Here is a 144,179-nt window from a genome sequence, read left to right on the forward strand (position 1 = left end):
CAGACATCGGGCAGATTCACAAGCCCCTAGCGCCACTTTTGCGCCACTTTCCCCATGTTAAAAGTGACACAAAAGTGGCGCAAGGGGCTTGTAAATCTGCCCCATCCTATCACATAACAGGTAAAACACTTAAGGTGAGGCAGGAATTTAAATCAGAGAAGTACACATCACTCGAAAAGCCTCAAATATGTCTACATCTCCCTGCCTAGCATTTCTCTTTAAGATCTCAGAGAACCAAATGAATCCTAAGGCTACATCGTGTGATTCTGGGCCAATCACCTAATCTCCCAGTGCCTAAAAAAACTAACCTTGTGTAATTGAATCTGGTGCTCATGTAAAGCGCATTGGCTCCTTTGAGTCAAGTTAGCTCTATTTCTTTTTTATTTGTAGTTTTTATATAGCACCTGAAACACCCCAGAGAGGTATCTCTGCGCTTTGGACTGTGCTGCTAGACAGGTTGATGGGCATTATTAAAATAGAGCGGTCTTAAGAAGATTCCTGAAATGCAGATAGTCGGGCATTGACTCAGGTGAGTGGGGAGCTGGTTCCAGTAGAGGGGAGCGAGGTAGAAAAAGGATTTCCGACCCAGCCTTGTTTTCCTTACACGGGGGACTAAGAGAAGCAATTTATTCCTAACCTGAGGGTCCTGGTAGGGTCGTAAGACTTGAATTTGTGGACGATGCAGTATACTTTGAATTTGATACGCTGGCGGATCGGAAGCCAGTGGAGCTGTTGAAGAAGAGAAAGGGAGGCAGTTATCAGCGGGGCATTCATAACAAGGCGCACTGCAGTATTCGGGCCCACCTGCAATCTGCTGAGTGAGGACTCATTGGCTGACACCAGCAGAGAGTGGCAGTAGTCTAGCCGGCTCATTACCATAGTCCTAATGACGGTTTTATGAGTGGAATCCGGAAGGAGGGGGAAAACTCTTGGTAGCTGGCCCAGCACATAAAAGCAGGAGCCGACAGTGTGGGCAGCATGTTCCTTCAAGGACAAGGCGCGATCAAGGCAAATTCCCAGGTTTTTAACAAGCGCCTTAGAGCCGGAGGGGATCCAAGGGCTACCGGCCACCAATTTGGTGACCACAGCAAGGGTGCATCTCCGAAGAGTATAATCTCTTTCTTTCCTGCGTTGAGTTGGAGAAAATTGCTTTTCATCCAATTTGCAATAGCTGTCATTCCTGCAGAGAATGTGGACTGAACCGACATGACAGATTTGTTGAATGAGAAGAGGAGCTGGGTGTCGTCAGCATATGAAATAGGTGTAAGGCCACAGGATCTGAGAAGGTTGGCCAAGGGAGCAATATAGATGTTAAACAGAGTGGGGCTCAAACATGAACCTTGGGGTACTCCCTTGGTCAGTTCCATCGACTTCGACCGAAAAGGGCCAAGATTGACAGTCTGGGAATAGGAGGACAGAAAGCTTGTCATCCACTGAAGAACAGGTCCAATCTCCTCCAATCTCCTGAGCAAGATCTGGTGGGATAATGTGTTGAACGCGGCAGAGAGGTCCAACAGCACGAGAATCGTTGAATGGCCACTGTCTAAGGTCATCCTGATGTTGTCTGTGACCTCCAAAAGGACAGGCTCCATGCTGTATTTGGGCCTGAAACCAGATTGAGAGAATTAAAACTACCTGTATTCTCAACATGGTTAGACAGCTGTTTATTAATGTATTTTTCCAATACTTTGCTCAGGAGAGGTAGTAAGGAGATGGGAGATTGGAAAGCTATTCCATAGGTACCTTGGAATTCTTACAGATACAGATGACCTGTGTTGCCTTCCATTCCCGAGGAAGGTAGCCCTCTCTCATAGAGAGGTTGAGAATTGTGCCTATGGGCGTTGACAGTTGTTTGGAGAGGGAGGTGACTACTTTAGCTGGAATAACGTCAAGGGGGAGCCTGATTTTACTGTGTGAAGTAAGGCTTCCACCTCCTCTGCAGGTATAGGGGGAAAGCTCTTCAGCAGTTGGGTTATTACGGATGCTGGCAGGTCAAGAGGTGGAGCATCCGGTTGCTGGCTCCAGGAGAGGGAGATCTTATCATCGATAAGTTCAAATTTCTTTGAGAAATGCTGTGCAATTCATCATAGAGAGCTTGGGATAGGGTCTCAGGATTGTCACAGGCCTTAGGACAAGTAAAGGATTTAAGTATCTGAAATAAGATTTTGGGAGCATTCTCTGACTTAGCTAGCGGTAAGGTAATAAAAGATTTCCATGCTCCATTTATATTTTTATGGTAGGTTGAGAGGTCTCTCTTAAAACTGTCTTTGTCCTTCGCCTCCTGGGACCTACACCAATGTCTCTCGAAATTTTGCACTGCCGTTTTTCGGCACAGAGCTCAGGGGAGAACCAGGCTGTCCAAGAGCGTCTCGCTAAAACTAGGTAATGGTTTGAGGGGCGCAAGCCAGTCAATGGCACTTTTGACATCAGAATTGAACTGGGCTAGGCCCTCCTCCGTGTTAGAGGGTTCAGCTTCCTAGGGTCACAGAAAAGCAGCCTGGAAAGTATCCTGGGAGATCTTATGCCATTGCCTGCGGACCCTGTGAGAGGCTAAGAAGGGAGGAGCAGCCTCCCTGGGACCTTGAATAGTGAATTCAATAGAAGCATGGTCTGACCATGTCAGTGGCCGGGGCAGGTTCACATGAGACGTGTTGGTAAAGATGATATCAATTGTGTGGCCAGCGGTGTGTGTCGGGCCATCGTTAAGCTTGGTTAATCCTACGAGAGCAAGATCTGCGACGTGTCAGGGTTAGTGGTGCATTCGCTGTGCACGTTGAAGTCACCTAGCAATAAGAATTTATTTGTTGAGATTACATGGGGAGCTAATATTTCCGTAAGCTGGAGAGAGAAGTCTGCCAGAGGGCCGATACACAAAGGCACCTATCCAGCTAAGTTGCGGAAGAAAGTCAATGCAGAAGACTAGTATTTCAATGTTAGCGTTGCATCGTTGCTCAAGTGTAGAGACTGAAATTCTGTCTATGTAAATTATAGCAATCCCACCCCCCACTTTTGTTTGTCTATCCATTCTTAAGAAGCTATAGCCGGAGGCAGTGCAAGAGTGATGGCAGTATTTGTGATGGGCTCAAGCCATGCCTTGTCAGGAATCCAAAGTCTGGGTTATCGCTCTAAGAAGATCCCACACCTCTGTAGCATGTTTAGGGAGGGATCTGGCATTGCTTAAAACACCTTTCCAGCCTAGATTGAGGCTGTTAGACAACTTCCTAGGTTCTGAGAGGGATGAATACCATACTTGGGGGTGTGGGGGTGGTGAATGTGGGTGTGCCACCCAGGGGTTCTAGATGTATGAATAATATTGGTGATGTTACACTAAAACTGACAGAGAATGCAGGAGAAAGGACCTTCTGATATTGGCCGTGTCCAAGCAACATCCCAGGCGAGATGCCATCAGATGGGCGATAAATCTTTCCTTAAAACAAGTAGTTCCTTGCTAGAATAAGATATACCGCGGATCGGAGCATAGTCGGGAGTGGAACGGGCAGGGTTTCCTGGCTCTTAGCGATGTCAGGGCGCAGACGGGTGCAGACGTGCTTGCCTTTGGCGCGCTTTAGGTGGACGGCTGGCACGCCCGCTGTGTGCATCTGCTGCACGTCATGCAGAGCATCTGGTTTTAAGGAGGGGGTTGTGGCCACTAGACCACCAACCTCCCTCAGACCATAAGTCGCATTGTCTCCCTCCATGCAAACGGGACGCAACCCGCGATGGACCGGGGCAAGGCAGCCAAGTGGTAGGGAAGCATCAGAACAAGTAGAATTATTAGAAGGAGTACCAATGTGCAAATGAGAAGATATGGGCAAGTTAAAATCACGTCAAAACCTAATTAAAAATATCAGGGCACATAAAAACAAGTACAAAATAGCTTACAACATTAGAGCAGAAATGAGACACAGAACATAGCGGGCATCTGCCTTACTAGGGAGCTCTATGAACAAATGCAAACAAGACGGCTGAAATCTACACATATGAAAACCCAGAATGTTTCCTGAGGGTTATTCAGTGATTCAGCCGCCTCAATTGCTCGGGAATTATCAAGCTTCTTATCTTTACTTTGTAAAGGGCACTGATGCCTAATGACATTGTGACTGATATAATACAAAACAAATAAAGCAATCACAAATTTCACAAAAACACGCAGAGGAGGAGTTTCTCTGTGAACATTTATTTGAAGTTGAATGTCACAGCCAACCTGATGTGAAGTGCATTCTTGGTTCCATGGATGGATGATCAACATGTGACTAGTAGGCATGAAGGATAGATAGGTGGGTGGATGATGGATAGATAAGCACATGGACAGATCGGCCAACTATCTGACCCCGATTTTAGATAAGATTCTTTTGACAAATTGCCTCAATCAACTAGTGATAAACTGCAGACCAAATTTAATCAGTGGACCTAAAGGTTCACCTAGGTAATCAAACTACTGATAGAACATTAAGCAGAGCCTTAACAAAAATGAGGGTGGATGGAGATGACCAACCTTTGAGTGATACCATCCCTGATTTTTACCTTAACTATGTTTGCTGGGTAGAACTGTGTGCACTTCACCCCTGCTAATCAATAAAGTGTTTGTTCTCCCCCTTTCAACATGCCCGAATTAGCATCGCCTTGGTTGACAGATGTATCTTACCTGTAAGCCCTCATTATATGGTACCACAGTGTACCCAGGGCTTGTAAGTTATTTGTCACAAATGGAATGCAGTAATCATTGTGCCATCCACTATAGCGGTAATGTAAACTTGACTGCAGGCCTGCCACCTGTAGCCTTGCTGCGGAATCTATAAATTGGAAATTCAGTAAGTCAAAATAACCTCTTTTAGAGTCCTAAACCCTCCTTTTAAATATTAATGTCATCCCTAAGTTTGTCTTAAATGCTCATAAGGCATGATGCATAGTATTTAAGAGTAACACATGTAAAGTGTTAACATTACACAGTGAAAAGGCTCCAAAGGCTATTTCCACTGTAGCAGGGTTAAGAGTTCCAGAGGAAAGAATGGGATACAATATTAAACTTAATATTGGCTATTTACCATTAGGAAGTAGCTACAGAGTTCATGTTTGGAGTTTTTAAAATAAATATTAAAAGCACAATTTTTTGTGAAAGCCGCATTTCTAAAAACAAATTGAAAAAAGGTACTTTAGAAAATGTACCTGTTGCCTGCCTAAGGCCTCTAGAAGCTCGTTTGCATGATATTTCAAATATCACCCAGTAGCTGTATGGCTCCCTGATGAGGTATGAACTTGCTCCCAGAGCTGGCTGAAACAAAGGCCTTGGGTATCAGGAGGTGTTTTGTTTCTCTGACAGGATGACCATCTGTTTTGTGCCCAGTAACTTAAGTAACTTCAAAAGGGCCTACCCTGTAACAGGCAATTTTAGGTAGCATCTGGCCCTTCCCTCTTTCTTTGTTCAGTTAGACAAGAGCTCTGCACAGGAAAATAAAGGTTCTTCCATGTTGGTTTTCAGCACAGTGGGCATTGTGAGATTGATTAGGGTAAATCACACTGTAGTGCTGCAAAATGGGTGGGATCACTCCTGGTAACTTTAACCAAATTGGTTATGAAGTAGTCAGGAGTTTCCTCACCCACAGGTTGGCACTAGGCATACATGTGGCACCCACATTACCCTCCTGTAATGACGAGCTGCCCATGGACCCCTCTTCTGACCAGTTGCCTCCTTATTTGTTACCTTCGTTTCTTCACCCCCAGTGTGTCGCCAACACGAGTGAAACATCATGGCCCTTTAAACTCCCAACATCGACTCCAGAGGACGGACACGTGACTGCATAGGCTGACAACCTACGCTTCAAAGAGCAGGAAGCAGACACCATGGGTTGTTGGTCTCTGCCCCTTTTGTATGGCACACTGACGTCGGGAAGGAGCAAAAGGTGTCCAGAAACCTTCTTTGTCTCCCAGGGATTCAGCGGAACGAACATTATCATCGGAGCCGAAGGGGAAGAGTCTCAAGCCAAACCAGGGACGCGACGAGTCGAAGAGGAACCAACCCGAGGAGAGGAAAAGAGGGAGCCGGACCCTTTCTGGCAAAACGCCAACACCAGCCATGGCTTAGGAGAGTGGTGGCTTCGTAAGGTATGGGGCCGTTTGGGAACTGTCTGGCACAGAGGGAGGTTTGGAGGGGGTAGAGGTGGCATGCAGACTAACTGAGCACAGAAAAGCACATCGCTCATGGTGACGGTTGGGTGTCAGTCTTTCCCCCTCACTCCTTACCCTCTGACATTAAAAAGCGAATAGGCAAATTATCTTATCAGAGGTTTTTTTCTCTTTTTTTTCTTTACGGCGTTCCACCAAGGGATCAGAACTTCATATATGGACCAAGCATAGACAGAGTGTAAAAAGGAGCGGAGTCTCGACAATCCTACTCCTATTCTCTGAAAGAAAAGAGAAGAACTCCGGATAGATTGTACCATATATATCGTACTTGAAAGATAAAGTGAAGCGCTCACTTCCTTAAGTGAAACTGTTGATATAATTCACTCCTTTTGTTTTTTTGAACTTGAACAATAAAAAAATATATATTATTTGTTCAAAGCACAATCACGGTCTCCCTGTCTCCTTCTCCACCACGACACCTCCTCAGATCACTTGTGGATCTGTGGAAGAACATAAGAGGACTTGACCTGCGGTCTGTGACCTGAGAGCCTTGAAGAGTGAACCTGCTCTTTCTTGTCTAGCCACGACAAAGAAGTGGACTCTAAGGGTGAAATCGATGACCTCCTGTTTGAGCTACAGGGATGCAACACGTTCCCAGAGGACTTTTCTAATTTCCTAGCTTACCAGTTCCAACTGGACCTGCCCTGCAACTTGCTTCTGGTCTCTGCTGGAGTGTGTCTTGACTGTCAACTGCTGTCCCCAAGGTCCTGGACCCCTGGCTGGTGTAAAAGTGTGCTCCTCCTAAAGTTTCCTGAAACCTTGGATTTAGAAACCTATTGCCAACTCTTTGCTCTGAGTTACCAACAGAAGAACATGACCAACCTGCTTAGGTGATCGAATGAGGGCGCATCATAGTGGGGCTAAAGATTCAGGTTGCTCCCACTAGGTTGGTCTCCACAGTAGCAAATCCAATTCAATGGGACATTGCAGAGAAGGTATCCGACCTTGTGGATATCCCTGTGACTATAGCTTGCAGCCTTGCCCTGCTGGAATATTCTGAGCTCCAAAAAAGTCCAAAGGTACAAAACTTCATTGGGTGAAGCTGTGAAAAATATCCAGCCGGTGAGGCACCCGCTCGGGGCATGAAGTTTAAATTTCTCCAGCTCTGAGTTTTCCCACCAGTAGTCAACAGCTTCAACGAGACCACTTTCATTGACTTTGCAATGGTGTGGCCACAGCCTGAGGATTTTTGACTTCCCCTCTATTGATTGAGTAACCCTGTTGGACCTGGTCCTCGTATCTGACACATGCTCCATCATAGTCAGCCTTAAACCTTACTCTTGTCCAGTCAAGCATAACCAGATGACTGCGGTTGGCACTTAACTCTTTTTGGCACTAGTTTGAAAATTCATTAGTCTAGTTTTGCCTATTGATATTTATCGTTTTGGTGTTATTTTTTTTATTATAGATTGCTCTATATTTCTAACTTAGTTTGGGATTTGTCTTGAGTTGCGTTTTGGTTTCATTACTGTTTGAGTACTGCATACATACTTACACATTGTCTCTAAGGTAAGGCTGCCTGCTCTGTGCCAGAGCTACCATGGGTTTAAGCTCATTCAATTTAAGTCTACACATTATACTCCTGAGAGTTGTGCTGGGACAGTTCTGATCTATAACCATAGTCCATCCCAAGTAGCATTATATTAAGGTAACAGTCAATTTACCAAATCTTTTCCCGCACTTCCCATCAAGGAGTTTTTTTTTCCCATTCCTTCCATTATTTTGAACTTTCTCATTTGCCTAAAGGTCTGGGAAGAGTTGTTTGATAGCCCAATATTGAAAAACCATTGAAATAACTGTAAGATCTATAAAACTTAAAGACATTATCCTATCCTCATTGGGTAAGGCCATGGACAAAATATGACCCTGCAATTTGCAAAGTCTATTATAGAAAACAATCTTCTGACCTCATAGCACATAGTTACATCATTTATTCTCAATTACATGGTTTGTGTGCTAAATGGTGGGGGTGGTGTCCTCCTCAATTTGCTCAAACTCTTAGTTTATTTTTGATGTTATTGGTTATAGTATTCACATTAATTTGAAAACCTGAGTGTCAGAGACTCTCTTCCTTTTCTTGCTTGAACCAGCCGTCAGCAAACAACCAGATGTGATTCGGCCACTTACAGTCAGTCCTTCATGCTATTTTTGAGCCAGTGAAAGATCCATTCCAGGAAATGATTCTCTCCCTCTGTTAGTAAGCTGAGGACATCTATTTTATTTCTTGGTAACACCTGAGGGTGATGTTAAGAAGCAGAGTGTCTTCCCTATTTGATGTGAACACAGAATCTACATACCTTTTAGCTGTCTTTAATTTTATGCTATGTATGCCCCCAAAAATCATCTTACCCTGCTTTCAACTAAATACACCAGGGCTGATAAGTAATGGGCTGTCATTCAAAACATGGCCACTTCTCCCGGTCCAAATTAAAATAAAAAATATGTGGCCTCCTGCAGCCCACCCACAACTATCGGTGCCTTCCCTTTTCTCCCTTCCAAAAGCTGTGCTTTATGAGTTCTAGCATTGCGCTGACAAGCTCTCACATGGAGCAGCCTGTAATCCTGTAATGATAAAGCAAAGGTCATTAGCAAGTTCTGTAGCCACCTGTTGATTCGTCATAGCAATGAATTACTGGATTTATAATCAAGTCATTAACACTAAGAGCCATATAAGAGGCATAAACAACAACACCTTTACTACTACAGCTTAGGGAATTATTGAAAACCGACTTCCTTAGTCGGAAAATTAGGTATCTGTGGGATTTTACATCTCTATGAGATTATATCTGATTTGAAACAGAAGTCTCTTGCCGCCATATTCATGAAAATCGGCATTTGCGATTCTGAAATAGCGAAAAATAGCGAATCGCTATTCAGAAATCGCAAATCCGAATTCATGAATAATTGCGATTAAAAAAAGCGATTCGCACGCGATCGCAAAATCCGATAGCGATCCGATTGAAATAGCGATTAATCGCAGATTAATCGCTATTTCCGCCTACCCGCGCCTGGACTGCGATCTCGCAAATAGCGATATCGCTATTTGCGAGATCGCTATTTGCGAGATCGCAAACTCGCGAGATCGGGAAAACGGGAAGTCGCATTTCGAGCCCAGTGATGACATCACAACCAGGAAGCTGCCGGTTCCCAGCACCATTTTGCACATTGAGGCACAGAGACAGGGAGCACATTGGAAAGCTGCAGCACATCTTGGCAAGTAAACTGCTCCACATATCCACAACCCATACCATGGCTGAGGAAGCAGCACCTGGGACCAGCAGCTCCTCTGGGAGAAAGAGAAAGCTCAAATTCTCTGAGCAGGAGCTGGAACACCTAATCGAGGGGGTTGTGGCCAACCACGACCAACTGTTTGGCGCCAATTCACGGAGGGTCCCAGAAATGGAGAAGCGGCGCATATGGCAGGGGATAGCCTCAGCAGTGAACTTGGTGGGAGTGGCGGCCAGGTCCCTGGAAGAACTCAAAAAGCGGTGGTACGACCTCCGAGGCCGTGCCAAGGAGAAGGTGGCGGCGCGCCTTGGGGAGTCCTCGGGCACAGGAGGAGGAGGACCAACGGTACCACCGAACACCGCAATGGAGGACCAGGTTGAGAACACCCTCGAGAGGGAGGCCTGTGTGGGTTTCACTACACTGGACTCATCCTGCCCCACACAAGACACCCAAGGTAAGTGGCATGCAACTGCGACCCTGCCCCCTATGGATGTCCATGACCAAATAGGCTCCCCCAATGTCCCATAGGCATGCCATAGTTGCACATCAAGGAATGTCCTGAAGCATTGTGGGAGATGTAGTCTGGCCACAATGTTGTAGTACCACAATGCAGCCAGTCAGGTCCTAATGCACACAAAGCCACTGCCATTCAGGGAATGTCACCCAGCATGCATGTAGCAACTGCACGTCTGCCAGATGCATGCAACTAATGGTCCACCACTTACCCCCACAGGTGGCGATACCGGTGACAGTAACAGGCTGGAGATCGACGAGGGCGTCCAGGAGGTTGAGGTGCCAACACCTACCCAGGCACCAGCCCATGCCGCTGCATCTGCACCAGCAGCAACTACCACCAGCAGCGCCCCCCCTGCAACTGGTGCAGCGCCCACATCCGCTGGCATGGCAGCCCCCATTGTGCCTCCTGCCACCGCTGCTCCTCCCAGAGCCGCAGCCAGGGCAGTCACTCCTGTGCCCTCTGCATCAACTGCTACTGCCACACCAGCAGGCACACCCCCTGCGACTAGCTCACCTGCAACACCGGCGGCATTACCCCCAGCAGCTGTCGCCTCAACATCCGGGGCTGCGCCACTGTCCACTCAGCGGCCACCCTCACAATCAGGCCAGCAGGGCAGGCGTGGCAGGTCACGCCAGCGCTCCACAGCAGCTACCAGGCAGGCCAATGCTGATGGACTGGCGCGGCTCAGCATCGAGAGACGGATGCTGCGCATACACCAGCGCCAGGCTCAGCAGCAGGGAGCTATTCAGCTCCAACTACACAACATTGGCCGCAACGTGGCATCTGTTGCTGCCCACATTGAAGGCATGAGGGCCGACCTGGCCGGGGGGGAGATGGAATGGCCCGCATTGCTGCAGCCGTGGAGGCCAACACCCGTGCCATGTATAGAATGCGCGGTGGGCAACGCCGGCACCACCGCCAACTGTTGACCCAGCTTGGCACTTACAGCAGGGCAAGCTATGTGTCGGCAAATGCGACATCTCTTTTGGCGCGGCGCTGTCTCACCCAGCAGCACACTATCATCCAGTGCAGTGTGGACATGACGAGGGTGCTGGAGATCCTCACCACGGCCGTCGTGGCTCTTCACCCTCCACCTATTCCATCTGTTGTGGGGGGTGATGATGCAAGTGAGGGGGCGTCCAGCCTGAGCTCACAATCTGCCTCACATGCCCCACTACCCACCCGCAGCACCAGGACCCCCCCATTGCCTGAAGCCCCGGAGGAGGAAGCCCCTCAGAGGCGTTATGGAGGAACACGCACTAGGCACACCTAGAGAACTGTACCTCACCAATGCCACAGGCTGAGGTCAAGCCTGCCATGCACAGCAGTATGGCGTAATACTGTTTGTTGGACTAATTTGGCACAGAACCTTATATTTCAGTTTGTGAATGTAACAAGTACTTTTATTTTGCAATTTGGCACAGATCCTTATATTTCATTTTGTGAATTTAACAAATACATTTATTTTCCTACACACATTAGCGTTGTGTCATCATTACATTTTGCATGCATTGTTGATTTGTGGGGTGATGGAAGTGGTTGTACTAGAAACTGTTCACTGTGATGTGGTTGCGACGTCTGTGCCCTTCTGCTGGGTTCTCCCCTTGTGCATGGCGCGCATGTGCAGGTGGCCAGTTGTCCCCCTCAGATTCACTGCCAGAGATGTCAACAGGTATCCAGCGCTTGGTTGCAATGTTATGTAGTATTGCGCAGACAGCCACTATGCGGCAGCACTTTGCAGGACTGTAATACATGGCCCCACCTGTCTTGTGCAGTATGCGGAACCTGCTCTTGAGCAGGCCAAATGTCCTTTCTATGCAATTCCTTGTCCGTATGTGTGCAATATTGTAGCGCCGTTGCTGGGGTGTTGCAGGGTTGAGGTATGGGATCAGGAGGTATTCACGGAGGGCGTAGCCACTGTCACCTGAATGAGAGGAGCAGATGGTGATTGCCTGTGCTGCGCTGTTACATCTTTGCAATGTGACTTTTAAATCAAAGTGTACTTACCAAGTAGGTGTCCTTCCCCAAACTCTCCCCTGACCAGTCGTGTGTGGAGTCCGCTGTGCCGGAAAATGAAGGAGTCATGGGTACTCCCTGGGTACCGTGCGACGATGTCAGTGATGTATGTCTTGGCATTGCAGACCATCTGGATGTTGAGGGAGTGGTAGCACTTTCTGTTGCGGAACATATACTCCATGCCAGCTGGTGGGCAGATGGCGACGTGGGTACAGTCTATACATCCGAGCACATGTGGAAAATGGGCTACATTGTAGAATTGTAGCTTTGTCATGTCCAATTCCTGTTGGCTGGCGGGGAATTTGATGTGACGGTGCAGCTGGGTGAGCATGGCGTCAACAAAAGTGTTGAGGCAGCGTGACATGGTGTGCTGGGATATTCCCCCAGCAGCCGCTACTACCCCCTGGAAACTTCCAGAGGCCAGGAGGTGCAGGCTACACAATACCTGCACATGTGTAGGCACAGCATTGGTACGGCTTGTTGGGTGCTGCATCAGGGGGTCAAGGTCCTGTATTAGCTGCATTATCATTTCCCCATTCAGCCTGTATTTGGCATATATCTGCTCCCTGGTTTGGCCCAGCAAGGTGACCCGCTGGCGGAATATCCTGTCCTGGATCCTGCGTCTCCTCCGTGCTAATCGCTGTAGCCTGCGACGCCTCACCACCATGTACATTCCTGGCATTGTGGGACTCCTAATGCTGCTGCTGCTGATGGTCCTTATGTGTGATTGGTCAGGCCAGTACCTGTTGGTGATAGGTCAACGGTTTTTTGAAAGTTTTTTTTCCATGGCTTTCATGGTTACCACCTGCTTTGAGTTGTCCTTATTTTGCGCGGTGCAAATTGCGATTTTTGGGTTTTTCGCTAATTGCGATTTTTCTTGAATACCGATAGCGATTATTTTGCGATTTCGCTATTATTATCGCAGAATCCGTGGTGTGTCGCTATTTCGGATTCGCTAATGCTCAGCGGCTGGGATTCTGCGAATTTATTAGCGATGTCGCAAATATGTGTTAGCGAATTCTCTATTTTGTTGTTGAATGCCGATAACGGAAATTGCGCCCGCTTTTGCGATTTCGCAGCGATTGCGGGCGCAATTTCACTTCATGAATCAGGCTGTTGGTTTATAAAAGTGAGACTACATCTGCTAATATCTTCTGGAGTCAATGGTCTTTGGAAAATTGTGTTCTCTCTCATTTGCTAATGTAATTTCCTTTCTCAAGATCATGAAATACATGAACACATCAGTCCTCATTTATGGCATTTTGGTGCAAGGCAATACAGCAATGCACCGTACGCATTGTGATTGGCTTAGGGGGGGCCTGTGTGTGCTCCTGCAGGAACTGAAGAGGACAGAGCTCGACAGAGGCGGCGGACGACATGCGTACATTTCGCTGGCAGCCGCCGCTGGTGCAAGGGTGCCTCCGCTGCAGGCAGGATTGTTCTTATGCAGGAAGGGAAACCTTCCTGTACAAAAACAATCCTAAAAGGTGTTTTCCTCTTTTAATGTGTGCTGAAAAATGCAGCACACATGGAAAGAGGAAGATAACAAGGAGAGATTAACATATTTCTTCTTGTTCCGCTTCACCTTAGGAGGCGTACACAATAGATGCTTCCACAGGTTTATATAATTTTGTAAGTCAGGGGCAGCGTCAAATGCCATGGGAGTTGCATGGAAAAACCCACCACATCACCCATGGAAAACCTCCCTGGTGCAGAGTAAGGGGACACACCAATTTGCGCCTCATTGCCTTGCTCATGATTTATGAGGCCACTCGAAGCCACCGAGGGTGGTTTCGCGTGGCTTCATAAATCTTTAGGAGAGCCCAGGGCTTGCATGTATCACTTTACAGGGTGCAAAAGTGATCTAGGGCTCTCATTAATAAACCCCTCCTTTTCTCGAACATTTGGCTGTTACTTTTAATGTGCTATTCATTTAGGTATTATTTGAACTTGTTTTGTACGTCTGAATATTATGAATTGCTTTAAAAGTTGACCCTGCATAGAAATCGAAAATAAACTGTTGATTGACTGTCGAGCCAAGGGGTGGATGGATAATTGTAAAATACTGAAGCCACACCTAGGCATGTAGAGAGGAAAACAAGGACAAGAAAAAAAGCCATAGAATTCGATATCATGATAGGCAGGCAAGCAGAGAGATATATAAAAGGATATATGGACGCTAAGACAGTGAAATGAAATAACATCATCTTTACTAAAAATACCTTTCTTTTTCCTTTCGTATCGAGACTTTGCCTTTTACTGCTCCTTGGTGATGGTGGATTATTCACAAAATAAAGAAAGTGAAATTGAGCATCTGATCCAGCAATCGCATCAGTGTAATATAATTTATTGTGATCCTTTATCTTTCTTTTGGCACATGATTTGACTGTTATTTCAGCATTCACTTACAGTCTTTATTGACACTTTGACACATGTTAATGTAATTCACTGTTCCGACGAACCCATGCAGTGCAATATTCCAATCATATTCATCATATTTCTATTAAACAATATTAATCAGTTGTATGTTATACACCTTGATGCATTGTTTGTAAACCAGGGCAATAACAACAAATAGATTTAAAGCATTCTTCTCTTATAAAAGCTGATAACCTTCCACTGGAAGAGTATGGCCTCATTTATGATGGAGTGGCTTAGGGCAGTGCCACAAGTCTTCTTGCTACACTGCCTTATGCCAATGTGAAAGGGCAGGAGTGCACCTTATTTATGAAAAGTAGTGCATTCCTGTCCATTCGTCCTGCGCTGGATCACAATTTGCTGCCTAACACCAACGTAGGCAGGTGCCTCCATTGCAGGCAGGCAGGCAGGATTGTTTCGGTGGAGGAAGGGGTACCCTCCTGCACAAAAACATTTCAAAGAGGTTTTTTCTTCTTTCTACATGTGCTGCAGAATTCAGTACACATGAAAAGAGCAAAAAACGAGGAGAAATAAAAATATTTCTCCTCATTACGCGTGCTCTGGGGAGGCATAAGGTTTTGACTCTGCTCCAGGTTTACGTGATTAAGTAAACCTGGGGCTGCATCAAAACCCGTGGGTGTTATATGGAAATGCCCAGCGCAATGCCCATGGAACGCCTCTTTGATGCGGAGTTAGGCAAGACAGCGACTTACGTTGCTTTGTCTTACTCCATAATTATGAGGCCTTGCAAAGTCACGCAGAATGGCTTTGCGACGCCTCATAGATATGATTGAGAGGCTTGCACCGCTGGAGCATCAAAAAAAAGTGACGCTCCAGCGGCACAAGCCTCTCTCAAATAAGCCCCCTATTGTTCACTACCACTCCACACAAAAGGAATGTACAGTTAACAGGTTTTACTAAATTTTCTATCATATTTGGTTACATTTCCTTGTTCCATATATTCAGCAAAGAACAATTGCAGAGTATTTCTGATCACAGCCTGCTCTGCTATCATTGAAGCAAAGAACCATAGAACTGCATACTCCAAAGTTATGAGACCCATAAAGTTGCCATAGAAACCAGAATAGTCCCACGGGCAGGCATTGAAGTGCTTAAGAAGGAATCCTGTGGAGAACTCCCAACCATAAATCCAAGTTGTGTAGACAAGGCACCTCACAAAAATGTTGTATCTCGTCCTAAGGAAAATGAATAGTCTTTCAATCACAAAGATGGCTGTGCCATATATAAAAAAGGACCAGATGCTGGTATACCCAGTAAATTTCCAGCTGAAGTTTTCAAAAAGTTCCCAAATTGCTGTAAATGTGATCTCACAGAGGTACCCGTGTAGGGCATAGATGTACCACCTAGATAAAGCAGCGACAGGTCGCGTTGCAGCAGCCATTCTTTTCTTCAATGTTCAGTTGTCCCTGTAAGTTAAACAGCTATCTAGTAAATAAAAAATGGATTACGAGTACTTAATCATATAATTTATGCATTTATATCTTGACAGTGCTTTGCATTTATTACTAGTCACAGATACATCAGTGTTCATCAGACATTTCCATACAAGACCATAATAATTTGGAGCACTCGCTCATGACTATGGATGACGGGACTCATGTCCACATGCTGCCTGTTCATGGTAGGAGTCCAGTTTAGGGCCAGTGCAGTGCCAATAGCCACATTCTCTGTTCAGGAGGTGCACCAGGGCACAGGTAGCATGACCAGAGACACTTACCACTGTTCTTGGGATACATGATGATGGAACACAGGTATATTCCCACTACATTGAGAGTACTATATTGGGTATCATTACATCATAGGTTCAAAGTCGGGAGCCACTACATTGTAGGTAGGTTCAGGGAAGTAGTAATACTTTGAACATATTTATGAGTTAAATGTTAACCCCTGTGTGTGCATGTATGTGTATGTGTGTGTGCATGTATTTCTGTACGTAAATATGAGTGTATGTGTGCATACAATACAGGAAACGGTTAAAAACTGAATAATGGTTCTAGCTCAAACACATAAAACCACTGAAATTCACCAGTTATGGTTATTAATGCACACAACACACAACATACTTGATGGCATTGCACACAAGTTTTGGTCAGGCTCGGTACCCAGCACACTGTGGCTTCTGATCTAAGCTATGAGCAGCATAAGTCACTACCTTGTATTACTCTGCCCAGGGAGTCGTTCCATGGGTGGAGCATGGTAGACCTGGGAATGCGTCAAAATGCTACCCTTCCCCCAGGGAGGCATAATGAGGAGAAATTCTTATTTCTCCTCTTTTTTCCTCTTTCTACCTGTGCAGCACAGGTAGAATGAGGAAAACACCTAAGAGGATTGTTTTTGTACAGTAAGGTGTCCCTTCCTGCACAAAACAAATCCTGCCTGCCTTGGTGCTAAGCTGCAGTTTGTGTGCCAGAATGGACAGAGCAGGAATATGTCATATAATATTAAATATTTTCACACAGCACAGATAGAAAAACATACTTTTGAGGAAAGCAAATTCAGAGTGTCGCTGCTGTTGTAGGGTGACTTATGCAGGAGCTGCTCGCCACCTAAACTTGGGAACTACCCAGAGTTCTCTTCTTCTTTTTTGCACAATTTATGCAGCACTCTAAGCCTGTAAGGGTATTGTTTTGACTTATACTGGGTGCTCCCTTGTGTCTGGGTGAGGCTAAACTTTTATGAAGAGCTATAATCTAATTTACTCTTATCTCCAGGATTTATAAAACACATAGCTGTCCAGGAGGGCTTCCCAGTGCTGAGCAGAGAACAAGGGAAAGATTGTTGTTATTCAAACAAGACCATCTTTAACAGTTTTCAGAAGGAGAGCTCGGATTCCGTCTTCCTTTTCTGTAAAGGAAGGGCACTCTACAGCTTCGGAACAATGATGGCAAAGGAGCAGCCACCGGCTCTAGCTTTCTTACAACTGGGAACAAGAAGAGATTGCTGGGTGAAGGATTGCAGATGTCTGGAAGGCAGGTGAGGTGTCAGAAGGCGTTGTATTAATGTGAATCCTTTACTGTGTATTGCTCTATATGCCAAACAAAGTGCCTTAAAATGTTTCCTCTTTTGCACTGGGAGCCTGTGCAAAGATGTTTTGTTGGCTGTTACCGGATGACACTTGGAGATGATCGGCATTGTGCATACTGTTGCATTTTGTATCATTTGCAGCCTTTTAATAACAGATTTGGGGCTACCTAGGTATAAAGAATTTCCATAGTCAAGGCGAGACATAATTTGTCCTTGTACTACGATTCTGCGAGTAGAATCGGGCAGCCACCTAGGTAATCTCCTGAGAGTGCAAAGAAGGCCAAAACAGATGTCCGCTAGTTTCTTCACTTATGGAATGGAATGGAATGGAAATAAATTTGTTAAGCGCGGTTGCTGCCCACGGGCGTCCAAGCGCTAAGTTGAAGCAGAGAAGTGACGGAGCAGGGGAGATTAGAACTCGGGGGGTTTTGCGAACAGTAGTGTTTTCAGCTTTTTCCAGAATGAGAGCAGGTCAGGGTTGGACCGAAGTGAGAGGGGGAGAGCATTCCAGAGCTTGGCGGTGTTCAATGAGAACAGCCTACCCCCGGTCCTGGCTCTCTTCACTCTAGGAACAACTGCTAGGAAAGCCTCCGTGGACCGGAGGTTCCTGTTTGGGAGGTAGGGGGTGACAAGGTTGTTATTGATTGCTGATCCCGTCTTCCAAAAGGCCCGATGCGCAATGCACAGCGCCTTAAATGCCACTCTTTGCCTCACTGGCAGCCAGTGCAGACTTTTCAGTCCAGGTCTGGCTGACTGGGTTCGCGGAATCTGGAGTAAGGTACGAGCAGCGCAGTTTTGTACCACCTGCAGATTCCGGAGAGTCATCTAGGGGGCCCCTACGTATAGGGCATTGTTTGAGTCCAGGCGGGACTGGATGAGGCCTTGTACTGCCACCTTTTTGGCCTCTAGAGGCAGGAGTGGGAGGACCTTCCTCAAGGTTCTGAGTAGGCCAAAACAGGTGGCGGACAGCTTGGTGGCCTGGGTGGAGAAGGAGAGCTTTTTGTCCAGCCATACTCCCAGGCTCTTGACACTTTCCTTGGGGGTGGGGGAGCGCCCAGACCGCGGGGCCACAAGGAAGTGAAAGGTACTGGCGAGGCTGGGCCTAGGAGCATGAGCTCTGTTTTTTCTCCATTCAATTTGAGGGAGGAGTTGGTCATCCACTCCTTGACGTTCTCTAGGCATTTCAGCAGACCTACCGGGGGTTGCCTGTTGTTCTCTTTGGCCAATGAAACCACTAGCTGAGTATCGTTGGCGTACGACACGATTTTAATGCCGTACGGTTCGACTACCTTAGCCAGCGGTTTCATGTATACATTAAAGAGTACAGGGCTCAGGGAAGAGCCCTGCGGTACTCCACAGCTGAGAGGTTTGCTGGATGACACTGTATCACCGTCGAAGATCTGGAAAGATCTATCAGACAGGAAAGAGTCGAACCACCTTAAAGCGTCACCTGAAACTCCGATGTCATAGAGACGGTTCAGCAAGGTGGAATAGCTGACCGTATCGAAGGCGGCACTTAGATCAAGGAGGATCACTGCCACTGATCCTCCCCGATCCAGTACCCTTCGGGTTTCTTCGGTGACCGCTAATAAGGCGGTTTCAGTGCCATGCTTCGGTCTGAAGCCTGTCTGGGACGTATGTAATAGGGAGTGGGTCTCTAGGAACTGGACCAACTGGGCATTTATATACTTCTCCAACACCTTGCTAGCCCAAGGGAGGAGTGAGATGGGGCGGGAGCTGGAGTGATCGTCATGGTCCAGGTTGGGTTTTTTCAACAGCGACCGCACCATGGCTTGCTTCCAAGCTGTGGGGACTGAGCATGCGGATATGGATGAGTTTAGAAGTTTCAAGATTACCGGCAAGGTAGCTTCACATGCCTGCATCAGGACTTCTGGAGGGGCTGGGTCACGTGGAGAGCCCGACTTAACTTGGCGTGCCACTTTGCCAAGGATGTCAAGGTCCAGAGGGGGGAAGTGATCAAGAGTTGGCTGGTCTGGGGAAAGAGGGAATCTAGGGGGGAGTAGATCAGTCGCATCCGGGGTTGTGGATATTTTTGGGAAGGTGGAGTAGATTTTCAAAACTTTATTATGGAAGAATTCCGCAAGCTCATTGCATTGGTCCTGAGTTTTAATCGGAGGGGGAGCAGTGTTGACACTGGTGCATTGTTTTATTATATGAAACATTTCCTTGGGCTTTGATTTAGCTTCCAGGATTTTATCAGAGTAGTAGGTTGCCTGGGCCGTCCTGACCCCTTCTCTGTAGGCTTTGATCGCCTCTTTGTAGGAAGCCTTTTTTTCCGGGAGAAAGTCTAATCGCCAGGCTCTCTCTCGTTGCCTACAAAGGCGTTTTAGCTCTCTTAGAGAGTCAGAGAACCAGGGAGCTGATTTCTGCATTCTCTTTGAGGAGGATCTGCGAAGAGGGAGGATCGTATCTAGCGAGTTCGTGATCCAGCCTACATAGTTTCCGTTTGCCACGTTGGGGTCTGGGCAGGGTGGGGGACGGGTGGAGTCCAGGTTGTGCATCCAGGATTCCAAGGGGAGTTTTGTCCAGTTTCTCCTAGTTGTGACTTGAGGGGGTAACTGGGGGGCTTTGTGAGTAGCCTAGGTGAACGGGACCAAGAAATGGTCCGACCATGGGAGGGGGGTGGGTTGGTCAACAATCAGATCGATGCAGTTGCTAAAAATAGGGTCGAGTAGGTTGCCCTTTCCATGGGTCGGGGCTGTGACCAACTGGGCCAGTTGAAGAGCTCCAAGGTCATCTATTAGCTCTTTAGCAATGTGGTCTGAGGGGGAGTTAAAGTGGAGATTGAGGTCCCCTAAGACCGTATGATTGGCAGAGGATAGAATTCTTTTAGCTATAATCTCTGGGAGAGACCTATGGAACAATTTTGCAGGCTCAGGGGGGCGATAGATCAAAGTGCCGGAGAATGAACTATTAGCGTTGAACTCTATGCAGAACTCTATACTCTCGCACTCAGGGATAGTTTCTGCTGTAGTACGGCAGCGGTACTGGTCCTTTAGTATGATGGCCAGACCTCCGCCTCTCTTTTCCGGTCTGTCTAATCTGACAATATGGTAACCAGCGGGTAAGGCTGAGACTATATCTGGCTCCGATTGAGCAGTGAGCCAAGTCTCTGTCAAGAAAAACGCATCTGGCTTGTGCACCTCGAGCAGCATGGCAATTTGTGTGCTATGCTTTGGCAGTGATCGGCAATTTAACGCATACATGCAATATTTCTGTGCCGTGGCCAGCGGGGGGGTGTTGCGAAAAGAGTGTTTGCAGTCTGGGCAGCGGGGGTGGGAGCTCTGTAGGAGCATAGATATGCGTGCACTGCACAGCAGCTGTGCTTCCTATGCTGTGTAAGGCTGTCGAGCTGTATGTCCTGCCCTGAGGAGTGGGGGAACCAGGGTTTGTGGCCCCTGGTCCCGTCTGGTCGCGGATGGGCGCAGACGGGCTTGCCTTTGGCGCACCGCCGGCGCGCCCGCTGCGCCCGTCCGCTGCGCCTCCGAAACCAGCACATCCTTATATGACGGAATAAGGGGGTGTGGCCTGTTTCAATGGGCGTGGCCCTGGTGTCCCGGCGATTCGCCTGCGACCCGCTGCAGCGCCTGACTCGGCTGCGCGGGGAGGGAGTCACTTATGTTGCCATGGTGGGTCCCTCATCAAACCAGACCCCTAGACCATTAACCTCTTCCTTAGGGGTGGGTTTACCACCAATTCATGACGGCCAGTTTAGGTCTAACCACTGCGTGGGATTTTTCCCTACTACCAGCACCTCTGTTTTGCCTCAATTTAATTTGAGGCTGTTGGCTACCATCCAGTTCACTACTTGATTCAGACATTTGTTCGGAAGGGTGGAGGTAGTGTCTGTCTGATGCAAAAAACTTATGATAATTTGAGTGTTGTCTGAATAAGAAATAGCAGTGAAACTGTACTTGTTGATAATCTCAGCTAAAGGACTTACATAAATATTAAAAAGTGTAGGGCTGAGAGAAGACCCTTTTGGTACCACACAATCCCTGGGGAAGGTATTGGTTCATTTATCCTCATCAACAATTTGGAAATTCTTTTTTGAAGGAATGCCGCTAACCACTTCAGCACTGTTCCAGGTATACCTGATTGTGCCAGTCTTTTGATAAGTGTAGGATGAGAAACCATATCAAAAGCCACACTCAGATCTAAAAGAATGTGGGATGCAGATCCTTCATTATCTGGGATCGCCCTTAGATCTTCGGAGACAGCTAAAAGTGCAGTCTCCAAACTGTTCCATACTGGTTTGGGAGGGATGTAAGATATTATTTTCCACTAAAGAGCAGGCCAAGATTTTACTTATGTATTTTCCAGCACTTTGCTTGGACCTGGCAATAGAGAAATTGGGTGGTCATTTTTGTCTGTCGGTGAATTGTCATGTGCCTTTTTGGACAGTGGCTTCACTAAAGCATATTTTCATGTTGCCTGTACAGTATGTGAATTAAGAGAGCTATTGAAGATATTGGTACGGGTGCATATGATTAATTTGTCTCCTTTTAATAAAATATCTGATGGGGCCGGGTCTATTTGTGTCCCTGATCTAATGGAAGAAAGAATCTCTGCAGTTTCTTAAAATGTCATCTGTGGGAGAGTGCAGAATTTCCCCTGAGTTGGCTGATCTGCCAATATGGTCCCTTCATCTGTTCCCAGGGATTGACAGATATTTTTGACCTTTTCAGAAAAAAGTTGGCTAATTCATTGCAGCGTTCTTCTGATGGCGAGAGGCTATTGGTGTTCTTCGGTTATTCACTAGTTTATGCAGTTCTTTCGAAGAGTGTGGGGCATTCCCTATATTTTTGTTGCAAAGTATCCAGTTCTACCATCCCTAATTTCATTATGATATTTCCTAACTACTCTCTTATAGGAACGTTCCGTTGTCACATCATAGTTTTTTCTCGAAGCTCTTTCTGATCTCTTAGTTTCTTTTAACAATTGTAAGAGGTCTGAAGTAAACCGAGGTTCTTTCCTTTCTATACAGGATTTCTTCCATGATTGAACAGGCAGCACCACACTAAGAGTGTTCTGTAGCCATCTTTCAAAGGAACTGTACTTATTTTCTAGATCCCCTTCTAGTCTCAGGTTAGTGTCTACAACTAGAATTTCCCAATCTGCTGGATTATGCTTGGACCACTTGCATCCAGTTTGGCCTTGTGCAGTTTGGCGGCTAGTTTATTGAGTTTGTTCAGACAAAAAGGTATAAACTTATGGTCTGATCAAATAACCTTGGTCGGGACTTCCACTATTATGTCTGGTGAATTGAAAAAAATGGGGTGTAATATGTGACCTTGATTTTGGGTGGGAGAGTCGAGCCGCAACACGAGCTGAATGACTTCTAAATCGAAAATGGCTGGGGGTCCGTGGTGGACGGAAAGACCGTCCTCCGTTTTTCTAGAGTTCTATATGGTGGCGGTGTCTAAAAGACACCGCCAGCCATATTAGTATGTCCATTTCTCAATGCCGCCACGGAAAGGCATGCGGAGTCTGCTTTGGGGGCCCGTTGCGGGCCCCCATGGATTCCGGGGTGTGGGGGAGTATACATGGGGGGTACCTATGGTAGCCCCTGCCTTTCAGAGAACAACGTGGCAGGCACCATGCAGTGCCTGTCACATTGTGCTTTGAAACGTACAACATGTATTTTTACCATTGCGGCGGGCGGTGCTTTCAGCATCACCCGCCGCAATGTTAAGAATACGGGATGCGCCTGCCACTGTGGCGGGCGCATCCTAATAGCCCCCACGGGACTCCTGCCCTTATGGCGGGCGGTCCCTTCCACCGCGAGGATGGGAGTTCAGTGGAGTGGAGTGGAGTGGAGCACAGTGGAGTAATGTCTCATAGAGTAGAGTATAGTAAAGTGGGGTGGGGTGGCTTAGAGGGAGTTGCATAGAGTGTTGCAGAATGGAGCAGAGTGTTGTACAGTGGTATAGAGTAAAGTAGAGTACAGTATATTGGCATTGACACCAGCACATTGTTATACAGTGTAGAGCTATATAGTTGGGTATAGTGTGGTAGAGTGGAGGGATGTAGACTGATGTTGAGTGGACCATAGTAATGTTGAGCAGAATTCAGTGGAGGGGGGTGGAGAGGAGCTGGGTTACACTAGAATAGTGTAGAGTGGAGTAGCATACAGTGCACTAGCATACAGTGGAGGGGCGTACAATGTATTAGCATACAGTGGAGTGGTGTAGAGGGGAGAGGCATAGAGTGGAATAGCGTAGAGTGGAGTGGAAGTAGAGTTGAGTTACATATAGCGGAATAGCACAGAGTAGAGTGGGGTAGAGTGGCATAGAGTAAATGTTTAATTCCGCTGGTGGAATCAGATGAATTTTGGTAATTCTGCATTACTCTGGTAACGCTGAATTACAGATAAATTAAAATTCTGTAGCTCCGCGGGTGGAATTCAAAATGATGCTGTGGTTTCTAATCTTTAGAAACCACTTCATACCACTTGATTCCCTTACATACTCTGCAGTGATTAAAGGTTTTACTCACTGCAGAGTATGCAAGTGCGCCTAGTGGCATTTGGCCGTGCTTTTTTCTTAGGGAAAATGCATCTTCACATCCATTTTGGGATCCGTGACTGCATTTTGTGCTAGGAAAATGGCTCCAAATGCCCACTCCTTCCCGTTGCAGAATTATGCAGAGTCTGGTGGAATTTTTTTTGTAATTCCGTATGATCCCTGGAATCCAACTTCACACATTCTGCCCACCCCTTTTGTATAGTGTAGTGGCGTACAGTGGAATAGCATACAGTGGAGTGGTGTAGAATCAAGTAGTGTTGAGTTGGGTAAAGTAGTGTTGAGTGGTATACAGTGAAGTAGCATACAGTTCAGTGGTATACAGGGGAGTGGCGTACAGTGGAGTGTCATACAGTGGAATAGCATACGTAGAGTAGTGTACACTGAAATAGTGTAAAGTGAAGTAGTGTAGAGTGGAGTGACATACAGTGGAGTGGCATAGACAGGAGTGGGGTAGACTGGAATAGCATACAGTGAATTGCATTGACTGGGGTAACATGCAGTGGAGTGGCATACAGTAGATGGTGTACAGTGGAGTGGGATAGAAGAGAGTGGGGTAGAGTTGAATAGCATAGAGCTGGGTGGCGTAGAGTGTAGTTGCATGCAGTGGTACAGCATATAGTAGAGTTGGTTAAAGGGTAATGGGGTGCAGTGGAGTGTCATAAATGTGAGTGGCATACAGGGGAGGGACCTAGGGTGGAATAGCGTACATTGGAGTGTTGTGGAGTGGAGTAATGTAGAATTGAGTGGTGTACAGTGGAATAGTGTAGAGTGGAGTGGCAACAAGTGGATTGGTGTAGAGTGGAGTGGGGTAGAGTGTAATAACATACAGTTGAGTAACACAGAGTGGTGTGGTGTACAGTGGAGTGGCTTTGAGTGGAGTGAGGGAGAATTGAATAGCAAAGAGTGGAGTGCTGTACTTTGGAGTTGCGTACAGTGGAATAACATAGAGTGGTGTAGAGTGTAGTGGCATACAGTGGAATGGGGTAGACTGGAGTGGTGTAGAATGCAGTGACATAAAGTGGAATAACGTACAGTGGAGTTGTGTACAGTGCAGGGGCATAGAGTGGAGTGGGGTAGAGTGGAGTGGCATAGAGTTGAGTGGCATAGAGTGGAGTGGTGTAGAGTAAAATGGCATAGGGTGAAGTGAGGAAGAGTGTAGTGGTGTACAGTGGAATAGGGTACACCGGAATGGCATAGAATGAAGTGAGTGTCATAGAGTGGCATGGCAAAGAGTATAACTATATACAGTAAAGTGGTGTAGAGTGGAAAACCATAGAGTGGCCTGTTGTTGAGTGGAGTGGGGTAGAGTGTAGTGGATTTGATTACAGTGGAATATAGTGTAATCGCATAGAGTGGATTGCCATACACTGGAGTGCCATACAGTGGAGTGCCATACAGTTAAACAGCGCAGAATGTAGTAGAGTAGAGTGGATCTTGTGTACAGTGGAGTAGCGTTCAGTGGAGTACTGTAGTGTAGTGGCACACAGTGGAGTGACATTGAGTGGAGTGTCATATAGTGGGATGGAGTGCAGTGGAGTGACATAGCATATACTGGAGCATAGTACAGTAGAATTGAGTAGAGTATAGTAGCGTAGAGTGATCTGGCGAACAATTGAAAGGTGTAGACTGGAGCGGCGTACAGTGGAGTGGCATACAGTGTAATAGCGTACAGTGGATTGTCATAGAGTGGAATGACGTACAGTGAAGTGATGGATAGTGAAGTGGTGTCCAGTGAAGTGGCGTACTGTGAATTAGCCTACAGTGGAGGGGTGTAAAGTTCAGTAGGGTAGAATGGAGTGGCATTGTCGAATAACTTAGAGTTGTGTGGCGTCCAGTGTAGTTGCGTTCAGTGGAACAGTGCATAGTGGAGTGGGGTACAGTGTAGTGCTATAGAGTGTAGTTACACAGAGTGGAGTGGGGCAGGGTGCAATAGCATACAGTGGTGTATTGTAGAGTAAAATTACGTAGAGAGGAGTGGCATCCAATGCAATACCGCAGAGTGGATTGGCGACGAGAGGATTAACATAGAGCGGAGTGAGGTAGAGTGTAATAGCGTGCAGTGAAGAAATGGAATACCGCAGAGTGGAGTGGCGTACAATGGAGTGGCATACAGTGGTGTGAGGTAGAGTGAGGTAGAGTGTAGAGGCATACAGTGGAAGAGCGTAGAGTGGATTAGAGTAGAGTGAAATAGCATATGGTGGAGTGTCGTAGAGTGGAGTGGCACAGAGTGGAGTGACATAGAGTGGAATAACGTAGAGTGGAGTGTCATACATTGGAGCTGTATATAGTGTAATAGGGTAGAGTGGAGAGGCATGCAGTGGAGGAGGGTAGACTGGAGTGGTGTAGAATGTAATGACGTAAAGTGGAATAGCTTTCTTTCTTTTTTATTTAAACATTTCTTTATTGTGACATTCATAGTACACAAAAACAACTGCAATAACGTATAAAGTACCCCACAAAGCACTTTACTTCAACAAAAATACTAAAACATATACGATCTCAATAAGTATTACTAATATCACAAGAAAGAAGAGAGAAAAAACAGAAGTGCCATCATGCTTAACCAGCACAGTTTAAGCAACACCTAGGGTAAACCACCCCCACTTAAAACAGACTCCCCACAAACAAACATTTAAGTCCACAAATCCCAAGCATAACATCCCAGACTCTAATCCTAAAATGAAAGCACTCTAAACACCATCCTATTTTAGTTGGTAATAGAAGTAGTCCCATGCCAAAGGGAAACAGTCAATGATCACAAAGTCACAAAAAAGGATCCCAAAACCTCAGCAAAAACATGAATTTGATCCTGAATCATGTAGCTGTGGCATTCATAAGTGGCCAGCTTATAAAGTTCAGCTATCCACTCTTGGTGCATCAGCACCTGTGCTGTATGCCAGTGCCTTAAAATGCAGATCTTAGTCGCCATAAGAGCTGTCGACATCCTTCTAGGCCAATGGGAAGTCGTATTATCCAATTCGACAAAGTCATGTAACAGAGCCATTTTGTCAGACTCCTAAAAAGGGATACACTAATTGACCTTAGTGTTTCCCATATTGAACGCCAATATGTATCTAATGCAGGGCATGACCAAAGTTTATGGTACAAATCATATGGTACACTAGAACACCTCCAATAAGCCGCATTAGGAACTAGACAAGCTTACTTTGCAGTGACAGAGGCTGGGAGGGCAGTTGGAGGTGCCTCCTATTGCTGGTCGTAAAGTGAGAACCACTGCAGTTTCTGTAAGGAACTATTAGTAAAGGCAATGCTGGGGATATCCATGCACATCTCAAAGTATACTGGAGACATTCACATGTGTGTTATGACCAAGGCTGGGTCCCATGTAGGGACTCATGATTCCTCTGGATGATTGCAGCAGGGCTGTAGTATATGAACCTGTGAGTTAAAATGACCCTGGACAACTAACATGGAAGTGAACAAAGGCATCCTGCTCTCAGTCATGCTGAATGTGCAACTCAGGCTAGGAATGTGTTGAGTGCTATGTTGCTTTATACAAGTACCTGCTACCCTCCGAGTCCTACTTGGGCAGATAGTAACTGTGGGCCTCTTCTAACCACTGAAAAACAACACAAAGAAAAGGAGCTTTAATTAACATATACACACAGGGTATGGGGCAATGACGACTGCACCTACCCCTTTATTTGGGTGTAGTAACTAGTTTGGGTGCCCGGGACCTGAGACACAATACCTTTCCGTCTCCTATGGAACACTCCACAAAACACTGATTTAACACACAATGATCCAGCACACCAATTAGTGATAAGAGTATTTATAAACACACACATTTTTCAAACACGAGGAGTAAGCGAAATGCCGCCATGAAGCCGAACTGTTTATCGACAAGGGTGCTGATCTCAAAGGTTTGAAATATACAAACATAGCACCGCTAATCTTGATGGATGTGACCTAAGAATCCATTTTTACTGTTCACAAGGCTTCCTATTTATTGCACTGAGGAAACTATTGGAAATATATATATACATTCCCCGTTTCTCATGTGGAAATTATCATATCCAACTATTGTAAAGAACGCACTTGAAGAACAAAATTTGCCGTAAGGACGAAACGCGTTGGCCAACTTGTGTTTGGCTACTTCGTATTTTTTATAAAAAAGAAGAATTTTGAATAAAGACGTCATACTACAACCTGCTCCTTCTGTTTTTGAAAAATGTGTGTGTTTATAGATACTCTTATCACTAATTGTGCCGGATCATTGTGTGTTTTCAAACAAGGAAAAGGAGCTTTCTACTATCTCTTGGAGCCTGGCCAGTGCGTGTGAGCATCCTGTTTGGATGTGTTTCTGTTGCCAATACTGCCTCATATTATACTAAGTGATTCTGGAATGCAACTGCTGATATGGGCCGGCAGAGGGACACTAGATCCTCCCAAGCCAACAGAATACGGCCAGTAGATGAAGTGGATGATGTGTTCTCTCCGGCAGACCTTTTGAGAACCATCTCAGACACACAAATTGTCTTTGATAACCAGATTGTCACTGTCTTTGTGAAAATTAGATATAAATATCCTTTATAGTGCACAAGATACATTTGTGTTACAGTACGAGGGACTGGGAATAGGAGTGTATCCTCAATGAGAATGTCACCTATAATCATTAGAGACTGTGATGCTTCATTTGGAATATCATGTATATCTTACAGTGTTTTGCTAATCTCAGTGTGGTGAAGATGGACAGACACATATATTTTTATAGCAAACCCAACAAGATGATGGAGGGAGTGCTGAAACTTTTTAACCACTCCACACCAGTCAAGAGATCTGGCTTTAATCCATCGTTTATTTGCTCATCATGCCATCCCAGTTCGGACCCAGCCATATGCAAATTAGTCTTGACCCTGTTCCTCATTAGAACAGTACAGCCCGAACTTCCAGGCCGGGTCCTCCCTGAACCAGAAACAAGCATCCTGGGACCCGTTTCGGGGTTCCACCCCTCATCAGCCAGGTTAGCTTGAATGCAGCTCAGTTCAGTCGGGCTAGACTGTTCCCATGGGGAGCAGGGTTAAGACTGATTTCCATATGGCTGGGTTCACTCTAAACTGGAATGGCATGGTGTGGAAAAAAACTATGGATTTAGCCTCAAATCTCTGAACTGTGGGTGAATGTTTGACATTGTTTCAGTATTCCGTCCATCAATAGTTTTTTTTGCATTTGTCGCCCTAAGTGGGAAGGAGATGTTCAGACAAGGGTCCCATGCTCCCCATTCCACTGCAGCCAAGCTAGCCTGCCTGATGAGGGGTGAGGCCCTGAAACTAGTCCAAGGACGTGTGTTTCAGGTCCAGGGAGGAACTGGCCTGGCAGTTCGGGCTGGACTATTTCCATGGGAAGCAGGTTCAATACTTATTAGCATATGGATGGGTTTAAACTGGCATGGTGTGCAAAACATAATGGATTTAGGCCCAGATCTTTGTACTTGAGTGAATGTCTGACATTGTTCAGCATTCCGTCCATCAATTGTTCTCTTTACACATATGTTTATACCAAGATAGCCTGGGATTGGCTGAATGACTGAGAGAAACCATGCAGATGGCAGACACACATACACTTGGCAGGGGACATTCATCAGATAGCCACCGCCCTCTGTGCCCATGGACGGAGATCTTGTATGAGAGGAAGAGGCAGTATGCCACACTGTTACGAAACCGGTAGTGTGCGATAATGGTACCCTGGCAGTGGCTAAGACCTTAGACCGATCCACACTTAGCAGGGACAGTGCCACTGAAGATTGAAGATCAAGTTACCAGAGTGTACTGTAGATGGAGAACTAGCAGTATGGATGTGGAATGTAGACTTGCTGAAGGCAATACCTTTGGAGGCTCCTCTGTGCTGGTGTTGACCCCTGAGCACCGTTATTTGCTGTAACAGTTGACTGTTATTTGTTCTATTTGTTTCAGTTAATGAGGGTAGGGGAATCCTGCTTTAACTGTCCTGAAGAGTATGTATTGTAGATCCCTTAAGGGTTTGCCCAGGAATGGGTCCCTTTGAAGGAACCCTTTGTTCCCTGTATCTCAAGGGCTCATGTTCTTATGTTGTTCTCACTGGGCAGGCATTGTGTGCACTGAATACATTTCATGATGTGGTAAGTAGTGGGGAAGTTCTATGTCCAGTACGTAGTCAGGATACTCTTTGGTCCATATTCCTGATGTACATTCATCAGAGAATCTTGTCCTGTATGCCAATGTGGTAGCTTAGGGCAGAAATGCTACAGAAGGCTGTGTTCAGTTCTTGCCTATCGAAAGAGTTAGCATTGTACTTCCAGACTAATTGTAAATTAACCACTAGTCATGCGAAAGAACAGAAAACTATAAAAGCAGGTGAAGGTGCAAATGGAGAATGAGAAAAAATGGTGGAGTCTGGTGTCTCGCCTACATTTGGGAAGCAGAAAAGAAAATTACAGGAGTTGAAAACCAGACTGAATATGATATCAGACTCTTTGTGTCAGTAAAGGTTGCATAGAGAAGCAGACAGATCTGGGAGTATGTTGGCATGCTTGTTACATTGTGAGGTGCCTAAAGAACCCATAGTGTGGGAGGTTGATGAGCTGGTACAGGAACAAAGCACCCAAACTTCTATATTTGGTGTCTTTTACAGGTATCTATGAACGTCCTACACCAGTCGGGAATGGTTGACGTAGGCTCTATTATAGAATATGTAGGCCAGATAGATTGCCACAGAAGCCCTAGGAGAATAGGGAGGTCTTAGAGGTACTACACTACAGTGAAGAATGTTCCTCTGCATTGGACATTATGTATAGGGGGCAGGACACTGGGGGCCATATTTATGAAATTTGTGGTACAGGGCAGCACAGCGCAGCAAATCACCTTGCTGCACAGCCCTGAGTCATAGGGGAATAGCAGGTTTGGCTGTATTTATCAAATAAGGCTCAATTCTGTCCCATGCCCCTGTGCTGGCTCCATTTTGGCAGCCTAGCGCCAACACAGGTACCCTTGTACCATGGTGCAAGGGTGCCTAGTCTGTAGGCAGTATTGTTTTTGTGCAGCAATGGGCACCTTCCTGCTCAAAAACAATCCTGAGAGGCTTTTCCTCTTTCTATGTATGCAGCAGCACACATAGAAAGAGGAACAATTACGTAAAATTAAGATATTTCTCCTTTTGGCGCATTCCCAAGGTTACAAGTCCTTGTAAATCTGGGAATGCATAAAAAAAGATGGGAGTTGCATGAGAAGATCCACCTGCAATGCCAAACGGACACCTTTGTTGTGCAGAGTAAGGTAATGCAGCCAATTGGATTGTGTTGCATTACTCCAGATTTTCGAAGTCATTCAAAGCCACCCAAAGTGGCTTTGCGTGGCTTCATAAATCATGTTGTCTCATGCATGTAACATGTTGCGAGGTGCAAGAATGAAGCAAAGCTCTCATAAATATACCCCTGGGGTTGTATTGTATTTCATCTGAATTTTTCCAATGTGCCTTTGACTTACTAATAAATAAGCTTTTGAAAATATGGACTGAAGCAGTGGTGATATTCCAGCTCCCAGAATCTATGAGAGAAGACCAGATAGTGGGAGTATTTAAACATGGTAGGAAGCTGGTGGAATCTTAAAGAATGATAAGATAAATACTGACTTGAAGATCATCAGGAATGCCTGTGGGGACAGATTGAAGGCCCATCTGGATTTGTTCCAGAAGGAGCACAATCTGTGGCAGTTTACACATGTCAAACACTCTCTCAAGAACTATGTTGTAGTGTCTCTCGACAAGGCCGAGAAGGCGTTTGACATAGTTAGTTGGGATTTCCTGTTGGAGACACTGCGTACATATAATTTTAGCTGGTTACAACTGCTGTCTGAGCTAGAGTGAAAGCCATCAAAGAGTTATTGATTGTCAGGGAGTTGGAGTGGGGCACTAGGCACTGGTGTCCAGTGTCTACTGTTTGCTCTCACGATGGAGCCAGTTGCTTGTACACTCTGACTCGCATTTCATGAAAGGAGCATCAGGATTGTCACCATGATCCATGTTGTCTCACTGTATGTATGTGATACTTTAGTGACTCTAACTGAGCCTGTAAGCTCAGTCGGATAACCTAAACATTTTGTATTATGTGCATGCAAAATTAGCTGTGTAACATGCGTTGCATGTTCCAGGTTCATAGCCCTCCTCATTGCTCAATGCCTTACATGGCGTTTGTAAGTGAAGTGGGTAGGGACAGTTGTAGGTGTGTGCACAGTGAGCAATGGAAATGAGCCCCACATCAAAGCACAACCTTGGGGAAATCCCCTAACCAGTCTCCTCTCAACATCTTTCAGGCTCAGCCACAGGAATATACTTTGCAGTGCAGCCCTACAACCAATGATTGCCTATGCTTATGGGGCAAAAATCTCGGAGACGTTTTTTTTGTTGTCATGGGGTGAGTCTTCCTGGTTCTCCAGTGAAGACCATGTACATCTGAAGGCCCAGAACAGGCTTGAGTGGCACAGATCATATCTGCTATCACCTACCCCAGTTGTCAATGCTAAAAAGAAAGTAAGAGGGTAGATGGAGACAGAAACAATCTACAGAAAAGTAGTGGAGAGGTGTGGTGCAGTGACCAGGGCAGCTGACTTCGGATGTAGAGGGCTCACGGTTCGATCCCAGCAGCAGATCAGCTCAGCACCATGTGACTCTGGGAAATAGCTTGCTTACTTTCCAAGACGGTCCTCAGTGCATTGAGACCGGTAAGGGTGAGATAGTTCGCACTTTACAAATACCTGATTTGTTTTTACAGAAAAGACGAGGATAAAAGGATGTAAGAAAAAATGGGGAATACATGTGTGAGGAAGCAAAACAGGTGAGATGGAGAGGAGTGGGAGAGAACGGGAGAAAAGGCATGAAGGGAAGAAGAAAAGAGGGTAAAATGAACAAGAAGGACAGGAAAAATAAGGAAAGTATAAGAAAGAAGGGAAATAAGTAAGCATGGGCGGAAAATCCGTTTCGCTCGCGGATTTTGCGGATTTTCGGTAAATTCGCAATCCGCGAGATTTGCGAATCTCCCGCAAAATCCGCAAATCCGCGAGCAGCGGATTTTGCTCGCACTGCTCGCACTGTTTGCGTGAGTTCGCGGCTTCCCAGTACAACTTCGCGCCCCGCGAATAAGTGCAAAATTGCAGAAATACGATCTTAGCAAAACTGAAACTACTTACCAGGTTCAAAAGTTCAGGCTCATCATTAGTAGCCATTTCCTGTAGTGCTTCCTGAGGGGCCCCTCCAGAGTTCAGTTGCCAGTTGCAACTATTATGTGACCCTGCTCTGAACCTCAGAATAGTTACACATATGCCACAAAGGTCCTGAATTACAGCTAAGGGAGACAAGCAGGAGCCAGGCTGGAAGTTAAAATCCATTAATCAGCCCCTAATTCATTATTGTCAGTTGGGGCAGGGCAGGTGTTGTAACTAATTTTGCAACAATGAAAGCACTTAGCAAGTGCAAAAGATCACTAATCAGGAAGCACTAAGGAAGCAGGTGCCAGCTAAAAAAATATTCTGTGACACATTAATCAGCCCCAAATTAATTCAGGTCACTTGAGGCAGGGAAGGTGTGCTTGCGTTGCCACAATAATGTACACTGCCTGGACAACCAGAGGGTGCTGTGATGAAACAGAGGGTGGCATGGGTGGGCCAGAGGGTGGCATGAGTAGTCAGAGAGTGGCAGTGGTGACAGAGAGTGGCAGTGATGAAGAAGAGTGTCCCAAACAGGCTGGACACGTAGAAACAACAAGTTCGCGAAACTTGCGACCCGACAGGTAAGTTCGCAATTTGCGAAATTGTACAAAACCCTCGCGAACTGGCAGAAACCCGCGCAAACACAAAAAAAAATCCGCAAATTCGCGAGAATTTGCGGATTTTGCGGATTGCGAGTTCGCAAATCCGCAAAATTCGCGAACGCGAGATTCGCAAAATTCGCCCATGCTTAGAAATAAGTACTGAAAAGTGAAAAGGCTGAGTGGGCTACATAGCAAAGAGAAAGGTACAAAAGAGAGTGGTGAGAAGAGAAGAGAGGAAAAGAAGAAGCAGAGGAAATGAGTATGGAGAGAAAAGAGTGGCAAGACATAAGGACAGGAAGAAGTAAGTGATAGAAGCTATGGTGCACTGGTCTGCTGTTTTTCGTTTTAGGTTCACATCTCTTTAAAAAAGTTCAATGGGTCTAGAGAAAGTTCAGTCAAATGTCAGACTGTAAAGTAGTTGGAAAAAGGCTGGGTTCTATACTATGATATACTTTTCAAGATGGCCGAACTTCTCCTGTATCTTTAATGCAAGATTAGTGCTGTACCTTCCTTGACTAATTCTGTTTAACCCCCATATAATTCCTAACTGTTGGCCTCCTGATTACATGTCTGAGAGGAGTTCCACCCACTATACTAGTTCCTTCGGCACCCTTATCTTTATATGACCAAGGATAACGATTATTCAAAGATAGCCTAAATGGTATCTACCAATATTTTTTTGTCACTCTCTCCCATGGGAGTTAACCATACTACAATAGGAATTATAGCCCATGCAGGTTTATTTTGGTCCAATATGTTGAACCTAATAATTCGGTTCACTATAGCATCCTTATCAATTTAGAATCATTCCAAGACTCAAATTCAACATATCACGTATGACTGCAAATGTTAACCTCTAACCTTAACACAATCAATCAAGGATTCATAAAGCACTGTGTATCACCCATGAGGGGCTCAAGGCTCTGGAATTGCTAACTGCTTCAGGTGATCTGTTCATTCGAACAGTCAGGTCTTGAGTTCTTTCCTGAATTGCCGGAGGGATGGGGTGGTCCTAAGGTGTGGGGTAAGGTTGTTTCAAGCTTTGAACGGCAGTTATGAGAAATCTGTAAATCCGGTATTTGTAAAGCGCAAACTACTCACCCATACGGGTCTCAGGCACTGGGGGCCATCATGGAGATTAAGGGAGCTATTGCCCAGAGTCACATGGTGCTGAGCTGAGCTGCCCCCGGAGACAGGGATTGATCCATGAGCCCTGTTCTCCGGAGTCAGCTGCCCTGGCCACTGAGTAACACCTCTACCGGTGTATTTAGTACAGTATTGATTTATCAACATCCTGAACTGGCATCTCTTCTGGAGCTGAAGCCAGTGTAGCTTCTTAAGGTGGGATGTAAAAAAGTGCCCAAATGAGAAGGAAAAAGATAAGTCTTGCCGCTGAATTTTGTATTGTCTGTAGTCTCTTCAGGAAGCATGCGTTGACTCCTATGTTGAGTGTGTACCCATAGTCCAGCCTGATGGCCACAAGGGCCTGTCTGACGGTCCTTCTGGTGTTGAGTGGGAGCTACCTTAAGATCTTGCAGAGCCTGCCTAGAGTGTGGAAGCATGCGGATGAGACTGTGTTTATCTGTTTCTTCATAGATAGCTTGCTGTCCAAGATGATGCCAAGGTTGTAGGTGTGGTCTGTCGGGCGGAGGATGTGTTGAGTTGAGCAGGCCATCATGCGGTGTTCTATGGTGAAGTGTTGTTACCAAAGATGAGGTCTTTTGTCTTGTCCGTGTTTAGCTTGAGACAGTTATACTTAATTCAGCCAGCAACGTTCATCATACATCTGTGAAAGTTGGCTCTGGTGGTGGAGAGGTCTTCTGACAGCCAGAGAATGAGCTGGGTGTCATCAGCGAAGGAGATGATGGTGAGTCCATGTGATCTGATGGTGTTGACCAGGTAGGGTCAGTCATGTATGTGTTGAAAAGGGAGGGTTTAACTTTACTACTTCAGGTACACCTAAAAAATCGACCATGTAGTGTTTGTTTTATCAGTGACCATAGAGACCAGACAGAGTTATATCCACCATACAGTGCGTTTTACTTGTATTTGAATTCAGAAAGGTAAACATGGTATGGGGCAGCATGAGGGCATTTCTCTTGTTTATCTCCCAATACTTTGTGGTTTTGGTGTCCCTAGTTTTTTGATATTGCATAGGTGGGTTGTTGCCCGCCTCTTAGTGGCACAATGGCGATTTTCTTGCTTATTTCCAAATGCTTTTGTGGATTTGGCAATATTAGACTTGGCATCTTTGGCGTGGTTTCCCCTGACTTTTTGCCTCTTCCTCCTGTATTTCTGATGCTGTGCTGGATTTCGTTTTGCTGGCATAGATGCTTTGGGCACTTTGCCACTGATGATCAGTGTCAAAGTGCAAGTGCTCCCTGTAGAAATTGTTGTAACAATTTGTTTTCCCTGATTGGCCTATTTGATTTACTGGTAAGCCCCTAGTAAAGTGCACTAAGTGTGCCAGGGGCTGTAAATCAAATACTGCTAGTGGGCCTGCAGCAATGATTGTACCACCCACATGAGTAGCCCTGAAAAGCTAACTCAGACCTGCCAGCGCAGTGTCTGTGCGCAGTTTCTGCAAACTTCCATGTCGACCTGGCTACTGAACACACTTGCCAGGCTCTAACCTTCTCTTTTTCTTACATGAATGGCACCCCTACAGTAGGTCCACAGTACCCCCTGGGCAGAGTGCAGTGTATGTGAAAGGTAGGACATGTACTGGTGTGTGTAGCATGTCCTGATAGTGAAATACTGGCAATTTTGTTTTTCACTATTGGAAGGTAATTTTGCCCCATAGGGAAGAATGGGAGTTTATTATTTGTAACATCTTATAAATATAACTTCCTATTGGAGTAAGATAGAGAATTCAAGTTTAGTATGCCTGAACCCAGAATGTTAAAATGCATCTTTTTGTGAGGGTGATTTATGCATTCTGTGTTTGAAAATACCACTTTTAGAAAGGAGGTATTTTCCTGCTTAGCCATCCAGTGTGACTCTGCTAGGATGTGTATAGGCTGTCTGACTGTGGGCTGGAGAGATGCAGTGGATCCAGAGTGTCTGGATGAGTCAAGGCTGGGCTGAATAGACTTGGGCTGCGATTAGAGTAGGGGGAGAAGATTTACTTTCACCTGAATGAGCCTGGCCTGCTTTCAACAATGCTGTCTCCACCTCCTGTCAGGAAGCTGCGCCAGAGAGGGCAGAGCTAGTTTTGACTGAGCACAGGACTTCTCTGCCACAAGAGAACAAAGATAGTTTGGGTTATAAGTATTAGACCTAAAACTTTAGACTACTTGTTATGGAATCAAGAAGAACCTGTGCCAAGGAGTAGAGCTGGAGAACCTGAGGAGAAGTACTGCCCTTGCTGTATGTCTGGGGTCTGCCTTCAGTTGCAGTTTCTGCAAGGAAAGCAAAAGGACTTTGTTGTGTGCTGTGTTCCCTGCTTGAGGAAAGTCTCCAAGGGTTTGAGTAGAGCTTGCCTCATGTTTTGAAGGCTTAGGAACACAAAGACATCATCGCAGCTCCGCTGAACTTCCTTGCTGACCTGCCAAGAATTGCCTGTTGTTATTGTTATTGTTATTTTTGATTTATAACGCGCCCAATCACCTGCAGGTCTCTAGGCGCTCGGAAATCGATGGTACGAACAATAACTTAGCAATACAGAAAAAGCATCCACTAGCCTAGATAGCACTCATGGACCTTCTAAACAGCAGTGTTTTTAGCCCCTTTCTAAAGCGTAGGAGGTTCTCTTCCCTGCGCAGCGACTCAGGTAGTGTATTCCATAGCTGAGGAACTAACACAGAGAAGGCTCTTCCTCCCTTGGTTACAAGTTTGTACCGGGGACAGACCAATAATTGAGAGTCTGAAGATCTAAGAGTTCTCATTGGACTGTACACCACCATGCGGTCTTTGATGTAGGCGGGCGCCAAACCATAGATTGCCTTATGAGCTATACACAGATTTTTAAATTCCACTCGCTCTTTAATAGGGAGCCAGTGAAGGCTCTGTAACCGGGGAGATGCTTTGGATCGTCTTGGCAGCCTAAAGATGAGACGTGCAGCAATGTTCATAACAACCTGTAACCTATTTGTCAGGGTTTTCGGCAGGCCGAGGTAGAGGGCATTTCCGTAATCTATCCTCGAGATCACGGTGGCTGCGACAATAGAGCGCATCATGGATTGGGAGATAACGGGGACTAACTTCCGTAGCTGTCGGATAATGTTGGTGCAGCTACCCACCACGGAAGAGATCTGATTGACCATTGATAGGTCGCAGTCTAGTTTGATCCCCAGGCTCTTTACATTCAGGCTAGGTTTTGGAGCCGGGCCTAACTCCGCGGGCCAATAGAGGTCGCACCATGGTGAGGTGGCAGATGGAATCACCAATACCTCGGTCTTGTCTGGGTTGATTTTTAAAAGATTTTCCGTCATCCATTGGACCGTGTACCTCAAGATGTTCTGGGTTTGGAGTTGTGCGCACTTGTGTTATCGACACTCAGCAACAGCTGCGTGTCGTCCGCATAGGTAAATACTGTACAGCCCATGCACGCCAGAGAAGCAATCAGAGGTTGCAGGTATAGATTAAATAGAAGTGGGGACAGGGCCGAGCCCTGGGGCACCCCACATTCTAGCATCCCCACTTCGGAAGTTTCTTCCCCAAGTTGTATCCTTTGGGTCCTTCCCAAAAGGAAGGATTGCAACCAACTGAGGGCCAGGCCTTTGATACCAAAATCACTCACTCTTTCCAGAAGCAGAGCATGGCTGACGGTATCGAACGCCGCTGAAAGGTCTAACAAAATCAGGGCGCTCGGTTTCTTACCGTCAGCCAGGCCTCTCAATTCATCCAGCACCGAGAGCATCACCAACTCGGTGCTGTGATGCGCTCGGAACCCTGCCTGTCGTTCATGAAGTAGGTGGTGAGACTCCAAGTACATGGACAGGGATTTTAATACATGTTGTTCCAGTATTTTTGAGAGGAATGGTAACTGAGAGATAGGCCTGTAGTTCTTTAGCACTGCGGGGTCTGCTCCTGGTTTCTTCAGCAGAGTGTGCCTGTGTGGGGCCTCTGGAGGTTGTTTTTGCTGCTGGGAGCTGGAAAGCAACACGACAGCAAGAAAATCGACGCATTGCTCTTCTTGCAGCAGTTTTCCGATGCAATGCCTTGGTGCAAGAAGAATCTCCTGCATTCCGCGCCATTTCCAAAACCGATGCAGCACCTGTCACCGCTGCAAGAATTGATGTATCGAGGGATAGCGGCTGAAAAAATTGACGCAGCACCTCTCGATGCCGCCGCATAGTTTGCTGACGCATCCCAGATTTCCATGCATCATTTCAGTGTGGTAAGTTTTCCCCAATGCATCACCAGCGGAACGGAGTTGTCTCAGAATTGACTCATTGCTTCCCCCTACAGAACAGACCCAGTGCACCGCTTCCCTGTGCCCAGTGGAACTGTCGCATCGCATCCACGAACGTCTCAGGAAACAACGCATCTTTGTTTTTCAACACTTCCCATCGCTGCAGCTGTGTCGGCTTGGTGATTATTGCAACGACAGGTGCTTTGCAAGAAATCATGCACCAAAACATTTTTCTATGGACTCAGTTGATAAACCTTTTGAAAGTAAATTTTCTTACAATTGTATGTTGGATTTTTGTCATTTTGGTCTTGTTGAGTTTAGGTAAACATACTTTATTTTTTTTAACTAGTGTGGTGTTCAATTGTGGTGTTATCACTGTATTACTGTGTGTTTTGAGTACAAATACTTAACACATTGCCTTTGGCATAAGCCTGTCTGGTCATGGCAAGCTACCAAGGGGGTGAGCAGGGATTATCTAAAGTGTGTATCCCCCTCACCCTATTTAGACAAAGGTACATACCTCTGCCAACTAGAGACCCCGATTTTTAACAGGCGTTCCCTAGTTATGTGATATACATTTGATGGCGGGCCTCCCACCACTTAGTAATATGACAGCATTTGCTTCCCTTTGCAACTTCTCATGCACTTTTTGTGTTATGTGTTATGTTTTGTGTGGGGTTGTGCTTCCCACCTCTCAATCACAGGAACACAATTTGTTTTTCCTTATCTTATCCGCTTGCAATTTTTTTATATATCAATAATGATTTAAAGTTAGAGGTAATGAAGTACTTTGAGCAAGAATTACTTGCTACACCCCCCTCTGAGGGACCCCGCAAGTCGGACCTTTTGTCTAACATCGTATGCCTTCTCTTTTCTTGTCTTGCCCAGATTGAAGATTCTACCTTATACTGTTGAGGGGTAGGCATTAAGCTTGAATTCCTTAAACTCAATATGTATTTGATAAAAATATTCTTTCTGTAACTTTCCCTCTGCCTTACCATTGGCTCACTGGGAATATCGGGCCTCACTATTGACTCCTTGGTGATTTTTAATTTCTGGTGCCTATGTCTCACAACTACCATATAGTCTCTACAAAACTTATGAGTTGCAATAAAAATAAACCACTTTGCATGCAGATGTACTATTATGTAATAAGTTTAACAAAATGCATATATTAAAGGTGAATATTACTAAGGATGTATCATGTAACTTGGTACTTACCTGTTCATAATTTGATATGAATAACATTAATGATCTTTCTCCTCAAGATGTCTAATTTTAAATATTTTTGATGTTCTCTTTTTCTCATAAACTGTCTTTCTGAAACAGCTGTTTGTTGTGTGTTTAATTTTGTGGTGTTGGCTTCATTTTTGGCACGACATGAATTTTTATTGTTATAATAAATGTTTATGTATTGTTGTGTATTATATGTATTGTTACAATGCTATGGATTATACTAGCCTTGAAAAAGCCTGAGGCTTGCCTACCTCAAGGGGCGAAACACGTGTTGGCTGTCAATGTAACATTATGCATTAACCTTGATGATTCAAATAAATTATCGTATCTAACAGCAGGACGTTAAAGTTCAATGTATAATTTGGACTAAAAAATCATTATACAAATGCACAATCTTTTTTTTAACTATTCTTATAGTGGGTGTTAGGGGTTAATCCACCCAATAGGTTAACCCATCTGGCATTCATAAATTGGACAGTGCCTGACATATGCAAATTCCAAAAGGATGCCTCATTGAGTTGAGGTCTCCCTGCTAAGAACATTCAGTGCGTGCTCTTTCCTAGAGTTTATGAACTGGATTCTTGCAAGGCAGGCTTACTCATCCATTCTTAAGAGGTTGGTAAATCGAGCACTATAGATTGGGTAATAGTAAAATGTACATACTTTAGAAGTTAGAGAAGAGGCCAATGTAGGGCTGGGCTATATATAAAACAAGTTATTGAGTTACTACTTCCCTTCATTGCTCAACCTCCCTCTTGAGACGTGGTATTGCACATTGGTAAATTTGTCCTAATCCTATTGGTTTGGCAGAAAAAGGGTGTGCTTTTCTATCTTGTTAGCTGACTTCAGCCATTGAAGGACTTCAATCAAAGTTACAACATGCTGCCCTTTTATAAAGAGCACATCCACAAACAAGGTAGTTCCTTCCAGTGCCGCCCGTATCATGGTAATAAGTACTTTTTTTAATCCAGAAAAACACCTTGGACATGGAACAGTTTTTTTGTTGTTGTGTAGATTTGATGAGGGCCTGTCCGGTTCCTGAATAATAAAGTTTTGCAAAAACCATGGCAAAAAAAACAAGAATACCTGTTGTAAACTGCAAGGTACCTGTTGTAAACTCCAAGGTGATGAAAAATGATATTGACGGTTGTTGCTAACACGAGTAACCCATCAACAAATTGTTGCATCATAGAAAATGTATTGGTGAATAAGGACAGGTTTAGTCCATATGTTGTAAACGCAAATAAACTTTTAAGAAATTGCTGTACTATAGAAAATGCATCAATCTAGTCTGTTTAGGTCAACTTAGATGCACAACAAGATAGATAGGAATGAGAACACATATTTAGATGGGATACCATGTTCACTTCTTGGGCATAGGTCTTCCAGTACTTATTTTTTCCCACCTGGTATTAGATTATTATTGTGGAATGTAGCTGGTCTAGGCTCAAAATTGATTGAACCTGATTGGGAGTCATATATAGACGAACAGGATATTAGTATGCTTCAAGAAACTTTGGCCACAGAAAAAGTTTTTATTGATGGGTTTACCACATTTAGAGTAGAGCAAAAACCCGCAGAGCGATTTGGGAGAGCAATTGGGGGTCTCATGATTTCAATTAGGAATGAATATATTAGCTCATTCAAATTAATGAACATAGATTGCGATGATTTAATGGAGATTATTGTGACTTTTACAATAAGACTCTTTTTGGCCCTTTTAAATATTTATGTTAGAACCTTAAGGACATCCGATAAATCACCCACACTATTCCTTTTGGAAGACGTTTTAGACAACGTACAGATAAATAAAACAATTATAGTGGCAGGGTATTTTAATACTTCTTATGAGCCTTCAATTTATTTAAGGAAGATTTCAGGTGACGAAGATGAAACTTGGGGTATCTAATCACTGGCAGGACAACCAAGGAAAAATCTCTCTAGTATTGCACTAAAATTAGCCTCTCTAACAGTCAGTAGGGGACTTAGGGCATGCAATGGGTGTACCGTCTCTACTCCCAATAGAGCACCAACTTTTCAGAGAGGAGAGTGCATTTGTATTATAGATTACATCTTTATTGATGTAAGATTATAGTGTCTTCTGACCCACATGAAAGTGGTAACACGATCTGATAAGGACCATATCTCCTTGGAAGTAACATTTATGGGAGAATCTTTGAGGCAAGACAATAATATTTGCACAACTATAGTACCAGCCCCTCTCGTAACCAATAATTCCTGCTATGTGATTTAGCCAAATATTATGATTAATCTGAAACTATATTCGCAGCTTTACACTCTTTATATTAAATACTTGGCAGAATATGTGGGAGTTAACGAAATAGAAATTCTTATTTTAAACATACATAACTGGCTGTTTGGAGAGTTACAAAAGGATTTTTATAAGGATGTATTTCATGCAGAATCCAACTCTCCTAAGGAGTCAAAGTGGTTTGATCAAGTATGTAAAGCAACTAAGATCTCGCTAAGTCTGGCTATCTTAGATGATGATCGGACCTAAATTAGCAAAGCAAGACGCACTTATAAGTCACTTTTGAACAAGGCAAAAAGGTTGGGTCGAAAAACTTTGGCAAGATCTGTTAACTTGTAGTTAAACAATGATTCAAGATTATTCTGGTGTCTAGTGGCTCAAAACAAGTCTGATAAAGTTAAATCTCATCATTATTACATCTCGGAGTAGTAGCAGCCTAGACATCTCTGCCATACCAGATATTACAACGTTGGCAGTAGTGACTGCCGCTGTTGTTTTTAGCCTTGATGATACTAATAGAGCCATTGATTCCCCAAACATCTGTTAAGGCTCCATGCCCGGATAGCTATATAAAACAGAGCCCAAGATTTGGACAACATATTTAATCTTATTATCAAATGCAGTAGCTTGTGGGAGTAAAGTGCCAGATTCCTGTCGCGATGCAGAAATCATAAACATTTTTGTAATGAGGTTGATGCAAGTGATCCCTCACATTATAGGCCCATCAGCATTAATGATAATACTCCAAAGATTTTTGCAAACCACATTTTAGAGAAACTTCATGATTGGGCTGATACAAACAAAATTCTGTCTGTCCCCACTTCAGGCAGGGTTTAGAGCAAAAGTTAGTACAATTAACCAGATTTTAAGATTTTCAATTTCATAATGGAAATATGTTTTAATACACAATCAAAAGATTTATGTGGCTTTTCTTGATTTAGGAGCCGCGTTTAATCTTATCCCACGTTCAAAGTTATGGCAAGTTTTGATAAATATGGGGGCCCTATGAGAAAAACTATACTCAAGTTTGTTATGGTCCAAATGGAGAATTGACCGATTACAAGCCCATTGAGTGAGGTGTGCCCCAGGACTGTGTTCTCGTGCCAATGCTGTTCTCTTTATATATGAATGACGTTGTAGAGGCTCTGGAACAATGTAGAAATGATTCCCCATCTGAACAACAGAAAGATACCAATTCTTCTTTTTGCTATGGAGCTCCAAATTTTAATTGATAAATGTTAAAGTTTTTGCAATTCTAGGGGCCTGGAACTAAACGTGTATAAAGCTAAATATATGGTACTTAGAAAGGGCGTGAGGGATAATTTTATTGTTCATGTTAGTAGCAAGATTTTACAAAGAGTAAGTAACTTCACGTCAGATTACTACTTGAATTGTCTTTGACTTACCGAGATGCCTTCTATGCATTCGTTGTGCTGCTTCTCGTTCTAAATAAACATAGAGCATTTATTTATTTTACTCGCCACCAAAAAGCATATCACAATGTTTGTGGTTTCACTCTACACTCATGATACAGATAGATGACTTTGAGCTAAAGTTGCATATTTGGAGATATTCTGTCATTCAGTTCAATGTGTGAATTATGCTAATTCCCATAAATGGCACAGTTCCCTAATTTCGAAGATTCTAGGAAATGCTAATATAACATATTTGCAAATTGCCATCTGTGCAAGTTAGAGGCAGGCCAATGCATGCACGTCTCCAAAAAGCTGTAAACAAACCAAAAATGTTATTTAGTAGCAACAGAAGAATACTATAAAACTCGAAACGCGGAAAAACTGCAAATATGGAGTTGAACAGTTGTCACCAAAATGTAAGTGACGTGTGCTACCATTAGATGTGTAATAGCTGGTTTCTTCAAATAACAGTGCGTGTTTTTGATGGAGTAATTGGTCGAAGTCAGTTGTAACTCTCTCTTAACACAATTGTGCCTGCAGGTCGCAGCTTAATTATTAGTTGAGAACATTTCAACTCCTGTGTTCAGCTCAGTAGTATTTATACAAAGGTAGCCTTCATCGGTTCACACAAAAAGTCCCCAGGATCCAGATTCATGTTTAGAAAGTGTATTTCCCCACGCAGTTGTCATTCAGATCACGTTCAGTGCCAAAGAAAAGTCCTGCTGAAACAAATGCGAATCGTTAAATATAACCTTGTACACCCCTGCCAAAATCAGTAGTAAGGGTACCTATAATTGCAATTTCAGCAAATTTAATGATTGAAAATTGTTTGTAGTAGGATTTTCACAGACACCTATCTGTTTGGAAGGTTTTGTTTTTTTTATGTATATTTTTTGTAAACGGAGGGCCGTGTGTTTTTTAAATGTTAGTGCTCGGTTGCCTCTCGGCTTCAGTCCTACAGAAATGCACAAATCCGTTTAACTTTACATATAATAGCAGGAGCCCCAGTGGGCAGTGGCCTTCTTTATAGAAAGCTTGATATAGGTTGTCATCTTTATAAAAACAAAGGTGCAAAGGGGAGCATGTCTATAGAGACTGCGTAAGTTAGAACCCAAATTACATCTAAAAACTTGCAAATACATTTGGCCAGATAGGTACCTTGGTGAAACGATAGTCCCTCATTTTATGAGGATAAAAGTTGGAGGGTGACCCTTCACGGTTCGAGGCCCCAAATCAGGGGCGGCTCCTCTGCTAAGACGGAGTATGTACTTTCTTGTTATTGTGGGGGGCCTGGCCATGTGGCGGCGGACATTTTGTGGGACCAGCCACTGTACATTTGACATAGGCCTCCAAGCTTGTGGCCTTCTCTGCCAGTAGGCCCAGAGGTACTACTCATCATCAGTCACCATGGGTGCATGAAAGTTAAACAACTGTTTTTGTGTTGTCTGTTGAATTTTAACATCATGTAAGGCATGGATGGCTTTGGATTGAATTGCAAAATGTGGTTTTTGGTGTGCAATTTCAGTTTTTGTATGTGTGTTAAATAAATAGGGCTTTTCAGCCAGTAGGTAACCCTAGGAGTTCAGCTCTGCACAGCGCAACAACGCGGACTTACAGTTTTTATCTTCTTTGCTCGCTCATTCTGCATGTTCGCGCACACGATGATGACTTTTTGTACAGTTTGCGATGCTGAACACGCCGAATTTGCAATCAGGTGAACAATATCTCTCGAGCTGCATAAAACCTTCTCGAAAATGATGATTTTGTTCATTTTGCTAAAAAAAACTCCTCGGGTTGTCATTTGGTTGTAGTTTTTGGAGCATGGAGTCATTTTTTTTTTTTTTTAAAAGAGGAAGGAAGTTCTCCAGAGACTCTAACTTCCTGTTCCTGTCCTTTGTATGTACTTTCCTGACATTGTGCATGGGCTGACCATGTGGTTGGCGGCCATTTTGGGAAGCCAAGCATTGGGCTTTTGCCATAGGTCTGCATTGTCTGTCTTCTCTTTCTTTTCATGTTGTTGTGAGTGGCCAGGGCATGTGGTGGTGGCCATTTTGTGGGACCATCCACTGTGCTTTTGCCATAGTCCTGCATTGTCTGTCTTCTCTTTCTTTTCATGTAGTTGTGGGTGGCCAGGCCATGTGGTCGCGGCCATTTTGTGGGACCATCCACTGTGCTTTTGCCATAGGCTTCCAAACTTGTGGCCTAGTCTGCCTGTAGGCCCGGACTCCCAGAAGTACTCATCAGGAGTGCTTGAAGCAAATGTTTCTATGTTGTGTGTTGGATTTTAAACATCATTTAGGGCATGGATTGAATTTCATAATGTGGTTTTTGGGGTGTAGTTAACTTTTTGGGTGTGCGATAAATAAAAGCCTTTGTTGCATGTGTATGTGTTGTTGTGTAACTTTCCAACCTTTTAGCCATGCGGATTTTCTTTTTTTGCATTAAAGCTGTGTTGTATAACAGACATCCTTTGCCTGGCCATATACATATAGTGATATAGGCCTGTTTGAGTTCATCGTTTTCTGGACCTTGCCCTTGTGTCTGTGATGAGTGACCATGTGGCTGGGGGCCATTTTGTGGTGGTAGTTTTAGTAGTATGCTGTTTTTGCCACATAGGCCTGCGTGTCTTTCCATTGTTCCTCTTGGCTTACTGCTTCCATCACCATTGCCAGCTGCGGGTCCCAGAGGCTGCATCCATCCCACATGATGCACATATTAAGGCCAAACAGGTTCCACTACTTTTGTATTTTTGTACGTTGCTATTCTTACTCTTCCTGATTTTACACAGTACACTAGTAGTAATCAAAATTAAAGCACAACAAATTCCATGTTTGACTGATGTTCTTCTGTCTTTTTTGCTTTTAGGTGCAGAAAAGACTGAGGAGGAGGTGTCTGTTAATATCGCCCATTGTACTGCCAGACAGACGTCCTGCTGTTGTATGTGACGTGTGTTGTGACCTGACCAGACATCTCTGCAACTTGTGCAACTGAGTGCTGCTGACATCTGAAGAAGATGGGCCCAAAGAAAGCAGGTACCAGGTCCTCCAAGACCAAGAAAGTTGCTGAGAAGAAGGGACAGAAGAAGGAAGTGACACTTACGTCTGGTGGTCCCCCCTACACCTTGTTTGGGCAACCAAAAAAAATTACGCCTGCAGCAGAGGTGTCCGGAGGGCAAGATGGAACAGAACCTCTGCATCAGTGGGCCTAACCCACCAACCCAGGCCCAAGCAGATGAGTGTAGAAGAGGTAGCCAACCTAATTGTGCAAACCAGTGATGCTGAGCCTGACCTATCTCAAAGTAGTACACAATCAACGCAGGAGGGAACAGATAAGTGGTGAACAACAACAGCTACAACCACTGCCCGCAATAGTAGTATTGTTCCTCCCGGAGTAGGGGCAGTTCAGGAAATTGAGCCTCATGCAAGGAAGAAGTAGAGGAAGTCACTCATTCAGGAGATCCATTGTCTTCCAAATCCCGAGCAAGGAAAAGGAGGGTTAGTCCATCGAGTTCTTCACCAAGCATTCCTTCTGATGATCCTGATCTCACTTCGGAGCCACAACTAAGAGCATGAGAGGGAGACACATCCCAAGACCAGGCTAGGGAAAAGGAAGGTTCCAGAAAGCCTTAGACTTATGGAGGTCGATGTAGAACAGCAGGATAATGATGATGAGCCAGCCATCACGAACATCACTCCCAGCCCCGAAGACATGGAGACCAACATTATTACCCTAACCAGAATGGCTGCGACTAGTAGGGATGTAGCACGCATACCTCCAACACAGGTAACACCTTCATGACCTCCAGCTTCCATATTTACATTAGCAAAGAGCCGGCAGCGTCCTACATCCATCACAAGCACCACCTCAGCAGAAGTAGGTAGTGGTACTGCACAGCCACAGAGTCAAATTTAACACACACCCTCCAGTTCATCCGGCATTGGAAGTGGCACCTCCAGCAGGAGACAAAAGTTAAGCTCCCCAGTATGGGAAATCTTTACGGTTAGCTAAAAGGAGGAGAACATTGCTACATGCTCCATTTGTCATACCTCTGTTACTCGTGGTAAGCTTGGTACAAACTATGGTACCGGAGGCCAAATGACCCATCAGAAAACACACCACGCAATCAACTGGGAGGACCACCTTCATTGCATAAAAACTGGAACCATTGCTGTTGGTGGGGATAAATGAGTAGAAGGTCCACTCAGAAGAAGAGGGATACATTCTCTCTGGTAGTGGTAAACACAGTAGGTCTGTACCCAGAACTGCAGTGGTAACGCCCACATCCTCAGCAACATCTCAGTGGCACAAGGATAAGAGTAAGAGTCAGCCTGAGACACCAAGGAGTACGGCAATGAAAAAAAGTGCGGTGTTGAGCCTAACAGAAAGGAATACCACGCAGCCTACCATTCTTAGCATGTTTACTAGGCCGGAGGGGCAGTACGAATGCAACCATCCAATAGCACGCTTGAACAATGTGAAGCTGGCTAAAATGTTAGCACTGGACCTACTCCCTTTTTAGGTCTTGCTTACGCAGCTCGCATGCGCTGCATAGGAGGAGACCTTTAGCCATCGGTCCCCTTTTTCACCCACAACTTTGCAAGCGTTCCATTGCAACACATGCACGTGCGGAGATTCACTTGTGGGAGTGAAGCCACCATCTGGTAGCAATTATCGCTCCCGCAAGTGAATAGAGCAGGCCCCCTCCCCCCGAGCTGCCGCGCCAGGCGTGCGCGCGCCTCCCCCTGCTGCCGCGCGAGCTTCTTTAGAACGTCACGGCTTGAACTAATAGAACGTTTTTGGTTTTTTGCAGAGTGGACACATCCACATACAGCACTCACACTTGGTGACTGCTTGTTATTGAGTACATTTCAAAGCACAACGGTCCAATCAGAATCATTCATAATTTTTTTTTTTTTTAGCATCGATTTTTCCCTGTGATGCTCGCACTTTCTCTTGTAAGGCGGAGTGATTCAAAATGTCAGTCATAATAGGAAACACAACTTCACTTTGCCAGAGAAAATAGTAATGTAAAGCTGCACAAGCCAACCATTTTTTAAGTAACAAGCCTGCATGCACCTCGCACCTTCAAATCTCCCATTTAGGATCAGCAGTGTGTGCAGGTAATGCAAGCGACCACTAGAGTGTGCTGTAGAGATATATTTTAGCTTTTTCCCCAAGCCCCTGTGACCTTCATTTGAACAGGATCATCCTATTCCCTTGCACGCGAGTGAGGTTCCACGGTGTCTCGGGGCTTCTATGTGTAGGTCTCCCGTACAACTCCGTTTTAGGCGCCTTTTAGTGTGTACTAAGTTGAGAATGCTTTCTGGACGTGTGTTTATGAGAAGGAATACATCCTCGTGTTAAGTGATAGAATGGCGAGCTAAGAAAAGTCCAGAGAATGTAGTGTGAGGAGCCATACACTGCAGGTATGACTGTCTTTTCTTCCCAACTATGGTGCTGCGGGTCCATTGTCCATGTTTGCAATATGGATCATGGCTTCCTTGCTAGGGCTGTGCCAAACAGATTCCTTGTGCTTTTTTGATTATTTATTTAGATGCGCGTTCATAGCGCCCATTCATAGCACTCCATCTCTTAAATTGCGCAAGTGCTAGTTAGATCTTGTTTCACAACGTAGCCTTCAGCGCTTCCTCCCAGCACTAGATAAGCCATACCCATTAGCTCCCCCAGTGGGTAGAGCCCCTTCCACAGCACGGGCTCTGTCATCACTTGTGTGACACGACTCATAGGAGCAGATAACATTCCTGTATCACTTCTGATCGGCCCACACTACCCGCTTCACAATTCCTTGTGTGTGTGTGGGGGGGGCAGATACTTTGTTATATGTGCTGTATAAGTAGATTATTCAAATTCCGTACAAAGACCCCAAGTATCCAGATAAGACAGTGTACTCAACGCACTGTAGAGCAAAATACATTCGGACCTTCACAACCAGCATCGCTGCTGCCAGCTGCCTGGATCACGGCCACACTCAGAATCAGTGTTTCATCATCTTTGTTTGTTTAAATGTGAGTCGAACTGCTTTAGTGCAAAAAGTCACAAGAGTGTGCCATCACCAGGGCCCTTGTGGGTTTCTCAGGGTACTTGTCAGGTGACCTGAGGCACAACACAGTGTTTCATTAACTGGATGTATGATCATGTAAAATTCGCAAACGTAGTGATATCACTTCACATTTGTTGATTTAGATAGGACTCTCACCAGCCTCTAACAGATCAATGCTAGTGTATTGAAATATACACTGTTGTAGTGTTTTGTTACAAGCGACCTTTACACTTTTGACGCTGCTTGGCAGCGATCACAGCTCCAAGGGTGCTTCCCTGCACACAACAGGCTCACTGCTGAACCCTCACCCGTGCCTCCAGCCCGAGGCCTACAAAACCCGCCTGTCCAGTCCCGCAGACCCTGCAGATTTCCATAACAGAGCAGTGTCCAACAGGCTCATACATCTCATCTGCATACATTTGCATATGTGCCGCCCCAGGAGTCCTCCCCTTTAGAAGAGTCTGGATGGCGCCACACATCGCAGGAACTTTAGTTCAGGCTTCCTGTGGAAAGGCTAAACATCCTTTTCTGCTAATATTATATTTCTCATAATGCTACATTACTACAGCTAATAAGGTAGCTCTGTGGGTTCATGCACACTTCAAATGCAGCACATATATCAACCCACTGACTTTTACTGCTACCACTGGGCTTGGGAGAGTTGCAGGGTGACTCAGCGTGTTCAACGCTCACTGCTGAACTATGGGGTAATCTGCAGGGCACTAGCTCGGATCCAAACCAAATAGAGTCAGTCTTTCATCCTTCAGAAGTCAGTCAACCGCATTATCATAAAACAAGTAACAACATCACCTGTTGATGACAGCCTTACAAATGGCAAGTGTGTCATATGAAATTCTTAACCAGTCACAGATGCAAAGCACCCTGGACCGTGCGGTGGGTGAATGCACCTGCGCCATAACTGTGTAGGTCAAAATCCCAGCACTTAAGCACGTGTCTGCAGGTCACATATTTTGTGCCACTTTCCCAGATGAGTACAGTTGTGGCAGTGTGTTTTGTAATGGGGATGTGTGTGTTCTGCGTGACTCAGAGGTGAGTGGCCTTCTGCTTCTAAAGCGTGCCCCGGGAGCCTTGCTGATCCTCGAGTAAAGGTGCTTAGGGAGTGCGTTGGGATTCACGTGCTCTCGCTGTGTAAATGCACTTAGGGTGCACAGCCCAAGGCTAGCAGGTAGTTAGGTTTATTTTCGTCCTGTGTGTTGCAAAGGAAGACAAACGAGTGTCCACTAAAATTACAGTTTTACTGGGTTGCCTATTGCATGGCATTGTACCTCTGTTATCAGACACTGATCAGGTGTCTAGAGTGCAAGGTAACCCTCATTCCAGCAGGCCTGTTTATTAAACACAGTCTACAACAAACCTTAAAAACATTTCCAATACCTCTTGGTAAACACTTATAAAGTACCAAAGGCGAGACCTATTGGCTATGCCAATGCTTGCTCTTTTGTTGAAGGGGTGGGTTTTCTGAAATTTGCGACAACCATCTGCCCAAAATGGAAGGTTCCCAGCCGCTACTATTTAGACAGAGCTGCTGTTCCAGCACTACATCACGACTTGCTGGAATTGCTTGGAAACGCCTTAAAACAGAGTGTTGTTCAGAGTATCCTCCTGACAATAGACATGTGGACCAGTTGCCAAGCCACTGATTACATGTGCATCACTGAACACTGGGTCTCTTTTTCAGGTGTTAGAGAAAAGATATCTGCAGGTGTTGACACTGATGAGATTTTTAATGACACTCGCAAACATACAACTGTAGCCATGTTTGCTATGGAGAAATCACATACTGCTGCAAACATTTTGGATGAGTTTAACAGCAAGGTCTTTGAGTGGCTGTGACCAAGAGGGCTTAACATTGGTTTTGTTGCCACAGACAATGGCGGTAATGTAGTTAAGGCCATGAAAGATGGTGGCTGATTCAGGGTCCCATGTTTGGCACGCTGCATTAACATTGTTGTTCAAGACTTTCTGAAAAATGAAAGCAAAGTCAGCAACTTACTGACCACATGCAGAAGAATATGCACACATTTCAACCATTCTTTTAAAGCCCAGAAGCAGCTGAGGGTCATTCAATGTGAGCATAAAATGCCAGTCAAAGCACTCATCCAGGAGGTGCCAACACGTTGGAACTCAACTTATTACATGCTTGATTGTCTATTTGAGCAGTACATATCACTCAATGCTTATGTCATGAAAAAAGGATTAGGGGATCCTACTGTGAAAGCCATGACTGTTGAGTTGGGACAATGGGACCTCGTTAAATGCCTGGCAGAGATGCTAATTCCTTTTGAGGACTTTACACGTGAAGTCAGCAGGCAGGACTGTACTATGGGCCAAGCTAACCCTTTGTTGTACATGCTAGAGCAATAGCTGAAGGAGGTGTCCGAAACGTACGAAGGTGTGGATGACAAAGCAGACGCATGTTATTTGGCAGATGCCTTAGCCGTTCGCTTATCTGAAAATACAAGAATTCAAAATAACATTGTGTCACATCGACATTACAATACTGCCACAATTTTGGATCCACAGTACAAATTATTTCTGAACAGTAATGAGGTAATTCCTTTTTCAGAAGTGGACGTTGCCAAGTACAAAACTTTGATAGCTGAGGAAGCTACTGATTTAGAAAACGAACAGCTCTTAATTAGAGGCCTGCCACCCCAGGACAGAGCAAGCACTACAGGGCATCCAGAGTCAAGTTCTACTTCAGAGCCTGAGAGCAGTGCGTTTGCCTCCCAGCAGTCACCAACACTACCAATAATAACATCAACAACAGCGCCAACAGGATCATCAGCCACATAAACAAAATGGTAACTGATTGGTTTCTACGGAAAGGGATGGGTAAGTCCATTGCAGAAGCAATGTCAAAAGAGGCCAAGCAAATCAGAGCACCCCTGAACATTGAGCGGATGGTCCAGGTCTATCTGGATGACACAACAGAGGTCTTCATGGAGCAAAGCCCATTGGTGTATTGGTTTGGGAAAAGAAGCCAATGGCCAGTGCTCAGCAGGCTGGCAATAAAGTATCTGGCTTGCCCTGTTGCAAGTGTCTCTTCTGATCGTATTTTCAGTGCTATTGGTGCCATTGTAACTGTGAAATGAACCAGTCTCTCACCCAAAAGCATGAAGAGGTTAACCATAATCAAAATGAAGCAGCACTTCATACCACCGGAGTACAAAATATATGAATCACAGCAGGAAGAGGAGAACGACTTCGAAGACATAAGCAGTGGGTTACATGACCTACTTCTGTCCGAACCACCAGAGTTTGAGGACCAGCTCCTCTTCCCTGACAACTAGGCTTTCAAATTGTTACTTTCTTCCTTCCTTTATTTGTGTGTGTATCTGTCTTTCTGGTTCAAATCAAATCACAAAAAATCCATCACCACTGCCTCCTATTTTTATTTATCTATTGAAGTTGCACGGCTGTACATTTAACTGTCCACTCCACTCTTCAGAGTCCTGCTCCATCTTCCTGACTCACCCTAAATACATTTCCATCAAGCCAGACATTGATGGAGAATAGTACAGTAAATGTTGCCTCTAACAGTCCCTCCATAAGAAGTGAAACGTACGTGACTATAGCTATCTTCTGTTTGGTTTCCGAGCTGAAACGCATCACTGTCCTAAGGCTACCACCTGTGTCCACAGGCATCCACAACTCTTGACTGCCAGATTCTGAGCAGGCATCCAAAAATAAACTCATCACTATCAGAAGGCTGGGCATCTGATCTGACAGCCAAAGAGAAGAGCCAGACAGGTAATGATTAATGAATGATGCCATGCATTGCATTGGATGCTTGCTGACTCTGAGTGAATGTGCATGAAGTTCAACTATATTGGTTAATCTACTAAGTAAAAGTGACTCAAATGACATTCAATGTTTCCTTGTTGTTTAATAAGTTAACCACATTGTACTCCTACTACTGCAGGTGCAGGCCAATATCCGTTGCAATTTTTCAATATGGGATCTGGATGGACTTAATCAGAGTCACTCACTACAGACTGAGTTGGTGTTGGACAATATGTACACGTACCACACCATGATGATGATTGACCATACTATCTTTGCACACAGTCAGTCAGTTGCATCGGAGATGATTGATGGAATAACTGCGTTTCATGAACTGGCATAGAAGGTAAACAGTACAAAACAATTCAACAAGAACCACAGTAAACCTAGGCTACATGTCTGTGAAGTGGTGGAGTCGAGTGTAGTGGTATGACTGCCATTGGCACATTGATTTAGTCACTTGATTTGGCAAATGCTAGGTTGTTGTATGAGCCTTTTGTGTGACTCTGTCAAAATTTGAGGTAAATGGAGGTTAGGTCGCGACCCAGTGCCATGGGCCTGTTCGGTGCTGGCTCCTGTCCTGTTGTTGCTGTAGCTTAATGCTGTATAAATAGAGTAGACACGATGTATCCAAGCCGCCTCAGTCTGAAAGTGTTCTCGCTCAAGAGTCTTGTCTTCTTGCACTCCACCGTAATTGATTTTAGTTTTATTCATTTATTTTTCAATACCCCTTTTCTTTTTCCATCTACACTTTCAGGCCAGCCTTTACCCACAGCTATTATACTGGGAGCAACAACTCACACATACCTTACCAATCCGCATCAGGCAGGCAGTGGCACCCAAGAATGATGTGCAGAGCAGAGGATCCATGGAAGGGAGGACCAAGATGAATGATGAGATGCAACTCCACAATTGGATATGGATAATACAGTTACTTTAGTATCATTCATCTTTTAAATAATTTGATTCCTTTTTTCTCTTCAATCATTATGACTGTGTGTTGTTGTTTTTTTTGCTAATTGATCCCTACAACTATTTCTTAATTTTCTTTGCTAGCTTTAAAACTAAGCCCGGTACAGCATGTCATTTAATTTAGGTATCTCTCAAGGTATACAGGCAAGGCTAATTTCATATAATACTCCTGCCTGTACTGTTAATTGTCTAGTAGTAGTTAGTAAGTACTACTCGTTGACCATTAAGTTATCTTCATCATGCATGCATTTCCTTTTTCTCCCTTTATGGATTTATTGAATAGTGGATCATGGTCTTCTTCCAAGATTGTCAAACCTTTCCCCAAACCTCCCTTCCCATCCATTCATCAAACCCTAACCCTCTTCCCCTGGGCTGTGTGATTTATATTGAGGTGTGATGTGACTACATTAAATGTACACCAACAATTGTTCACACGCTTGCTGGGGCAGATTTGGTGAAAGCAACACTAATTCAACTTCAAGGCAGGGCGAAGATTATCTTCTGCTTGCCCACCCAAGCTCAGTCTATGTACAGTCCATTTTATTTTCCAAAGGGACCCACCTAATAAATACATCATAATTATTAATTGCTGGCTTTGTTTGGATTCATCATCAAATTCAACATCCTACCACACAGCAGTAAAGTTGACGAATTATGATTGTGTTAAGTCACTCACTTGAACCAACTACAGTTTATTATAATAACTTCTTAACCTCATAAGTGCTGCGTCAGTCCAACGGCCGACGGCACCACTACCTCAGGAGTGCTGCCGTCGGCCGTTGGACGTTCCAACTGCACCTGCGCAATGGAACGTTCAGCACTGGAGCTGGACGTTCCATAGCTGCTAAGGTGTTAACTTTTTGTACTAGGCTGTCTCCGCCACCTTTGTTTGATTTTACTTTAGCAGTTGGAATATTGTTTGTTTTGCAGTCTTCTTCTGTACTGTACTTTACTTCAGTCTACTACTGCTCCCACAGTCTCTCTTAGGCAAGTGACTGTCTCTTTTTTTGTTTGCAAATGCTAGTGCCAGTGTCTACTACTGCCTACCACCACAGCCATGGCATCTTCCCCATTGTCTTGGGAAACCATGCAGGCATTGCTATGCCAAACTTAATCATCAGCAATCACAGGTAAGATAAGTTTGGTCGGAGGTATGATGGACTAGGAGGAACGACTGACATTACTATTAGGACAAATATAACTCAGTGAGGGGTACCCCTTCTATCTGTTTGTGTGTTGGCAGATTATTTAAATCCAACACTGGCTGCTCCCCTGCAGAAGTAAGGAAGCCATGTGACGTAAATACATTCGTAAAACAGTAAGACCCCCACAAAACATTAACATCATATGTGTAAGTATAAATATATATAATTTATTTCCCTAACAAAAATAAACTATCCCACACCTGACCCACCCCTCTCCCTAACCCCAATCGATGTCCAAAATGAAAAAAGTCCAAACTATGTCCTGAAACTCCAAAACCCAATACCCACCCACCAACAAAAGTAATAAGAAAGGGGAAATTCAATGAGGTCCTTCTACATTCGGCGGGCTTTCATATGTTTGTCCACCATGATCTTAACCCGCTCCTCTAGCTGGTCCTCTAGCTGTGCCACCCAGGAGAGAATTTTGCGGTGAAATGCCCTGCAGTTGTGCGGCGGTGGGCGGCTGCCTGACTGCGGTGCCGTACCACTGGAGGCGGGGCCTGACTGGCGCCCGGGGAATTAGAAGAGGCTGCAGCTGCTGCTGCCTCGTCCTCCAGCTGGGCCACCAGCCGATGGTACTCTTGGCAGATGACCTCCCGTTTCCGGCGCCGGGTCCTGGGTGCCAACTCCTTCCGCAATGGTTTTTCGTTGGAAGGAGGATCTATATCAAGAAAGAAAAAGAATTGTGACCAAAACTCTTAGCAAAACTATAACACAAAATTAATTCAACACATAGTGGCACATTAGCACTAGCAAGCGCAGTATATAACATTTGTGGTAAGTATCTATCCTCCCACTTCCTTGGCCTCTAACATTTGTTGGAGTTTTTCAGGCATTATACTAGCACTAGTATGGACTCCAGTACACAGAACAGCAGTCTTTTTCTTATCTCTAGTTTAGCTAAATTACATAACCTTGTTGTAGCCGGCATGCCAGCTCAGTCAGCTAAGCTTAAACCCAAGACAAACATTTGAGTCATGACGCAGACTCCTGTTACTTTTATTTACTACTGTCTGCAGGTGGGGAAGCTCGTATTTTTCCATTACGGGTGGCACTGGCCATACTCTCTCTGTTACATGAAGGGCAAATGCTCAATTTCACTTTCACTCTGCCCTGGCTACTACACAAAGGCATATTAATATTAAATATCTGATCCAATGATCATTGCTTATATAGGGAACGACGACATAAGGTCAGTAGCGGTCAGTGGTGGGAGTGCTCTCGTGTGGTGGGGAGGGAGAGGGGCAGGGTAGGGGGTAGTAAACTATGGATTGCAGACACTTACTGGTAAGTAAACATATAAATAAATAAAACACATTTTGTCGGGCACACTGCATCATTATAATCCATAGTTTGCTACCCCCCGTCCTGATCCTCCCATCCCCACATCACTGCCCGCCATCACTCCCAGCACCGACCGCTACTGCATAAGGTACTTTATTCATTGATTGTGTAACCAACAGATAGGCCACCCTTTACAGGCTGGCTGACAAAATTGAAAATAAATTAACTAAGGTAAGGAGTGGTCCTCGGAGTCAGAGGAAGGAGCTTGATAATAATATATATATGACGTGCTTGCAAACTACTAAGTCAACTGTATTCTGAAAATACTACTTATATATTCCCCTCAGTTTTGCTACTCTGGTGCAGTTTCTTTTACATTCTCATCAAAGTAAGACTCTGCATCCAGTGACTGTTTCCACCTGTGCTGTCTATGATGATTGAATACATCCAGGCATCCATCCATTAAAAGTAAATGTCTATCATTCTTTTTTATATATCTCTTAACAAACCTTAGTTGGTTTCACCAACAACCATCCATGCGTCTGCTTCTTCCTTGCTTGCCTTGGCTTTGAGTTTGACCCATAAACCAGGCTGATAATTCTTGCTATCTAGTATCCACCCATACTGTGTCGCCCACCCAGACAGACATCTTCTTTCAGCTTCCACCCATACTCCAACAACCCATGCATCTGATCTGATTCTTATCTGCCACCTATACATGCTTCCAACATATCCTTCTAGGCCAATCATATCACATCTCGCCCGCCCTTCCTCCTTCAACCCTTTTTTCCCTTTTTGTTCAACAACACATCCATCAAGGTCATCTGATCTGACTTTTAGTCTTCTCCATAAAACTTTCACAGCTGAGTTGGAGTCAGATAGAAGAGGCCATTGGTTACTCAACTCACGCTGGTAATGCTATTGCTAATGCTAAGTAAAGGGTGTTTTTTTCAACCGTTGTATAATGTTCAATACAACTTCATACTTCATGAGTTTCACAGTACAGAGAGTGAAGTGACCCTTCCAGCTAGTAGTAATGCGAATAAGTAATAAATATAACTTACCACCACCTGCCACTGCTGCTGGCTCCCCCTGTAGCTCCTGCAGGTGCTGCATCTTCGCCTGCCCCATCCGGAATGGCAGCATCGCTATTGCAGCTGGCCCCGCCGGCACTGATGGTTGGTACTGGTAGTATGCCTAGAGAAAGAATTACACATTTTTAGATGCCTGTACACCTCCCCCTATTTTATTCGTTTTCACTAGGAAGATTGCAACAATTTTTAGTACAACATCTACTACATACAGCACCACTAGTCCACATCACGTTCTAGACTCGAGTTGAGTCAATAGACAGATATTAGTAGTGTTATGGTCCCTAGGGTCATCTCTAGTCCTACGCTACTCTTTGGAAAGTTAGCCTGAGCAATGTAACCATTTTAGATTCATGTCGACTCTTTTGCGCATGTTACCTCGCAGCTCGTTGTGCAGTAAGACGCCTCTGAGGCCACATGACTGTTGCGTACAAGTGAAGAGGTCGAAAACAAGCCACTTTTTTTTATGGAGTTGGGTTAGTCCGTATTGCTTAGCCATAACATGTTACACTTTTTGGCATGACTGGGAAATGCTTGCACAATTGTATTATGCTGTCTAACGCTCACCATTTTTCTCATAATATGTAGAAGATTCCCTAAACCAGAGATTTGCAGAGCTTATGATGCATGTAACCAGTATTTTTACATTCTACGGTGAGGGGTCACCCAGAATTTACACAGATCTTTTGTCTTCTATCATGCACTTCTAACAAATGTTTACTGTTTTAATCTTATGCATTTTGCTGTTGGAGCTGGCTGTAGTACTAATTTCATAGCACAACGTACAGAGCTTGTAATTTGAAAATAAATAAACCTTTTGAACTCACACATAGACTCTGTGGTATTTGGTGTGGTGGGGTGGACTTACACGAGTGAGTGAGCAAAAGGGTGTTATGTTCTGGGTTTTGGAATCATTGGGTATCTTCGTGTGGGGGTTCGGGACCTAATGAGGTACTATAGCTAGTCGGTGAGGGGATTGTGAGGTGTGATTAAGGTCCATCCTCCCATCACCAACATCCTATTTTCTTGTGCATAGTTCTGTATGTGGCTATGCAGAATCCCCACAACAGTAGTAGCTAGTATTTACTATCCTAACAAAAATACTAGTCAAATATTTGGTTGTGCATTTTGTTGGTGTGAATTGTCAAATCCTCAAGGACAACCCAAAGGACCGGACCCAGTGGCTAGAGCTATTGGTCAATCTGAGTTTTAGTCAAAAGAAAACCTTAAATAGGTGGCCAACCGGGCAAGCTTAGCTACAGACAGACTTATAGTAGTACTACAGAGTGTCATAGCAGAGGCAGTTAGAACTTGAAGGAACTTAGAGGCAGGGATAACCAGAATTTTTAAACCGATAGTCAAGGTCAAATAAGCTTTTGTAAAAAATAGAATTAGGAAGTGGAACCATAATTAATAGTTCGAAAAAAATAAGGTGCAGTAAAAGTTAGGGAAATATAATTGTTAATATTTACCACTGGCGGACTTACTGGGGCCAGCAGCAGGGCCCTTGGTAGAGGAGCGGTTCTCTGGTGGTTGTCCTGCCGACTCGGACCCCATCTTCTTGCCCCTGGGTGGTGCTGATCATGTAAGATTTAATAAAGAAAGAGACATACATTAATGAGTGATGTGAAACAAATAAATCATTTGGAATAAACGCTCAAAAAACATTTTAGGAAACTATAATTGCAATAAAATTGACCTATCTAATCAGATTGACTACTGGCTTGCAGGATTCACGGACCGTCTACTTATTTATGAACACTAATCCAATGTTCCATAATCATTCTGATTCCAGAATACTAACGAAGCCTAAGTACCACCTGACCTAGACAACCTATTCCAGATGGGCCAATTGTTCTGTAAGTCTGCCTTTACATATTGTTTTGCCTTCAAAAATGCATAGATGAGATGGAGGACACAACACATGCATAAATTTGTGCATACACCAAATTGTTGATTGGTTGCGTCTGACCGTTGTTCTGCTACTGACTGACACTGCTAAGCCTACCACTCACTAAACAAACTACAAAAGGTTCTACGGAGGACTGGTTGTAAGCAGCACTCAGTGACAGAGGAGGCGTCACACAGACCTTAAAAAATTATGAACTAATAATAACTGAACCTATTATCCATCCACCACTATTCACAAGAGGACAATGGAAGGACTAGAGTTTTTCTAGCAATAGCATTACCTAACTTCAGTTGTCTAAAGTAAACTCTTACATTAATCAGCCCAAGCTAGTGCAAAGTTGCTAACAAGTAAGATTAGCGCCGAGCACATGTGTCCTACAATCATGGAAGAGTTTTAAATGTAATTTACCTCCAATGTAGGCATCAGTAATCTTGTTATTCATCAAAGAATTATACACAACAATACTTGGACTACTATATAGTAGCTACTCACCAAGACCCATGACCTCGACACCTAGCAGGTCCAACAGGTCCTGCTCCCGGTCCAGGATGTCTGACCACCAGTGGGCCAGCTGGTTATGGTTGCGCCGGACACCTGGGCAGCGAAACACTGCCCGGCGCACCTTCGCCCTCCGACAGTGACGCTTCTGGGTAGGGTACCCGGAGCCGGGCCTGCCGTCTGCTGCCAAGGTCAAGGGGAGGTGGCACTGGATAAAAAAACAAGGGCGGCCACCTCTGCCTCACCAAAAAGCTGCCGGGCCTGCACCCCTGCAGGGTGCATTCTTCCGCAAGGCAGGCGGCTCTTGGGCGCCGGTGCCTTGCCCTTGGAGCCGCCGCCAGTGCTGCTGCTACCCTTGGCCATGGTTCTGGGTGTGTGGGAGGCGGAAAAGAAAAGTTAGAAGGAAAAAATAAAGTTACGGGGAAGAAGTAGGAGCTTAAAGAAAGAAATAATAGAAAACAGTAGAAAAGTAAAACAAAACACTGTAAAAGTAGAAATAAAATGCAAAATATGAACTTAGGGACGGAGAGAGATAGATGATAAATAAAACAAGTAAGAAAAATAGTGTAAAAAACTAAGCATTGAAGGAGGATAGAAAAGTAGGCCCAGAATCATAGCATAGAGTGAAAAATAAGATGGCCGTGCCCATTCACGGCCACGTGGGTAAGTTTGCGCGATATTTCCAGCAAGCATGCACTAATCGTCGCAAACAAGTAAATTGTGTTCCGAACATGATATGCGCATCGCGAGCACGCTATATGCGACCCGGAGCAGGAAATAAGGCATCGCGAGCGGGCCGGACAATTGAAAAACAAGATGCTGCGCCCATAAGCGACCGCATGGGTAAGTTTGCAAGATACTATCCCCCGAACATGCAAACAGCGCCCCGAACATGCACAACGCGCTCCCGACCAAGAAAAGTGCATCTCTAGCAACTACGCACTCTCACGAAGGTACTCGTAGCTCGCGTAGTTCAATAACATCTTCGCGTAGCTTCGCGTAGCACGACTACGCGAACTACGCCCAGGGTTAAGCAAAAATTGTGAGCATTTATTCCTCCTTTGTAATATTTTCATTCAATCCCATCATAGGACATATTTTCCTCATTTGTTAAAGATAACACAGTGCCAATTGGTTTGTGTGAGTGGAGTTCTTTTTATTGGTGTTAACACAAGGTTTCATCCATTTTTTGCTCATTTTTCATTTATCCATTATGCAGTTAGTACTTACAACAAAGGACAGAACAGCCAACACGTGTTTCGCCCTGTTTGGCGAGTCGAGCCAGGGCTTTCTCAAGGCTAATTTATAGTCTTTTTTCTTTTTTACCAGGCAGCAAAGTATCATATACATTCATAATCACGTTTTGATGTATGCATCATCAATAGTCTTAATGAGATTTTGAAAAGCTGTAATCATCAGGACAGGAGTCTCCGGGTCCCACGCCCAGGGTTGGTGCTAATCCTATGATTGCTGTAGGCAAAAGATGCTGTCCATTTCTAGCTTGGTGTGGATGACCTATACTAATCCTATGCTTAAAAACTTTGCTAGAAAAACAGACATTTGAGTTGTGCAGATTCAGAGTGTCTCTGGTGTTGTAGGGTGCTATATACAAGAATTGCTCTCCACGTAAACTTAGGAACTACCCACAGATCTCTGCATCTTTTTGCATAATTTATGCAGCTCTCTAACCCTGAAAGGGTTTTATTTTGATATCCATTCTTTTCAAAACTAGTTTAACGCTCACTCCAGCTGCTGTCTTGAAAGTTTTGTATTGATCTGTCTAACAAGGGCCTAAAAAAAGGGGAATTCAAAAATGCATTTTCCCCATGTTAATTTCCATAGGAAATTTCAAACAAGGCTACAGTCCGAACTGCAAATTTGGCAGAAAGGTAGCTGTTGGTCAAGAAAGCGACCTTTTTGTTAAATGGTGTAAATTCATTCCGTAGTTGCTGAGGTATTTAAAGAAATTGCCAGTTGTATACATAGCACACTGATGATCCGCAGCCCCTTCTGATCTCGTGATGATCTCTGATTATCTGCCAACACTTCAAACTAGGAAGTATAGGCAGTCATCTTGTGACTCGATTGAACTGAGTCACAGGAAAAAGAAAAGGGGGCAGGGTAGAATGACCCTGACCCCCTAGGCCTCGGGCAGGGCCCAAAAACATTTAAAAAACAAGATTTTGTTGGGAGCTGCCCTGGATTCCAGATTCCTTGCAATTGTTTTTTTTACAAAACTTCGTTTATAATTAGTCCCTAGTTGGGCTAGGTCCTGGGCACACATATAACATATAGGAGGGGAGCGCATGGGACCACCGTTCTTGGAGCCTTAAAGCCCAGGGATCACCACCTGCCTGTGGCTAAATTAAATATTAATGCAGGGGGCTCTGTTCTGGGACCACCACCTCCCCAGGGTGATGATTAAAAGGAAAGTGGAGACACCACCTCCAGGGCTGTGTTCTGTAAAGGATGGGGAATGTGCAGCCCCCCTCCTGGAGCCATTCATGGGCCTGGGGACTGTAACCCCAAGCGCCAGCTATTGCTACCTCCCAAAATGCCTACTCCCTTGAGGTAGCTGTTTGCTATGGCTTGTTGGAAATGAAACCGCTCCAGCAACACCATAGCAAACTCTGATCTGCTTCTAGTAAGCTAAAGTTGAAAAAATGTCTTGCTTACCAGAAGCAGAGGAGAATTGCTTTTGGACAGAGGGAGCTGCATGTTTAGCGCTCCTACTGTCCAAAAGCAATGCCGGCTCCACCTGGACTGCTCCCCCTACAGTCCCCAACGTGAGAAACTGGGTGGGGCCAGGGAACCAAGTTTTGTGGCTAGGTCCCAGGGAATGGGGTCCCCTTGTCCAAAATCAGCCTTTTGGCCACCTCTCATGTTTAAAAAAACAAGTAAAGGACATGCCCTGGGGATGGGTTCCTCGGGCCAAAATCAGTCCATGGAAGGGGTGCCACACAGCCCTTCCTTCTTTTATTAAAAAAAGGTAAAATTGGGCCCCAGGGGGATGGGGTAAGAGGGGCCAGGCAGGGTGCTGTGCAGCCTCCCTCCCTTTTTTAAAACTACCTGGCTCCTGGAGATGTGGGTCTCTGGGCCCAGGGAAGGGGGGAAACACAGATCCACCCTGATAATAAAAAAAAGAAAAGCTACCAGCATGACGCCAGAAGCATAGCCCTCTTTCCGCACCACTCTGCAATCATGCTCCCTGGCACTTTGCTGGTTGGGGGACTGAAGTCCCCTTGGCTGCTGAAGGTCCTTGGAGGCAACAAGCCCTCCTGTTACCTCCAGTAAATCCCACACACTGGGATTGCTGAGAGGTGTTCGGAGGCCACTTCCCTCTTTCTCCACCATGCTGCAAACACGTCTCTCGGTGCTCTGCTGGTGTAGGGAGAAAGTCCCCCTAGGATGCTAAGCATCCTTGGGGGCCAAAAAGACTTCCTGTTACCTCCAATAAGTCCCTCACAGTAAGATTGCTGGGAGGTGTCAGAGGCCATGCCCACTTTCTCCACCACTCTGGAATTGCACCTCCTGGTGTGCTGCTGGTTAAAGATGAAGTCCCCTTGGCTGCTGAAGGTCTTTGGGGGCCAACAAGACCACCTGTTACCTTCAGTAAATCCTACACAGTATGAGAGAGAAATAATTAAAATAAGTGATTAAAAATATATATATAAAAATATGTTGTTTACATTGTATTATGTTGAAATATAATAATAGTCTGAAAAATATTACTTTACAGTTTATATTTATTATAAAATTGATATTCTTACCTTTTTTGGACGATGGTCTCTTCCACAATATTTTTGTCATTCTTATAATAAATACAGGAAGACAATATTAAAGTAACAATATTTTTGATAAAATATTTATGTGCCTCAATATTTTTTAACACAATATTTTTTCATAGAACCACCTCAGTTCCATTCCTCGTAATTTCTTGTCTATTGCAAGCTGTGCCCTTTTGGCTCATCTATGTGTCTGTCTGCCCTTCCCCCATACAACGGAGGAAGTTCTGGATTGCCCTTTTTCCACAATCAATTACCAATGCAGATGTTCCCAAACAGCAGTACGGTGGATTTGGACATCCTCTCGCTGATGGACAGATAGCTCAGGAAAGGCCAATTTTGAACTTCCTCTTATTTCACATACGGTTATGTGCAGTGGTCAAAATATGTTGCTTACACTTAAGGGTATATGCAATTTTTTATAATATTGAGTAATGTCATTGCCAACAATGTGTGAAAATAGTGTTAAGACAGTTAACAGAACAGAGGTGGAGAGCCATAACCATTATTTAGACAACAAAAAGTGGATATGAACAGTGTACACACTTATTCACCTTCCCCGTCTGTTACATCCACTGATACATATGGTTTATAATGTCACACTAAGTATACATATGTATATATGTGCTTAGTGCAATACTCTGTACAGCACAAAGACTTAGGGCCTGATTTAGATCTCATTCCCATTATATCCTATAGGATTTATATTTCGGGAGATGGGATGTCCGTCACCATTGTGATGGAGTAATCTGTCCACCGAGATATAAATATATAAATGAGGCCCTTAGGCCTGCACTGATTAAGCAACTATGCGAATAATACTTTAAATAAATATAAAAGATGGCCAGCCCCCGGATCTATTATGTGATCACATTAGTATTATGGATAATGTTTCCGAAAACATGCATGCAGATATTCATACTTTCTGCAGTAGGAATAAGGATTGCTCCTTTTAGATGCATGTCAGTTAATCAAGTTGCATACACATGATGTGATCCTTATCATTGTGTGTTAGCTTTATTTAAACAAGCATGCTAGTAGGAGCACACTGTACTGAAGTATGTTGTCTGAAAAGTTAATACATTTCTGGAGGTAATGTCTGATGAAAGATATACTCAGGAAACTTAACACATGGTTATAAAACATTGCGATCAGAGCAACTTCCCTAATATGTTGTCACTTCTCTTAATAGGCAAATGCTGACACTGAATACATCAGACCATTAGTTCTTATTGCATAATAATATTATCCCAGGACTTCACCCCTAGTGCAACCACTGCAACAACAAGAGTATGGCCTTTATTGCATTTGACAAAGAGATTATTAAATCTTTAAACCATTACTGCTCCACGGCCTTCCAAGATGGCTTCTGCCTCAGTGCATAACACGCCCTGCTCGACAATGTGAGCGCATGGTTTCAGGTTTCATTTGAATTTCCTATTTCCATTATTTTCTTTTGAAGGTGTCTCAGCCCTAGTGGTGGCCATGGTAGTGCTAGTCTTACTACTGTTTTTTTTTAAATATTAACTTACACTCTGAGTTTGAGAATACCGCAAAGAAGTAAACATACTCAAAAGTATGAAGTGCCTTTGCATGTCGATTCTCCTGAATATTACACTATGTAATGTTATGTTATGCAGTTTTGTAAAGCGCATAGCTGCCCCAGCAAAGGGGCGTCCCGGAGCTGATAGTAGAAAACTGCACTGCCTCTGACAAGGAGGGGGCCTACAACGGAGGAAAGAGATACGTTTTGATTGCTTTACGGAAGATCTAATAATTCTTCAAGCTGCGGATGGAAATAGGGAGCGCCTTCCAGAGACTAAGTGCGGAAGGATCGTCCCCCCAGCGCGTACCCTCCCCACCCGGGGAATAACCGCCAGACACTGCCCCATCGACCAAAGTTGACAGGAAGGGATGTAAGGTCAAGCAAATTGGCCAAACTCCCTGGGCCAGAGGAGTTCAAGATTTTAAAAGAGATGCAAAGGGACTTAAACTCTATACGTTTGGCCACAGGCAACCAGTGGAGCCAACGGATAGCACCTGACACAGAGCAAGACCTAGGCAGGCCAAGGAGAGTTCTGGCCGCAGCATTCTGCACCCATTGCAGTTTAGATTTCAGTCTTGTTGGACCCCAGATAGAGTGAGCTGGCATAGTCCAATCTCACCAGAATGGAAGCTTGAACAATAACCTGCCTAATAGAGGGTTCGAAAAACCCCAACAGCGGTTTAAGTACCGGCAGTATGCCAAAACAGGTCCCCGTGACCTTCGTTTTTTGGGTCTGGAAGCTGAGGGCGTAGTCTACCCAGACACCCAGGTTTTTTACCACCTGTTTAGGAGCAAGTGCAAGCCCCAAAGTTGCAGGACACCGGTGCTCACTCCACAGCTCAGAGTCTTTCCCTACCAGCAAAGCCTCTGACTTGCTGGCATTGTGCTGGAGACAGTGGCAGTCATCCACCCTGCGATAGCCTCAAGGTCACTCCAGAACTTGCAAGCATCCCGAGTGGAGTGGCTGGAGTAATCCGGTAGTGCGACTACCAACTCTGTGTCATCTGCATATGATATTGCTGTGAGCCCTCTGCTCTTAGCCACCTCCGCTAACGGTTTTACATACAGGTTGAAGAGGGTTGGACTAAAGACTGAACATTGCGGCACCCCTGCTTGGTAGTATGGACTCTAGAGGCAAAAGGGGGGACGGCTACCTGGAAGGTCAACATAGCAAGAAAAGAGGCAAACCAATCCAGGGCCGTATCCACAATGCCCACCTCCTCCAACCATTTCAGCAGAATCCGGTGGGACACAGTGTCGAGCGCGGCTTTAAGGTCTTATAAAATCAGTGCCAAAGTACGACCCTCGTCTAGAGCCCACCTCAGATTGTATTGTATTGTATCGCGTATTTATATAGCGCTAAACTGTCACCCAAAGGGTATCCTGGCGCTTTAACTCGTTAAAACCATACGCGATGGAACACTGCCACAATGTCTACACTATCCTGGGAAAAAGGAACGTTTTTAGCCCTTTCTTAAAAGAGGAGAAATCCCCGACGCTTCTTAGGGACAGAGGAAGAGAATTCCATAGTTTGGCTGCCGAAAATCCAAAGGAGCATCCACCCATCCGGGTCCTCAAGATCTTGGGAACTACCACCAGGCATGCTGAAGAGGATCGCAGAGGTCTGGCTGGCGTATACCACGAGAACATCTCCTGCAGCGGAACAGGCCCCGACCACGAAGGGCCCTAAAAACTAGGCATACTGCCTTGAAACAAATGCGCTGATGGATTGGCAGCCAATGAAGGTCCACAAGTGCCAAAGAGGAGGAGTCAAAACACCGCAGAGAGAGTGCCAGCTTAGCAGCCATGTTCTGTATTCGCTGCAACTTGCCAATCAGGGTGTCGGGCGCGCCCAGAAGTAGTGTGTTGCAGTAATCCAACCTGCTTATGATGATACTACGCACCACCTCTGGTCGAGCATGGGCTGAGACACAGCATCACTACCTTCAAACGAGAAGATAAGATGCGTGTCATCAGCATAATTGATGGCCCCAATACCAAAGGACTTAATCAGCCTAACCAGAGGACAGAGATACAGGTTAAATAGAATAGGGCTGGTAGGCGACCCTTGAGGTACACCCTGCCCTACTTTTTTGATGTCAGATCTGTAGGGCGGCAGGGCTACCACCTGGTGTCTGTCACCAAGATAGGAGACCAGCCAGTCCCGAGCCAGGCCAGCCACCCCGATTTCCTCCAGTCTGCTGACCAGGGTGGCATAGCTGACCGTATCGAACGCGGCCGACATGTCGAGCAGCACTAGACAGGCTGCCCGGCCAGAGTCGACTCGCGAACGTAGATCGTTCAGACCCACCACCAATGCGGACTCAGTGCCATGAGCTGGCCTAAAGCCAAACTGAGCCACATCCAGGCAGCTATTAGACTCCATGAAGCTGGGCAGATGTTTGGTAACTAGCTTCTCCAAGATCTTAATGGGAAAAGGGAGCAGCGAAATAGGTCTATAATTCGCCGGGCAGGTGGGATCCAGTGTAGCCTTTTTCAGGAGAGTAGAGACCACAGCCATTTTCCAGCATTCCGGCACCCTGGCGGTACTAAGAGACTGACAACAAATGGCATGAAGAGGGGTAAAAAGCTCTTCTTGAAACGTTTTCCAAAATTTGTGAGGGAGGGGGTCCAGGGGAGAGACGGACGATATACCGTTTGCCAATGAGCAGAAATCTTCGAAGGAGGGGAGGGGAAAACTGTCTAGCTGTGCCTGTCTTCTAACTTCCCCAACAATCCCGAAGGTGGATACAAGAGCTGTGTCAGGCGGATGCTGGGGACAAGGAGTGGTCGGTCCACCAAGGTTTCTTTGCCAAAGAGTCGCATAGAGATTGTGAAGCCGGAATGTCATATGTTTGGTCACAGTTAGGAGAGCGGATTCCACGCTGTGACCAGTATGGAAAGCATTCTAGGAGGGGTCCAGTGTGTTATTCACCTCCAGATAGCCTGTGTTGATGGAATTGATATAGGCTTCAGAGATCTTGGGGACCCAGGGCAGGAGGGAGATTGGGCGGAAGCTCTCTGGTTTGGCTGTGTCGAGATTAGGTTTCTTTAACAAGGGGACCACCCTGGATTGCGTCCTTGAGCTGGGGACAACTGATGTAGAGAGAGACAGATTAATCACCTGGCTCAGAGGTGTAAGGAGCACAGGTAGGACTTTCATGAATTGGTCAGGCTTAAGGGAGTTGGAGGGAGAGCCCGACTTAACCTTGCTACAGAGCACCGCCAGCTCCTCTTGGGAGATCGGAGGGAAAGCAGCCAAAGTATGTAAAGGAGGAGGCCTAGGCATAAGATCAGGGCATGGCTCTGTTTGGGGGAAGGACTTGTAGATCTTATCCACCTTCTCCACAAAGAAGGAGGCGAGAGCCTTGCATTGCACATCTGATGATATCAAGGTCACATTGAAGACTGTCGATGTTTTAAGAGCTTTTAGTATCAAGAAGATACTTTTGGAGGGATTAATACTGCTCCTGACCTCATCCGCATAGTAGGTAGCCCATTCAGTGTGAATAGCTCTCTGATATTTTCTTAATGGCTGCCTGGTAGCAGCTCTTCAGATTAGGGTCGTAGTCCCTTCTCCAGGCTCTCTCAAAACTTTTACACGCTTTACGCAAGGAGATAAGCTTAGCATTATACCAGGGACTGGATTTGGTGTTGCAGCTTTTAGACCACTTTACAGGGATGATAGAGTCCAGAGTGCAGAGAATCCAATCCGACAGTGATCTATCTGCCATATCGGCATCATATGGAATGCTAGGCATGGTTGTGGAGAGAAGGTCTTGAAATTTGGCGATGTTAAGTTTATGCCAAGGCCGTCTGAATGACGACTTCGGAAACAGCCTCCTCGCGGGCACAACCCCTGAAAGTGTCATAGTTATTAAATAGTGATCAGACCAGCACATCTGAGAGGGGGTATGGACCGTCACTAATTTGTTTTTTCCATATACATTGCCAACTAATAGCTTTTAAAGGCTATTCTAAAACTTTCTTTGTAACTCTCTGGCCTTGTATCTGTTTTTGTTTTCTCCTCTCTTACCATCACCGTGTTGCCAGTGTATGTCTTCTCACTGGTTAGGTGTCACTACAGACGACTTTAGCTTTCTATCACAGGCATTTTGTTTGCAGTATACTAAATAAAATGTAGCTTATATTCAAAGTAGGCTTTGGCACAGCCCTTTGTTCATAACTGGGTTTCCTCTTCTTGTGTTTGTCCCACCAAAAAGTCTTTCTCACATTCTTCTGATTGCATGGGTTGTATATCCCCACTGCTGATTTCGTGGGATTCTTTTTTTCTACGTTTTCAGCACTCTATTAGAGTACATGTCTTTCTTGAGTCTTGCCCCGACATGCTTGTTTCTCCTGACGTCCCTTAAATCGCTCTCTCTTTCTGCTTTTTTCCACCCACAGTCCATTGCTCCTCTATTCTTCATTCCATTGTGTTTTTGAAAGCCACTACTTTTTCTTTATCTAATGCCCCGCATGATCTCTCTTTACTACTGTTTCTGTCCCCCACTAAATCCATTGCTCCCTGTTGCTCCTTAATGCCACTTACTATTCTTTTAAATGTATCATGAGTATGCATTAACAGCTTTTGTGGAATTTCTATTTTTAGTAGAAAACTATTTCAATATGGCCACCCATGGGGTGACATGTTCACGCATGCACATGCATCAAGATGGTATTGCTGCCAATGTAAACAAGCATCATCAAAGCTAATAGTTCAGCCTTTTATAAGAGATACCAATTGGCTTTGCTCATGTTTGTTGTCTTGATGCTTCTGAAGTGATGTTGTTAACACACAGACTGCGAGTATTGGGTTTTACATGAGGTTTTGGTTAAGGAGATTTGTGTGAAGATTTTCACAAGCACTTATAACATAGAGCCCCTAAATCAGATTTGCATGCCATTAATTGTTTTGCCAAAAGTGATATCCCACAACTTAGAGCTATTAAATGTGAATTCTACTGCTGTCTTGCATCCTACCCATCATCCATCGGGACACATTTACAAGCCCCTATCACCACCGGAGCATCACATTTTTTGATGCCCCAGTGGCGTAACACCATTTTCAATATTTACACGGTGGCACTACGTCACATTGCGTGGTTTTAATGCCACCTTGGAAATATGCCACTTTCTGCCGCAGTCCTCTGCAGCAAAGGGGCATGCAATGGGTATTGCTGTGGACTTTCCACTGCAACGCCCATTTCTTTTTGACATTGTCCCAGATTTACAAGGAAGTGTAAGATGGTGGCAGGGGAAAAAAACTAACACCATGCAAGAGCAGGCATTAGAATGACACACAAGGAGAAATGCACTGTAAGCACACATAGAAAGACCAAAAAGCCATTAATGATTGTTTATCTGCAGGAAGGTGTAACTATTTGCTCCCCCTATGTGTGCTGCAGAATGCAACACACATAGAAGTAACAAATAGCCATTTTGTATTGTTTATGTGCAGGAAGGGACACCTTCCTGCACATAATCAATCATTCTCTGCAACACAGGCACACTTGCACTATGGTGGAAGGATGCCTGCATTGGTGCTAGGCAGCTAATTTTAGTACCAGCGCTAGGAAAGACACAGGGGTGCGCCATATCGGAGCACTGTGCTGCCAAATTTGGCGCAGCTAGCTCTGCGCTCCAACACTTTCTAGTAAACCTGCCCCATCGTTTCTTGCTTTTTCAGTGTCAGTTAATTGAGATGCAGCATTATTAAGGATTTCGTTTTAGGCTGTTTATTCCTTAATAACCTGTTGTATTTTTGCCATAAAAATCAATACAGTCTAATTCAAACAGAGGCTTTAGGTTATTTAATGGTTTTGCTGTTCTATTATTCCATTACAACTAAATTATTGTAACTTCCTCTATGCAGAGCTGCAGGCCACGTCTTCTTCAGTGGGCCTGGAATGTCACAGTTAGATTGATTTTGGGGCTAAGCAAGAGAGACCATGTGCCAGAAAACTCCTCCACTGGCTCTCGTCCAGCTGAGTTGCTGGGTGTATAAATGCATCAGTGGTCCGACCCTGCATTGCACTATCAGGAGCAAAAGCATGTGTTATGTCTTCAGTCCAGTACTCTGGGAGTCATTTATAGACCGTTAATTTAGCCTGATTATAGGAAAGGAGTTAACCCTTCAAAAGAGTCATTTTACGAAGTATTGGTGATATAAATGTTCTACAGTCAATCAATCAATCTATACTTCCCTTTAAGCCTGAAGACATTGTTCGAAAATTGACTTTTAGAATTCTCAATGAGAAAAAGTTAAACACTCATTTCCTTCTGTTTTTTTCTTGAAGGATACTTTAAAGATACTGATGCCGACATCTTTTCAATTTGAAAGCGAATAAAATTATAGATTTTAAAAAATCCACTCCCAGAGAGACTACAGACACTCCCTGAGACAGATTCCTCACGTATGTAAGCAATAGCTTTTGTGCCTCCAGGCCTAAAATATACATTCAAGTTCCTTTGTCTGCAAACTCTGTCACTTGCACTCATATGAGGAAGCCACAGCTAGTAACTAATATCTAAATTGACCTCAGCTATCTGATTTTAGAAAATGAATCAATAACTTGGAGTGGAATTTGTACCACGCTTTGACATGCAAATAAACTGCCAGTAAGTCAGGGGCGGGAACCAGGGTTTTATCAGGAAACAGCCGATGAGGGTACAATGTCTCTTTTTCTTTTGTTATTGAATTTGTGGCAGGGCGTTCTTGAGTTGACAGTTATAGATCGGGAAGCAATGTATCAACATTGTAAGTTCATAACTTTTAAAATGCTGTTATATTTTACTGCAGAATAGTTCCTATTTCATTCCCCGATTCACAGTCATTCGTTTGGAACTCATAGTTGCTCCTTTAGACTTAATTTGTTTAGAATAACTTTCCAAACATCTATCTTAGTAATCATTTGTTTACACTACTATGCACTGATTTTAATGTTGGGAGTGGATAGGAACTTATTAAAATTGCTCTATTTACCACTTTCACTACCCAATTTTAAGAGTTTTTTCACACTCTGCACATATTAATTTATCACAGTTAGCACTGCTAGTCGGAATACCACTTGATGCCACATTATACCACACTCACTTTTGGGACATATTCATTAGATTAGGCTGCAACCTGCCAAATCTACTGTGGGTAAAACCACTTGCCTTCATGGTGAAGGATCCCAAATGATGTAGGTCGGTACAGGTCGGTAATCTGATGGGAACAATTTTCTCACCACGAAATATTCCAGGTTAGATTTCGCGGCTGTACCCTACAGACACACAGTTAGATTTTGTTTTGACCCATTGCTATTTTAGTTGTTGGTACTTATAGAATAACTTTCCTCCATCTTCCATTTGACTCGCAATGACTCTCACACGCACTTTCTGACATTGATAGTGTGGGCTGGTGGAACCCCTAACTTTATATCCCCAAAGCATTGCTGCCTTTCCCCAGTGTCGGCGCACAATGTGCTGCCTAGCACCAACGCAGGCATCCTTGCACCATTGTGCAAGGGTGCCGGTGTTGCAAGCAGGATTTTTTTTGTACAGGAAGAAGCACACATAGAAAGAGGAAGTAACAAAGATAAATGAAGATATTTCTCCTCGTTATGTTTGCCCAGGGAAGATGTAGCATTTTGGCACATTTCAAGGTCCCCCAGTAATGGTAAATCTGGGACTGCATCAAAATCCATTGGTTTTGCATCAGAACACCCATGCAACTCCCTGCCTCGCTGCTGCCTCGTTTGCCGGCTGCCGCCGCTGCGAGTGGTTTTTGCCTTGTTTTTGTCATTAATTTGTGCTTGCCTGTTTAACTCTGTTTATCTCTGTTTTTGCCGCTTTTAGCGGTGATTTGTGCCTGTTTTTTTTGTATTTGAGCGTGTCTGCTCTCCTTCCTTGTTGTCCGCCTACCGCGCCGCCCCCCGCCCTCCCTTCCCGCCACCGCCGCTTGTCCCCGCCCCTTTTGTCTTCTGTAACCCTCCCCGCTCCCGCCTCCCAGCTGCCCCGCCCACCCGCGCACTTGGCCTTAAATGGCGACCGTGCGACGCAGGTGAGTGTGACCCACTTGTGGGACACCCCCGCGCCGCACGGCCACCAGCTGCTGCGTGTGCCCCTTGCCTGCCCCTGCCTCGCTGCTGCCTCGTTTGCCGGCTGCCGCCGCTGCGAGTGGTTTTTGCCTTGTTTTTGTCATTAATTTGTGCTTGCCTGTTTAACTCTGTTTATCTCTGTTTTTGCCGCTTTTAGCGGTGATTTGTGCCTGTTTTTTTGTATTTGAGCGTGTCTGCTCTCCTTCCTTGTTGTCCGCCTACCGCGCCGCCCCCCGCCCTCCCTTCCCGCCACCGCCGCTTGTCCCCGCCCCTTTTGTCTTCTGTAACCCTCCCCGCTCCCGCCTCCCAGCTGCCCCGCCCACCCGCGCACTTCGCCTTAAATGGCGACCGTGCGAACGCGCAGCGGTCACGCGCAGCGGGCGCGCCGTTTGTGCGCCGAAGGCGCGCCAAAGGTAAGCCCGTCTGTGCCCGTCCGCGACCGGATCGCGACCAGCGCCAGGACCCCTGGCCCACGAAGACCCCGACCTACCCGCCTGACGTACTCAGCCGCCACCCTCATCGCTCTCAACACCGGCCGACTCCCAGAATGCCACCAAGCCACTCCAAAACGCACCAACGGACCGTTCAGCTGCCACGCCTGCAAGTTCTCCTGCATCCGGACCTGCCTCGCACCAGCACCCGCCAAGTCGAACTCCAGCAGCACCCACCTCAAGTGCATCCTGCTCAACACCCGCTCCGTCCACAGACACGCCATCGAACTCTGGAACCTTCTAGACGCCACAGCCCCTGACGTTGCCTTCCTCACGGAGACCTGGATGAACGCCTCATCAGCTCCCGACATCGCCATCGCTATCCCAGAGGGCTACAAGATCGTCCGGAGGGACCGAAACGCCAACCAGATGGGAGGAGGCATCGCCATCATCCACAGGAACACCATCCGTCTCACGACCAGCACCGACAACACCCTGACCAGCGCCGAACACCTGCATTTCCAGATCCACACCAACCCGAACACCACCCTCAGAGGCACCCTGATCTACCGACCCCCTGGACCACGCACGCAATTCAGCGAGGACATCGCCGACTTCGTCAGCCCGCATGCCCTCCCCTGCGCTGACTACATCCTCCTGGGAGACCTCAACTTCCATCTGGAGAACAACAACGACCACAACACCAGCACCCTGCTCGACAACCTCGCCAACCTGGGACTCAAGCAACTGGTGTCCACCCCCACCCACCTCGCCGGACACACACTCGACGCAGTCTTCTCTTCCAGCACAGACATCGACTTCAGCCACGCCACAGAGCTTCAATGGACGGACCACAGCTGCGTCCACTTCACCTTCAAGAGAACGACGACCCACCAACACCAGCAACACACCGCCCGCAGGAGCTGGAACAAGATCACAGCAGACCAGCTCGCCACCTCCCTGAGCCAACACCCTCCTGCCAGCTCAGCGAACCCCAGCCAGGCCGCCGATAACATCACGAAGTGGATCAGCAACTGCGCGGACGAACTCGCCCCGCTGAGGACCCCGCCCAGCAGACCCGGCAGCAAGAAGGCCCCATGGTTCACCGACGAACTCAAGAGCTCCAAGAAGAACTGCCGAGCCCTCGAGAAAGTCTGGAAAAGGGACCCGACACCGGACAACAGGACCTCCTACAAACTGGCCACCCGGAAACACCACCAGCTGATCCGCGCCGCCAAGAGAACAGCATTCAAGGACCGGTTGGACAACAACGCACACAACAGCAAGGAACTCTTCAACATCGTGAAAGAGCTTTCCAACCCCAACGCAGGAAACAACGACATCACCCCATCGCAAGACCTCTGCAACTCCCTCGCCTCATACTTCCACAACAAGATCACAGACATACACAGCAGTTTCAACAACCAACCAACGCACACCACGACCGATCAGCCACCCCCCCCCACCACCACCCTCCACGCCTGGACCCCGATCAGCACAGAAGACACCATCCGCACGATGAACTCCATCCACTCCGGATCACCAACCGACCCCTGCCCTCACCACATCTTCAACAAGGCCGACGCTGTCATCGCACCCCACCTGCGAGACATCATCAACACATCCTTCGACACCGCCATCTTCCCCGAGAGCTGGAAACACGCCGAACTCAGCGCTCTACTCAAGAAACCAACAGCGGACCCCACCGACCTCAAGAATTACCGCCCCATCTCGCTTCTCCCGTTCCCAGCCAAAGTCATCGAGAAGACCGTCAACAAGCAGATGGCCGCCTTCCTCGAGACGAATGGATCCCTCGACCCCTCACAGTCCGGCTTCCGAGCCAAACACAGCACCGAGACCGCCCTCATCGCCGCCACCGATGACATCCGAGCCCTGATGGACAATGGAGAAACAGCGGCCCTCATCCTCCTAGACCTCTCCGCGGCATTCGACACGGTCTGCCACCGCACCCTAATACGGCGCCTCAGCAACATCGGAATCCAGGACAAGGCGCTGGAATGGATCATCTCCTTCCTCGACGGAAGAACACAGCGAGTCCGCCTACCACCGTACAAGTCAGAGGCCTCCGAAGTCATCTGCGGCGTCCCCCAAGGATCATCCCTGAGCCCCACCCTCTTCAACGTCTACATGAGCCCCCTCGCGGCCATCGTACGCAAACACCACCTCAGCATCATCTCCTACGCCGACGACACCCAGCTGATCCTCTCCCTGACCAACAACCCCGCCGCCGCCAGAGCCAACCTACACGAAGGGATGAAAGAGGTAGCCGAGTGGATGACGACCAGCCGCCTGAAACTGAACTCGGACAAGACGGAGGTCCTCATCCTGGGCTCCTCTCCCTCCGCCTGGGACGACTCCTGGTGGCCTCCCGCCCTGGGCACCGCTCCCAAACCGACTGACCATGCACGAAACCTGGGCTTCATCCTGGACTCCTCCCTCTCCATGACCAAGCAAGTCAGCAGCGTCTCCTCGGCGTGCTTCAACGTCCTACGCATGCTACGGAAGATCTTCTGGTGGATCCCCACAGAGACCAGGAAGACCGTCACCCAGGCCCTCGTCACCAGCCGACTGGACTACGGCAACGCCCTCTACGCCGGGACCACCGCCAAGCTCCAGAAGAGACTCCAGCGGATCCAAAACGCCTCAGCCAGACTCATCCTCGACATCCCACGATCCAGCCACATCTCCGGACATCTCAGAGACCTTCACTGGCTCCCCATCAACAAGAGAATCACCTTCCGCCTCCTCACCCACGCACACAAAGCCCTACACGACCAAGGCCCGAGCTACCTCAACAGCCGAGTCAACTTCTACGCTCCCAAACGCCACCTCCGATCAGCCAACCACGCCCTCGCCGCCGTCCCCCGCATCCGAAGAGCGACTACAGGAGGAAGGTCCTTCTCCTACCTGGCCGCCAAGACCTGGAACTCCCTCCCGTCCGACCTGCGCCTGACCCAAGACCACCTCTCCTTCAGGAAGAAGCTGAAGACCTGGCTGTTCGAGCAGTAGCGGCACCCCCCCCCCCAGCGCCTTGAGACCCTACGGGTATGTAGCGCGCTTTATAAGTGTCAATGATTGATTGATTGATAGAATACCTCCCTGGGGTGGAGTAACGCAACTCAGCGATTTGAGATGCGTTGCTTCACTCCAGGTTTATCAAGTCCGTCCCTCGAAAGGGGGCATTATGTGGCTTGATAAAATGCATCTTAAGGGTGATATCGCTTTTGCACCACATTGCATGGTGCAAACGTGGCACAACCTCTCGATAAATATGGCCAGTAGTTTTGAAGGCAAATCCACATTCTGCGCTAAAACCATTTTATCTTCCAGCGCTGCGAGGCCCCAGGGCAGTTATGCGCTATACAAATGCAATCTTTCATTTCATTTCATTTCATTACTGATAATGCACAAAAATGTAAACTGCACAAAAACTCTAACAATGAAAAAGGCCATTGTAAAGGCAGCAATAAGGTAGGCAGAACTTGAGGTTTAATTGTGAAGCGGCACAGTACATCCAATCCAGGAAACCAGTAAGACTAATTGCTGTTCAGTGGTTCTGAAACTAAGAACAATGGGGCAGATTTACAATAACTGGTGCATCCTTGCATATCAGCCAGGATGCACCAGTTGTTGTGCGTCACGGCTCCGCCACCATGGATGCGCCGTATTTACAAAGCAGCGCACCATGGGGCAAAAATGGACAGATGCGTGACGCAGCTGCTGCCATAAAGGCGGAGCATTGCTGGAGTTGCGTCGCAAGCGCGACGCACCTCCAACAAGGCTCGGGGGTGCCCTATCCTTCAAATGCAGTGTCAATCCTTACGCCTGCTTCAAGCAGGCACAGTGTTTTGATGTACAATGGCCTTAAAAGTAGCTGAGTGATTCACTCAGCCACTTTTAGGAGGCGTTTCTGCGCTGGAACGCCCCCCCCCCCCGTGCCAGAACGCCTACATGTGGCGCAGGGCTTTACAGTGTGGCGCATCTCCCTGATGGGTCACTTGAAAATACCCTGCAGCATGCCGCTGGCTTTGCGCCACCGCTGCGTCACAAAAGTGACGCAACAGCGGCGTAAAAGAGCCACAGGTGGCTTGTAAATCTGCCCCACATTTGTACAACGCAGGTACATGGTTCCATGCCTGTGAAAAAAATTAGAATGAAGTGAGGTAAGAATACAACAGCCATCCTTTAATATAGTGAGTGTTAGACCTAGCATCCTTGGCATGGTTTCCTCTGACATTTTGCCTTCTGATCTCTTGTTTTGTTGACTTCATTTTGCTGGCTTTAGGATTCTGAACACTTTACAGCTGCTTATCAATACTAAAGTGCATGTGCTCAGTACTCTAAACATGGCAACATTGGTTTATCTACAATTGAAATATTTAATTTCCTTAAAAGTCCCTAGTAAAGTGTGCTACGGGTACACAGGCACTATAAATTAAATGCTACTAGTGGGCATGCTCAAAAAGAAGATTATTAACAGAGTGCTAAACAAATCAAACATTCACCCCCATTCACAGATCTGGGTTTAATCTATTGGCTTGTTGCTCAAAACGCCACCATAGTTTAGACCCAGCCTTATGCAAAACAGTATGGATCCTGCTCCCCATAGGAACAGTCCGCCCGAACTGCCAGGCCATTCTTCCCTGGACCAGAAACAAGCATCCTTGAACTAGTTTTGGGGTATCACCAGTCACCAGCCAGGTTAGCTTTAATCCAGTGACACAGTGAGCACAGGACCCACTGATGATGTTTAGCCCACTCAGTCACGCTGGGTGGCTTTGCATGGCTTAATAAATCTGATACAAAGCTCTGCGTCATGCATGCACCACTTAAGATGGTGCAAAAGTGACACAGGACTCTCATACAAAAAGCCCCATAGTTTGCACACACAGATGTTAATCTCTTGCTGGAAGAACTGGCAATAACTTAATTGGCCTGGCTTTGGTGCACTATTTATACACTGCTTTACCCATCCATGTTCTAGAAATACACAATGAATGGGCTGCATACATTCGGGCCACGTTCCTTCAGATCGATAAATGTAGTGGGGGACCTGGTCTTGTTTTTCCAAAATGTGCATGCTGAGTCTAATTTTACAAGATTTGCTGCATATACGAGAATTCCAATTCTGCTCTCTATATCTCTAAATATAATTAAGAAGAGCAATTATGTACATCCTTTTATTTATTCATGTATTGGTGACACAGACGTGGGAAATATTGTCACAATACATTAGTATCTTACTTACTCATCACTTTAGAATATAGGTACTATAACTTGCAACTAACTCCGCTTTCTGACAGGGAGCACTGACACATTTAATGAAATGTAAGCATTTGTTTTACATCTAGTACTCTTTTAGAAAGTGTGGTACTTCTCAGCTAAACCGAGGTCCATTACAGGCAGGCACCATCAGCTCTGCACAATATTACAATATTTTGTCATTTACCAGCATATAGAGAAGCCTGAACACCTTAGGGTGTTCAAGCGAGACCACCATGACTTCTGAGCAGAGAATATGATCGTACTCCTAAAAGGGCAAGCACAATCTGGTGCAACTGCAAGCAGCCAGCCCCGGCTCTGCTGCCTGACCTTTGCGACAGGGAAACCCAGGTCCACTGTTGGCAGAAGGCTAGGGCATGTGGTCTGGCCCTGGATCTATCTAATCAGGGCCCTCTGCCCGGTTAGTGGGACCAGCAATGGCCCTGCATAAGGACTTCAGTGGGTGAAGACATTCGGGGGAAATTTGACAAAACTGTGGGGCAAAGCAGCACAGCAACCAAAGTTGTTGTCAAAGGGAGAGTGAAAAAAAGTGCCACATATACTAACATTTGGCACTGTTTTTGTCTCTCCCCAGCGCTGATGCAGTTTAGTATGCCATGAGCCAACGCACACACCTCAGCACCTTGGTGCAAGGGTTTGTCCATTCTGTCAAGCAGAGCCTTCTAGTACAAAAAGTATGCTTTAATACTTGTCCCACTTGGTGTGGGTACTGTACAATGCAGCATACATGCAACGTTTGAAAACTATGGCGAAATTGCAACACATCTCCACCGTAATGGTTGCTTAAAGGAGGTGTAAGGTTTTGGCGCAATTTCCAACCAACAACTGTTTCTAGATTGGAATAGGGTTTTGCATCAAACCCCTTTGTGGTTGCTTGGGAACTTCCATGTGCCATTCATCCCCTTGATTCAAAGTAGCACATGTAGCTACTTTGTTCTACTTGGTCAACTTTCCAACCCAAATTCTGATTTGCGCTGGAAAGTAGACACCACTGCAACAATTTGTGATAAGTTTTCATTGGAAATGGAAAGCAAGTCCAGTGTGGAACCTGTGTCTCTATTGGACCAGCACATGCTCATTAATGGGAGTTTACACTAATTCATCCAGAGAATCCTTCATTTCTTTAGGGACTATCCCATGTGACTGAGAAACATTCCCTTGCATAATGTAGCAGTGGAAATTGTACATCACTGTACTGATATCAAAATGAACTTGTGGTGCAAAACATGAGAAATTTAAGAAGATGAAGCACAAGTTCACCACAGGTGCATTTGCATTATGTAGCCCAAGAAACCTAATTGGACAAGAAGAAAACCAGTTTTTCATTAATGAGCAGTAGAATGCTTATAAACTGTAAACCTCTGAAATCCGTGCTCATCTCAATTTTAAATATTAGAATTAATCATTCATAGCCTTGTTTACAGTAGTGACAATGTGACTGATAACACAAATAAGATAATTTCCAAATACTGCTAAAACACATACTATTCATGTTCAGTGTTACAAAAGTAACATGTTCAAGTTAACTAATAAAATAAGTTTACCAAGAGGAACTGCCATGGGCACAAACACAGACACTGCCTCTGACAATAGGGATGTTGTCTAAATACTATAAATAGTTGTATAACACAAGACACAAGACACCAGAAACCTCATGCAACATTTGTGAGAGGCCCTTAAAGTTTCAATTTGGCAGCTTACTTCAAGATATGTAAACTTTTAGACACAGTGAGAGCCCTTCAGGCACTGCCTCCCACTCCTGCACTTTGGTAATGTTGGAGCCTGCTCCTACTTCAAAACGCAGTGTTGCAAGAAAATTCAATTTTTATTTGGTCACACCCTAACTTTTTGCTAGATTTTATTGCTAGTGGGACGCTCCCATCCAGCAATGGGATGCTCCTATCCAGCACCCAGGTTATGTGCTCTGACTACTAAAAACATCAACAATTGGCTAATCACTGATTGGCATATTTAACTTACCTGTAAGTCCATAGTATATGGCACTTTTTGTACTCAGGGCATGTAAGTTGATTGGCACTAGTGGACTGCAGCACTTATTGTGTGGTGACCCGGTAAAACATGTCTCTAGGCCTGACACAAAAGCCTAGGATTGCAACTTTAAAATTGCAATCTCTTCTTGTTAAAATCGCCAGAGCATTGTCTGAAGCTAATTGCAGAAAAGTCTGAGATCCTACACTTTGGGGGAGCACATCTAATCTGGGATTCATCATGGTGGGTTATACTGTTAGGAACTGCGCCTGAACCCAAACAGGTTGCAAAAAAACTAGGAGTCCTGGTAGATAGTGCAATATCCATATAGGATCAAGTAAAGGCAAAGTGCAGCAAGTGCTTTGTTATGCTAAAATTGTTAAGGAGACTTTTCAAGTGGATCCCGGACAATTGGAGGAAAACCATAATTCAGGCTTTGATAAACAAGAAGACTTGACTATGGGAAAGCTCTGTATATTGGCATGGCAGATTACTGGCTCTCACAACTTCAGGTAACTCATAATGCAGCAGCCAAGCTGGTCTGCAACAAGAACAAGTTTAGCTCTGCATCAGAATTCATGGAGGTGCTACATTGGTTGCCAATGTATGAAACAGCTATGTTTAAGTTACTGTGGCATACGCATAGAGCATTACATAAGACTGTTGCCAAATTTCCACAGGCCTACCCCTTCCTTTTATATATTTATAAATCTCCACTAAGGTGGGCCCTAAAAAGGCCCTAAAATCTCAAAGGGCAGGGTTCATGGTGTTTAAAAAATATGACATTGTGGGCCTCATATACAATATTTTGACGCCCGGCAGTGCAGCAAGCCTTCCTGCTGTGCTGCCATGTGTCAAAGGAAAAGGGAAGGAATGTGCTATATCTTCAAGATACGGCACATTCCTGTCCTTTTCCCCTGCGCTGGGGCATAATGGGCCATGCGCCAACATAGACACCCTTGTACCATGGTGCAAGGGTGTCTGCATTGCAGAGGTAATTGTTTTCGTGCAGGAAGGGACACCTTTTCATAAAACCATCAAAATATATAAAAGTTAAATATTATACATTTATTTACAACAATCTTATACTAAATTCTGTTACTTTTGATCATGAAGTTTTGAAATAGAGTTAGCAGTTTAGCAATAAAAATGGGATAAAATACAATCAAAAAATAACAAACACTCCATAAAAGAGAATTACACAACTAAGGTAAACCTATAATCTCAATTAGAGGTAAAATACAATGTGCCTAAAAACACTAAACACATTTGTTCTAATTACTAGTTGCTCTTCATGGTAAGATTTATCATTGGGTGGCAGCCAAGCCAACCATCACGTAATAGCGTACCAGACATATTTGCCTCCTTATCTACTTGCGTCACAAGTCTGAGGTATCGATCTTTAAAATCCTGTACGAGAACTGATGCTGCATGACTGCAATATTCAGGCAAATTGAATGTACCCTTTTCCTTTGGAAAAAGTAGCATTTGGTACAGAAAAATAAAATGTGTTCCTCAGACTCCGGGGGTTCCTGATTCATTTCATCCTCACTACAACCAGCTGCCTCATGCTGAGCTTCTTCCTCACTTTGATCCCCTCCCACCTCCGAACGGCTCTGCTTGTCATATTGAGAGCTCCTCCGGTCTCGCCGCATGGTGGAGCCTTCACCCCTCCTTTTTCCTGAGGCAGCGCGCATGTCTGTGGTGGCGTTGCGCACCTTTTCCAGCCACAAGCCTCACTCCCTGTCAGAGAGGACTTGCCCTCACTCCAGGCTGCCTCATCCACCATGTGTGCCTCCAGACACTAACCCCGTGCCAGAGGGTCGCCTGGAACCACAGGGGGCCCCACGGCCTAACATGTCCATACCAGGGGTCAGTCTCCTCATACAGGAGTGGCCTCCTTTTCCTACCAGGTTACCATCAGTAAAAGGGGTCCGGTGCGTTGGTGAGTAGGCCCACACCGCTGCTGCTACCCCCTTGGCAGCCTTCCATGTAGGGTGATTGCCACACAACAACGCCCATTCCAGCACCAGATCGTGACTCATTGCCTCATTGCCTGGGCTACCAACAAGGTGGACACCACCATCACAGTAAGTGCCAATTCTGGTAAATCAATAATATAGCCAAACAACCGCTGACAACACCAATGCAAACTGCCAGGTACAACAATGCTAAGTGCCTGGTACCAGCCACCATGTCACCAAGACAAAATGGAGGCTGGTACTGCAAAATGGCAGAATATATACCCCATGGCTACTTAAGTAGTCCAAAAACCGCCCAAACCCCAAGTAGTAGTCCGACTGCTCCACTTCCCCAAAATACCCAGGGGCTCGACCTCCCTATGGTCATCTGCTCCCCACTTCCTCCATCTCCTAACACTCTTTACATGGTCTTTATCATATTACAGACAAAGGTGCGCGCTTCCGATTGAGAGTGAGATGCTACTTTGATGGGAAGCCTGCTCTCCTATAAACGTAAAGACTCCACCCAGCTTCCATACATTGTCTGCTGGCTGCTGGAGCTGCATTGCTTACTACAACACTCAGCTCAGCCCTAGCAAGGTAGGCACTCAATCATGAGGATAGAGGTAAAGAACTTTAGTGGATTTTTATCTCACTACCTCACCCTGATCATGGAGCAAATGTTCCTACCCCTTATTCCTCCACCAGCCATTTCAAAGCAAATTGTAGGCTGCTATTGTGTGTGAGGTAAATGGAGGAATTTGCCATGCCTTATTCTACCCACCAACATTCAATAGCCTTCTACTTGCTGCTGAAGGGCTACAAATCGAACAGCGAGGGGGACTTCATAAAGTGTTCATGGATATTTATGAAATTGTTTACTTTCCTCTATGGATCTACCTCTGATATCTTTCAGCCAGGGATAACAGGAATGGACGATAGAGGTGTTTTTCCTCTTGAGCCCAAAATGAGGTCCATGCTTTAATTTAAAATGAGGAATTGATTAGTGTAAATATATAATCAAGATGTGTAGGAGCCCATTTCTACCACAGGGAGTCTAATGATCAGGTAAGCTTGTGATAGTATCGTCAGCGAAACGCTGATCTTTAAACTGCAGTTTGTTCAAAATACGGTAGCCAGGCTTGTGCTTAACTGTCCTTCTGGCACTTCCACAGCGCCTTTGCTGAAAGAACTACACTGGTTGACCATGAAGAAACGCTCTTATTTTAAAATCTACTGTCTCACATATAATGACTTAAAGAGCAAAGGCCCACTTTATGTTCGGAAAAGAATAAAGGCGTTTGCTGCCTGCCGTAATCTAAGATCTGTCGCGAAATTGTGGGTCCCCTGCATTCGCTTAACACGCAGCGGTGGGAAGGCATTTTCCTATCTCGCCCAGATTACTGGAACAAGCTTCCTCTTCATGTTCGTTCATGTCCAAATTATTGTAAATTCAGGCCCACTTATTTTAATCACCCTCATTGACTCTTGATTTTGCTCCATAAGAGCGTTAAGATGCCCTAGGGTATTTTGTGCGCTATATCAAGTCAAATTAACACAACATAACATAACATGGAGTAACAATCTGCACCTCTGAGCAACTTGTTCTTGAGCTAGATATAAATAAATGAATGAATGAATTTATTCATGATTGATAACTTAAAATCATTACTTGTTAAGATCAAAATTGAGTTTTCCTAATAAGTATAGAAAATGTCAACACTGTTAAAAAAAATCTGACAGCTTTACTTTTTTCTTTAAAAAAAAAAGAAATTACATTAAAAAGCGTTAACATTTTTAAAAGGAAATGGCATTATGATTGAGCACTGTGAATGTTATCTCTTCTTGACTTACATCCAGATTGTTCTATGATAGCATGTGATTATATAAAAGAACCAATATTAGCAAACAGCAAGAATGTGCAGATTGCTTGTAGTGCAAGGTGTCTGGATGCAAGTGCCAGACTGTCTTTGCATATGTCTTTTAAGAGCAGAGAGTTAAAGCAAACGGCGAGAAAGAGCAGAGTGCTCGTAGTGCAATGTGACTGGATGCAAGGCGGACTGTCTTTGCATATGTCCTTTAAGATGTTCAGGGTGCAGGGGGCACAAAGACGGACCAGGGCCCTGAAATCCAAGAAGGGGAAAAGTAAGAGCCCATAAGTTGCCCTGGAACTCAGTGCTGATCAAATGACGTCTGTATACTTGCCCAGCCTTGCTAGGTCGTTGGAGTGTTGTTGGAGTTACACGTGTCCGAGGCTTTTCTGCAAGTTCTTTGGCCTTTGTCCGGAATAAGGGGGCTAACAGGCGATGACAGTCATTGGCAAGATTGGGACAACAGCACAAAAGATGGAGCCAGGGTTCTCTGCGATAATTACAAAGTGTGCAGGATATTGCCTCATTCAGGAGGGGTTGAAATCCATGATTGGTAGGGAGAGGAGCTTTATAAATATGATTGTCCTGCATCTATTGACTTTGAGGGCTGGATGAAAGTAGGTATGTGCTTTCCCCGGTGTGTAGGAGACATCAAGTGCCCCGTGGGAGGAGCAGCGACAGAGACTGTCAGTATCCAGTTCAAATGAGATTCTCTTGACCTGTGCATTCCCTGTCCTTTTCTAGGCTGAGATTGGTATGTCTGGGTAGTGTAGATTGGCGGTCTCAAATTTCAAGATGCTGATTCCCTCTACTAAATACGCTTTCCTTGAAGATTGTTTTAATTTGTGCTTTGAGTGTGTACCCATGGAACCGCAAAGTCCTGCTGCAATATTTTAGTGGATCCCTTTGGCATGTGAAGTCCGTTCTCCTGAGGCCTGTTGAGTCTTTGGGACGCATGCGCATGGTGGGGTTGGCGCTGCGGCAATAAGGAGACTCGGGACACCAGCTTGAGTTACCGCGTGGTCCGGACTAACTCCCCCGGCCACGCCCCTTTTATTTTATAGCTCAGCGCGTGACGTAACACGCCCGCGTATGCGCACCCTCCAGTGCGCGGCTATCTAGACCGCTAACCCATGGTCGCGAACATTACATTCCGTTTAACCTTTATTTAAACAAAACAATATATTTAAAAAGTCACTAGTAATCACAGTAGAAAAAGAGTACTGGGCCATCCGGCCTGTTACCAGTCTGATCGATGGAAAGTTCATGATCAGCCTACAGCAAAGTCCGCCAGTTGGGAAGACGGGCCAGGTTTCTTCTTAGCCCATATCCTGCTGCTTCTTCCCGGGAGGGTGCCCTCCGTGGGGTCTCTTGAGGGGATCCCCGGGCACCCCAGGAATCGTCCGGGGACCGGGGACTGCTGATTCTGGGAGTTTCAGTGACTGAGGGGCTCGCCACCATGTCCTCCCCCAGGGCATAATTTTCACCCCCTCCAGGACTGCTTGGTCCCTCAGGTTGGCTGGATGCTTCCTTTTCTGGTTCCTGATCTTGGGCGCCTGGGGGCTTCGGGTGAGCCTTCTTGAAGAAAGAGATGTTGCGTGTGACCGTTTCCATCACTCGTTGAGCTGTCACCATGGTGCCTGCGCGGCGCATGACTGTCCACGGTCGGGATTTGAATGGGAGTCGGAACTTGCTCCCCGGATATCTGTACTTCACGTAGACACGGTCTTTTTCTCGGATTGTCGGTTCTTTGGCCCTTCGTCGAAAACTGGCATAGTCATTGGACCGAGCCCTGTTGGACAGAGTTTTCCGTGGGTCTACTTTGTTCGGAGTCCAGTTAGGGTGGCTGGGGAGGGTGTCTCTGACTATCCACCCCATTGCAGAGGGGCCTGGGGCTGCTTCTGTGGTGCGATGTGGTGTAAGCCGATACTCCTCAGGAATGTGTAGATTGCTCTCTCCAGGGGAGCCTCTTCTGCATGGGCGATTCTGATGACTTTATTCAGCGTGCGCATGAACCTCTCTACCTCCCCGTTGGCTTGAGGCCAGCGGGGGGTCACTTTCCGGTGATGGATTCCCCAATCCTTGAGGTATTCTGCGAATTCTTGTCCTTGAAACGGTGGCCCATTGTCCGTCTTGACACACTCGAATATGCCGTGCGTGGCGATTGCCTTCTCAAATTTTGCAATGACCTCCTTGGCAGTGAGAGTTCTCAAGGACTTATCGCTGAGTTATCTGCACTTTATCGCAGCCAAAGTGGCGATAAATTTATCGCCCCATTCACAAGCTGGTGCTAACAGCCCATATCACCAGTTAATCTGCAATAGCAGCCGCAAAAAATATAGCCACAGATGACCCCATCAACTAACGTAAATGATATGCAGAGTAGGCATTCCTGTGCAAAAAGCTGCGAAAACACCATCCGCAACATTCTCAACTACCAGCCAGATCGGCGATGAGATCCCAAAACATGCGATAAGGTGCGCTAGTAGCAGGGATTTAACACCTGCTGTTACCTGGTGTAAAGTTGGACGACAACCTGCATCATAAAAGGGAGCCCAGCCCAGAGCCACACCAGAAGAGCAACAGATGCCATGGAGCTACTGATCATGCAGCTCAGATCCCCAAAAGGGCCACAACATCCACCACCACCACCCCCAGGCCTGCCCCCCGAGACCCCTACGCCCCCAGGACTACCACAGAAGTAGCGCAGCCAAAGACAGCAGACCTTCAAAAAACACACCAGCCTCACAGACCTATCACCAGAGGATGTCATTGCCCACTACAGGCTCAAAAGGTCAACCATCCCCTGCATCCTGAACATCATAGCCCACAGGCTGATGGTACCAACACAGCAGACAACCAACATACCTCCGCAGACCAAGCTGGTGGCTGTGCTGCATCTGTTGGCCTCTGGCACATTCCAACCAACCACTGCCAATTTGGAGGAGTCTCACAGCCAGCGCTATTAAAGTTCCTCACAACTGTCTTGGATGCCATCATCAGCTTGGTACTCCAGTACCTTCACTTCCCCCACACTGCACAGGGACATCTGGAGACCAAGCAAGGCTTCTATGCCATAGCTGGCTTCCCGGATGTGTTGGGGCAATCAACTGCACACAGATCCTACTTGTGCCCCCTGCCGACACAGCACACAATTACTGCAACAGAAAGCACACACATTCCATCAATGTGCAGGCAATATTGGACCACCGGGGACTCTTTACCAATGTCATTGCCAATTACCCTGGCAGCGTGCATGATTCCCACATCTTCCGACAGTCCATCATCAAACGGTGCTTCCAGGATTACACCTATGTAAATTCTCTGCTCGTTGGTAAGTACCAAATGAACACACCATACACCCCAACTCCACAACCATGCAACTCATAACTCTTGTAATGCACACACTACAAACTCACATACCACATGCCAAACAACATGCCCACCCATTAGACACAACAGCACAACTTACTGTGGTAACCTGCGCTAGCCATGTACATGAGCCATCAACGGCATGGCACCTCAGCCACACAATAGCAGAATGTGGGGAGATGTGGGAATCAGGCATGTGCGAAGGAGGCAAGTCACCCATGAATGAGAATGTACACAATGCCAAGTGTGGCATGGATGGGCTGGATAGACTGCAGTATGCATACCACAAACATATCTATGTCGACATACACTGCTTGGTGTTTGGAGTGTAGTGGACAGTGGACGCAACCATGTCACCCCAGCCAGTGGGGAAGATCGCGGAAATGTAGCTTGTTATGTCCCTCCCTGTAAGCATGAGCGGAGTAGGCTGGCCTGGCGAACGCCAGGCCAGTGTAGGGGTGTGAATAAAAAGCACATAGCACTGGGCTTAGTTCTCATTCGGAATGCCCAACGTATCTGCCAGGGCTGCACCTATCAGCCCACCATGAGGCCATCGCCATGAGCGGTGTTGCCTGCGATCCTGTGCGCCTGCTGCACCCCAGGCCACTGGTCCCCGAACCTGTCTTGCCCGCCCCAGCGCACCAAGGCCTCACTGCCCACCTGCCGACACCGTGTGTCAAAGAGGGCCCACCATGCGTCAGAGCAAGTACCAAGCCCGTGGCCTGTGACCTTGGCATCCTCCTCAAACCATCACAGCCTCCGTAACACAGGCCCACTGTACTCCTTTCTCGTTGACATACTCCAACTCTACGTCCGGCCTACACTACGGTCAAGTAGGTCACACATTTGGAACTGAGTCTTGATATCCTGATGGCCGAGTTCATATGTTCATGGGAGGTGTTATATAACTGTACTGCCTTCTATGTGGTGCCACCAACTCTGCGCACAGCATTCCAACCACACATGTCTGTGGTCCCTTGCTGACTACTGCCTTTGGCCCACACTGCGGTCCAGGCGGTCACACATTTGGAACTGAGTCTTGATTTCCCAATGGCAGAGTTCATATCATTGCACGCAAAGAGAGGTGTAAGAGGAAGATGTGTTTCAGTCCGGAGAAAAAAAGGATCATCGTTATGGAGGTGATCAAACACTACCAACAACTGCTCTGGTGTCACTATCTCTGTGTATTGCCAGCCAACGACACCTAGCTGTGGGCCCCTGCTGACCACTGCCTCTGGCCTACACTGCGGTCAAGTAGGTCAAACATTTAGAACTGAGTCTTGATTTATACATGGCAGAGTTTATATCATTGTACAGGCCTCATCGCAGACTGCATCCCCTTTCAGCTCCGGTGCCACTAGCTCTGTGCCCCGACATTCTTGGACACTCTCTGGTTGAACTTTGGTGACGTCTGAGTATATGGCCTGGGGGTTGTCTTCCTCATCATGTAGGTGATACTGACTTGGTGGTAAAAATGAGGCTGTAGCATACCACTCCTCCATTTGCCTGTTTCTGCCGACTTCTGCCCTCTGCATCATTCCCAGGAGGCCACCTTCCACTGTCCCCTGCAATCCTCGGCGACATTCACCTTTGATATCGACGAGGACCCGCTCAGCTCACATGGCCCTACCTCAGTGCACCGCAAGTCACCGTCCCGTGGCGGTATGCCTGTGCCGGCTGCAGTGCATCCAGGGCCACTAACTCTGTGCAGCTCAAGTAATGGACCCTTGCTGTTTGAACTTTGAACTTCTGATCACTGTTGTAGTAGTTACCAGCACCAACCAGCCCCTGAGGGGTGGCTTACACTCACACCACACCCATCCAGCAGAGGCGTAACTGGACATGTGACCCTGGCAATAAAAGGGGCCGGGCGCACGTGCCTGTAACCAGTTCCAGAAACTATCTAAGCGTGTCTGTGTGGTCAGTATATATGCATGAGGGCCCCGGGCCCTGCCACATTACATTGTGCTGTGTACAGCGGATGAAAACATGTCACATCAAGCAGTGGGGTAGACCTGGGCCATGTAGCTTTGTCGTACCCCCTGTGCGTGTAAACCGAGTGGACTTGCGTACGATAGTCCAGCGTAGGGGTTTGGTTAATCAACTCATGGCTCTGGGCATGGTTAAGTTTAGGCCTTGCCAAGGAAGTAACTAATGCGTGTGCCTCTGTTGTAGTGTCGGCGCCACCCGTCCCGCGATGGATAATGTTACTATGTAGCATGCCCTCGGAGTGCGGGCTGGGCCGAAGGGGTAAGTGAGGGAGTGCAAACCCACTTGGAGTCGGGGATCATACATGCCAACAAATATGACTCGCTATTTTGCATGCAATTGGTCCGCATGCCAATCCTACGTGCTTTTGTCTTAGCATTAACCGCTACTACGCACGTTTTTAGTTTGCATACCATTACATTGAAAGTGTTAATGTATGCAAGCTAAAAACTTGCCTAGTAAAAAAAAAACAGTACTACATACAAATACACTACACCAAACATCCAAAATTTAAAAACACTACCAAAACCCACAAAAACGCACTACCCTACACTACTAAAATACCACTACACTACCCTAAACCCTATATCACTACGCCCTGCACAACACTTCCCCTAGTCCCAGTCCTGTCCCTACTCCCAAACACTACCTAGCATGACCCCCCAACACTACCCTTAACCCGAAAACACTGCCCTACACTACACAAACTCCACAACACTGTCCTAAACCCTAAAGCACTACCCCCAGCATGACCCTGCCCCTAGCCCAGTCCTGTCCCTACTCCCAAACACTACCCTGCATGACCCCAACACTGCCCTAAACCCTATAACACTACCCTACACTACATTAACACCACACCACTAACCTAAACCCTAAAACCCTACCCCAGCACGACCCTACCCCTAGCCCCAGTCCTGTCCCTACTCCCACACACTACCCTGAATGACCCCTGACACTACCCTAAACACTAAAACACTACCCTACACTACACTAACACCAGAACACTACCCTAAATCCTAAAACACTACCCCCAGCACAACACTTCTCCTAGCCCCTGGCCTGTCCCTTCTCCCAAACACTACCCTGCACGACACCCTGGCACTACCCTAAGCCCTAAAACAGTACCCTATACTACACTAACATCAGAACACTACACTAAACCCTAAAACACTACTCCCAGCACAACCCTGCCCCTACCCTACTCCTGTCCCTACTCCCAAACACTACCCTGCACGACCCCGACCCCGACACTACTCTACACTACACAAACAAAAGTACACTACCATGCACGACCCCAACACTACTCTACACCTCACAAACACAAGTACACAACCTTGCACAACCCTACACATCCCCTACAAGACCCTACACAGCCTCTCTTATCCCTCTCTCCTCGTGGTTCCTCTCTTCACCTCCACGCTTGGTTCCATTCTTCTCCCCCTTCCTGCTTCCTCCGGCTTCCTCCGTTGTGGGCAGGCAGCATAAGGAGTCCCGGGGCAGGCACACGCCCCCTCACCGGCTTGCGAACGCAGCAGACCCTCTTCCTGAAAATGGATGCCCCCTCACCGACTACGCATGCGTTGTAACAACGCATGCAATGTAACAACTTGCTTACTAAAGGCTACGCGTTGTTGCGTCGCATGCATTCTAACGCTTGTGCAGTAATGGTACTCGGAGTAATGTACGCGTACTAATGGGTGCTAACGCATGCCAACTGTTGTGTGTGTCGCAATTACCGCAGCCTAAGCCAAAGGTCTACCCTCAACCACATGGCGAGTTCAGCCAGCCATGAATTTTACATCTATGTCCGCCCTATCCTTACCATAGGCCTAGACACATGTGGCCACCCACCTTCAGCGCACAACATCACAGTGTCGTTGTCAGACTTGTGGACATGTGCAGACAGGCATGACAATGGTGTGTTGTAGGAGTGCAAGTGATGCAACTGCACTCCGTACAATGGTAAATAGGCCCGAAGGGATGGAAGAGCAGCAATGAGGCTACGTTATACACATTGATGCCGCACATTTGCTACAAGCAGTACATGTCAAACAGGAATCACAAAGTGAATGAATGAATGAATGAATGAAGGATTATTTGTAATGTGCGACCTTAGCCCAAAGGGCATCAAGGCGCAGACTAAAAACATAAAGTATATACAAACAATTACAGTTACTGAAAACAGACAGCGAGTTTAAGATTCAGTGATAGGCCTGGGAGAAAAGCCAAGTCTTCAGGAGCTTCCGGAACATGATCAGGGAAGATTGGTTAGAAAGCTTGGGGGGGGAGGTTGTTCCACAATTTAAGGGCCAGAGTGGAAAAGGCTCTTCCTCCCCTTTTCGCTTTTTTGAATCTGGGGACCGCCAGCAGATTTCTTGAAGATGATCAGAGGGTTCTCTTGGGGGAGTAGGGGCTGACCAGAGCCTTTATGCCATCGGAGCCAGAGCCGAACACGGCTCTGTGCGCCAGACATAAAATTTTAAAGGAAATCCTGGCATGTTTGGACAGCCAGTGGAGATCCTTTCTGGCCTGAGTGGCAGATGATAGCTTTGAGAGGTTAGGGACCATCCTAGCAGCAGAGGTTTGGACCATCTGAAGACGATGGAGGGCTTTCTTGTTTATGCCCCCATATAGTGCGTTGCAATAGTCAAGCCTGGGAGATACCAGGGCAACGGTTGACTGCTTATGGGCGTCAGGTGACAAATAGGGGGCAATCTTTTTAAGCATGCGGATGGTATTGCAGCAGGTGGATACAGTTCTGTTTACCTGGAATTCAAAGGAGAGGGCCGAGTCAAAGAGAACACCAAGATTCCTGGCCGAATTGGTGGGTTGGGGACAGTCTCCTAGGGAGGGAGGCCACCAGTCCTTGGACCAGATGTCAGGATTCCCTCCAAAGACTAGGACCTCCGTCTTCTCACCATTGAGCTTCAGGTAATTATGTACCATCCACTTAGAGACCGCTTCCATACAGGTTCAAAATTTGAGAGCGGCCTCAGTGGTTGGTCAGGTAGAGGGAATGATAATTTGGGTATCGTCTGCATAAGACAATATTTGATACCCAAAAGATCTCATTACCTCGGCAAGTGGGGTTACATAGATGTTAAATAGCAGGGGACTCAGGGCCGAGCCCTGAGGAACCCCACATTGCACATCTTGGATGGAGGACAGAAAGCCACCAAGCTGGACCCTTTGCTGTCTCTGCGAGAGAAAAGAAGACAGAAGATTTGGGGCACTTCCCCTCACCCCTATCCCCTTCAACCGGTCAACCAGGATAGGAGGTGATAGGGTATCAAAAGCTGCTGTGAGATCGAGGAGCACCAGCATAGTTGTCCGACCTCTGTCCACCTCAGTGCGGATGTTATTTGCCACAACCGTGAGGGTGGACTCTGTGCTGTGAGCAGCACGGAACCCATGCTGGGAGATGTCAAGAAGACCCGTTTTTTCAACATATGAGGTCAAATGAGAGTTGAGCCTCAAGCATCTTTGCAGGGGCTGGGAGTAGAGATATTAGTCGGAAGATTTTTAGGACTTCCGGATTGAGCGAGGGTTTCTTAAGAAGGGGCTTTACAACTGCCGCTTTCCAAGGAATTGGGAACGATCCCTCGTCAATGGCCATATTCATAACTTGCAAGAGAGGAGGGAGGACAGACTCTTTAAAGGCCTTCAAGATTTTTAGGGGGCAGGGGTCAAGAGGAGAGCAAGATTTGGTGGCATCGAGAAGGGGGTTTAGTTCCTCAAGTGATATATGAGGAAAACTGGAGAAGTTTGGCAGGGTATCTGAATCAGTGGTCTCCGTATGTACGGGGGAAGAGGGGGAGGGCGGAAGTGTACTGTTGGCATCTAGTGAAGTATTAGAGGATTGGAGAGAGCTATAAATGTCCGCGATTTTGAACTGGAAGAATCCTGTGATATCGTCGCAGAGTTCTTGCGAATCATTCACTGATTCAGTTGTTTTGGGAGTGGCCAAGGTATCAATAATTTTAAAGAGTTCCCTAGAGGATTTCAAAGAGGTAGTAATTTTGTTAAAATAGTTCTTTTTTTCTTCGTCAATAGCTTTTTTATATTCTCTCAAGGCGGACTTATGTAGGTTTTTCCTCAAAGGGTCCTGGTGGGCATACCAGGCTCTTTCTTTCTGTCTGCATTTCTGCCGCAGAGATCTAAGTTGTTCCGAGAACCAGGGTGACGAGGGGCTCTTCCTGGCTGAGTAGTGTTTTTTAAGGGGTGCTAGTGAATCCAGGGCATAAGTAAGCGCGGCGGACAGAGCCACAGCGGCCTCGTTAGCATCAGTCCGATCGAGGGGATGAAGATCAGTCAGGAAGGGAGCGAGCGTGATATTGGTTACGTTATTATAGTTCCTCCTAGTCTCCCATCCTTTTTTATTGGTTAGATCAGGACCGGAAAGGATACAGGTAAGATGGAAGGAGATGGCTGAATGGTCAGACCAGGACAGGGGGATCGGAGTATCGATCCCCAGTCTGGTATCGTTAGAGAAAATGCCGTCTAGAGTATGTCCAGCAGCGTGAGTAGGACCATCGACTAATTGGTTGAGTCCACAAGAGGATAGAGCCTCTGTTAGAGCTTTGGTGTTGTTATCCTCTGATAGTTCGATATGGAAATTAAAGTCACCTAGAAGGGTGAGCTTGGGCTTGCTAATGAAAAGTTCTAGCAAGGTAAATAGGTTATGGCAAAAATCGGTCCTTGGGCCAGGGGGCCTATAGCAGAGGATACCAGTGAGGGAAAAAGAGGGAGCTAATTGAATTGTAAAATGCAGTGCCTCATATTTTTCCTTGGGGGATGAGAGGGGGTCGATACGGCAGGTAGACGGGTCTTTACACAGTATTCTCAGACCTCCACCCCTACGGTCAATACGGTCCATTCTGGTCAGGGCATAGCCATCAGGAATAGCCTCCACTAGGTCAGGGCCGGCCGAGGTAGATCCCCAGCTCTCTGTATTAAAGACCCAGGAAGGTTTCCTCTGTACCACAAAGTCATTGAAAGCGATTTTGTTTTTGATCAGAGATCTGGCATTGATGAGGAAGCCAGTTAAATTCTCCAGGTGTTCAGAAGATTTAGCCTTAAACTGGCGTTTTCTAGAAGGTTTAGGGCGGGCGCGTGGGGAAGAGTTACAGCCACAATTGATGAGAGACATACCCTCACATATCATACAGCAATGTACCAGTGAGCCTGCCAACACATCATGCAGAACGAACTAATAACTCATGTCTCTCTGTACTGTCACAGGTAATCAAGGATATGCACTCTGCGCTTCGATGATGACACCCCTTCGAGCCCCGAACACACAGACCCAGAGACAGTACAATGAGGCCCACCAGCGCACCAGGGGCAACGTGGAACACACATTTGGTGTGTTGAAGTCATGATTCAGGTGGAAGGCTCCCGTACATCCCAGACATCGTGTGCAAGATGATTGTTGCATGTTGTTTGTTTCACAACATATGTGTACGCACCAATGTCCCATGGATACAAGTGCCAGATGCACCGAACGATGATGAGGAAGATGAGGCAGGTGGACCACACCCCACTGCAGCCGCAGAAGGAATGGCCCGTAGGAACACCCTCATTGACAATTTCTTCACATGAGCTCTTCACATTGTGACAGTCCTTAGCAATCATGGGACAGTACAAAATGACCACAGCCACAGCATGTGCAAATAAATGCATTCCAAGACACATTCCCCGAGTGCATGTCACTCAACTGTACAAGCACATCACTCAGGCAAGTGTAAGTGTACGTGCAACATGTAATGCTAACAATTTCATAATTTGATGATAGATGGTGGGTGTGTCACCTCTGTATGGAGAGGCTGTTTAGAGCGTCACGTATTCGAAATGCCGATTTCGGCATTTCACATGAGTCCCAAATCATTACATATAGGCTGTCATTTGTGACCTACAAGTCACAACAGGACTTCCTTTGGAGTCAATATGTACCACCATGACTCAGGGATGCACCCTGTGACTCAAGTCCCACAACATGAGCAACATGTACGTAAGGGGGAGTCACTGCCCCTGCATTTGTCCATGCTTTCACACTTGATTGATCATGGACATAGCACGTCTGTGTGCAGGAGGTGTTTATTGTCCCGCTGCTATGTGAAGGAGAGATGCGGTTTCGCAGTGTGTTCTATGTATGTTTCCGCAATGGTGCAGTTTACATGCAGACTGCATGTCAATGTACATTGTGGCTGTTTGTGAGGAGATGCCTATTTGATGCAGGACAATGGACATTTGTTCTACATCACGGATGTGGTGTTGTACTTGTACATTGTCATCTCACCATTTTTTTTCACTGCTTTTCTGGTGCATTTCCTGCATGACGCGTCGGAATTGCAGGCCTGACGCTGGTTATCTCTGATTTGTGTTTTGCGGTTTGGGACATCGCCACATTTTTTGCGTTTGTGTTTTGCATTTCTGCAGCATCGCGTTGATTTTAATGCGTCATTTGATGCGTTATCATGAGACTATTGCATGGTACCGCTGTGTTGAGAATACAACGTTAACACAGCGTTATTTTCCCGTGATGGAATGGGATGTGAAGAGTTGCGTTAAGCTAATTTTGCAATAATTATTACACGTTCTTGAGAATATCCCCCATGGTGTATTAATGATATTTGCTCACTCGAGCTGGATTGAGATACCATAGGGGGAGTGTTTAAGTTACTTGGACTTTATGTACCTTATCCAACACCCATATTTTAGGTGGTAGCTCAGTATGGTTTTCATTGATCTGAAGTAGCTCCCACTACACAAAAGGTTGGATGGAGAACGCTGGTCTATAGACTCTAAAGTACAAAGTTATTTTGTGGTCACAAAGCCAGCGAGTCACAAAAATATTACTAGGTGCACATTAGAGGGGACATTAAATATGGGGTTCCCACTTGTCTTCAAGTTGCAATGGTATATACGAATGGCTTGTATCTTTATTTATGGTCACAAATCATTGATAAGTAGGACAGCTTCAAATCTTGTTGCACATCCTCGGGAATGAGCAGACAGTGGTCCAGAGTACAAACGCATGTTCTCCCAATGTTTTTCCTTCAGTATGAACATATCTTTTTAAAAGCAGGATGTGTCCCTGTGAAAGAGACATGGTGTTACCTTTAAAAAACAATGGGGCAAATTTATGTTAACTGGCGCATCCCCAGGGATGCGCCAGTTAACATGCGCCACAGTGCGCCACAGCTCCGCCAGCCATGGTGCGGCGCATTTATAATGCGGCGCACCATGGTGCAAAAACGGCACAGATGCGTGACGCATCTGTGCCGGAAATGTGGCGCATTGCTGGAGTTGCGTCGCAAGCGCGACGCAGCTCCAGCAAGGCTCGGGGGTGCCCCATTTTAACAATGCTGCGTCAAGACCTACGCCTGCTTCAAGCAGGCGCAGGCTTTTGACGCAGCATTGGCTTAAAAGTGACTGAGTGAAATCTCATAGATTTCACTCAGCCACTTTTGCGAGGCGCACCTGCCCCGGAACGCCCACCCTGCGCCGGAACGCCCACAAGCGGCGCAGAGCTTTACAACGTGACGCATCTGCCCAGATGCGTCACGTTGTAAATTGTTCGTAGGGATGCGCCACGTTTACGCCGCCTTGCGTGACGCAACAGCGGCGTAAACGTGGCGCAAGGGCCTCATAAATCTGCCCCTGTATTTCGAAAGAATGCTAAATGCAGGGAAGCTGGCCTGCTGTCCCTTGCAATCTTCCATTTCCAAAGGCTCAAAAAATACCTCTGGAGGGTTATTGACCTTCTGCAAATGTTCATTTTAATATGTTCCTGATTAGTATATTAGTTGCATTGCAAAATGCTTGGGAGTTTACTAAACAATCAGTGAGTAATTTGCAAATTCTGGATTGTAGACTGCATTTTGTACATTTTACACCTAATTTTCAGATGTTCTTTCCAAGCTCAAATAAATATAGCACTACTGCCTGGAAAGTGAGCTAAACACGCTGCCTACTATGGTCTCAGCTTTAACTTTTGCTGGACCAAAAGTCTGATCATTAACAGGTAGGAACTACGGACCATTCACAAAAGCAATTATGAAACTGGGAAGTAATACTTCAAGAGTACTGTTCCACGTACCGTTAAATGTCTTTGTGAATATGTCAAAACAGCCACCTCCCTATTCGTAAAAGTGTAAACGGAGCACACGCTTTTCTAGTTTTACTGATCGTACATGACTTTTCCCTGAATATTTCCATTATATTCCCATTTTAGACGTTTTAGGTCAAACTCACAGTCACGTATGCGTATGTAAAAGGGTATTACACGAGCATTATTTAATGTACTTCAAAATGCCTTTGTGAATAGGTTCAATTGTGGTTTACGTCATTAATGTAAAATTCCTCGAGCAACAAAAGGTTGCAAAGTGTCCCTTCAGAAGCTTAACAGGAATTGAATTGTGGTTCCAGAAATGTTTAAAATGATGAAGAAGATAAATTAAAATTATCCTGTAAACGGTTCAATGGGCAGTTCCTCCATTCTGTAACTTTTCAGACATGTTCTAGACAATCTGATGTAGAGGTGGCATTCTTTCGTATTCCTGTACCTTGGTATAGCTTGTACAGTCCCAAATTTTATGCAAAAACGAATCCGTTTTAAGCAGCAAAATGTTGATAAAGGATTATCATGGCATTTTTGTAAACAGTATTTGTTATTCGTATTGTTTTTATGCCCTTTAGTAAAGCTCATGGTCCATCTCAATTTAAGTTTCCCAGCACAAAGATATGGAAATGAAATATAGTTTTATTCCAAAAAAGCAGGAACTTTGTAATTAGCTAGCTATATGCGGTTAAGCGACTAAAGACTGACTGTGCCAAATACAGAACATGTCTTAGATAGCCCATTAATAATACATTTTATTATGCAGCAGGCGTCACATTACATAAGGAATTAAGGCGGTCTACAAATTAAGCAGCACGCTCACATCAATTCTAAGCATATAAAACATGATGAAGATGTCATTACTTACTTTTTTATGGAAGGCCGGGGACAAAGCACTGAGCTGGATTTTTAATTATGCATCCGCATACGCAGTTTCCCCTTTCTTTGTATTACTGTTGGTAAATGATTAATATGTTCACTGTCACTTATCTACTGATTACTAACTGGGAGCGATCAATAGGGCCGATGCTCAGTTTTCCTCAGAGTTTTGTACGAATATTTAGACTTGTTTTATTCACAAAGAGGATTACGTTTAGTCCCAGACAAACACGATACATGTGTGTGAACTGAAATAATTCAATGTATTGCACTCCACCTATACGGAAAATGTGATGCTGGCACATTAATGAAATTCGGGAGCATAAAACTAAGGCCCTCTTTGTGACTGGGCCGTGAAAAAAACTCTGACAATTACACCCTCCTCACCTCCCGAATGTAGCAATACCGGGGTTATTTTGGAGGGAAGGAATAGCGCGAATTATGGGAAGGGGGAATAACATGTTGGACTTATTGTGCCAGTTTCAGAATGTTTCTTCTTGGTATTATAAACTGGAGGCTTAGCCTGCTTGAAACAAGCGGAAATCCCTTGGTAGACTGCAATTTATCAGCAATATTTCCGATGAACTCATAAATCCAAGAGGCCTTGTTACTCCCATTACCTAGCCCACCGGAAATAAGAGGTGAATCGTAATTAGGGCTTCAGTAAGTTAATATCGTTTAATTTAAAATCAGCCAAATGCTGGTGTAAACCCATATTCATCTAAATATCTAAATAACTAAAACTAGCAGTAACCTTTAAAAGTTTTTTCTGCCATTTATGGTAGCAAATGTGAAGTCGTGAGTATAATCAACAGGGCCGACTCTGGGGCGGTGCGACCGGTACCACCGCACCATGTGCTGACTTCGGAAGGCGTCGTGTTTTCAAGCATATTATGATTTTAAAAGCACCAACTGCCTCGTTTCTTGCCCCCAGCAATTTCCAGGCAGCAATAAAAATGCCAAAGATAACGCTGGTGATTAATGGACCTGCTGGAGAACAAATATACCATTGCTAGGCAGGTCTACCTGGCCTTCATGGATATCTCCTGTGCCTTCCACAGCGTTCTCGATACTATGGGAGATTATAATGGGTTAGGGGAGGAGGCTGATTTGCTACAGTTTTTTAGAGCCCCACATTTTGATATGTCTGTATCAGTGAGGTGTGGTCCGTTAGGGTTGTGACAGACAGCTTGAATCTAGGACGCGGCACACTAAAGGAATGGAGGACATGTTTGGACCTATTCATGGTTGCAGAACAGGTGACATATGAAGCTTGGGGCTGCCCGCGGAAATGTAAGAAAATATGGACACCATGAAAGAAATATTATGGCTTAGAGTTGGAAAGAGAGGCAGAGAATAAGTGTTTATTGTCTGGGAGGCGGAGGGAGCGACCCATGACCCTGTCACCAGGTAGGTCGCTCCCTCAGCCACCACAAAGCCCTCCTATGTGCCCTTGACCTCGCTGCTGCCACTCGCTCGCTTCTGTGCCCGTTCTCTGTCCGCCACGTTACCACCACTGCGGTTGGTTTTTATTGTCAATTGTTGTTGCCAGCTGTATTTACTTTTGTTTACTGGTTGTTTTTGCCCCGCTGTACTGTGTGACCCATTACTCTCGTCCCTCTGTGCCCCCTTTTTGCCCTCTGTATCCCCGATCCCCCCTCGCACTTCCCCACCGCTGCGTCCCCTGCGGCCCCGCCCCCTTGGTTCCCATTTGCTGACCCGCTCCCGCCTCCCAGCTGCTCCTTCCTTCCACATCCCCTCATATGGAGGCCGTGTGGTGGTGAAGAGAGCGACCCTTGACCCTGTCACCAGGTATGTCGCTCCCTCAGCCACCATACAGCCCTCCTGTGTGCCCTTGACCTCGCTGCTGCCACTCGCTCGCTTCTGTGCCCCCCCTCTGTCCGCCGCAATGAATGAATGAATGAATTTGGGATTTGTATGGCGCATGGCTGCCCGGAAGCGTCCCAGCGCTGTGATTGTAGACCAACAACTGAGGGTAGAGGCTGAGGGGGAAGAGAAAAGGTTATTGTGGGAAAAGGTGAGTTTTGAGAAGTTTTCGGAATTTCATATGATTAGGTTCAGACCGGAGTTGGATTGGGAGAGAGTTCCAGAGGGTTGCGGCGACCACCGAGAATCGGCGACCACCAGTACGAGCTCTTTTAGTTCGGTGGACCTTGGCCAGGTTGCCTTGCGCTGACCGTAAGGGTCTGTTCGGGGTGTATGGGTAGAGCATGGATTTTAGCATTGGGGGTCCTTGGTTTTGCATAGCTCTATGGGTGGTACAAAGGGACTTGAATTTGACCCTTTCGCGTATCGGCAACCAGTGCAATGTCTTAAGGGCAGGTTTGGCTGAGACTCTACGGGGGGTGCCAGTGAGTATCCTTGCAGCGGCATTTTGTGTTCGCTGCAGGACATTGAGCGTGGCTTCAGGGGCACCTAAAAAAAGGGCGTTGCAATAGTCCAATCTTGATAATATTAGACCTTGCATAAGCATTTTCTGGGAGGTTGCGGGAAGTAGTGGAAGAATCTTCCTGGTAGATCGAAGTAGACCAACACAGGTGACGGCTGTTTTTTTGGCTTGTGTTGTCATGGAGAGATTCTGTTCCAGCCAGAAGCCTAGACTTTTGATTTCAGTTTTAGGCTGGGGAAAGGGTCCAAGGCATGAAGGCCACATGGCAGTGGGGAGAGATGGTGGTTGGTGTCCCAAGAGCATAAGCTCGGTTTTTGACCCATTGAGCTTGAGCCTTGAGTTAGACATCCAGGCATGTATACCTTCTAGGCAGTCATGAAGGTTTTTGATTTTTTCTTCCTCGAGTGAAAATGATACAATCATTTGGGTGTCATCAGCGTAGGTGACGGCTTTTATCCCAAATGGGGAGACCACATCCTCCAGGGGGGCCATGTATATATTAAACAGTGTAGGGCTCAGTGAAGAGCCCTGGGGGACCCCACACTGGAGGGAAAGGATATCTGATCGGACGTTTCCTTCACAAACCTGGAAGGTACGGTTTTCTAGGAAGGAGGAGAGCCAACATAGTGCCGTGCTTCTCACTCCTAGTTCAGATAATCGCTGTATTAGGATCTTGTGGTCCACCGTATCAAATGCAGCGCTTTGATCCAGGAGGATCAGTAAGACCGATCCCCCTGAATCCAAGATGCATCTAGCCTCCTCTACCACTTTCAGGAGGGCTGTTTCGGTCCCCTGGCCTCGTCGGAAGCCTGTTTGTGAGGGTCGAAGAAGATTATTGGATTCGAGGAAGGCTGACAATCGCTGGTTAACTGCCTTCTCTGCGATTTTGCTCAATCCAGGCAGGAGAGAGATCGGTCGAAGGTTGGATAGGTCTGATGGGTCATGTCCTGGTTTTTTCTGTAATGCCTTGACCATGGCAGCCATGCTTGCAGCTGGGGGGAACCACTCCTTGGCCCAGCGAGGTATTAATAAGGTTAGTGGCCAGGTGGGATATGGTAGGTCCGACTTGTTTTAAGATTCGAATAGGAGCAGGGTCGTTGGGGGAGCCGCTTTTAAGGTCTGATAGGGCTTTCAGAAAGTCATCGTTAGACAGTTGGTTAAAGCTGTCTAGGGTGGGTCTTGGGGTAGGGGGGAGGGGGACAGCAAGGGGATGGCTGTCTGATTTGGGCGGGAGTGACTGCAAAATGTCGGTGATCTTGCTTTGGAAGAAGCCCGCTATTTGGTTGCATCTGGCAACTGAGGGTTGTAAAAAGGAGGGAGGGGTGGGTATTTTGCGAAGTTCTTTGACTATTTTGTATGTCTCTTGGGATGAGCTAGATGCAGCTTAGATTTTTTTGTCAAAGAATGAGGCTTGGGCTGCTTTCCGTGCTGTTTTATAGATCCTCATAGCAGTTCTATACTCTTCCTTGATAAGGGGGTCTCAGTTTTTTCTCCACTTTCTCTCGTGGATTTTACAAATTTTTCGTAGGTTCCTGAGTTCTTGTGAGAACCAAGGCGACTTAAAGGATTTCTTTTTCTTTTTTTGATCTTGTTTCGGGGCGATAATGTCCAGAGTGGACGTGAACCAGTTGGTAAAGTTTTTATCTGCATTGACCGGGTCAGGGAGTGGCGGGGGAGCGGAGCGAATTAGCTCCTGAGTCCATTGCTCAAATGATATTTTAGACCATATTCTATCGTATTCTCTGGGAGTTGGTGTGTGGGCCTTATTTACTTGAATTTGCCAGATAAATGGGAGGAGAAAATGGTCAGTCCAGGGGAGAGGGATTGCTGGTCGAATCTCAGTTTTGGGGAGATTGATGAAGAGAGGGTCCAAAAGATGACCTTTGATGTGCTTAGCCTCTGAGTTGATTAAATGAATATCGAGTGCTTTTAGTTGTGAGGTGAGGTCCACAGCCGTTTTGTCTGTGTTGTCATCGAAATGAAAATTTAAATCACCTAGCACGATGAAGTTAGGGAACAAGATGCAGGCGGAAGTAGTGTACTCAAGCAATGAGTTAACAAAATTTCCTGGGCTGCCGGGTGGGCGATATATCAGCGTGCCCGTAAGTGATTTGTTAGGGGTTATCTGAAGAGAGAAATGGGTGCTTTCGCAGTCATTTATTTCTCCTTCTTGTAACCTACATACAAAGGAGTTTTTGTGGACAATTGCTAGTCCTCCTCCTATTCCCTCCTTCCTGTTTTGATATTGTATAAGGTAGTCCTGGGGGAGCATGTTAACAATGTCCGCTTCGGAGTGAGATGTTAACCAGGTTTCCGTGAGGAATAGAATATCTAGTTTTGAGTCTTCGATCAGCATTTTGATCTCTATGGCGTGTTTAGGGGCTGATCTGCAATTCAGCAGAGCTAGGTTGATACCATTGGAGGACTGGAGGGTGGGTATCTCTGCAGACTCCTCATGGGGTTTAGTAGATGGTAAGGCTCCTGGGGAGGGAGTTTCCGTGCTGAATTGAAGGAGGTAGTCACGTGAGTGTCTGATCCGGGGGCTGTGAAAAACGGGCATAGTGGATGGCCCTGTGCCCGACCTGGCCCGGACGGGCCCAGACAGGCTTGCCTCTGGCGCGCCAACGGCACGCCCGCTGCGCTCGTCCGCTGCGCTTGCGTGGAAAGCACATTTGGGGAGAGAAAAAGTGGGCGTGGCTTAGCGTGTGGGCGTGGCCTCGCGTTCGAAGCGATGGCGGCCCTGGGAACTTGCCCTCGGTGCAGCGCTGGATCCGCTGACAGTGGGAAGCCTGGGGGAGGTATTCAAGACAGAGGAGAGCTCTGTTTAGGCTGAAGGTGCTTTTAAAATTAGCTAAACACAAAATTACAGTTTTTAAAATTCGAGTGAACAAGCCTCCGGCTTCCACCTCAGAGGTAAACAATCCTAAAGAAGACGCTTTCAATCAGCGCTTCTTATAGGTCAGAAAGTGGGCGTGGCTTAGCGTGTGGGAGTGGCCTCGCGTTCGAAGCGATGGCGGCCCTGGGAACTTGCCCTCGGTGCAGCGCTGGATCCGCTGACAGTGGGAAGCCTGGGGGAGGTATTCAAGACAGAGGAGAGCTCTGTTTAGGCTGAAGGTGCTTTTAAAATTAGCTAAACACAAAATTACAGTTTTTAAAATTCGAGTGAACAAGCCTCCGGCTTCCGCCCCAGAGGTAAACAATCCTAAAGAAGACGCTTTCAATCAGCGCTTCTTATAGGTCAGGAAGTGGGCGTGGCTTAGCGTGTGGGCGTAGCCTCGCGTTCGAAGCGATTGCGTCCCTGGGAACTTGCCCTCGGTGCAGCGCTGGATCCGCTGACAGTGGGAAGCCTGGGGGAGGTATTCAAGACAGAGGAGAGCTCTGTTTAGGCTGAAGGTGCTTTTAAAATTAGCTAAACACAAAATTACAGTTTTTTAAAATTCGAGTGAACAAGCCTCCGGCTTCCGCCTCAGAGGTAAACAATCCTCCACTGTGGTTGGTTATTATTGTCAATTGTTGTTGCCAGCTGTATTTACTTTTGTTTACTGGGTGTTTTTGCCCCGCTGTACTGTGTGACCCATTACTCTCGTCCCTCTGTGCCCCCTTTTTGCCTTCTGTATCCCCGCTCCACCCTTGTACTTCCCGGCCGCTGCGTCACCTGCAGCCCCGCCCCCTTGTTATATTATGTTATGTTATATGCTGTTTTGTTACGCGCTCAATTACTGCCGGAGTATCCTGGCGCAGAATGAGAAGAGAGGAAACATGAAGGAATAATAACAGTGGGGACCAACATAAAAGGCCATCTTGAACAAATGAGTTTTCAAAGCTTTTTTAAAAGGACCAAAGTTCAGGTTAGCTCGCAGGCACAGAGGCAGGTCATTCCAGGCCGATGCAGATCTGACCGCGATCGACTGCCCCCCATCTTGGAGCGCCGAAAACGTGGAACCAGCAACAGATGTTGAGCGGCAGAGAGCAAAGGTCTGTTAGGAAAGTATCGATTGAACCGTTTCATCAAGTAGGCAGGACCATGTCCATTTATTGCTTTGTGAGCCAGTGTAAGAATTTTGAAAGTAATCCGTAGCGGAAGTGGCAACCAGTGCAATCTCTGCAAGTGGATCTTAACACTCTCACGGTTAGAAATGTTGCATAAGAGTCTGGCGGTAGCATTTTGGATTACCTGGAGGCGCCCCACCAGATATTCTGGGGAGCCACTCGGCAAGGCGTTAGCGTAGTCGAGTCACGAGAGAATTAATGCTCTCGCTACTGACTCTCTCGTTGTAGGAGGAAGATATGGAAAAAAAATCCGCAATGCTTTGAGGGTGCCGAAGCACCCCTGTCAGCTTCCTAATGTGTGCCTCAAATCAGAGATCTTCTCCGAACCAGACCCCCAAATTCTTAGCGGGGATATTAACTGGACCGGGTAATGGAAAGTCACCCGGCCACAGTGTTTCTCTGATTCTAGGGGGAAACTGACCGTACAATAGGATTTCCGTTTTATCCTCATTGCATTTCAGTTGTGCTGCAGCTAGCCAGTTAAAGACCGCAGAAAGACAGGTCCGAATCGTCTCCGTGTCCAGATCAGCGCCGGGCCACGTAAACAGCAACTGCGTGTCATCGGCGTGGGCTATGATTTTGGCCCCCAGTTGTTCAGCCATCATTATCAAGGGGGTCAGGTAAACATTAAAAAGCAAGGGGCTCATCGTGGAGCCCTGAGGGACCCCAGACGAAAGAGGCTTGGCTGTAGATGAGAATGGGGGAAGCCAGACCTGCTGGGATCTGGCTGAGAGAAAAGAGCGCAGCCAGTCCAAGACTAAGCCTGTAATACCAATATCAGCTAACCGAGAGAGAAGGCGCTGATGTGGCACCATGTCGAACGCGGCAGAGAGGTCCAATAAAATTAGAGCCGCTCTGCTGCCATTGTCCAGACACTCCCTGATAGCTTCTGAAATGTCCACCAATGCAGATTCCGTGCTGTGTGCGGCATGGAACCCAGATTGGGCCGGGTGTAGATCCCCCGAAGATTCCACAAACGCGCTCAATTGCCGGAACGCCATTTTTCACCAATTTTTGCCATAACAGGGAGTAATGAGATCGGCCGATAGTTGGCAGGCACTGCTGGATCAGAACCGGCTTTTTTGAGCAGAGGCAGCAGCTTAGCCTGTTTCCACTCGGCAGGCACAGTAGCCGACTGAATTGAAAGGCTAACGATATACGAGATTTCCTTTTCCATCACCTCAGCCACCCCAGCGAGCACCCGCGTAGGGCAGGGGTCAGTTGGCGACCCTGATTTCAGAGATTTTACCACTGCTAAGGTGTCATCTGCTGATGGTGGTGCAAACTCCACCAGCCTAGAGGAGGATGACCCTAATAGAGGGGAGAAATCGAGGATAGTGTTAGTAGTGCTGATGGACCTTAGACTAGACTGGATCACAGCTATTTTTTGCTCAAAAACGAGGAAAGATTCTCACACCAAGCAGCCGAAGGGGGCACAGACAATTGCTCTGCGCAGGGGGAGATAAAGCTTTTGACAATAGAGAAGATGGCACAGCTGTTATTGTTAGCCTTATCAATCCTGTTGGAAAAGTACTCACACTTTGCTGTTTCAATGCAGGCATAGTAATTCCTCTGTGCCCCACGCAGAGCCTCCTTGGCCAGAGGGCAGTATGCTTGACGCCAGGTCCGTTCAAGTTTTTTGCAGGCCAGTTTAAGTGCGCTCAGCTCTGGGGAAAACCAATATTTAGAAGGGGAAGAGCGGGCTCTGTGAGTGTCAGTCCCTTTGGATGAGGAAGCCACCCCTGCTGCAACCCATGAGTTGAAAGTCAGCACCGCCTTGGCCAGCTCGTTGCCCAACACAGGCCGGCTCTCCCTCAAGGAGGCAGACAGAGTGTGCCAGTTAATCTTCTGGGAGCACAGAGTCTTAACAGCTGTAGGCATAGTTTTATCGGCAGACCATGTAAATCTGATCAGCCGATGATCCGACCATGTGAGGGCTTGAGGTGACTCCACCCGGAGGGGAAAGTTTGAACAAATCACATCAAGCGTGTGGCCCCCAGGGTGCATTGGCAGTGAGACCCATTGGGAGAGGTGGGCCAAGTTAAGGGATTCCAACAATGCTTTACACTCAGGGAGCTCGGCCGTCTCAGCATGAATATTAAAATCACCCAACAGCAGAAAACGCGGAAACCTCAGGGTCCGAGGCACCATAACCTCCAGCAAGGCCTTAAGGAAAGGACCGGGAGGCCCCGGTGGCCGGTAGATTAAAGTGCCGCCTAATGTAAAATGGGGAGAGAGGACAAGGGAGAAATTAGGGACTTTCCGTCTCCTATCTCGTCAGGGGAATCTACATGAAGAACCCAGGATTCTTTCAGAATGATTGCTATTCCCCCCCCTTACCCAGTGCCCGATCTTTCCTGCATATTTTGAAGCCTCTGGGAATGGCCAACTCGACATCCGGTGCACTGGCGCTGTTAAGCCTGGTTTCTGTCACAAACAGAATGTCCAAAGAGCCCTCAGACAACAATTACAAAATTGGTTCCCATTCGCCACCCCGCTCCCGCCTCCTCCCTCCCACATCCCCTCATATAGAGGCCGCGAGGCGGCCGCGCAGCAGGTGCGCCAAAGGCACGCTTAAGGCAAACTCGTCTGCACCCGTCCGCACCTGGACCGCACACACCGCCAGGAACCCTGACCCCCTTACTCACCATGACGCCCTCCTCCACTACGACTCCAGCACTCTCCACGCACTCAATGCGGGACAATCTCGCACCTGCTGCCAGGTCACCCCGAAACGCACCCAAGGACCCTTCACATGCAGGAACTGCAGCTTCAGCAACATACGGCACGCCAGCCCACCTACCGAAGAACCCAACTTCCTCAGATGCATCCTGCTCAACACCCGCTCCGCTCGCAAACACGGCGTCGAACTTTGGGACCTACTCGACACCAATGCCCCAGACGTCGCCTTCCTGACGGAGACGTGGCTGCCCCCCTCCTCGGCACCTAACATCACCATAGCCATCCCGGAAGGCTACAAGATCACCCGCAAGGTCCGCACCAACGGAACAGGAGGATGAATTGCCATCGTCCCCAGACACACCCTCAAAATCTCAACACACGCCGATGACACCCTCAGAACTGCCCAACACCTGCACTTCCAGATCCACACCGACCCCAACACCACCCTCAGAGGCACCCTCATCTACAGACCCCCTGGACCCAGACCGCAGTTCAGCGACTCCATCACAGACCTCATCAGCACACAAGCCCTCGCCTCCACTGTCTACATCCTCCTCGGGGACCTGTACTTCCACCTCGAGAACAACAACGACACCAACTCCTCCACCCTGATCAACAACCTCGGAAACCTCGGACTCAGACAACTCGTCACTGGACCCACACACTCCCCCGGACACACGCTTGACCCCATCTTCACAGCAAGCGCCCATGTCTTCTTCGATCGTACCACCGAACTCCACTGGACCAACCACCGCTGCATCTACTTCACCCTCCGGAAACCCACCATGCACCACCGCACCCCGCAGGTGCCTCGCCGCAGCTGGGCAAGATCACAGAGGTCCAGCTATTCACGGCCCTTGCCCAGAGCCCACCCGCAGACCCAACCGGCCCCGACACCGCAGCCGCAACCTCAGACAATTGATCACCGACTGCACCAACACCCTCGCCCCGCTCAAGATGCCCCCCAACACCCACACCAGCAAGAGAGCAAGCTGATTCACCGATGACCTCCAGGCATCCAAACGAACCTGCCAAAAACTAGAGAAAAACTGGACCCGCGAAAGAACACCGGAAAGCTACACAGCCCACAGGAACGCTACGTACCGACACCACAAACTAATCAGATCCGCAAAAAGAACTGCCTTCAGAGACCGCCTAGACAACAATGCACACAACAGTAAAGAGCTCTTCAGCATTGTGAAAGAACTCTCCAATTCCAGCTCCAACACCAACGACATCCCACCGTCACAAGACCTGTGCGACTCGCTGGCCACCTTCTTCAAAAGCAAGATCGCCGGCATCCACTACAGCTTCATTACCTCCACCACCCCGGCAACTACCGACATCCCCGCTCCAACAACCACCACCCACTCCAACAGCCTGCTCACCTGGACCAACATCAACAACGACGACACCATCAAGATCATGAACACTGTCCATTCCGGATCCCCGGAAGACCCTGCCCACAGCACATCTTCAACAAAGCCAGCAGCGTCATCGCACCTCACCTCACCTCACCTCACCTCCGGAAAACCATCAACATCTCCTTCAAGACGGCAACCTTCCCAGAAAACTAGAAGCACCCAGAAATCAATGCCCTACTAAAGAAACCGAAGGCGGACCTCAAGAACTTCCATCCCATCTCCCTGCTACAGTTCCCGGCGAAGGTCATCGAAAAGACCGTCAACAAACAACTGACCAGCTTATTTGAAGAGAACAACATCCTAGACCCATCCCAATCAGGGTTCCGCAGCAACCACAGGACCGAAACTGCCCTCATTGCCGCCACAGATGACATCAGGATCATGCTTGACAACGGAGAAACCGCGGCCCTCATCCTCCTGGACCTGTCAGCCGCGTTCAACACAGTCTGCCACCGCACACTAAGAGCACACCTCCACAATGCCAGAATCCAAGAGAAGGCCCTGGACTGGACCACCTCCTTCCTCTCCGGGAGAACCCAGAGCATCCGCCTCCCACCCTTCCGCTCCAAAACCACAGAGATCATCTACGGCGTACCCCAAGGATCATTTCTCAGCCCAAAGTTGTTCAACGTCTACATGGCACCACTCGCCCGACAGCACGACCTAATCATCATCTCCTACGCCGACGACACCCAGCTGATCCTCTCGCTCACCAAGGAACCCTACACTGCCAAAACCAACCTCCACAAAGGAATGAAGGCCGTCCCCGACTGGATGAGAAACAGCCGAATGAAGCTGAACTCAGACAAGACGGAGGTCCTCATCCTCGGCCCCACCCCATCGGCCTGGGATGACTCCTGGTGGCCGATGGCACTAGGAGCACCCCCTACACCCACTAACCACGCACGAAACCTAGGGGTCATCCTAGACTCCACACTCTCCATGACAAAGCAGGTCAACGCCGTCTCCTCCTCCTGCTTCAACACCCTCCACATGCTCTGCAGGATCTTCAAGTGGATCCCTACCGAAACTAGAAGGACGGTCACTCAAGCCCTCGTCAGCAGCAGACTGGACTACAGCAAAGCACTCTACGCAGGAGCCCCGACCAAACTCCTGAAATGACCCCAACGCATCCAGAACGCCTCTACACGCCTGATCCTCAACATCCCCCGCTGCAGCCACATCACATCCCACCTGAAGGACCTGCACTGGCTCCCCATCAACAAGAGGATAACCTTCAAGCTCTGCGCCCATGCTCACAAGGCACTCCATGACACCGGACCAGCGTAGCTCAACAGACGACTCAACCTCTATACCCACGCCCGCCAGCTCCGCCCCGGCGGCAGATCATTCTCCCACCTCGCCGCCAAGACATGGGACACCCTCCCCATCCGCCTACGACAGACCGAAGACCTTCTAACCTTCAGGAGACTCCTCAAGACCTGGCTCTTCGAACAGTAGCAGCACCCCACCAGCGCCTTGAGACCCTCACATGTATGTATTGCGCTTTACAAATGCTTTGATTGATTGATTGATTGATTGAGGGAAGAACCCTTAATGAGGTAACCTATGACCCATTTGGCGTTGTACAGGAAAAGTGTGCATTTGATGTCATAATCTATATACAATTGGATCTTTCATGTCCCTCAATGTATACCCCTGTAGTGGATATGTATTATAAACACTGGCCGACTGAAATTGCACTACAACTGATCATGTCAAGTACTCATATTATGTTCTATATGTTATTTTATTGTGAAAATAAAATAAAAATATTTCAGCAAAAAAAAGCTAGGACACGAGGTGAGACAGGGCTGCATCTTGGCCCCTATACTGTTCCTTCTGTATATAAATGGCCGAGGTGCAACCCTCTCTAGTGTAGTCGCGGACGTCACTTTAATTGCAGGAAAAAGGTCCTAGTTTTATAATACGCAGATGATGCAGTTTTATTATCCAGAACTCCCATGGTTTTGATGATTTATTCAGGGAATTTTTTATTACGGCATTGGGCCTGGTTACCAATCAAGCAAAGACTTTTAATATGTTATGTAATCCCAGAAACAATAGGATACAGGGCATTGCTCTGAATGGCCAACCTGTCACACAGATTACAACGTTTTCATATTTGGGGGTAGTCATGAATGCCAGGTCTGATTGGGGACCGTGCATTGGCAAGGTTACGCAGTTCAGTGGGCTGCATCTTCAACCTGGCTAAAAGTATTGGAAAAAAACCTGTTGCCTCTTTATTGGACGCTTAGAAGAGGAAATACCTCCAAATCCTTACTTATGGGGACGGAATCTGGGTTATGTGAACACTAGCCCCCTCTAGATGGACGAAAACAAGGCAATCAGAAGAGTTTTGGACTGGAGTCCCACCCGCATGATCCACTTTCATAGTAAAGGATCCAGATGATCCTGTTCTAGATTGGCTCTAGAACCTCAAATCAACAGTACTTTTTCTCAGCATGAGAGCGTAGGGGGGAAGAAAATCGCAGATAATGTCAATCAATCCAATTATGGTTCTCTAGGGCCCTTAAGAATCACAGACTACCAAATAAAGTCAGTTAATTTATTACAAAGCCAAAAACAACTGGATATACAGATTCCTGGAAACAAGGTTGTAGAAATACATTGGAGCTAATACAAAGACAAACCTATGAATAAAGTTAAGACTGTGCATTATACACAAGACAATTACTTCAAGAATCAGGATACAAAAGATTAGAGAGCAAGAATCTAAGTTCCCTTGCATAGAAGGTTCATGAAAATGAAGCATTAACCCATTTACCGCGGTGGCAATTCCGCCACGGTGCGGGGCGTTCTATTGAGTGGGCGGAGTCGCGTCGACCAATGGACGTGCGCAGCACTACGGATGTAGTGCTTGCGACGGCCATTGGCCGACGGGCCCACTTAAAGGGTTAATCTGTCCCTACACTACCATTACAGTTGCATCCCTAATCAAGCATTTCACGGGGCAGGATCAGTTAAGGTGTCTGCATGTGGAGTCTTCCTTAGACTTCTCTCCACTTCTATTGGGTCAAGTATCTTGAAGCTACTCCGACAGAGCTCGTTCTAAGATGTTCTCTCTCCAAAGGGCAGGGAAGAAGTGGGCTCTTCCTTTATTTACTGCTTCCAATATCTCAGGTATCTTCCGAGGATGCATTTTGGATCATGCCAACCGATCAGGCCACATTCTCTAGACAGTTTTCCATGAGATGACAATTTAGCATGATGAACTTGATTTCCAGGCCCTCTCGGTGAGAAAGTACAACAGTTTTCCTTATCCACATTAGCTTCCACTGTATCCACTTGTCTCCTTGCCTAACTCCTAAAACAAAGACATTATTCTATCAAAGGCGCTTCTTCAACCTGCAACATAAATATAGGAATGTACAAAATCCAACATGCACACAGAATTCAACTATTATTTTCTAATGCAAGAGCTTCCAAGGGAAGCGTATGTCAGGCCTACAATATTCAGCTAACATAAGAGAAATGAGCATGAACTTTACAAAGTTGCATAGAAAGTAAGACATATGCAGTTGATATTTTCATCTACATTTAAAATGCCATGAATAATAAACACATTCAGTAATAAAACGATTGTCAGTTGCACAGCACAAGTGCTTTCTGTTAGGGTTCTCTGCTGTTTACATTTGATTTTGACAGAATTCTTCATATATTCTATGTTTTGGCCTACACACTTCACATTCATTTTATTACATTACAAGATCCTAACACTCAAATGAACACAACACAGATTATGTGCTGATGTAGTCTACAAGTGTGATTATAATGCACTCCTACAAAGAAAATTGAATTTTGTACGACATCAGTAGTCCATCAGGAGCTTGGCTTGGAGTATGGTGAGGATGTTATCATGCATACCCCCTTGCTCCTAAGGTGTTCCTTCTGGGTTGATCCGTATACCGTTTTAAATAAAGAAATTATTCATGACGGCCCCACATCTGCGGAAGGCTTGAAAATCCCCTGCTTTGATTATATCCAAACTGAATTATTAAAGGTGGTTAGGCTGTCTCTTTTTCCAAAACCCTCCTCCATGCAATATTGTGTGGATTAAATCTGCTTCCATAGCCAAATAAAGAACACTGAGGAAGCACCTCAAATTTAACAGTCTGTTAGAGACTATGCAGAGGTCCACCTTTCCTCCTCCCTGGAGTCTTACCTTGAGTGGATTGATCATTCGAGGGATAGTTGCCTGCTTACTAGGTTCAGGTTATGATTTGGGAGGTGGCATCTTGGCTTCCCTCTTGGCCAATCAATCCCACAAAAGTCTAGTTATTTCCATGTGGCGAATCTTCCCTACAAAGCCTTTTACATTTCACGTTCTTCTGTAAAATCTTTTATCAATCTCACAAAAAACTTTTTAATTCTGATTCTTTGGAAAAGGGGATTAGATCCTCAGGACTAGCCATTGTATACTTACAACAACTGGATTCCCCTTCTAACTGCATTAATATCTGCTCTTTGTAAAAATGTGCTGTTGGCAGAAAAAAATCATTATTGTTTTAGTTTGATTGTCAACTTTTGAAGGAAAGCTATATTCCTCCTAATGAATTTCCTTATGTGATTTAGACACGTTGAACTGCAATTTATTTGTACTTTTCTGTAATGTTAGACTACTGCTTCTGCAAGATTGAATGCTTATTTTATGATCAATTGCTGTATGTATGGAGTTTAATATGTTACTGTTTTTATATGAATTGTTTTATTTCAAACTTCTTTTCAAATATCTTTTTTAAAGTGTTGTATTGTGATGTTTATCCTGTATCATTTTATGGTCACATTTGTGTCTGAAATACAGTTTTTGACTTAACTGACCTGCTAGAGAGAGATTGAAGTTTTGTCTAGTGTCAGTTTTTACTCATCTAAAGTTGGGTTAGTATGTCTACTGCAAAACAGAAAACGCTTATCCTATGGAAACGTTGGCCCTAACTTCACTAAACAAACAAAGGTTACAGAGGAGTTATTGTTAGGCTCAGGTTTCACTCGTACAAAACCAGATAAATCCAGCCATAATATTTTGCTGAGCTAAATATAACTCGTGCCCCCACAATGCAATGCTTAGGATCTCACATTTTACATCGCTCATGACATGGGTGACATCACTGATGATATCTCAAATTACATCACCGATTACATCATCCAGTGACTGTGAGTGTTTTTAAAACTTTATGAGTCTTAAATATATTTGTCAAGGTGTATTGATTGGGTTGATGCATGACAGTATAAATGAGTGAATAGGTGTCTCAGTGAATGTATGGGTAAGTGACTAGGTTGTGTGAATGTCTATATCAGTCTGTCAGTTGTTGTCTAAGTGTCTGTATGGGTTGGTGAGTGGATACATGAGTGGCTGTATGGGTAATTGATTGGTTGTCTGAGTAGTTGTATGAGTGTGTGGGTGTGAGAGGTGGTGTGTGACTGCCTGCATGGATAAGTGAGTAGGTGAGTCAGTGGCTGTATGAGGGGCTGTATGGCTGAATGAGTGTATGTATGGCTGTTTCAGTGAGTGAGTGGATGTGCCAGTGGTATATGGGTAAGTAACTGCATATGTGAAAGGCAGTATAGGTGAGTGTAGGAGTATATGAGTGACTGCATGGGTGAGTGAGTGATTGTGAGCCCAGCTGTATGGGTGTGTGTGCTTGTCTCAGTGACTGCATAGGAGAGTAAGTGAGTAAGTGGCTGTGTGAGTAGCTCAATGTGTGACTGAGTGTGTGAGTGGCTGTATGGGTGTATGAGCAGATATATCAGTGGCTGTATTAATGAGTGACTGGGTGTATAAGTGGCTGTATGGGTGAATGGGTAGATGTGTGGGTAGGCCTATGAATCAGTGAGTGGGTGTGTAGGTGCTGGTTTGGGTGTGTCAATGGGTTTGAGAATGGTAATGTGGAAGTTTGAGTGGGTATATGAAAGTCTATATGGGGTGTGAGTCGGTGCATCAGAGAGTCTGTGGATGATGACATCAGTGATGTCATCAGTTATGTCATTTGATATGTCATAAGTGATGTCATCAATGAACATGTCAATGTGTGAAGTCATATGTAGTAAACTGAGGGAGCAAGAGGTATAGTTAGCTTAACTAACTATACCTTTTGAATTTCACTAGTTTTGTACGAGTGAAACCTAAGACTAAGTATATATCCCTTTAACCTTAGTTTTTTCAAAGAATATATAAATGTGTATCTATATGCATATATGTATATATAAATATACCTATACCTATTTATATATATATATATATATATATATATATATATATATATATATATATATATATATATATATATATATATATATATATATATATATATATATTCCAAAATAATGACGAAGTTCTGCCTGCGCCTCTTTGACAATGGCGGGCCTCGACGGGGTTTCGTCTTACCCCTTTAGATCCAAGAAGACACTGTCTCTTTCCTTCACACGACAGAAAGTCAAGGCCCAATTTTGCTTGTTAAGTGATTTTATTCGGCAACAACACCCGAATAAAATCACTTAACAAGCAAAATTGGGCCTTGACTTTCTGTCGTGTGAAGGAAAGAGACAGTGTCTTCTTGGATGGATATATATATATATATATATATATATATATATATATATATATATATATATATATATATATATATTCAAACCACGCTCCCCTCCAAGGAAAAGAACAAGCCACACCAGTTCAGCAGGTCAGAAACGCGCTGTAATAAGCATTCCAGGCATGACGCGTTTCGCCGTTTGACTTTTTCAAATGCCCTAATGATTAGGAAGTGCTTTCAGTGTCCACCTTTTCAAACCCAGCAGGCCTCACTGCGATTGGATGACGATTGCTGGCAAGTGTTGGGGAGTATCACGAAACTCGGAACTCCGAGTTTCACACAAAGCAGTCACATTATGTCAGTACTCCCCCAAGTGGGCGGTGACTGCCTCCACTCACCTGGCGCTCGGATCTTGATGGCAAAAGCGGCTGACCTGGAACCATCACCCACCTGCAGGGCACAATCTGCAGCCTCGGAACGACACCCCAGTGCGAGACGCTCCCTCGTGTAGTCACGATCCAAAGAGATGGCAGGTCACAGTAGCGCGATGCAGTGGTTTGGCAGCATCCCCAGTCCGTGAGGTAAAAACCAAAAAGAAAGTTTGCCACTACTGCCGCCGGACAGCTTTGTTGGGTGGGGGGCTCAGTGTGCTGTGGCCGCACACAAACATCTCCAAACCACGTTCCCCTCCAAGGAAAAGAAGAATCCACACCAGTTCAGCAGGTCAGAAACGCGCTTTATTAAGCATTCCAGGCATGACGCGTTTCGTCGTTTGACTTTTTCAAATGCCCTAATGATTAGGAAGTGCTTTCAGTGTCCACCTTTTCAAACCCAGCAGGCCTCACTGCGATTGGATGATGCTTGCTGGCAAGTGTCAGGGAGTATCACGAAACTCGGAACTCTGAGTTTCACACAAAGCAGTCACATTATGTCAGTACTCCCCCAAGTGGGCGGTGACTGCCTCCTCTCACCTGGCGCTCGGATCTTGATGGCAAAAGCGGCCGATCTGGAACCATCACCCACCCGCAGGGCACAATCTGCAGCATTGGAACGACACCCCAGTGCGAGACGCTCCCTCGTGTAGTCACGATCCAAACAGATGGCAGGTCACAGTAGCGCGATGCGGTGGTTCGGCAGCATCCCCAGTCCGTGAGGTAAAAACAAAAAAGAAAGGTTGCCACTACTGCCGCCAAACAGCTTTGTTGGGTGGGAGGCTCAGTGTGATGTGGCCGCACACAAACATCTCCAAACCACGTTCCCCTCCAACAATTCCTGTAACAATTCCGTATCCTTCACACGTAATGTGACGAAATTAGACAGCACTCACAGACATTTTTGTGAGGCATAGGACTTATCAAATGAGTAGTAATTGAAATTAGCTGTGGATTTAAATACCTTGGTGTGAATAGACTGATTATTCCTTATTAATTTATAGATTACATTTCTCAATGTCTGTTATGATATATACTGGGCTTATACTTCTTCTTAAAAGGTTGATTGAGTTTTTGTGATAGTGAATGCTAGTAGGTATGTTTAGCAACAAACTTGTGCATAATGGAGTCCAAATAGTTTTAATGGATCTGTTATGATATATGCCTAGCTTATACTTCCTCTCTAATATTAATACAGGTTGATTGAGTATTGGTGATAGTGAATGGTAGCAGGTATGTTTAGCAATGGTCTTGTGCATAATGGAGTCGGAATATTTTTAATGGATATCAGAGATACTGTAGTGGGGGATTGACCACTCACGGAGGTGTTAGAAATTAGAATAGCACTTTGAATGAGGAGTGTAAGAGCATAACTTTTTTATAATCACTCATATTTACTCTCGGCACCAGGAGAAACTCTTGCGCAGTTCTTAAATCGTCATTAAGATTGTTTGTGATTGGGAGGATGTAGTATTTCCGGTTTGTAGCCAAAACCTAATATCTTGAATATGGGTAAAAACAGCCCATAGGATTGGCGACCATGAGTATTTCCGGTTGCGACGATAATGTGAGAAAATTCACTGGCGGACCAGAGAGGGAACCTCCTTTTTTAAAAACAGATACAGGTGATTGGGTGACAGTACAAGCCTGCCGAGGGGCGAAAGGTCAGAATATACGGATAGAATGTGATTGGCCAAAGGAGGACCAGAGAGGAAGCATTGTAGTTGGAATTGGTAGTGAAACTAAAGCTCGTTTTTGATTGGCGAGGGGGGATATATATACTGAGACGAGAAACAGAAACAGCACACTGCAGATTTATCAGGATCGGGCGTGTCGTTGGAGCAGGATGGCGTGACATATACTTTTGAATACTAATAAGGTGAGATACAGGGCATAGTTTCTTGGAGACATAGGATACAGGATGTATTATAGAAAGTTTTATTGTGTTTATGGAGGCATAGCAAATGAGATGTTGTTTATATTGTTCTTTGCAGATTGTTGATTCAGTTGGGACTGGAAGGAAATACTGTTATCCTGTGAGGCAAGAGATTTGAGATTCAAATGTGGGTCAGTATTATGGTGAGCCTTGCCTTCTGTGATTTTGGAGCTTTTTTAGAATGAATAGGTAGTTTAACTATCTTCCCTTTAAACACATTTATTAATATACAGCCATTGGTGATAAATGAGTAGGGACATTGAGATAGTGAAAATGAATTGAGGGGGTTTATGACCTTTATGATATTGACGGGTAGAAGAGATACATTTCATTTTTTTAAAATTCTTTACAGAAATGTCTGGATAAACTGAAAACTGAACTCATCATTGTGTTAATCGCTATTGGGAACTGATTCGAGCCACTCAATGGTGAGCATTAAGGGGATTGATTTAAGACATATAAGCTTGCAGATTCTGAATGCGTGGTTTTAATGTGTTCCAACACCTGTCTGATTTTTTCAGGTGAGATTGATTAAACTTTGTGTACATACAGGATTAATTGATGTATTGATTATAGTTAGCTGGACATTTCACTTATACAAACCATTGAAATTCCTCATTTATAGTTAGTTCAGCTAACTATAACTCACGCGCCCGCAATCCACTGCTGATGACGTCACATATTACATCATTCATGATATGGTCAGTGAAATCAATCATGACACATTTTTAGGGATTAGGGCAAAAAGTTTGCACCTTTATTTGAGTACCGTATCTATGTCCAGGTAGAAGGTGCTAGAACCAGGAACGTAATCCCTATACGTACCTAACAGGGAAAGTAAAAGAACCCTACTTCCTTGGCACACTACACTTTAGAATTGGACAGCACCCTTCAAAGTAAAATTCCCAATTTAAGGTAGATAACAAGTATGATATTTCAACATTTATTAAATTATATATGATAGCATCAAGATTGTTTTCCAAACAAATACACAAGCAGGAGAGTCTTTGTCTTCAATTTTCTGTCCTTTATTCAGTTTTTCTTTTTTTTAAATCGCTGAAAGCCAAATAGCCAACGCGTTTCATCCGTTACCGGACTTCTTTCAGGGCTGAATAGGTCGTATTGTTATCAGGTTCACATATGGTTCATGCTTATAGTCCAGTTGTTAATAGAATATATATATTTTTCATTTTCTCATATGTCAATTTTAGTATTTCGCAAGGAACCAGAACCAGAAGACCATATCGTTACGCTTTATCATGCAGTATTTTGGGCTTACTTTTGCCTGAACAAAACCTATGTCAAAGTGATCTACAAATCCTTGTCCAATTCTAAAGGGACATCAATCATGACATCACTGATGACATCCCAAATGACATCACTGACGACATCACTGATGACATCATCCAGTGAATGTGTGACTTTCTGAAAAATAAAGATTTTTTATATATGTATATCTAAAGGTCGATGGAAGAATAAATGGGAAAATAAGTGTCAAATGGATGTTTTTTTGTAAAATTGATTGTATATCTGACTTATTAAGTGTATCAGTGAATACATGTATTAGCGAGTAATGTTTAAATATTTAAATATCTGTATCAAGTGGCTGCATGGGCTGGTGAGTAGCTACATGAGTGTGTATATGGGTTATTAGTTGGTTTTTTGAGTATCAGTATGAGTGTCTGTATGGTTCGGTGGGAGATATTACATAGCGCATAGATGCATGAATGAGTGACTCACTGGTGTAAATCTGTTCAGCAGTTGCTGCAAAATTAGTAAAATAAAAGATTGGTATCTGGGCGGACCCTAGGTCGTGTGCGCGAGCTTCCCTGTGATTGGCTGGTAGCACTACAAACCAGGAAGTGTTGGCAGCCATCTTGTGGCACGGTAGAAGCGAGTCACCCATAAACGGAGAAATAAAGGTGTAAAAAAGAAAAGGGAGAAGGGTAGAAAAACACTGACCCCCTAGGTCTGCTCAGGTGGTACCAGAAGGACCCCCAGGACCCAAAAAAACGATAAAAAAAAATAATGGAAAAATTCAAGCTGGGGTCGCGGTTTCTCGCATTTCATTTTATTTAGGCCCTTGGGTGGCCTAGGTTCCAGGGGTATTTCTTAAAAAATAATAGCAGGGGTTTACAGAGGTTGCGGGGGTCTGCTGAGGACTGAAATTCATGCTGGGGTCACGGGTTCTCATGTTTCATTCTAATGAGGCCCTTGGGTGGGCTAGGTTTCAGGGGTATTTCTTAAAAAATAATAGCAGGGGCTCGCAGGGGTGCGGGGGTCAGCTGGGGTCCGCGCAGCACCGGGCTTTACTTATGTTTGGAGGGGGGTTGCGCGGCTCCCTCGTGGAGTCTTCTATGTGCTTGTAACTTTGGCGTCATTTGATGAATCTATATGAAATTAGCCAAAAAGTTTCTCTTTTTTAATTAGCTCCTATATTAAAAGGGTGGGGGTGAATGGTGTAGGAGGAGTTGTCCCTTTGTGAGCTAGAGCCAAGCTCTCCCTCTGCGAGCCAGCACGATGGTGTGCGTTTGCGAGCCTACGGCCCGTAGCTCACACTGTGTGAGCCAAGCCGACGGCCCGTAGCTCTCCCTGTGCGAGCTGAGCCCACGGACCGCAGGTGTCCCTCTGCGAGGCTGCTCGACGGCCCGCAGGTCTTCCTGTGCTAGCCGGATCGCAGTTGTCACTCTGCGAAATGATATTGGGAATATGAGGCGGGTCTAAAAATAGCCCTTGTGTTTATTATTTGGAGCTAAATATAAGTGCGGATCCACACCTTCAGGTTATTCAGAAAAACTAAATTTCCCTGATCTGTGAAGTGTACTCCATCACTTCTGTAGATATCAGCCATATCAAAACGTATGTTGTTGCTGTAGATCGACCCCATTCTATGGTCTCTGAGTTATGCAGACACAGCTTTGTTGACATTATTCCTAGATATTTCAATCTGAGGACAAAATCGGTTTGACCATTTCCACTACTATCTTTGGCATATATGTTATGTTTTATGTTATGTTATAAGCTGTTTTTGTAGTGACACAATTACTACCGGAGTATCCTGGCGCGGTATACCGCTGGGGAACCCATCCTGGCTTTCCCTGTGGAATGGCCCCTACTGGGAGTCCCCAAGGTGGAGCCTGGCATCCCCGGCGTTAATGGGGCCGTTGTGGAGATTAGGCAAGCTAATGCGCAGAGTTGCCGAGTGGGACCCCTGGTTAGAGTAGGCACCGAGGAGAGAATTATTGAGTCTGCTGACCCTGGTCCACGACCCTGCCGCGTCAGGAATTGAACCCTGGTCCCGGGCCGACTCCTGCCGCCTCTAACCAGTGGCCAACACCACTCCACATATTGGAACACACAAAGACAGTTTGAGGCAAAAGCAACATCAATTGTCAAAAGGTGTCCTTTATTAGCATTTGCAAACCTACCGCAGTCAATGTGCCTAGGACGTTTCCACCACAGGGCACAATCATGAGGTCAGGGTGTTGGAGATGCAAACAGGTTTTAACCAAAAGCAACAATTGGTGCCACTTAAATCCTCTCTGTCCAAACCATTTAATGTCCACATTTTGTAAACCTAGGTCTAAGCCAATTCGTCTTTTTTCTGCATACCTCTTGCACCAGAAGACATAGGTATGTCCTATGGTCCACACTAGCATTTTGAACGTATGGCTGGAGGAATGGATAGATGTCTGTAGGTCATGCAGTCTGTTCGTAGAATAAGAGATATGTTTAAAGATGGGGAACTACTGTCTTTTGCCATACAAAACGACACCTGATTGGGAGATGAAAAGCATTGTTTTTTAAAAGTAGGGTGCACATTTTTGTGGAAAAGCATCTTTGTGATTGGTTAAGAAAAAGCAGTTTAAAAGTGGAGTAGATACATAGGATAAAATTTGCTCAACCCAACCACACCTGCTACTTGCATTTGGGAGGCACTGTTTGAACTTCAAACAATCGTGAGCTTTTAACCTGCATGTGCTGTTAAATGTTCGAGAAAGTGTTGTAAAAAAATATTGTTAGGTTTAAAAAAAATTATGAACTTTTAACCTGCACGTGTTGTAGAATGTTCTAGAAAGTGTGTTGATATGCACTTCTGACTTCTATGTGTCCTTGAATATTAAAAAAACTGTTTATACTGTAAATTGTAGTGCTCCCACTGTAGTGCACCCACTATCACAGTGCAATTCAATACAGCATTTTAGTATTTAGAATAAATCACAAAGGTGCACCGTGTCTTTTTGCACAGGAACAGCTGATCTGATTTCATTATCAGTACTTTAATGCAGCTAAAGTTGAGATAAATCTAACACACTATTCAGAAGTTGGCTCAAACTGTAGATATTACCAAGAATTCCCCCGATAAATGCCCCAAAATTTAACAGCATCGGGGACATCACAAAATAACAGTAATAAGAACGAGAAAGAGTCACACAGCACTTAAGAAAACAACCAAAAACTTTATAAAACTAATTTTTTTGTTTTCAAACTTTATTTTTTCATATTCATATATATAAATGATAAACGAATAAACTAAATTTAACAACAAAATATACAAAACAACAAGGCAGAACACTCCTGTGGGAACCATGGATGTCGACAACAGTGCCCGGAAAATAAAGCATAAAAATGGGACGTGTGTAATGCACATATCATAGGAGTGGGACACAGAGAAACAGAGAAGGAAAAAAAGCCAGAGAAAGAGAGAGGGAAGGACAGAAAGGGAGAAGTGAGAGAGAGAGATAGAAGGAAAGGAAGGAAAAGAGTGAGAGAGAGAGTGAAGAGTAGGCCTGGGCTGTAAATTCCGTTCCGCTCGCGGAATTTGGGTAATTTTGCATTCCGCGGAGAATGCAAAATATCCCAAAATTCTGCTTTTGCGACTTCACAAATGCTTTGTTTGTTCGCATTCTCTAAAGGCGGAGACCACATCAGCTTCTCCGTGGCCTGGCAGATCTCACACATGTCGCTGAGTCCTGAGTCATCAATGGCGGAGACCACATCAGCTTTTCGTGCCACTAACCCTGTACAACTCAAGTCTGTGCCACGTGGTGGTAGGCCCCTGATGGGCTCATCAGCTTCAGGTAGCACTAACCCTGCGTAACTCAAGTGCGCAGTACGTGGTGGTATGCCCCTGAATACCATAGAACTCAGGGTGCAACTAACACTGTGCAACTCAAGTCTGCCACGTGGTGATAGGCCCCTGACGGGCCCATCAGCTTCGGGTGGCACTAACCGTGTGCAACTCAAGTGCGCGCCAAGTGGTGGTAGGCCCCTGCCGGCCACATGAGCTTCAGGTAATACTAACCCTTTGCATCTCAAGTTCGCGCCACGTGGTGGTAGGCCCCTGACAGCCACATCCGCTTCGGGTGGTACTAACCCTGTGCAACTCAAGTCATTGCCACTTAGTAGTAGGCCCCTGACAGCCATACAGTTCAGTGTGCGACTAACCCTCTGCGCAACTCTTCATGGACTCTTTATGATTCAGGCCCATGGAGCGTCCGTCATCCAGTCAGGACTGGCAATAAAGGATGTGACTTTGTTGATCCATTATAATTGCGTGGTCACATGGCCTGTGACATATGTGCTGAATGGGTGTGGTGTGTGTGCAAACCTGCCCTCAGGGAGTGGCCGTAACATGTTGACAACTAGACCACTGACCTGCACACTAATAGCGAGTACGCCTGCGACAGGTAGCTTTGTGGGGGTTGTGAAAACGTGTTTTCTCAAGTTGACAAGGCTACAGGTCGAACTGCTGAACGCAATTACGCCAAATTTGGCAGGGAGAAAGGTCTTGGTCCAGAAAGCACGTTTTCTCGCATCGAGTGAAAATATAAAAGAAAGGTCTTGGGGGCAATCTAATATAGCGGAGCTCTGTCTGTGTGAGAACTCTTTCACACTCCCTATGCCCAACATCGCAAATTCGCAGCGAGTGCAAATATAAAAGAAAGGTCTCGGGGGCAATGTAATTTAGCGGAGCTCTGTCTGTGCGAGAACTCTTTCATACTCCCTCTGCCCAACATTACCACTTTGCAGCTATTCTGTTAACAGCCAGACCGTCGGCTCGCAGCTCTCTACCTTTGCGAGCTAGTAGGCATGTGTTCCTGTATCTTTGCGAGCTACTACGCTGCTGTTACTTTGGGAGCGGACGGCTCGTAGTTCTCCCTCTGCGAGTCAAGCCTAGGGGCCGCAGCTGTCCCTCTGCGAGCCATGATGCAAACTGTTCATAACTCACACTATGTAAGTATTGAGAAATAATTTTGGAATTCAGTCCTTCAGCTGGCATCTGTCTGAGGCATTTCTGAAAAGATACCGGAGTTCTTTCTGTAAGAGATGTCCCTTTCATGCTGCCTCTCCCCACATCAGCAGGTAACGCACCCTCTTCCCACATTACCAACATACCCCCAACAACCTTCTTGGGCCTGGAAGTGTCTGTGCGGTTCGACAAAGAAGAATCTTAGTCATGTATAGATTTACATATAAAACATTTTATTTAAAGAAAACAACAACAAATAAAACAAAAGGGAGTCTGGTGCTGTGGTCGCTGCCACGAAGTTGGAGTCACTGCCATTGAGGACTCAGGACACAGTTACACATGTGTGATTTGCTTGTGTTAAAGAGGGTTAGTGGGACTACGTGTCACCAGCCTTGCATGTGGGAATATACCTCACTGATCGAAGGGATTTTGTTGTTGTGGTCACTGCCACAAAGTTGGGGTCACTGCCATTCAGGACTCAGGACACAGTTACAGATGTGGGATCGGCTTGTGTTAAATAGGGTTAGTGGCACCAGAAGCATTGAGACTTTATGAGCCTGTGATGATGCTCGATGTGGACGGGCCGCACTGGGAGCAATGTGTTTTGCCTACTGGACTGCGTCACATGCAATCGGGACTGCTGACCATAGTGTAGGCCAGAGGTAGCGGTGAGCAAGTGCCCACAGCCATTTACATTTACATTGGTGGCCCCACCGGCCTCCGTAGTGCAGGTTCAGTGGCACCACGTGTCTCCGGCCTTCCATATGCAAATACCCCTCACTCATCGAAGGGAGTCTGGTGCTATGGTCTCTGCCACAAAGTTGGGGTCACTGCCATTCAGGACTCAGGACACAGGTACACATGTGGGATCGGCTTGTGTTAAAGAGAGTTAGTGGGACTACGTATTGCAGGCATTCCATATGGAAATATGCCTCACTGATCAAAGGGAGTTTGGTGCTGTGGTTGCTGCCACGAAGTAGGGGTCATTGCCATTCAGGACACAGGACACAGTTACACATGTGGGATCGGCTTGCGTAGGTAAGGTTCAGTGGCACCATGTGATATAAAACAAGTTCTTGAAGTAAGGATACTAAAAGGATATTGTGTAAATTTGAGGAACGTTATACTTATTTGGGATTTTCACCAGAAACTACTTTAAATGTTATTTCTTTTTGAAACTTTACATCACTATTATCTTCTATCTCTTCTTCAAACACCTACACTTATCAAACTGTTAGTTTCTGTACACTTCTCTTGACTACCAAAGAAACGTAACTCTATACCATCACAAAGTTATTTTATATCATTTATATTAAAACTCCATTTCAAGCTGCAGCAAGACCTAGACTTATCCAGATGACGTGACATAGCAAGAAACAGCAATTTAGTTATCTGCAACATATTGTATGTCCATATTTGCATTCCACATCTTCTAAATCACCGAATTGTAATAATTAATGTACTTTGATGGTTCTTTTCATATTATAAGTATTTTTGGGTGATTTACGAGTGATAGTATGCCTTACTGCTGACATAAAACTGTTCATGCTTCCTTGCGATGACTTATGGTGCACTGAGTTAGTAGTACCTTTGGCGCTCATCGTGTACGTACCCTGCGATGATGCGTGGTCCGGGGGGCGCACTCGAAGCAATATCTTTTGTCTATTGAATTCTGCTTGAATACAGCCATGTGGCGATGACTTATTGTGCAGTGAGTTAGTAGTACCTTTAGCGCTCAGCGTGTACATACCCTGCGATGATGTGTGGTCCGCTGAGGTGGCGTGCGCCGGACCAGCCCACTCCGGTTACGCTTACTCTTACTGGGGGGACAACACAGCTACATGACTGAGATCTTCCCTAATGTTTGACGTAACATGGTCGGGTCCACTGTCCACAATACTACAAGCACTAGTAGTATTTGTGCACATGGAGAGGTGTGTGTTGTGCATACTGAGATGTGTCCAGCACATCACTGCTACACTTTGCATTGTGTACAATGTTATTTATGGGTGAATTGTTTCCTTCACATATAGTTTGCTCACATCTGTCCCAATATTCAGCTATTGTGTGACTGAGGGGCCATGTTGTTTTTGGAAAGTTTGCTGTCTTGCTTTGCGCTGCCTCTGTGGTAGAGGGGGGTCCTGGAGGTGGTGGTGGGTGTTGTGGCATTCTTGGGTGTCGGAGCTGCTTGATCAGTAGGTCTATGACATGTGTTGGTCTTCATATGTGGCTCTGGGCTGGGCTCCCTTTCATACTGTATGTAGTTGTTTAATATTTACAAAACAAGAAGACATAATATGTAGTTTAAATAACAAATACAAAAATTACAAAAAAGATTTTTTAGGATATTAAAGTTACAAAATATAATATATTTTTGTCAAAATTACTGAGAAAAACATAGGTTTTTTTTAAACTTTATAATTGAAATTAGTATTTAAATATCCTTTGAAATTCACAAAAAAATAGGTCTCAGCCACATTAAAGTTGGAAATTAGTATAAAAAAATCAAATTTACTGAAAAAATGATTGGCACATTTCCCAACATTGAGCTATTAAATGGCTGAGCGACCATGCAGTTTTTGGAAGGTTCACTGTCCTGTTATGCACTGCCTTGGTGGTAGTAGGGAGAGGGGTGGTACGGGGGGAGGTCCTGAGGGCTGCGGCAGTGGGTGTTGTGTCCTTCTTAGATGTCGGTAAAATGCACATTATAATTAGAAGTTAGCATTAAAAAAAACATTAAAATTCACTGAAAAAAAACATAGGTTTCAGGCACGTTATAGATGGAAATAAGAATTTAAAAAACCTTTGGAATTCACTGAAAAAACATAGGTTTCAGTAACGTTATAGTTAGAAACTAGCATTTAAAAAAACATTGAAATTCACTGAAAAAAACATGGGTTTCAGGCACGTTATAGTTAGAAATCAGCATTTAAAAAAACTTAGGAATTCACTGAAAAAAACATAGATTTCAGGGACGTTATTGTTAGTTGGACATTTCACTCATACAAAACCCTAGAAATTCCCCAGTTATAGTTAGTTGAGCTAACTATAACTTGTGCCCCGAAATGCACTGCTGATGACGTCACATATTACATCATTCATGACATGGTCAGTGACATCACTGATGACATCTCAAATGACATCACTGATGACATCACTGATGATATCATCCACTTGAAAATCTGATGCACCTCATCACACCCTAATGTAACACTTGATACACCGACTCTAAAATACAGACTATCATTTTCGAAACCATGAACACTCCAATACTAGTTAGTACATATCCACTCACTAATTCCTAGCTGTACACACACATCTACTCATTCACATTCACCCATACAGTCAGTCATACATACAGTCAGCCATCAATACAGCATTATCATATGCACTCACATATCTACACACATCTACTCATTCACCCATACAGTCAGTCATACATACAGTCAGCCATCAATACAGCATTATCATATGCACTCACATATCTACACTGACACTCACCCACCGCCTCTCTTTCATAGAGTTATTCACACACCTAGTCAGTCATGGAAATAATCAATCACACTTTCATTTACTCACCTCTGCAGTTATACAAATTCCACCCCACTGTTTTAAACATATACTAACACATACTTACACTCTAATACAATAACTAATACAAGCACACACTGATCCATACAGGAACTCTCACAATCAGGCACTCTCACATATAGTCATTTATGCACTCCAACACTCTCATATACTGCCTTTCACATATGCAGTTACTCACACATGTACCACTGAGGCATCTATTCACTCACTAACACACCCATACACACACTCACCCTGCAATACAGCCCTTCACAGATACAGTTGTGAACGCATACATCCAGTGAATCATCCACTCACACATCTATCCACAGAGTCACACCCCCCACCCACCCACACAGACACTCAGGCACCCATACTGATGCTCAGACAACCAATCATTAGCCCATATAGATCCTCATTTAGCTACTTACCAACCCATGCAACCACTTACACACCAACTGACAACCTAAACTGTGTGAATGTCTGTATCAGTTGCTAACACATGCATTATGTAAGACACAATAAATCACTCACTTATACAGTCAATCACACACCTACTAAATCATCCATCCTGACTTTTATACACCCATTCATTCTTCAATACACCTTGGCATATATATAAAACATATTTACATTTTATAGAAACACATAGTCACTGGATGATGTCCTCAGTGATGTCATCAGTGATGTCATTTGAGATATCATTTGCGATGTCATCAGTGATGTCACTGACCATGTCATGAATGATGTAATATGTGACGTCATCAGCAGTGCATTGCGGGGGCGCGAGTTATAGTTAGCTCAACTAACTATAACGGGGGAATTTCTATGGTTTTGTATGAGTAAAATGTCCAACTAACTATAACATCCCTCAAACCTATGTTTTTTAGTGAATTTCTAAGATTTTCTAAATGCTAACTTCTAACTATAATGTGCCTGAAACCTATGTTTTTTTCAGTGAACATATATATATTTATATATAAATATATATATCCAGAATTCGTTTCCATCCCAGCCTCAATTTGGAAAAAAAAGTCTCTTCACATTTCACATTGAGGTAAGGAAACAGAACAGAAGCACAGTGGGAGATTCATTAAATCTGAGCTAACTATAACTTGCGCCCGCAATGCACTGCTTATGACCTCACACATTACATCACTCATGAGATGGTCAGTGACCTCTCAAAGGACATAACTTATGACATCACACATACGAATACACAGTCACACAGCCACTCACTTAATTTATGTTAGAGTATTGTGTAAAGTGGATAATGAAGTTAAAATGTAAATGTAAATTGATACTTGTATAGCACACTACTCACCCGCAAGGGTCTCAAGGCGCTTATACGAATACCGCTGTGGAACCCATCCTGGCTTTCCCTGTGAGGCGTCCACTCGTGGTCACCCCCCAGGTGGAGGCCAGGCATCCTTAGCATTGTGGGGGCCGTTGTGGAGATTAAGCAAGCTATTCCCCAGAGTTGCAGAGTGGGACTCCATGATTGGAATAGGCACCGAGGCGAGAATTATCAGGTCCGTGGAATTTTGACCCCAAGACCCGCCGAGGCAGGGAATCGAACCCTGGTCCCGGGCTAGACCTCTGCATCAGGGCCACACTTCTCCACACTTGAGCACTAGCTCTTTATGAGAGGTATGTTTGTCACTAATGTGGAAAAAATAACATGCAAGAAGATGGGCAGCCATATGACATATTGAAATTCCTATGTATAATTAAGAGTGTAAATGGAAGCAAGTAATGAATCTTACTGCTTGATATTTAAATTGAAACCTTGATTATGCACTGGCATAGATTTAACTGTGTAAATATAATGCCTGTTTCATGAATTGAAATGCTGATTATGCAATGGCATTGTAGTAACTATGAAAAGAAATAACAAAATGTTGAAATGTCACATTTTGTTTAAACATATTCAAAGATGGCGCCCAAAGTGTTGATATGACAAACTCTGGAGTGCCAAAGAAAGCTTGTCCTTTGTCAATGTTGCTTAACTGGTGAAAAAGTATTTTAACAAGAGAAAATGGCATTGTTGCATCGTGAACAAGGCAGCATGACGCTGCCGAAACGCTTAGATGCCGTCACTGTAAACATAATAAAACAGAGTGGAAAAATTACCTCATAGAGTGCTGGATAATTGCTGCAAAATGCGAGTGGTGATTTCATTGGAATATTGAGAAACGCCACCCCTGGCGATCAGGAAGCACGCCAGTTAAACCGCCATCTGGATTTTGTTAAAAGGAGACAGGGTAAGGAAACGTTGGGAGGTCCATGCAAGCCAAACCTCCCTGTAATACCCCGGGTGTCTAGTTTTCAATGATGTTTGGGTTTGGTATGTTTCCTTAGATGGCCGCCGAGCACAGGATTAAAAACCTAGGTGACCTCCATGAAAAACCAGGTTGTTTTTTGATAGGCAATTTGGATGTCGCTTCAGTACGTTGTGTGCCCTTGCCTGCCGCGGGTACTTGGGCCTCCCACACGAGTGAGGCACTGTGTTTATCAGGAGACCTGGGGGAACCCTGGGTGGTAGGAAATTTGTGTCACCCGGTGATGCCACAACTTTCCCACCCAAAAACGTGTGGAAAAAGTGCTTATTTTCTGCTAAAATTGAGGTTTGCACAGGATTCTGGGTAAGGATACGTTGAGGGATCCACACAAGCCATACCTCCCTAAGATTCCCCCGGGTGTCTAGTTTTCAGAAATGTATTGGTTTGGTGGGTTTCCCTCGATGGCCGCCGAGCACAGGGCCAAAAACTCAGGTGACCCCTCTTGCAAAACCAGTTTGTTTGGTGATAGGCAATTTTGACGTCGCCTCAATATGTTTTGGGTACTTGGGCTTCCCACACGAGTGAGGCACCATTTTTATCGGGAGACCGGGGGAAATGCTGGGTGGTAGAAAATGTGTCAGCCCGGTGATGCCACAACTTTCCCACACAAAAATGTATGACATTTTTCAGCTAAAATTGAGGTTTGCAGGGGATTCTGGTTAAGGACACATTGGGGGATCCATACCAGCCATACCTCCCTGGAATTCCCGGGGTGTCTAGTTTTCATAAATGTGTGGGTTTGGTAGTTTTCCCTAGTTGGCCGCAGAGCACAGAGCCAAAAAACCAGATGACCCCCTTTGCAGAACCAGGTTGTTTGGTGTTAGGCAATTTTGATGTCGCCTCAATACGTTTTGGGCCCCTGCCTGTCGTGGGTACTTGAGCCTCACACACAAGTGAGGCACAATTTTTATCAGGACACCCTGGGGAATGCTGGGTGGTAGGAAATGTGTTTCAGCCTGGTAATGCCACTACTTTCCCACAAAAATGTGTGAAAAAGGTGATTTTTTCAGCACAATTTTAGGTTTGCAGGGGATTCTGGGTAAGAAAACATTGGGGAATCCATGCAAGCCATACCTCCCTGGAATCCCTGGGAGTCTAGTTTTCAGAAATGTGTGGGTTTGGTAGGTTTCCCTAGCTGGCTGCCGAGCACGGGGCCAAAAACCCAGGTAATCCCTGTGCAAAACCACGTTGTTTTGTATTAGGCAATTTTGGTGTCGCCTCAGAAGGTTTTGTGCCCGTGCCTATCACTGGTCCGTGACCCACCCACGCGAGTGAGGTACCATTTCTATTGGGATACTGGAGAAAGGTGAAGGGGTAGGAAATTTGTTGTTTCTTTCTGCAGCGTTAGGCACAACATTGCAAGGAAAATGTGACAGACATTTTGAGGTTTGCAGGACATTGTGGGTAAGATAACTTAAAAATGGGGGTGGGGTCGCACACTACTCACACAACGGCGGTATCGCTCCTAAGGACTCTGGTTAATGTAGTAACGTGTTCGCGATGCATCATCTTTCGATCTTCTGCTATCTTCACTGTCTTCGCCATCCCTGGACACGTGTTTCGGAGTATCACCCCTCGTCAGCAGGGATAGGCCGTGTTCTGGGGTTGTCGATGGCTGCCAAATATCTGCCAGGTATAGTACCACTCAGGCGCGTAGGTGTGGGATCCCAGGCTCATCAGCCAACTGCTCAAGGGAGCTTTAAAGTTACAAATGGGGGTGGGGTCGCACACTACTCACACACTGGCGGTATCGCCCCTAGGGACTCTGGTTAATGTAGTAACGTGTTCGCAATGCATCATCTTTCGATCTTCTGCTATCTTCGCTGTCTTCGCCATCCCTGGACACGTGTTACGGGGTATCACCCCTCGTCAGCAGGGATAGGCCGTGTTCTGGGGTTGCCGATGGCTGCCAAATATCTGCAAGGTATAGTACCACTCAGGCGCGTAGGTGCAGGATCCCAGGCTCCTCAGCCAACTGCTCAAGGGAGCTTTAAAGTTACAAATGGGTTGGGGTCGCACACTACTCACACACCGGCGGTATAGCCCCTAAGGACTCTGGTTAATGTAGTAATGTGTTCGCGATGCATCATCTTTCGATCTTCTGCTATCTTCGCCATCCCTGGACACGTGTTTCGGGGTATCACCCCTCGTCATCAGGGATAGGCCATGTTCTGGGGTTGCCGATGGCTGCCAAATATCTGCCAGGTATAGTACCACTCAGACGCGTAGGTGCAGGATCCCAGGCTCCTCAGCCAACTGCTCAAGGGAGCTTTAAAGTTACAAATGGGGGTGGGGTCGCACACTACTCACACACCGGCGGTATCGCCCCTAGGGACTCTGGTTAATGTAGTAACGTGTTCGCGATGCATCTTCTTTCGATCTTCTGCTATCTTCGCTGTCTTCGCCATCCCTGGACACATGTTACGGGGTATCACCCCTCGTCAGCAGGGATAGGCCGTGTTCTGGGGTTGCCGATGGCTGTCAAATATCTGCCAGGTATAGTGCCACTCAGGCACGTAGGTGTGGGATCCCAGGCTCGTCAGCCAACTGCTCAAGGGAGCTTTAAAGTTACAAATGGGGGTAGGGTTGCACACTACTCACACAACAGCGGTAGTGTCCCTAAGGACTCTGGTTAATGTACTAACGTGTTTGCGATGCATCATCTTTTGATCTTCTGCTATCATTGCTGTCTTCGCCATCCCTGGACACGTGTTTCGGGATATCACCCCTCGTCAGCAGGGATAGGCTGTGTTCTGGGGTTGCCGATGGCTGCCAAATATCTGCCAGGTATAGTACCACTCAGGCGCGTAGGTGCCGGATCCCAGGCTCGTCAGCCAACTGCTCAAGGGAGCTTTAAAGTTACAAATGGGGGTGGGGTCGCACACTACTCACACACAGGCGGTATCGCCCCTAAGGACTCAGGGTAATGTAGTAACGTGTTCGCTATGCATCATCTTTTGATCTTCTGCTATCTTCGCTGTCTTCGCCATCCCTGGACACGTGTTTCGGGGTATCACCCCTCGTCAGCAGGGATAGGCCGTGTTCTGGGGTTGCCGATGACTGCCAAATATCTGCCAGGTATAGTACCACTCAGGCGCGTAGGTGCCGGATCCCAGGCTCGCCAGCCAACTGCTCAAGGGAGCTTTTAAGTTACAAATGGGGGTGGGGTCGCACACTACTCACACACCGGCGGTATGGCCCCTAAGGACTCTGGTTAATGCAGTAACGTGTTCGCGATGCATCATCTTTCGATCTTCTGCTATCTTCGCTGTCTTCGCCATCCCTGGACACGTGTTTCGGGGTATCACCCCTTGTCAGCAGGGATAGGCCTTGTTCTGGGGTTGCCGATGGCTGCCAAATATCTGCCAGGTATAGTACCACTCAAGCGCGTAGGTGCGGGATCCCAGGCTCGTCAGCCAACTGCTCAAGGGAGCTTTAAAGTTACAAATGGGGGTGGGGTCGCACACTACTCACACACCGGCGGTATCGCCCCTAGGGACTCTGGTTAATGTAGTAACGTGTTCGCAATGCATCATCTTTCGATCTTCTGCTATCTTCGCTGTCTTCGCCATCCCTGGACACGTGTTACGGGGTATCACCCCTCGTCAGCAGGGATAGGCCGTGTTCTGGGGTTGCCGATGGCTGCCAAATATCTGCAAGGTATAGTACCACTCAGGCGCGTAGGTGCAGGATCCCAGGCTCCTCAGCCAACTGCTCAAGGGAGCTTTAAAGTTACAAATGGGTTGGGGTCGCACACTACTCACACACCGGCGGTATAGCCCCTAAGGACTCTGGTTAATGTAGTAATGTGTTTGCGATGCATCATCTTTCGATCTTCTGCTATCTTCGCCATCCCTGGACACGTGTTTCGGGGTATCACCCCTCGTCATCAGGGATAGGCCATGTTCTGGGGTTGCCGATGGCTACCAAATATCTGCCAGGTATAGTACCACTCAGACGTGTAGGTGCAGGATCCCAGGCTCCTCAGCCAACTGCTCAAGGGAGCTTTAAATTTACAAATGGGGGTGGGGTCGCACACTACTCACACACCGGCGGTATCGCCCCTAGGGACTCTGGTTAATGTAGTAACATGTTCGCGATGCATCATCTTTCGATCTTCTGCTATCTTTGCTGTCTTCGCCATCCCTGGACACATGTTACGAGGTATCACCCCTCGTCAGCAGGGATAGGCCGTGTTCTGGGGTTGCCGATGGCTGTCAAATATCTGCCAGGTATAGTACCACTCAGGCACGTAGGTGCGGGATCCCAGGCTCGTCAGCCAACTGCTCAAGGGAGCTTTAAAGTTACAAATGGGGGTAGGGTCGCACACTACTCACACACCGGCGGTATCGCCCCTAGGGACTCAGGGTAATGTAGTAACGTGTTCGCTATGCATCATCTTTTGATCTTCTGCTATCTTCGCTGTCTTTGCCATCCCTGGACACGTGTTTCGGGGTATCACCCCTCGTCAGCAGGGATAGGCCGTGTTCTGGGGTTGCCGATGGCTGCCAAATATCTGCCAGGTATAGTACCACTCAGGCGCGTAGGTGCGGGATCCCAGGCTCGCCAGCCAACTGCTCAAGGGAGCTTTTAAGTTACAAATGGGGTGGGGTCGCACACTACTCACACACCGGCGGTATGGCCCCTAAGGACTCTTTTTAATGCAGTAACGTGTTCGCGATGCATCATCTTTCGATCTTCTGCTATCTTCGCTGTCTTCGCCATCCCTGGACACGTGTTTCGGGCTATCACCCCTTGTCAGCAGGGATAGGCCGTGTTCTTGGGTTGCCGATGGCTGCCAAATATCTGCCAGATATAGTACCACTCAAGTGCGTAGGTGCGGGATCCCAGGCTCGTCAGCCAACTGCTCAAGGGAGCTTTAAAGTTACAAATGGGGGTGGGGTCGCACACTACTCACACACCGGCGGTATCGCCCCTAAGGACTCTGGTTAATGTAGTAACGTGTTCGCGATGCATCATCTTTTGATCTTCTGCTATCTTCTCTGTCATCGCCATCCCTGGACACGTGTTTCGGGGTATCACCCCTCGTCAGCAGGGATAGGCCGTGTTCTGGGGTTGCCGATGACTGCCAAATATCTGCCAGGTATAGTACCACTCAGGCACGTAGGTGCGGGATCCCAGGCTCGTCAGCCAACTGCTCAAGGGAGCTTTAAAGTTACAAATGGGGGTAGGGTCGCACACTACTCACACACCGGCGGTATTGTCTCCAAGGACTCTGGTTAATGTAGTAACGTGTTTGCGATGCATCATCTTTCGATATTCTGCTATCTTCACTGTCTTCGCCATCCCTGGACACGTGTTTCGGGGTATCACCCCTCGTCAGCAGGGATAGGCCGTGTTCTGGGGTTGCCGATGACTGCCAAATATCTGCCAGGTATAGTACCACTCAGGCGCGTAGGTGCGGGATCCCAGGCTCACCAGCCAACTGCTCAAGGGAGCTTTTAAGTTACAAATGGGGGTGGGGTCGCACACTACTCACACACCGGCGGTATGGCCCCTAAGGACTCTGGTTAATGCAGTAACGTGTTCGCGATGCATCATCTTTCGATCTTCTGCTATCTTCGCTGTCTTCGCCATCCCTGGACACGTGTTTCGGGGTATCACCCCTTGTCAGCAGGGATAGGCCGTGTTCTGGGGTTGCCGATGGCTGCCAAATATCTGCCAGGTATAGTACCACTCAAGCGCGTAGGTGCGGTATCCCAGGCTCGTCAGCCAACTGCTCAAGGGAGCTTTAAAGTTACAAATGGGGGTGGGGTCGCACACTACTCACACACCGGCGGTATAGCCCCTAAGGACTCTGGTTAATGTAGTAATGTGTTCGCGATGCATCATCTTTTGATCTTCTGCTATCTTCGCCATCCCTGGACACGTGTTTCGGGGTATCACCCCTCGTCATCAGGGATAGGCCATGTTCTGGGGTTGCCGATGGCTACCAAATATCTGCCAGGTATAGTACCACTCAAACGTGTAGGTGCAGGATCCCAGGCTCCTCAGCCAACTTCTCAAGGGAGCTTTAAAGTTACAAATGGGGGTGGGGTCGCACACTACTCACACACCGGCGGTATCGCCCCTAGGGACTCTGGTTAATGTAGTAACGTGTTCGCGATGCATCATCTTTCGATCTTCTGCTATCTTCGCTGTCTTCGCCATCCCTGGACACATGTTACGGGGTATCACCCCTTGTCAGCAGGGATAGGCCGTGTTCTGGGGTTGCCGATGGCTGTCAAATATCTGCCAGGTATAGTACCACTCAGGCACGTAGGTGCGGGATCCCAGGCTCGTCAGCCAACTGCTCAAGGGAGCTTTAAAGTTACAAATGGGGGTAGGGTCGCACACTACTCACACACCGGCGGTATCGCCCCTAAGGACTCAGGGTAATGTAGTAACGTGTTCGCTATGCATCATCTTTTGATCTTCTGCTATCTTCACTGTCTTCGCCATCCCTGGACACGTGTTTCGGGGTATCACCCCTCGTCAGCAGGGATAGGCCGTGTTCTGGGGTTGCCGATGGCTGCCAAATATCTGCCAGGTATAGTACCACTCAGGCGCGTAGGTGCGGGATCCCAGGCTCGCCAGCCAACTGCTCAAGGGAGCTTTTAAGTTACAAATGGGGGTGGGGTCGCACACTACTCACACACCGGCGGTATGGCCCCTAAGGACTCTTGTTAATGCAGTAACGTGTTCGCGATGCATCATCTTTCGATATTCTGCTATCTTCGCTGTCTTTGCCATCCCTGGACACGTGTTTCGGGGTATCACCCCTTGTCAGCAGGGATAGGCCGTGTTCTTGGGTTGCCGATGGCTGCCAAATATCTGCCAGATATAGTACCACTCAAGCGCGTAGGTGCGGGATCCTAGGCTCGTCAGCCATCTGCTCAAGGGAGCTTTAAAGTTACAAATGGGGGTGGGGTCGCACACTATGCACACACCTGCGGTATCGCCCCTAAGGACTCTGGTTAATGTAGTAACGTGTTCGCGATGCATCATCTTTTGATCTTCTGCTATCTTCTCTGTCTTCGCCATCCATGGACACGTGTTTCGGGGTATCACCCCTCGTCAGCAGGGATAGGCCGTGTTCTGGGGTTGCCGATGACTGCCAAATATCTGCCAGGTATAGTACCACTCAGGCACGTAGGTGCGGGATCCCAGGCTCGTCAGCCAACTGCTCAAGGGAGCTTTAAAGTTACAAATGGGGGTAGGGTCGCACACTACTCACACACCGGCGGTATTGTCCCCAAGGACTCTGGTTAATGTAGTAACGTGTTTGCGATGCATCATCTTTCGATCTTCTGCTATCTTCGCTGTCTTCGCCATCCCTGGACACGTGTTTCGGGGTATCACCCCTCGTCAGCAGGGATAGGCCGTATTCTGGGGTTGCCGATGGCTGCCAAATATCTGCCAGGTATAGTACCACTCAGGCACGTAGGTGCGGGATCCCAGGCTCGTCAGCCAACTGCTCAAGGGAGCTTTAAAGTTACAAATGGGGGTAGGGTCGCACACTACTCACACACCGGCGGTATTGTCCCCAAGGACTCTGGTTAATGTAGTAACGTGTTTGCGAAGCATCATCTTTCGATCTTCTGCTATCTTCGCTGTCTTCGCCATCCCTGGACACGTGTTTCAGGGTATCACCCCTCGTCAGCAGGGATAGGCCGTATTCTGGGGTTGCCGATGGCTGCCAAATATCTGCCAGGTATAGTACCACTCAGGCGCGTAGGTGCGGGATGCCAGGCTCGTCAGCTAACTGCTCAAGGGAGCTTTAAAGTTTCAAATGGGGGTGGGGTCGCACACTACTCACACACCGGTGGTATCGCCCCTAAGGACTCTGGTTAATGTAGTAACGTGTTCGCGATGCATCACCTCTAAAACCCATTAAAACACCAGCAGACAGCACTTTTCAAGGGCCCATCCCTTTCACATCCCCACATTCCTGACACAGCAACCACACCAACTCACAGATAGCGTGGAGTGGCGTTTGGCTAGCAGTGTGTGTAGTGACCAGCAGCTACTCACTACTCACACAACACCTGACAAGCGCTAGTCCACGTACACTGCCAGCTGAGCGCCAGCCCACGTACATCACCAGCCAAGCACAGGTTCACACATACCGCCAGCCAAGCACCAGTCCACACACACCCCCAGACAAGTGCCAGTCCACACACACAGCCAGCCAAGCACCAGTCCACGCATACCACCAGCCAAGCTGCAGTCCATGCCCCCGCCAGTCTAGCGGCAGTCCACGCACACCACCAGCCAAGTGCCAGTCCACATACACCACCAGCCAAGCTCCAGTCCACCCACACTACCACCCAAGCATCAATATAAACACACCGCCAGACAAGCGCCAGTCCAAACACACTGCCAGCCAAGCGCCAGTCCACGCAAAACGCGAGCCAAGCGCCAATCCACACACACCGCCAGCCTAGCACCAGTTCACGCACACCGCCAGCCAAGCACCAGTCCATGCACACCGCCTGCCAATCGTCAGTCCACGCACACCGCCAGACAAGCGCCACTCCACGCACACCGCCAGACAAGCACCTTTCCACGCACACCACCATCACGTTAAGGATTTTTTTGGATACAAATAAGAAAACACAAACAAATTGTAAATAGATACAAATCTACGAACACAAAATCTGAAACTAAATACACTAGACAAATGCCAACCTTGAAACTGAACAAAAATATTAAACAATAGAGGCCAGGCAGTTCACTTTACCACTCATGGATGCTCCCAAAAAATCTTTTGCGTGTAGTGCAATCTAAAACAAGCAGGGACACGCAACCCAGGGTTAGAAGGACATTAGGGGCAGTACATATGAGTCTCCTTCCGCGTACCTCTTCGTCAACAGACTTTTCTCCTACTGGGAATGTTCTTTGAGGGTTGTGGAAGGAATGTGATCAGGAAAGTGGCGATCTTTCAATCTAGCCACATCCTCCACCACTCCAACTCTAGGAACACTTGCCTGTTCCACTAGAACAAGGCTGCCTATTACAGAGTCCTGAAACTTAGCAAAAGTAATCTTTGACTCAGGACAAGAATCCTTGAGTTCAACAAATGCATTAAAGGTTGCCAAGTGGAAAAGATGGATAGGCATCTTCTTATACCAAATGTAAACCTTACGAAGAGCAGCGTAAGATTTCAACCTCCGATCTACTCTATCAACTCCACCCATGTGCCTATTATAGTCTAAAATACACACAGGTTTGCGCACTTCAACAACCTGACCCCAAACAGTCACAGGTGAAGTGATTTCATCATGGATGGTAGTCAGCATTTAGACATCTCTTCTGTCTGAAAACTTCACAGCTAGAAGCTCCTCGCAACGCACAGCACTGTCCCCGCACAAGTTTTTGCCAAACAAGTTCTTTTGGGAAACCTTTGCGGTTAGAGCGGATTGTGCCACAAGCAACAGTGTCCACTTTGGCCAATTCCCTGAACAACTGCACACCAGTGTAGAAGTTATCTACATATAAATAGTGGCCTTTGTTAAAAAGTCCTCTACCAAGTCCCACACAATTTTCTCAGTCACTCCAAAAGTGGACGGACAACCAGGGGGTAAATCCTGGATTCCTTACTGGTGTACACCCTGAAATTAGAGACATATCCAGCCCTACTGTCACACAGCATATACAGCTTAATTCCATAGCAGTCCCTCTTACTAGGAATGTATTGCCTAAAAACCAAGTGGCCCTTAAACAACACCAAAGACTCATCCACTGCTATTTCTTTCCCTGGAGCATAGATCTCAGAAAATCGATCATCAAAGTGATCAATGACAGGCCGAATCTTAAAAAGACGGTCACAATCAGGGTGATCTTGTGCCAACGCTGAACCATTGTCGACAAAATGCAGCATCCAAAGCAGAAGCAAATACCTATCACCACTCATGACTGCAGAAAATATAGCTGTTGCCATCAAGGGACTAGTAGACCCATATGAAGACATTGATGGTTTTCTTAGCAAGCCCATTAAAAAAGTTAAACCCAAGAACCTCTTCATCTCTTCCTGATTTGTGATAGTCCACCGGGTAGCTAAAGAGTGGGGCTTAAGGCTGGCACTATTGTCCCTCAAAAACTGGTCAAATTAGTCTGCTCAACAATCTCTGCCAAAAATACATCATCCATAAACAACTGAAAAACAATTATCGGCAAAAAGTTTTTCAGTATTCACTCTACACCCTGGAACACCAGTAAAGTCTTGCAATGCTGGCTGCATCATGCTTGGGACAACCCAGAGGTCAGCACTTTCAACAGGAAGTCTTGCAGGCCCAGGCTGCAGCCCAGATGCCTCTTGTCGCACTATCGGCACATCAATATCCTCCTCTAGCACAGGCACTTTAACCTCACTAAGAGTAGATTCATCCGCACTGAGAGTATCTTCATCATCCGATGATTCCATGTTTAGAGAAAACTCACTGCATGATTGTTCCCCTCCCTCCTCTGCCTCAGATGCAGAGTCAGTCTCTGAACCGTGGTCAGAGGAAGACTCAAAAAGCATACCAACAACCTACTGAGCAGTAATTCTGCGTCTAGCCATTATCCTTACAAAGAAAGGAGACTGCACAAACAAGTCAACAACAACCAACACTGTGCAAAATAAATAAGTAAAAAAAGTGTGCCTTAATCACAAAGATCTATATACTCAAAAACAATATGATTCACTGGCAAGATACAGCTACACTCACCAGCACCTACTCTACAGAGACAAAGCAAAAACCAACGATATCCCACTGGAAAGAAAAAAACAAAAACAATTACTCACAAGACAACAAAATGCACATCGAGCACAAATGCAAAAAGTTTTTGACACTCAAAAAACAGAAGCCAAACATACTACTACTATTACACCATTTGCAAAAAACACTTTCATACACAGAAATGAAACTCATTTACAGTGAACAAAAAAAAAGACTCTTACCAAACACATGCAACTTATCAAACAGCAAAACCACCAGTAACGAAACCGCAACCTGGAAGAGTCTAAATAGCAAAAGCCTTGAACTAGAACAAAAAGAGAGAAATAAAGCATTACAATTGCAATTCACAAGAAAAAAAACAATTACCATTGTAACACGCTATGTCACTACCCAATGGTCAATCGGCCAGATGGGCCTTCAAATAGGGCTGAGAAAAATGGGGGGTGATCTTGCCCAAGGGATCGAGTGAGGATGTCTGCCAGACCAATCTGTCCCCCAGGTGGGGCAGAAAACAGCAGACAGAAATGTGCCCCCTTGCAAAAGTAATAAATCCCTAGTGCATAGTAGGGTTTTTCTGCCTCCCCCCTCCCGCCTAGGACAGAAAGGCAAAAAAAAGGGGCGGATCTGTCCCCCGGTGGGGCAGATAAAACATTAATAAAATGTTACCCCCTTGGAAGCAACCATGTTGCTTCCATTATACACAAAACAAAATCCCTGGTGCCTAGTGGGGTTTTCTGCCCCCCCACCCCCGGGGTAGAAAGGGCCAACAAATGGGCTGATCTGCCCCTGGGGGGCAGAATACACATATAAAAGAAATCTGCCCCCTGGAAGCGACCCTTGGCCAAGGGGCCACTTCCATTTTAATTTAAAAGAAGTCCCTGGTGTCTAGTGGGGTTTTCTACCCCCCCTCCCCCGGGACAGAAAGGCAAAAAAGCTAGGCCAATCTGCCCCAGGGGGGGGGGCAGAATAAGCATACACAAACAATATGCCCCCTGGAAGCAAATCCTTGTCCAAGGGGTCACTTTCATTTTAATTGTAAAATTAGCCCCTGGTGTCTAGTGGGGTTTTCTGCCCACTGGGGCAGGAAGGCCGAAAAAAAATGCTGATCTGCCCCCAGGCAGAATACACATCAAGAAAAAGTTGCCCCTTGGAGGCGACCCTTGCCCAAGGGGTCACTTCCATTCAAATTTTCTGGAAGCAGAAAGGCCAAAAAACAGGCTGATATGACCCCAGGAGGGGTGGAATTCCCATTACAAAACAATTGCCCCCCTGGAAGTGACCCTTGCCCAAGGGGTCACTTCCATTTCAATTGAAAATAATTCCCTGGTGTCTAATGGGGGTTTCTGCCCCCCCTAGGGAATGACAAGCCAAAAAAGGGGGTGATCAGCCAGGGGAGGGGTGGGGCAGAATTCCCATACTAAAACAATTGGCACCATGGAAGCGACCCTTGCCCAAGGGGTCACTTCCATTTAAATGTTCAAAAAATCCCTGGCTCTAGTGGGCTTTTCTGCCCCTCCTGGGGCCAGGAAACGGCCAAAAAAACAGCCGATTTGTCCCCGGGGCAGAAAAGTCTTAAAATAAATTCGCCCCCATAAGAAGCGACCCTTGCCCAA

The 144,179-nt window shown here is 46.1% G+C and overlaps 1 protein-coding gene across 2 annotated transcripts; it reads right to left on the reverse strand.

The window, feature by feature from the left end:
- Positions 1 to 14,275: 14,275 nt before the first annotated feature.
- LOC147709243 (transmembrane protein 229b-like) lies at positions 14,276 to 100,256 on the reverse strand. Of its 2 annotated transcripts, XM_086927804.1 has the most exons (3): positions 100,186 to 100,256; positions 44,025 to 44,063; positions 14,276 to 15,789 (listed from the first exon to the last, which is right to left on the reverse strand). In XM_086927804.1, exon 3 carries the CDS (start codon positions 15,762 to 15,764, stop codon positions 15,267 to 15,269), a length of 498 nt encoding a protein of 165 aa, XP_086783930.1. In that variant the 5' UTR covers positions 15,765 to 15,789; positions 44,025 to 44,063; positions 100,186 to 100,256; the 3' UTR covers positions 14,276 to 15,266. The 2 variants fall into 2 exon arrangements, with proteins under 2 accessions (XP_086783930.1, XP_086783931.1); XM_086927805.1 differs by lacking the exon at positions 44,025 to 44,063 and having other exon boundaries at positions 100,186 to 100,248.
- Positions 100,257 to 144,179: the final 43,923 nt, after the last annotated feature.

Source organism: Lissotriton vulgaris, chromosome 6 (genome assembly GCF_964263255.1).
Source record: "Lissotriton vulgaris chromosome 6, aLisVul1.2, whole genome shotgun sequence".
Classification (NCBI taxonomy): Eukaryota; Metazoa; Chordata; class Amphibia; order Caudata; family Salamandridae; genus Lissotriton; species Lissotriton vulgaris.

Excerpts from the sequence above, each read along its gene's own strand:
- LOC147709243 (XM_086927804.1), bottom strand. The coding sequence starts at position 15,764 with ATGGCTGCTGCAACGCGACCTGTCGCTGCTTTATCTAGGTGGTACATC.